General features: G+C 50.1%; 2 protein-coding genes, 1 long non-coding RNA gene, 1 other non-coding gene and 1 pseudogene across 6 annotated transcripts; 4 read left to right on the top strand and 1 right to left on the bottom strand.

Moving 5' to 3' along the window:
• The first annotated feature begins 10,638 nt into the window (after positions 1-10,638).
• Positions 10,639-11,101, top strand: LOC116749279 (annotated as a pseudogene).
• A 7,407-nt stretch (positions 11,102-18,508) lies between these two features.
• Positions 18,509-27,636, bottom strand: GLRX5 (glutaredoxin 5). Its single transcript, XM_032624492.1, has 2 exons — positions 27,285-27,636; positions 18,509-19,152 (listed from the first exon to the last, which is right to left on the bottom strand). The coding sequence occupies exons 1-2, from the start codon at positions 27,568-27,570 to the stop codon at positions 18,974-18,976; spliced, it is 465 nt and encodes a 154-aa protein (XP_032480383.1). The 5' UTR covers positions 27,571-27,636; the 3' UTR covers positions 18,509-18,973.
• A 201-nt stretch (positions 27,637-27,837) lies between these two features.
• LOC116749546 lies at positions 27,838-33,746 on the top strand. The gene is made up of 3 exons (XR_004348634.1): positions 27,838-28,590; positions 29,427-29,612; positions 32,329-33,746. It is a non-coding gene; the product is annotated as an uncharacterized LOC116749546 (long non-coding RNA).
• LOC116750243 lies at positions 28,843-29,117 on the top strand. The gene has a single exon (XR_004348942.1).
• An 11,259-nt stretch (positions 33,747-45,005) lies between the features above and the next one.
• On the top strand, positions 45,006-138,995 carry SYNE3 (spectrin repeat containing nuclear envelope family member 3). Of its 3 annotated transcripts, none has more exons than XM_032624001.1 (18): positions 45,006-45,143; positions 83,266-83,423; positions 91,407-91,579; positions 92,868-93,177; positions 101,488-101,649; positions 104,243-104,590; positions 107,192-107,328; positions 108,768-108,942; positions 112,357-112,539; positions 113,482-113,625; positions 114,502-114,636; positions 116,940-117,101; positions 117,254-117,423; positions 117,871-118,000; positions 119,480-119,641; positions 121,087-121,236; positions 122,249-122,287; positions 132,039-138,995. In XM_032624001.1, exons 2-18 carry the CDS (start codon positions 83,280-83,282, stop codon positions 132,237-132,239), a joined length of 2,925 nt encoding a protein of 974 aa, XP_032479892.1. In that variant the 5' UTR covers positions 45,006-45,143; positions 83,266-83,279; the 3' UTR covers positions 132,240-138,995. The 3 variants fall into 3 exon arrangements, with proteins under 3 accessions (XP_032479892.1, XP_032479893.1, XP_032479891.1); XM_032624002.1 differs by having other exon boundaries at positions 117,251-117,423; positions 133,833-138,995; XM_032624000.1 differs by having other exon boundaries at positions 45,007-45,143; positions 117,251-117,423.
• The last annotated feature ends 3,112 nt before the right edge of the window (positions 138,996-142,107 follow it).

Raw genomic sequence — 142,107 nt, 5'->3', positions numbered from 1 at the left:
TTTGGCATCGGTGTACAGGGAGCCAAGATTTTGGCAGCACCTCCTTTTCCAAAAGAAATGGTCCACGTGCACAAATTCTCAGCCCGCCTTCTGCCTATACTATGTTCAGACCCAAAAGGTGTCTTTTCATTTTGAACTGTCTCTCTGTCCCTTCACTCTAAGCTGATATACCTCCTCTAAAATTCGTGTGGGTTTCCTATTATCAAAGTATAAAATACCCATTTCTTTCTAGGATACACCTTTCTACATTTGGGCTACCTGTGAGGCTGCTGTGGGACAACACCTCTGAGATTCTTTTTAGAAAAAAGGCCCTGCTGTCTAGCAGAAATGGTATAAAAGATGCCTCCTGAGATTGTTAGAAATCCTCCTGTCTAACAGAGACGGTCTACAAAGCACATCCTCAAATCTTCCTGATATCTTTTAAAAAACATATTTATTTATTTATTTGGCTGTGCCAGGTCTTAGTTGCAGCACGCGGGATCTTCACTGCTGCATGTGGGATCTTCATTGCAGCATGCAGGATCTTTAGTTGTGACATGCAGACTTCTTAGTTGTGGCATATGAACTCTTAGTTACGGCATGCGTGTGGGATCTAGTTCCCTGACTAGGGATCGAACCCAGGCTCCCTGCACTGGGAGCGCAGAGTCTTAACCACTGGACTGCCAGGGAAGTCCCAAATCTTCCTGATGGCTTAAGAAAAGGTCTTACAGTCGCACCCTGGACTTCATTTAACTTTGACAGGTGATATTTTACTGGTAGTCCCCGGATTTGATCTTTGCCATGAGGCCATTTCTTACTTTGAAAACATCTTGTCATTTGGAAAGATTGCCCTGAGTTCTCTATATTTCCTCAAAATTCTGTGAAAACCAAACAGCTCCTTTTTCTTTCAGCTCATCCATCTATATCCATATCTTATAAGTAGCTAAAAGGAACCCAGTTGGCACTTTTAACATTCCACCTGGAAACCTCCTTAGCTAGACCCATAAGTTCATTAGGTACAGTTTTTATGCTCCAAATTGACACAGGCAACCATCTCACTAATTGTGCTGCAAGTATATAAACCACAACTCTTTTCTTCCAGTCTCCAATAAAAATTTCTTTGCTGTCCTTCAAACCTTCACTGACGGTCTCTGTTTGAAATCCTTCCAGCTCTCACCTGCCACAAAGTCCCAAATAGATCAGCACCTCATTTCCCTCTACTAATTTCTTCTCTCGGTATCTATTACTGAAGAAACCAACCCAGAACGTAATGGCTTAAAATAACAATTCATTATCTCTCTTCATTCTGTGGATTTGCTGGGCTCACTTGGGATGTCTCATAGAGTTATGGCTGAATGGCAGCTCAGCTGTCAGTCATGTGGTTGCTCCATGAGCCTTGGGCTTCTCACAGGCTGGATTCCAAGAAGGAGTGTCCCAAGAGCAAGCACTTCCAAAAATCTGGGCGGAAGATCCGAGACTACTCATGATCTAGCCTTGAACATCACTTCCACTGTATCCTTAGACCTCCAGATCTAGCCCACATTCAATCAGATGGGAAAATATTCTCCACCTCCCAATGGGGTAGTGTCACGTGGGTACAAGGAAGAAAGGAATTGATGGTGGCCATCGCTGGAGGCCAGCTACCGCAACAGGGAGGGGCAGGCAACGGGTCTGAGAGCAGGTGACTAGTACCCTCCCCCTCACTTCCCTGTCATCATAGCACTTATTACCATTTCTAATTAAATATTTGTTTGACTCTGATCATTCTGTGTCCCTCAATAGGATATAGACTGCATAAAGGCAGGGATCATGTCTGTTTTTATGAACCATTACATTTTCACATTTAGCCCAATGGCTTGTCCCTCCGGAGTGCTCAATATGTAAAAGTATTTGTTACTGTTTCTATAACAAACAGTATTTGCTACATTCTATAATAAATGAATGAACAGGGCATATAACTGCCCAACCTCTCCATGGGAGTTTTCAGGAGAACTAAGGGCCCTGTTTCCACTGAAGCATATAGGTGTCTGTCCTTGGATATAGAGCAGCAGAACTCATTCATTCATTCATTTTTATTCAAGATGCTTAATAATATCAGCTTATTATAGATAAGCATTTCTCAAAGCCTGATCCATGAGTGCTGGACATGAGCATTTCTTGGTTTTGAATGTGTGTGGTGGCGAGGTAGGTGTCAGGGTGGTTAGGTACCTGGGGTCCACACCAGTCCTAACAAGTCTGAATTGAAGGGAATGGACCTCAGGAAGCTGTGTTGAAACTAGTTCCAGGTGGTTTTGATGCCCGTGAAAGTGTGAAAACCTGTGCGGGAGATGATATTGGCATCTGGAGCTGGGTAAGATGGCCCAGGGAGAAGCTAGTGGGAGAATGAAAGGGCCAAGGGGGAAAGACCAGGGAAGCAGCCTTCCTTGCAGTGAACAGTGAGCCCTTACTGTGTGTCCCACAGTACAGCAGTGAGCAAGACAGGCACGTCTCTGCCTTCAATGGGCCTCTATTCTTGCGGGGCACAGGGTAGTAAACAAAGAATTCCAAGGATGCTGATTGCAGGAAGGAGGTGCAGGGACCTTTGGGGATGTGTAATAGGGTCTAACCCAATGGAGAATGAGAAAGAAGGCTTTGAGAAAGTGACTTGCAGCTGAAATCTGGGGGGACCGGGATGATAGGCAAATCCGGGTGGGGGCCAGAGTGCTAAGGCCAAGGGACCAGGCCCTGGGAAGGCCGAGAGGCAGGAGAGGGTCTGTCCCATAAAGGAGCGGAAGGGGGCCGGGGAGGCCAGAGCAGAGAGCTGGACAGGGAGGCAAGGAGGCTGGCGGGGCTGGACCTGCAAGGCCTTGAGTGCCTGGTAAGGAGCTGTCACTCCATCCTCCATCCTGGGGGCAGTGGTGACCACTGGGGAGCAGGAGGCAGAGTGTCGTGGGTGGAGGCAGAGAAGCCCTGATAGAGTCTGAGAAGGAGACATCCCCAAGCCAAGAATGGTTTTCACATTTTTTGTTTGTTTGTTTGTTTTTGCGGTACGCGGGCCTCTCACTGTTGTGGCCTCTCCCGTTGCAGAGCACAGGCTCCGGACGCGCAGGCTCAGCGGCCATGGCTCACGGGCCCAGCCGCTCCGCGGCATGTAGGATCTTCCCGGACCGGGGCACGAACCCGCGTCCCCTGCATCGGCAGGCGGACTCTCAATCACTGCACCACCAGGGAAGCCCCACATTTTTTAATGTTGAAAAAAAATGGTTTTTAATAATATTTCATGATAAGTAAAAATGTTCTAAAATTCAAAGGTCCAAAAATAAAGTTTTATAGGAACACAGTCACGCTGATTTATTCGTTTCCGTGCCGTTTCTGGTGACAGAGGCCCTCGGACCAGCACCTTAATGTGTTTTGTCTGCCCCTTTACAGAGAACAATTGCCCGATCCCTCTGAACTGCTCAGCAGGACTGTCTTTTGAGGAACAAAGTGTGTCAGCGTTTAACGTTGTGAAACGTTGAGGACAAATGGAGGAATCTGACCCCTTGAAATCAGAATGTGAGTCTCAATGCCAGGGAAGCTGGGACACAAGCTTTTCTGTCTCCATGGTTTGGGTCCTGCCCTCAGTAGAGAGGTATTAAGCCTTGAGCGAAGAGGAAAGCTCCCTGCCTTTGCACCTGCCCAGAGGGACGTCACCGTGTGTGTCAGCAGTTCTCCCTGCCATCGAATTAAGGTCGCTTCCTGGAGCTGCTGGGAGGGGGCGGGTCGGGATCCTGCTCAGGGTGCTGTCCCCACCCTGCCCCTGACAGCGTAAGGCCCAGCCCGCCCCCTGCCTCCCCCCATCCTGGTGTGCCTGGGGTGCCCGCTGGGGCGGCTGAGAGAGTCCTCGCCCAGGCTCACCCCTCCTGCATCTGCTCCCAGCCAGTCTCCATGCCTGGCCCTGGGCCTTGGCCCTGGTTCGCGGAGAGGAGTCCGCACAAGGTCAGCTCTCCGGGGAAGCCAAGTGGGCTCGTTGCCCGTCTGCAGTAGAGGACAGAAAAATCAATCAAATGCAATCACGCTCAAGTACTCACCCTTCTTTGCATGTCCCTTAGTATTTCACATTCGTTATCCATTATTTTTCTACCTCTAGGCAATTCAGTGGATACCAGGCACACAGTGGGTGCTCAAAAACAAGCAAAAAAAACCGTAGTCCCTCAAATCTGGGCTCCTGCGGTTGACCATCTCATGTGATCCTACAACAGCCCAGAGGGAAGTATGTGTGGTCTCTGCCTTTTGATGAGACACCAAGAACTCAGCTGACTTGCCCATGATCACACAACTGATAAGTGGTGAAACTTGAATTTGACTGTCAGCCCAAGCTCTTTCCACAACCCACTGAAAGGGCAAATAGAGATGAGAAACAATGCAAGGCAGTAGATTGGAACATGGGCTTTGAAAGGAGTGGGTCCTGGAATTAAATATTGATTCGGCAATTCATTGCAGTAGAGGCTGCTGTATGTCTAAAAAACTATACATCCCCAGCCTCCTTGCCTCTAAGTGTGCCCATGAAACCACAAGGTGGCTAATGAGAGGTAGGCAGAGTGTTGAGTGTGACCTCCAACAGGTCTTTTAAGTTAAGCATGTGCACCCTTCTGTGTACCTTCCTCCATCTTCCTGTTAGAAAGGAGATGTGATGATAGGAGCTTTTGCAGCCACCTTGGACCATGAGGAGCAGGGTTATACCCAAAAGACTGGGGAATCTGAGCACACAGAGAGCTTTGAGGACCTGACACACAAGCCCTGGGCTGTTTCACAAGAAAAAAATAAATAAATAAACAAACTTCTACCTTGTTTAAGCCACTAGGTATGCATATTTATTTTTAAAAGCAGATGAATATAATCCTAACTTAATCTCCCTGAACCCTAGTCTTCTAATCCAGCGTATGTAGATAGTAAGAGCTACATCATGGAGTCATTATGTGGGTTAAATAGCAGCTAATATTTATCGAGCACTTACTACTTTTCTAACCATTTTACATGTGCTGTTACATTAAGTCCTCAAAACAAACCCCCAAGGGAGGTACTATTGTTACCACCTTACAAACAGGATTCTGAGGCTCAAAGAAGGCATTAGCTAATTTAGGTTCAGCTGTGAGTGACACAAACCCCTAGTTAACAATGGCAATTGTGTTTCTCTTGGCAGTTCAGCTGGACACATATGGAGTCTCTGCTCCGGGGAGTCTTCAGAGCTCACTCAGAGCTCACCTCGCTGTTGTCTCTGGGTGGTGGCCCTCACCCTCAGGGTCCACACTGGCAGCACCACAGTGCAGGCAGCATGACAGAAGGGATTTTTGAAAAGCAGAGAGAAGGGCTGTCTCTGAAGGAAGACTTCTCAGAAACGAATTCATGACCTTTCGGCTTAGATGCCATTGAATAAAACGTAAGTGCATGGCTACACATAGTTGCAAGGGAGCTGGGAAATGTAGTCTTTATTCTGGGATGCCACGTGCCCAGCTAAAAACTTCCCTGCTATGAAAAGGGGGAGGGTGGATATTGGGGGACTGTATTAGTCAGGATTCTGCAGAGAAACTGAATCAATGGGATAGACAGTAGAAAGATATATAGGGAGAGAGAGAGCGAGAAATAAGGGATTTGTTATAGAAATTGATTCATGTGGTTATGGAAGTTGAAAAGTCTTGCCATCTGCAAGGTGAGATCCATAAAAGCTGATGACGTAATTCATTCCAAGTCTAAAGGTTTGAGAACAAGGGGGCAGATGCTGTAGCTCCCAGTCTAAGCCTAAAAGCCCAAGAACCAGGAACTCTGATGTCTGAGGGCAGAAGGTGGATGTCTCTGCTCAGGTAGAGACAGTGAATTTAAGCTTCCTGTCTTTTTGCTCTATTCAGGCCCTTGATGGATTGGATCATGCCCACTTGCATTGGTGAGGGTGATCTTCTTTACTCAGTCTACCAATCCAAATGCTAATCTCTTCCAGAAACACCCTCACAGACACAACAAAAATTAATGTTTTACCAGCCATCTGAGCATCTCTTAGCCTAGTCAAGTTGACGCATGAAATGAACCATCACGAGAATTTAACCACAAAGAGGTTAAATAATTGACTTAAGCTATAGATAAAAGGTGGCAGAGCTTGGATTTGAGTCCAAGCAGCCTGGCTCGAGAGCCTGGTCTCTTAACCATTCCCCCACACCACGGTTGGTCAAATCCAGCCCACCACGTGTTTTTGTGAACAAAGTTTATTGGGCACTCAACCACGCCCACTTGTTTCCATATTGTCTGGGGCTGCTTTCACTGCAGGGTTGAGGAGTTGCCATAGAGACAACATGGCTGGCAAAGCTGAAAATATTTACCTTTTATGGAAAAAGTGTCCAGACACTTCTTGAGGCCAGGTCTAAAATAACGAGCTGAGCTTCCTCTCGCAGCTGTAACCAGAGTAGTCATCCATCCACCAGCTCTAGTTTGTCTAAGACAGACTTGGTAGAGAAAAAGTACACCCTGGGGGAGTGCTCTAAGCTTTCACAGCTCTTGTCTGAGAGGAAATTAAATGAAGGTATAAGAGCTTTCTCAGAACTACCAGTCTTGCCTGAACCAAGATGGTGGAGTAGCAGGACGTGCTCTCACTCCCTCTTGCGAGAACACCAGAATCACAACTAGCTGCTGGACAGTCATCGACAGGAAGACACTGGAACTCAGAAAAAAGGACACCCCACATCCAAAGACAAAGGAGAAGCCACGGTGAGACGGTAGGAGGGGCGCAATCACAGCAAAATCAAATCCCGTAACTGCTGGGTGGGTGACTCACAAACTGGAGAACACTTATACCACAGAAGTCCATCCACTGGAAGGAAGGTTCTGAGCCCCACATAAGGCTTCCCAACCTGGGGGTCTGGCAACGGGAAGAGGAATTCCTAGAGAATCAGACTTTGAAGCCTAGCGGGAATTGATTGCAGGACTTCGACAGGACTGGGGGAAACAGAGACTCCACTCTTGGAGGGCACACACAAAGTAGTGTGTGCATCGGGATCCAAGGGAAGGAGCAGTGACCCCAGAGGAGACTGAACCAGACCTACCTGCTACTGTTGGAGGGTCTCCTGCAGAGGCGGGGGAGGCTGTGGCTCACCATGGGGACAAGGACACTGGCAGCAGAAGTTCTGGGAAGTACTCCTTGGCATGAGCCCTCCCAGAGTCCTCCAATAGCCCCACCAAAGAGCCCAGCTAGGCTCCAGTGTTGGGTTGCCTCAGGCCAAACAACCAAAACGGAGGGAACACAGCCCCACCCATCAGCAGACAAGTGGATTAAAGTTTTACTGAGCTCCGCCCACCAGAGCAACAGCCAGCTCTACCCACCACCAGTCCCTCCCATCAGGAAACTTGCACAAGCCTCTTAGATAGACTCATCCACCAGAGGGCAGACAGCAGAAGCAAGAAGAACTACAATCCTGCAGCCTGTGGAACAAAAACCACATTCACAGAAAGATAGACAAGATGCAAAGGCAGAGGGCTATGTACCAGATGAAGGAACAAGATAAAACCCCAAAAAAACAACTGAATGAAGTGGAGATAGGCAACCTTCCAGAAAAAGAATTCAGAATAATGATAGTGAAGATGATCCAGGACCTCGGAAAAAGGATGGAGGCAAAGATCAAGAAGATGCAAGAAATGTTTATCAAAGACTTAGAAGAATTAAAGAACAAACAAACAGAGATGAACAATACGATAACTGAAATGAAAACTACACTAGAAGGAATCAATAGCAGAATAACTGAGGCAGAAGAATGGATAAGTGACCTGGAAGACAGAATGGTGGAATTCACTGCTGTGGAACAGAATAAAGAAAAACGAATGAAAAGAAGTGAAGACAGCCTAAGAGACCTCTGGGACAACATTAAACGCAACAACATTCACATTATAGGGGTCCCAGAAGGAGAAGAGAGAGAGAAAGGACCCAAGAAAATATTTGAAGAGATTATAGTCGAAAAATTCCCTAACATGGATAAGGAAATAGCCACCCAAGTCCAGGAAGCTCAGAGAGTCCCATACAGGACAAACCCAAGGAGAAACACACTGAGACACATAGTAATCAAATTGTAAAAAATCAAAGACAAAGAAAAATTATTGAAAGCAGCAAGGGAAAAATGACAAATAACATAAAAGGGAACTCCCATAAGGTTAACAGCTGATTTCTCAGCAGAAACTCTACAAGCCAGAAGGGAGTGGCATGATATACTTAAAGTGATGAAAGGGAAGAACCTACAACCAAGATTACTCTACTCAAGATCTCATTCAGATTTGATGGAGAAATCAAAAGCTTTACAGACAAGCAAAAGCTAAGAGAATTCAGTACCACCAAACCAGCTCTACAACAAATGCTAAAGGAACTTCTCTAAGTGGGAAACACAAGAGAAGAAAAGGACCTACAACAACAAACCCAAAACAATTAAGAAAATGGTCATAGGAACATACATATCGATAATTACCTGAAATGTGAATGGATTAAATGCTCCAACCAAAACACACAGGCTTGCTGAATGGATATAAAAACAAGACCCAAATATATGCTGTCTACAAGAGACCCACTTCAGACCTAGGGACACATACAGACTGAAAGTGAGGGGGTGGAAAAAGATCCCATGCAAATGGAAATCAAAAGAAAGCTGGAGTAGAAATACTCATAACAGGTAAAATGGACTTTAAAATAAAGAATGTTACAAGAGACAAGGAAGGACACTACATAATGATCAAGGGATCAATCCAAGAAGAAGATATTACAATTATAAATATATATGCACCCAACATACGAGCACCTCAATACATAAGGCAACTGCTAACAGCTATAACACAGGAAATCGAGAGTAACACAAAAATAGTGGGGGACTTTAACACCTTACTTACACCAATGGACAGATCATCCAAAATGAAAATAAATAAGGAAACAGAAGCTTTAAATGACACAATAAACCAGATTGATTTAATTGATATTTATGGGACATTGCATCCAAAAACAGCAGATTACACTTTCTTCTCAAGTGCACATGGAATATTCTCCAGGACAGATCACATCTTGGGTCACAAATCAAGCCTCAGTAAATTTAAGAAAATTGAAATCATATCAAGTGCCTTTTCTGACCACAACGCTATGAGATTAGAAATCAATTACAGGGAAAAAAAAACTTTAAAAACACAAACACATGGAGGTTAAACAGTACATTACTAAATAACCGAGAGATCACTGAAGAAATCAAAGAGGAAATCAAAAAATACCTAGAGACAAATGACAATGAAAGCACAACGATCCATAGGATGCAGCAAAAGCAGTTCTAAGAGGGAAGTTTATAGCTATAGAAGCCTACCTCAAGAAACAAGAAAAACCTCAAATAAACAATCTAACCTTACACCTAAAGGAACTAGGGAAAGAAGAACAAACAAAACCCAAAGTTAGCAGAAGGAAAGAAACCATAAAGATCAGAACAGAAATAAATGCAATAGAAACAAAGAAAACAATAGCAAACATCAATAAAACTAAAAGCTGGTTCTTTGAGAAGAGAAACAAAATTGATAAACCATTAGCCAGACTCATCAAGAGAAAGAGGGAGAGGACTCAAATCAATAAAATTAGAAATGAAAAAGAAGTTACATCAGACACCAAAGAAATACAAAGCATCCTAAGAGACTACTACAGGCAACTGTATGCCAATATAATGGACAACCTGGAAGAAATGGACAAATTCTTAGAAAGGTATAAACTTCCAAGACTGAACCAGGAAGAAATAGAAAATATGAACAGACCAATCACAAGTAATGAAATTGAAACTGTGATTAAAAATCTTCCAACAGGGCTTCCCTGGTGGCGCAGTGGTTGAGAGTCCGCCTGCCAATGCAGGGGACACAGGTTCGTGCCCCGGTCCGGGAAGATTCCACATGCCTCGGAGTGGCTGGGCCCGTGAGCCATGGCCGCTGAGCCTGCGCGTCCGGAGCCTGTGCTCCGCAACGCGAGAGGCCGCAACAGTGAGAGGCCCGCGTACCGCAAAAAAAAAAAAAAAAAAAAAAGGGAATCTGTTGACAAAATGATTCTGAAGTTCATAAGGAAGAGGAAGCTAGAAAAAATATCTAAGAAAAATGTGAAGAAGAAAAAACAAAGAAAAACATGAAAGATAAGTGATCCTTTGCCAAGAATTTTAGGTGATATTATCTCATTTCATCCTCATAGTAGTTCCATAAGGTAGAGACTGTTATTAACCCCGTTTTAGAAATGACAAAGCTGAGTTCAACGGCGACAAAGGATCTCCAAGGATGACAGATTTAGATGCATCTATAATCTATACATGTACCTATATCTACGTCTATACTTGTGTCAGTGGTTTGAGAGGGCATTTAAATACAGATTTTTTTCAACCAGATTTTAGACTCTCTGCATTCCCCTTTGATGCCTCCAAAGCTGTTGCAGAAACCCCAGATCCCTGAGAAATGCTATGGGACTGATTACCGATTTCTAAGAAAACCTAACTCACTGCTAGCAGAGCTGTGATCTCTCCAACAAAAACGGTTGATTGAAAGACATCTATTAATGGAGAAATGCTGCAATTTAATAAATAACCCCCCACATGAAAATTATTTCACACACTCATGCGTGAGGCGAGCGGAGCCAGACAAGACCAGAGGTCGAACTCGGGATCTGACAAGATGGTCGGGCTGCCCCGCAGGATTATCAAGGAAACCCAGAGTTTGCTGGCAGAGCCAGTTCCCGGCATTAAAGCAGAACCAGATGAGAGCAGCGCCCGTTATTTTCATGTGCTCATTGCTGGCCCTCAGGATTCCCCCTTTGAGGGAGGGACTTTTAAACTTGAACTATTCCTTCCAGAAGAATACCCAATGGCAGCCCCTAAAGTACGTTTCATGACCAGAATTTATCATCCTAATGTAGACAAGTTGGGAGGAATATGTTTTAGATATTTTGAAAGATAAGTGGTCCCCAGCACTGCAGATCCGCGCAGTCCTGCTATCGATCCAGGCTTTGTTATTAAGTGCTCCCAACCCAGATGGCCCATCAGCAAATGAGGTAGCGGAGCAGTGGAAGACCAACGAAGCCCACGCCATAGAAACGGCTAGAGCATGGACTAGGCTATATGCCATGAATAATATTTAAATCGATCCGATCATCAGGTGTGCATCACTTCTCCTGTTCTGCCAAGACTTCTTCCTTTTCTGTTTGCATTTAATGGACACAGTCTTAGAAACATTACAGAATAAAAGCCCAGACACCTTCAGTCCTCTGGTGACTGAATGCACAGTGGCAAATCTATGTCTCGTCCTGACTCACTGTTGTAAAGCAGGAGCAGAGGCCAGAAGTGTCATCTGGATTGTTGTGAGACGTTTAAAAGCAGTGGCCCTTCTCTGCTTTTATTCATTTCCCCATCATGGTTTGAGTATGAAGCGCCATGAATGAAGGTAGTTGTCAGGGTTAGCTGCAGGGGTGTGGGTGTTTTTCTTTATTATTATTAATTTTTGGTGGCCGGGGGAAGGTAGTTTTATTTGAATTTTATGGGCTCCTTTCCCCCTTTTTATGGTGATCTGATTGTATTGGTTAAAAGCAGCTAACCCTGGCTTCCCTGGTGGCGCAGTGGTTGAGGGTCCGCCTGCCGATGCAGGGGACGCGGGCTCGTGCTCCGGTCCGGGAAGTTCCCACATGCCGCGGAGCGGCTGGGCCCGTGAGCCACGGCCGCTGAACCTGCGCGTCCGGAGCCTGTGCTCCGCAACGGGAGAGGCCGCAACGGTGAGAGGCCCGCGTAACGCAAAAAAAAAAAGCAGCTAACCCGTTCTTTAGAATATGCTCTCTAGCCAAGTCTAACTTTATTTAGACACTGTAGATGGACAAGCTTGATTGTTTGAACCAAAATGGGAACATTAAACAAACATCACAGCCCTCACTAATAACATTGTGACTTTGCTGTCAAGTGCAGAATCCTCCCTTCAGGAAAAAGCTTGTGACCATTGTGTATGGCTTGTCTGGAAACTTCTGTAAATCTTATGTTTTAGTAAAATAAATATTTTTTGTTATTCTAAAAAAAAAAAACAATATTTCTCACACACACACACACACACACACACACACACACACACACAGACTGTTTAATGCCAAGGGCCAAGAAGACCTGCGTAAATTCCGCAAGAAGCTTTATTATCCCAAACCGGAGGCTGAGCCGTGAAGACTACATTCTAAGCCCCCTCTTGTCCCCGCTGTTTGTTACCAGGGTTTAGACAACCTCAAAGTGACGGGTCAGTTATTTGGACCAGATGGCAGGATTGATCAAAGACCTCAACAGCACCTGTGCTAATGAAAATCTACTGCATACACTAATGGCAGTTAGAAAGCCGGGGATCATGCTGTGCAGGCTTCCAAGCCCCTCCCACAACACTGGATTTGATGGATGATTCCTGGCAGCCCTCTGATAGCACATGGCTCTCACCATCTACACACTCGGTGGGTCTCCTGTCAAGTTTAAAAAGATGCCAAGGTTTACCTCTCTCACGCTCCCCACCACACCCATGTAAATGGGAACACTACCCATTGCTTGTGCATTTTGACACTATATCGGTGGTCTCTGGTGTCAGGAAGCCCCACACGACAGAAAGGTCTGGAATCCCATGACTGGTGCAGGAAATGTCAGCTCCCAGGCCATGGGCTTTATACTCAGGTCTGCTTCTCCCTCATCCCAGCACCTCCAATTCTACCGTCTAAATATCTCTCAGATGATGGGAATGTAAATTGGTGCAGCCACTACGGAGAACAGTCTGGAGTTTCCTTTAAAAACTAAAAATAGGACTTCCCTGGTGGCGCAGTGGTTAAGACTCTGCACTTCCAATTCAGAGGGCCCAGGTTAGATCCCTGGTCAGGGAACTAGATCCCACATGCATGCTGCAACTAAGAGTTTGCACGCAACAACTAAGGAGCCCACATGCTGCAGTTAAGGAGCTGGCGAGCCACAACTAAGGAGCCCACATGCTGCAGTTAAGGAGCTGGCGAGCCACAACTAAGGAGCCCGCTTGCCACAACTAAGACCTGGTGCAACCAAATAAATAAATAAATATTAAAAAAAAAAAAAAGCCAGGATAATGGGAAATGTGCTTCTTGGTTCTCAGGGTTACAGCTTATGTGTAAAAGGAACTGTTGAAGTTCTTCAGATTCCAAGTATTTTGAGCCTGCCCCGGCTCAGGGTAGGGGCAGGGGTACCTGACTCCCAGCTGAAGGCTCAGCCCCAGACCTGGGGTCTAGAGTGGGAAGAGGTCCCATCGCATAGCCTAGGGCTTAGGGCTTAGCATGGACGCCCCACAAGGCTGGCTCATCCCTGTTGCTGGTTACCAAGGCTCATTGTCAGTTTAGGACTAGACGGACCTACCAATAATCTGGAAGTATTTTCTGCGGTTCATCACCTAACTTCCTGTGAGCCAGGAAACCTATCAACCTCTTATTTCCTGGCAAAATGTATCCCTGTGAAAATTACTACTTGGGTGCAGTAGAACCCAGCATCACAATCCTTGTTACTGATAAATTAGAATTAACTCAAGGTTAAACTGTGTTCTTTCAAGCATACCTCCACACTTAATAAAGCCTATTCTAACCTATCAGTTCAGTACAGACTTCCCACTGCATGAAATAGGAATCATATTTAAAAAAATTAAAACTCGGTGGCAATAAGTCCAACTATAGTCTAGGGAAAGTAATTTACAGGGAATTCTTTCTGTCTCAGGGCCCTCCCGACTCCAGCCCCAAGAACAGCTGAATAATGGGTACACTCCACTGAGATTATCACAAATATTAGATCTTGTCATTGACCTTCAAAGATGAGTCTCCATGCTCTGGGGACAACCAAACAATGGCCTGTTAATAAATATGGACTTAGCTCTACTCCCTTAAGCCTAACAATGATGGTGAGTAATATACCACAATCAAGTCCAGATCTAGTCCAAGGTAACCATGGAGGTTAACCTATCTGGAAAGCTTATTATGGGCTTGGCTTTTGATGTGGATTCTCCCATCTCATGACAAGCCTGGTGTAGGTGACGTTCCCCACTGTCCTGTTCAGTAGAGTAGGCAAGGGAGGTTATTAATGTGTCTGAGGCCAGTCACACATCTGGGAAGAAACGGGATGGGAATCCAGGAAGTTTGATCCAAACCCAAGCTCTTAGGGGTTGCCCTGTGCTGCTACCCTGGTGAACTGCAAAGACCTAACGCTTCTTGTGACGCATCAGGACAGAACGGAGAAAGAGAATCCTTTGCTTATTTTTTACATATTTTTCTAAGCACTACATATGCTAGCGATAGTGGATCCTCGAGTGAAGCCAAGCAAAAGGGCAATGACAATCTGGTGCTGTGGGGACAAAGCAGGGAGGTGAGGGAAGGCCTTCTGGGGCAGCGACCTGGGAGGTCTGTAAGTAGGGGAGTGAGAAGTGTAAGCAGTGTGTCTGTGGAGGGCCATTCTGGCTGCAGTCAGGGAAAAGGCCTTCGAAGCAAGGTGCACTTAGGCTTTCAGGCCAGATCTGCTCCCAGCTCAACTGCACAACCCGTGCAGCCTGAAGACCTGCAGTGACACTGCTCTCAGGAAACAGGACGGGATGCGACCTCCCGCAAGTCCATCTTGGCCACGTTGTGGGTGGCTTGACAACAGCTCTTCCCCCTTTCACTGTTCCTCCCCTCTCCCTCAAATTAGCTATCGTATGGGACCCCCCCCCCCCCCGCGGTCCTGTGGTTGAGACAACGCGCTTACTCTGCAGGGGGCACAGGTTCGATCCCTGGGCAGGGAACCGCATTTGACGCGGCCAAAAAAAAAAAAAAAAAAATTCTCAACTGGATTAAGAAATCTATCTTTTTTAATAGCTATCAAATCAGCTCCTTTTGGTGTGACCATCCACCGGTATCTATTTTTGCCTGTCAGTGACTCTCCGGAACCCACCTGGCAGCTTCCTTGCCTCTGGTTTAAATGTACTCCAACATAACTTGGCCAGCACGAAGGTCGATCCTCTGAACCCTTAGCCCGATCTCTCCTGTCACGAACACCAAGGGACCCAACCTCTCAAGAAACAATTTTCCTCTAAATAACCAAGCTCATTCATGAATTTACAAGGGCTCTTTCTCAAGCTAGCTGCTGGGGCATTGGTAATTACAGGAAAGCTTGAGGTCCCAGATTCTACCCAAGTCAATTCAATAGGGCCAATACAAGAAACCCAAGACGCCTTAAAACTTACCTGCTGTTCTAAAATACCTCCCAAACTTAAATGAAGTGTAATGACATTTATGTAACTGCCAGCTTACAAGACAAAAACTACCTCAACTCATACAAATGTTCTAAAATAACTTCATCTATTTCTAAACCGTCTAATAACACAGGACTGAAGTTGTGACATAAATCAGATGATACAAGCCAGCGCCCTGTAGTGGAAAGCCGAGAAGTGGACCTTGCATTTTTACATAGATGACGTGTGATGTTGCTGTTTGCACAATGAACTCCGGTGTCACTGTTCTATCACAGTGGATTCTAATCACGCAGACCATTAAAGTTATTGAGACTGACATCAGATAGCATCTTCAGTTTCCCACTTGGCAGAGACTTGTCAAGCATAGAGAAAAAAAGGATTAATTAACTTTGGAAAGAACATTTCCATTTCTTGTAGAGCTCCGTGATTCCTTAAACTTTTAAGCTCTCTGGTGACTGATATGATCTATGACACACAAGCATCTGAGTCAAATTATTCGCCTAGCAGCTCTCCCCTAGTGCTAATATTCCAGGGAGGTTTCCTACGTTGATGTTTCCCTACAAATAAGTTGCTTATCATTTCATTTTTTAGATGAACCCTAAGGGGACATAGGCAGGTTTAAGGAAAAGCCAAAAGGAGCAAAATTATGGAAAGGTACCCTATTACACACCAGATGTGAAGGCAAGGGACAATTTTGCAGACTCATGTGTGTGCCCCATGGCCTGGTACTCATCCAGGGACAGTAAAAAGTGGTTTGTTAACGGTATTCTTTCCAAAGGACAAGGTCACAGCCTCGGTCGGCCACCACGTGGCAGCAGCACAGGCAGCTCTGAGCACAGGGCTTCCTTCCAGTGCCCTCACATTCATTTGTAAAGCAAAGTGCTTCCAACAATTGAGCTCCAACCTCCTCTAAGGGTCTGTGTAAGCTCTTAGCTTAGAGCAGACCCAAAAGGTATTGATGGGATGCAGTATACAATGCACGTAATATAAAACTTTTTTTTTGGCTCCGGACGCGCAGGCTCAGCGGCCATGGCTCACGGGTCCAGCCGCTCCGCGGCATGTGGGATCTTCCCGGACTGGGGCACGAACCTGTGTCCCCTGCATCGGCAGGCGGACTCTCAACCACTGCACCATCAGGAAAGCCCCGTAACATAAAACTTTTTGTGGCAGTAATCTGCTTTTCTTTTCCCTGAAGCCCTGAGCTCTGTAATTTACGAGGGGCCGTCCTATCACCTGACAGGGCCGTCCCCACAGATGTACGGCAGTCCCCATGGATGTGGGGATGGGCTGTGGGGATGGCACAGTCCCCACGGATGTGGGGATGGGCTACAACTTGCCTTTCTTTTCTCCTGGGAATCTCACAACCTCTGGGGGAAGGATGGAGCCAGGAGCTGTGAGCTACAAGACCACCCGGCAGGTCAATCCTTACCCCACCAAGTCTGTCCGTTTTCAGAGCTTTTCCAAGTGGCACTCATGTAAACTCAATAATCACAGAACAAACCTCCAGAACAGCTCCGGGGAAATAAGCCATCCCGCTTTCCTTGTCATTTTTGCTCTTTTCATTAAAAAATGCAGCTTCGGGCTTCCCTGGTGGCGCAGTGGTTAAGAATCTGCCTGCATTGGCAGGGGAAACGGGTTCGATCCCTGGTCCGGGAAGATCCCACATGCCGTGAAGCAACTAAGCCCGTGCGCCACAACAACTGAGCCTGCACTCCAGAGCCCGTGCGCCACAACTACTGAGCCTGCGTTCTAGAGCCCACGAGCCACAACTACTGAGCCCACGTGCCTAGATCCTGTGCTCCGCAACAAGACAAGCCACCGCAATGAGAAGCCCGCGCAGCACAACGAAGACTAGCCCCCGCTCGCCGCAACTAGAGAAAGCAACGAAGACCCAACACAGCCAAACATGAATAAATAAATAATTTTTTAAAAAATGCAGCTTCTTCTTACCTCTGCCACTGTAAAGATGTGCTTCTAAATAAATGCTCTGTTTAAGCAAGCCCTTGGAGATGAATGAAGGCTTCTGGGGACCCAAAGGCACACGGTGACAGGATGGACTTTCTTCCCACGAGTCGCTTACTGTAAAGTTTACCTCTAGCTCCACCTCCAGCCTAGGTGGAGAAGCACAGTCTTGGTAAAAGACACCATGTACTGGAAGATCTTGGCTATGATTACAATTATGTCCTTTTTTATAAAGGCCCCATTTTATTTTTTTTTTAATTTTAGGTGTTTTAGGTATCTATTCTTTTTTTTAATTTATTTATTTTATTTATTTATTATTTTTGGCTGCATTGGGTCTTCATTGCTGCGTGCTGCCTTTTCTCTGGTTGCGGCAAGCAGGGCTACTCTTTGTTGCGGTGTTCAGGCTTCTCATTGCAGTGGCTTCTCTTGTTGCGGAGCACAGGCTCTAGGCGCGTGGGCTTCAGTAGTTGTGGCTCACGGGCTCCGGAGCGCAGGCTCAGTAGTTGTGGCACACGGGCTTAGTTGCTCCGCAGCATGTGGGATCCTCCCAGACCAGGGCTCGAACCCATGTCCCCTGAATTGGCAGGCGGATTCTTAACCACTGCGCCACCAGGGAAGCCCAAAGGCCCCATTTTTAAGGAATAAAAGACTCATGAGATCCCATTCTTTGGACGGCTGCTAATGCTGCTCCCTGTCCAAGTGCAGCACAGGTGGCCAAGCACAGGTCTTCAGAGAAGGGCGAGCGGGGTGCCTCCCTCCAGCCTCCCCACCTCACTTCTCGCCAGTCCGCCCAAGCCTCCAACTGGATCATCAACACCTCTCAACGTTCACAACACTTACTTCCCTTCGAAAAATTAGAGTACAGCTTGATGGCAATTTTTGTGGCAAATTTAACAGAAGAGTATGAATGAGAATCACTTTTAATTCCTAAAATCAAAAGGTCAGAGGTGCTAAAAGTCCTTATCGACTGAATGTCTGTGTCCCCTCAAAATTCCTATGCTGACATATAACCTCCAAAGGGATGGTTTTAGGAGGTGAGGCCTTTGGGAGGTGATTAGGTCATGAGGGTGGAGCCCTCGTAAGTGAGATTAGTGCCCTTATAAAAGGGACTCCAAAGAGCTTCTGTGAGAACACAGTGGGAACACAGCTGTCTGTGAAGCAGGAGCAGGCCCTCACCATACACCTGATGTGCTACAGTCTTGATCTTGGACTTCCACCTTCCAGAACCGTGAGAATCAGTATCTGTTGTTTATAAGTCAGTCTGCGGTATTTTGTTATAGCATCCCAAACGGACGAAGACAAATACTTATTGCTATTCAGATTAACAACTCACACGTGGTATCCCTGGGTTGGCAGTTTATTTAAAAAAAAACAACACCCCAGTTATCTTATTTTCTTCCTTGTCCATCGTTTTTCTTAACAGAACAAGTTACAAAAAATTAGGGATGGGGGGGTATATGATCTTTGCAGACTGACATATTTGCAGAGGACTCATGAATAATAGTGATGATTCAAAAGCTCCTAGGTTTACTCCTGAATCAAGCAAAGAGCAAAGGACAACATAAGAAGGAATCGTGTGTACAGCAATCTCGTCGTACGACACTGATTATGACACTGCAGTGGTTACAATTACGTTCACGATAGGATATTCCTTGCTCAAACACCAGACATGCTAAAATCACCAGGCTGTTTACAAACTGGAGGAATCAGTGCAAACAGTCATCTGAAGAGCAAAAACCAGAATCAGGAAGGCTTTTCTGGCAGTGAGATTCTGACACCAGCGGCTTCCTCGCGTGGGCCACCCTCACTTTGAGTCTTGATCTTTCTTTTCATCTAAGAGGGCGGAGCGGATCCCCAGCTTTTTCAGTTCTTCCACCAGGTCCCCATTCTGGTGCATCTGCAGAAGAATGTCACAGCCCCCCACGAACTCGCCATTGAGGTACACTTGTGGGATGGTGGGCCAGTTGGAATAGTCTTTAATGCCTACGGGGAAAGAACATTTAACTGTCATTTCAGTGGTCAAATACTTGTACGGCAAAATACGTTTCCCCGCTCCTAGGGACACCCCGTAACCCTTCCTGGCTCCCTATCCCTGGGGGACCGTGTATTTGCTACAAAGAGCATAAGCTTTTGAGTTGAATGGACCGCTGACTCTTCCAATTATAAACAGTGAGGCCTCCATCCTCTGTTTCCACCCTTATCTCACAAAGTTTTTATGAGAATCAGGTTAAGTAAGGCTCTCATAAACTACCTGACACACAATCGACCCTGGATTAATGGCAGAGAACTTGACTGGTTAATGCAAGTGACACAAGATACAGAAGGCTATATTCCCCATGCTTCTGCGGGCCACGTTTTCAGCAAAACAAACAAACGAAAGAAATGCCACTCCATTCCCAAATGGACTACTGAACATGGATCCATCACGGTAACTCACTGGCACACTGGGCAGCCCCCACCTAATGTTTTCCGTGCCTGTCTCAGCTGGTGAATTTACAGACACTGAGTCATTGGCTTTGATCTTTAATAATTCTTTTGCCCAAAGAAAAATCCCTCTCCTGTGGCTAGACTGTGGCCCTCGTCCTATTCAGCCCCTCAGATGAGCTCTCCATGGGACAGCTGATCTGACTCAGCACAGAACTCGCAGGGACTGAGTGAAATGAAGGAAAGGCCCAAAGCTCATGAAGGTCCACGTCCTGGGCCAGGCACAGGGCCACGGGGTGAGACCCACTCCCTGCCCTAAGAGACAATGGCTTTGAGGACACACCGAGATGAAGTACGTTCAGGGACAGTGCAGCCATGGGATAACTCTGTGCAGTGCTGTGTCACGAGGATGATGGCTATGAAGGAAGTGTGGTTTCAGTCTTAAGGCAGAAAAGATCACTCACTCTTTTCTAAATTCCTCCTTACCTTTTACTTTCTTTTCTACTCAGAGGTTGAGATGAAGTATACTTTTTTAAATGTACGAATAAACGAAACAGAAAAGTCAACAAAGTCTTCAGGCAAAAGACAGTATTACACAAATTTTAGAAATTGGTCAAGTGGTGGTTTTTGTGTAAACAAACTAAAAATACAAAACCTTTTTCTTGATGTCCTACCATTTATTATCAGATGAGTTTTACCAAATAAGATTACCAATATGAGTTATATTACAAATAACCTTCCCAAGATACCATGTGTTTTTCTCTTTTAAAAGTCACTGCTTTCTAAAAAACAGCAACTTCGCTCTGACCGACAGCGCTAGAGGGCCCCTAGTAGAGAGCTTTATCTTTCTTCTGCAGACAGACTTCATGGAGAGAGAAATGGTTACAACGTTATAGGCCCTGAAAAACTCACTTCTAAGCCACTCTGGGTTTCTGTTTAAAAAAAAAATCAGCTAGAGGTTTGGAGGTTACCAATAAAGGGCAAATTCCATTAACCATCAGAATGCCTTTATACTTGAATACCCTGATGAATTCAAGTTTTTTTTTTTTTTGAATTCAAGTTTTTCATCACTCTGATGTTTGGTGCTACATAAACAATTACTTAGCATGTAAGCTGTATGTTTTGGATTTTTTTTTTTAACTCTACCCTCAAACACAAAGAGTCTATCAGAACTTAACTTTACGTTTCCAATAACACATCTTTTTATACTTTATGATGGGGGGAGATTAAGAAACGTTCAGAATATGAACTTTATACTTCTAAACTTTCTTAAATATCTGTTACATTTATGTACATGAACCATTTATCTGCACAATATTATATCTGGGTTTTTTTTTCCAATTAATAATACACGGCATTAAGCTTTTCATGGCAATGAATATCTACTGATTCTTTCGGCGAGTGCCTACAATTTCTGAAACACACCAAAGGTGAAAACAAATTTGCCATCTGAGGGCCACCCAAAACCACACGTTTAATCCTAAAAAGTACAATTTTTAAAAATAAAATCTTTGTTGAGTAAAAGAATGACTTGCTTTCATCAATCGTTTTTATGGTAGCACACTCAACCAAAGCGTTAGGCAACAAGTAAACATACATTACATTGTTGCAGACCATACATCCCAACTATAAGGGAAGGAAGGAAATCCATCCTAACCACCAAAACTACCCAAATAAGTGGGCTTTCCACCATCCTGAACAACCAACATACAGTCACATGCAAGGGAGGCTAACTCCTTCCAAACCCCTTGGCCTGTGACTGTCCTAATAACTTCAAGAACTCAGAAGAACCCACCTCAGAACACATGGCATCGTGACAGCATCCAAGGTGCCTACCAGCTGACAGTTTATCAAAATTAAACTTAACTACTTCTTTAATTTTTAGATTATCAGGTGTTACAGGCGGCTGTTGTCAAAGCAAAGCTCTGGCATCTCTCCTAAACGATGCCATTTTCCATGTTTAAAATGTCCGATTACAAGTTTAAATATTTAAGGAAATACCCAAATTGCTTCCTACAGAGTGAAGTGAGAAACTTCCAGTAAGACTACATTCATGAATTGAAAACTAAAACAAATTCTGTCAATTCACAATTAATTGTTTAAACATGGCTAATTTTTCTCATCCTTTAAATTTTCAGTAACTGTAATATACAGTGATAATTCTTGTAAGTATCATATGGAATAACTCAGAATCAGAGAGCAACTCTTGAAAATTAGAAAAGCATACCCAAGAATGGATTTTAATGATAACCATATTTTATAGATGACAAACTGATTCAGTTTGGGACAGAAAATGGTGACTGCCAAGTTATATAACAGGTAACACTAGGACTGGGCGTTAGGAGGCTGTCGTACAAAATCTGTTCTACATACACCTACTGCCCCACCAAAAAAATGTCACGTTCTGAAGTATCAAGCGAGAGGGGAGAAAATGTTCTGGAAAATTCCCTTCCAGAACTTTCAAAAGGTACTTTTCAAAATTCACGACATTTCAGAATATTGGACCCATTCCTGGTTTGGACAATAATCGTAAGAGCATCACAATTACAGTTTTCTTTTTTTCCGGTAGATTTTCAGTACACGAGCTTCAGGGTCTGACGCGGGTTGATGCCAACTCTGCCACTTAACGAGGCTCTGTTCCTCGGGCAAGTCATGTCACCTCCTCCTGGAATCACGCATTTCTCCATCTTCCTTAAGAGAATGATGTTAGCACTGCCTGACAAAAAGTAAACCACGGTGCCGAGAGGGTCAAGGCGCTGGTTTAGGGGTCGGCAGACTGTGGCTGGCTGGCGTGTAAATACAGTCTCAGATAAATCTGCTCATCTCTCAACCTGTTTCCTTTTCTGTAAAATGGGAATAACTCTATGCCTCACATATTTGTTATGAAGATTAAATAAGATATAATTGGTGAAATGAATTAAGCTCCCACAGCGCCAGGTGCACTGTGGCTACTGTCTCCACGTCAGTGTCCTCTACCCCACCCTCCACAGAAATGCTCTCCTGACAATGTACGCAAGTAAACAGAGGGAAAGAATGCAGGGAAAGAATGCAGGAAAGAATGCATACCAGTGAAGCATGCAATGCAATAATAAAAATACCATTTACTGAGCTAAGGGTTCCTGAGTTTCATACTCTAAGTTTTTCACATATCTAATCTCATTTCATCTTTACAAAATTCCTACAAGTTATGTATAATCATCCCTATTTTACAGATGAAGAAATGAAGGCTCAGAGAGGTTAAATAACTTAACCAGCGTCACGGTGCTGACATACGGTAGAGACAGGATTTGAGTCCAGATGTCTAGGAGTCCAAAGGCCAGGTTCTTGACCACCAGAGGTGGTCTCTGGCCGGAGGCTGGCATCTGTCACTCCTGCCCCACTGTGAGCCCCACCTGCAAGACACATGGATCTGCAATCCATGGGACTGTTCCACATCTTTAACATTTATAGACACAAACGGCGTTAAGCCACAATTATCCTTTTGTAACTTGCTTTTTGACTAAGCATCGCCTTTTTTGAGAATACATCTAGATTTTTTTTTTTAATTTAAAAAATTTTTGGCTGTGCTGGGTCTTTGTTGCTGTGCGGCTTTCTCTAGTTGTGGAGAGCGGGGGCTACTCTTCGTTGCGGTGCGCGGGCTTCTCATTGCAGTGGCTTCTCTTGTTGCCAAGCATGGGCTCTAGGCGCGCGGGCTTCAGTAGTTGCGGTGCACAGGCTCAGTAGTTGTGGCACGCGGGCTTCAGTAGTTGTGACTCGCGGGATCTAGAGCACAGGGTCAGCAGTTGTGGTGCGTGGGCCTAGTTGCTCCGCAGCGTGTGGGATCTTCCCAGACCAGGGATTGAACCTGTGTCCCCTGCATTGGCAGGTGGATTCTTAACCACTGCGCCACCAGGGAAGTCCCTAGATCTAATTCATTTTAACCACAATTTAGTTTTCCATCATGACTAAGCTACAGTTGGTTTCTTCAGTCTGCTGCTAACAGACCAAGATCTGTTCTTGCCCACTTTTCATTATCACAAGGAACACTGCAGTGCTCACCCTTACGTGCATCTCCTAGCTCACATGCAGGGGACAGTCTCTCTAGACAAAGGGGTGGCAAACTACAGCCTTCGGGCCAAAGCCGGTCCACATCCTTTTGTAAATAAAGTGTTATTGGAACTTCGCCCCGCTCATTCGTCTGTGTGTTGTCCCTGACTGCTGTACACTGTAACAGCAGAGCTGAATAGGTGTAACAGAGACCACCAGGCCCCCAAAGCCTAAACTATTTACTCTCTGGCCCTTTACAAGGAAGCTTGTCGATCCCTGATGTAGCCTAAATAACCGGGAGTGAAACAGCTGGGTGTTCAGCTCTGTCCACCTTCAACTTGACTGGGTACTGAGAGTCACTCCTTCCAAGTGTGGGCCCCACTTTATACCCCCATCTGCAGCATACAACCTGCCCACCAGACACACATGCACACTTGTTATCTGATTTTTAATGCTTACCAACGTCATAGTTCTACTACTGCCTGAAATTCCTTGATACTGGAAAGGCTGGGCATATTTTCAAATACTTAAGAACCATTCAACGATAGGATGATGGGTATTCATTCAACAGACGCTGTTCCCGATTCGAGGAATACAGTGGTGATCTGAGTAGGCAGAAATTCGAGTGTCTATAATGTTTTTAAGAGCAGGAAAGAGAGTTTATGATAAAATGATAAATAAAAGAAGCATTTATTTATTCATTAAAACACGCATTGAACGCTCGCTTTGCAGAAGCATCACACACAGTGCTCAGGGAGTCGCAGAAGACACATTCCCTGCTCTCAGGGGGGCAAAATGCTATATATAGACATGGGTGATCTCAACTCTGTTAAAAAAGAAAAAAAAAAAACTGTTAGAAACTAGATCCAAATGTTAATAATAATGGTTTATACGGAATTACAGGGGATTTTCATTTTATTTAGATTTTCAGTGTTTTCCAAATTTCTCCCACGAGCACATGTTACTTTCGCAACTGAAAGCAAAGATTAGTCTTTGTTAAGACCAGGAGCAGGATATGGTGACATCCATCCACCGTGACCCTATGTGGCCGTCTTGTGGGTGCTCCATATTTTTAAAAAGGAACAAACCTTGAGGAAGGCCAAAACGCAAAGCTGCCTCAGTCACCTTGCTTCGTTGGGTCTCAGGCCTCAGGCCGACACCTCTGTGCACCATACTCCCTGGACCCAGCGCCCAGAACTCGGAGACAGTGTCTGAGGGTCTTCCTCCGACTTGGGTCCTTTCTAAAACTCAGCCTTCTCTGGCACAAGAAAACAGGAAAGGCCAATTTTGCAGAAGCCCCTATCCTGTTACTAGAAGTGACCTTGGGTCTGGGAAAAGTTCACAGACATATCTTTAGCTGGCAAAAGCAAGCATCAGACAGCCTGTCAGTCTCTCTTGGTAAACCTGAAGGTGTGGAGAGCAAAAAGATGAAGAATCTTCATGTTTTAAAGCCTCACCCTGGCTAAACTACTCCCCACTCTAATGACGTGCTTATACCACCCTGTCCGAGTCTAGAGGTTAATACTTACCCTAAGGTTTACTTTTCTAGGCAACGAAAGACGTGTTATGTATGCAACACATTCACTAACTATAAGTAATGGTCTGATGAAGCTCAATGGGCAAGAAATTTAAGGGTTAAATTCCTGTTGCTATTGTTTGAACACTTAAGAACAGAAGACTGGAAGTCAGATACATAAGTGCTCTCGGCAAACATTCTTATTCCTGCTGTGACTTTCAGTTTACTGGCCATATTCCAGTATAGCCCATCTCCGGTTATATTTCAGAAAAATGTTTTAATTCAAGTATAGTTGATGTACAATGTTTCAGGTGTACAGCAAAGTGACTCAGTTATACCATCTCTGGTTATATTAAACAGGAGAACAGAAATTCATAAACCAAAGACTCTCAAAACTTAAAGCTAAGCAAGATATCAACAACACAACGTTCTACTAAGGACCACAGTGGCAATTTGCAAGCGGCCTGAGGCAAGGTCCCAGCAGAAAGATTACAGAGTAGTTTCTCCTATCTTATCTTTTAGGCAGAGACGCCACTGCTGCTGCATGAAGACTGCAGATCACCCTGTATGTGAAAAAAGCCAGCAATTGGTAGCATTCCAGGACTCCAGGAAGGGAGAAGGATCATGGGCACAGCACATGGAAATGTTACATATGCCTCCTGGTAACTCAAAGCTGCCTTCACTCCTTGTTTCCATCCACCCAAACCGAGAGTTCTATAAGGATGAGATTCCATGGGAAAAAATACTTTTAAAACCATAAAGTGCTAATAATAAAATGGTTACCATTTAATGGATGCCTTCTGAGTGCGAGATAAGAGGACAAGGCACTTTCTAAAAGTTTTATCTTCCCTTTTTTCCTCACAAAACCTTTGCCAAGTGTGGTTTCATTATCCTCATATTACCGAAAAGGAAAATGCAGTCATGTACCTTGCCTCGGGTTGCACAGCTGACTGGCCAAAGGAGTCTAACCCAAAGCCTTTCCCTGACGCCAGCCTGTCCCATCTCTGTTGGAATGACTATGATTGACAACTTCAAACGTAGAAGAGCAAAATACAGAATTCTGAATGTAGACTACCATAGAACTTGAGGCCCTAAAACACTTTTTAGAACACTGTCTCTAAACAACATCAGGAAACTCGGGGAGAACTCAGTCACTGAAAGTCTAACTGGAATGCCACCCTTCAGGGGGTACAGGCACGGTCCCCCCAATGCCTCCAACAACCCCACCCACCCCAGCCAAGGAGCAGACCCAGGTGTTCTGGCCTCTCTCTCCTCCCGCCCTAAGATAAAACAGAAGAATGCAGGTAAGGTTCTCAGCAAGGTGCTCATCAGAAAAGATGCTAGTTAACTGTCGGGGTCCTCCATCCTCCCCTCTGGGCCACTGAAAAGTCACAGACAGTACTGTGTCTGCCCCAGACCCTGACCGGTTCCTGGAGCTCCAAGCTTGAGTGAGCTAGGGCCCAGGAGTCATTCTTCGTCCCTCTCCCCACAAGCCTCTCCAATCCCTAGCCACCACAAATCTCCCCCATCCTTGAGTATCTAAAAATAAATTTCATGTCTTTTTCTCCCACACCAGATCCCAACTAAGACCTGTCCAAAAGCTGTGTCAACCGCTCCTGTAGCAGCAACAGAGAACGGTCCCTGTCACCCCGAGCCTTGAGGCACGACAGGCCAGCCTCTGAGCCCCTAGCCTCAGACAAGGGCAACCTCGACCCTCCCCCCGCCATCAACAGCACCTCTCCTTATCCACGAGACAGGGCAGCCCCTCAAAGTGTCCCCGAAGTGCCTACCTCTAATGGCTCTTCTTGTATCCCTCTCTGCCCACTTCCCCAGCCCTGCAGAGCAGGGAGTCAGGCTGCTGACCACGCTCCTTGGATTCGGCTGAAGAGCACTGGCCCCGAAATGCCTTTTTCAGCTCAGAGTGAGGACTGGGGAACCGCTAGGACTTACTCCATTGCCCATGTTAGCCCAGAGGCCCAGATCCTCGAGATCAAGTTCAAGTCGATCAGGCCCCCACCCCTAGACCCGTGTGGAAGCTCGTGTCTGAAATCCCCTCAAGCCCCCGGACGGACCTTGCCCGACAGACCCTCGACCCCGCAGAGTGGCCTAGGCCGGTCGCCCCCCAGCTCCGCCCCCAGCCGGCTCTGACCTTGCCTGAGCTGGGGGTCGTCCAGCACGTTGTAGGCCGCGTAGTCGCGGACGCCGTGCAGCCGCAGGATCTGCACCACGGCGTTGCTGAAGCCGCACTGGGGCTGCTCCGGAGTCCCCTTTAGGAAGACCACCACCCTGTCCTTCTTCACCAGCGCGTCCAGGTGCTCCGACGAGCCGCTGCCGCCCGAGCTCGCCGCCCGCACGCCCGGGCCCCGCAGGCCGCCGCCCGCGCCGCGCCCCCAGCGGAGCAGAGCCGCAGCCGCCCGGCCCAGGGACCCGCTCATTCCCGCACGCTGGCCTGAGCTCTCGACGGCCAAGGACCTGGGCTAGCCAGCCGAAGCCTTCCCGGGGCCCGGCCCGCGGAGGCCCGGCCCGCCCCCCCGGAGGCCCTCATTGGACCGGCGCCGAACGGCTCTCCGTCATTGGAGAACCCTGGCCCTCAATTGCTGGATTTCACCAATTATGTTACTCGTCCCGCCCCGACAGGTTGAAGGCGGTCCTTACGCCTGAGCCGCATTCTATCGCCTTACCATTGGCCGCCGGAAACCGTTTTGTCAGTTGATTGGAGAGAGTGGATGTCCATCAGGGTCACACTCCGAGGCAAGGGGAGGCGAAACGAGAGGGAAGACGGCTTCTCTCTGAAGGGTAGACGGGCCTGCTGGGATGCTCCGGGAGGACTTGGGACAGGCGCTGGGCGGGGTTTCGTCGTTCCGCGGAACGCCGGGAACGGGTCACTTCCAGATGAAGGTTCCGGTTCCGGTGCGGGCGGAGGTTGCGTTGCCACGGCAGCGCGGTTGGCCGGCCGCTGGTTCTTGCGTTCCGGGTGGTGGTGGGGCTGGAGCAGGCTTGGATCCGCCGTTCCCGGGTTAGGTGAGCTTTCCGGAGCTTCAGTAAGGCCGCGGCTGTTCGCGGCGAGAGCAGGGGCTGCGCCGGGCTCTGGCGGCCAGGCCTGCCCGGGGCTACGGCGTCGGGGCCCGGGCCGTGTGTCGCAGCCCTCCTGTGGTCCCGCTGCCCTCGTGAGAGCAGAGGCCCAGACCCCTTCCCGTGGTTCCCGCTTCTGCAGCGCGATTATTTCACTAAAACAACTTTGATTTTTAAAGTTTGTAAAGAGCTCTCGTCTGTGTGATCGGGGCTTCGCTGACTTTGCAGCCGACCTAAGCCCCTGGGCTTGGGCCCAGGAGAGGTTGAATGGGGACCTAAGAAAGGAATTGGTTCATTCGACAGACGTTTTCTGAGCAGCTGCTGCGTGCAAGGCACGGTGCCGGCGCGGGACCTGTGCCCAGAGCTTGAGAAATGAGAAGCAGGTACAAAATCAACGTGAGGGTAGAGAGGAGGGAAGGGAAGCTTCCCTAGGCCCACTGCTTTCTCTGTTCTCCATTGTGCTTAGTACATCTTGACATATATTTGTTAACTTGTTTATTGACTTCCCTCCCAGACTGTCAACTTCATTCATTACTGTATCCTCAGTACGTAGAACAGTGCTTGGAACCTAGCAGGTGCTCACATTGGTGGAAAGAATGATCCCGGAAGAGCGGGGCTTAGTGAAATCGCCACGTGGTCTGTAGTCTTGGAGCGGTGCTGGGTTGGTGGTACCCTAGAGCACACCAGACTTGCAGAGAAAGCATTCTCCAGAGGAAGCTGAGGCATGGCTGCTCAAGGGACAGCAGTACCATGTGCAATTTTCCTCTGATAGTTTCCGATTACTGTTGCCACGGTGATAATGGCTGTGCCATGTCATTATCTATCAACCGACAGTAAGAGAAGCTTTTGCAGTCAGATGTTGTTTAACAGATGGAGTGGTTTCTGTTGGACACTAAGTACTGCTACAAATTACTTTCTTTTTAAACCCTACGTAATTAAAAAGTTGTGGCTGGAGCTGACCTGGTTCTGCTTTGGAGGTGCTCAAGTTTAAAAATCAGAAAATTAGTACATGTGCTGACAGCAAGTGAATCTTCCAAATAATCTTTCACCGGGAGACTTGAGGCCAGTAAGCTGAAAATAAACTCGAGATGTTACTCAGAAGTGCTCCCCAGTGATGTATGTGTTTTATCCCCGTGGTTGTTATTGATGTTTGGTAGTTTTCTAATGTGGGACCCAAAATTGATCAGCTTCTTAAAGAGTCCTTTTTTTTCCCCTCTAGAGTCATTGATTCCAGGTAAATCAGAGGAACAAACATCATACAGAAATATACAGGACAGTAACATACAGGAAGCGATGTGATGTCGAAGCTTAACTGTTGTTTCAAAAGTCCAGCATCTGGTGCACCTAACAGTAGGGGCTATATTATTTGCGAAGTCACATAACTTTTACTCATACTTATGTTCTGGTAAGTTTGTTTTAGTTTTTTTTTTTAATAAATATTGGCAGTTCATTCCAGAAAACCTGAATTGTTTATTGCCTACTCTGAACTGTCTCATTCCGCTCTTGCGTTAACTGGAATAGGGAGAAGAATTTGCAGACTTACGATGTGAGGATGCAGAGACGTAGTGCTAGTCATGGGGAGTATCATGTCACTTATCTAGTGTGTGATACCGGCTTTGCCAGTACAGTTGGCAGACATTTCATTAAATTGAGAAAACACAGCTGTCATTAAAGGTTAAGAGTAGTCCTTCAGCAGGAAGAATACAAAGCCTGTGTTCTCCAAATTTATAATAGAGTTGCTGTGTACAGTCGAGTATGATAAGGACATCCATGAAATGCAAGGAAAGCAAGTCGGGGCTCATTCAGGGAGCTAAGTGGGATGGCTTTGATAGTATTGACCAAGGCCAGGAAAACAGATCATGTATCTAGACCAAAGAAATTGAAACAATGCACCTAAATTTAAGTTTCTAATAAAGCAACCTAAAATGCAAAATGTTGTATGTGTTGAACATAACTGCATTCTGTCTTTGACTTAAAACCACTCATCAAGTATTAGCACCAAACATCAGTGACTTAAAGAATCGAAGAAAATAGTGTTCAAAATACTTCTTCCAAAGCACCAACTTCTTATATATGATGTGGCATTTGAGTTATGAGCTTTCTCATTAGAAATTCTGTAGTGAGTAAGTATGATAAAAATACACTTCTTAAACAATTGTGAGAAATCTGCATTTATGCTTAAATGCATTTGGGTGTTTTTTTGTTTGTTTGTTTGTTGCGGTACGTGGGCCTCCCACTGTTGTGGCCTCTCCCATTGTGGAGCACAGGCTCCGGACGTGCAGGCTCAGCGGCCATGGCTCACGGGCCCAGCCGCTCCGCGGCATGTGGGATCTTCCCGGACTGGGGTATGAACCCGTGTCCCCTGCATCGGCAGGCGGACTCAACCACTGCGCCACCAGGGAAGCCCTACTTGGGGTGTTTTGAACATGGAAGTCACCATCTTTATCAGTTTGTGATCTCCCATGTGGACATTAATGGGGAGGTAGGGGTGGGAAGTACAGGAAACTTAGGAGAATCCTAGGATTTGGGGTCACAAAGTGTAATTAGACCCCAAACTAAATAATCATACCATGTAAACATGCTGACTCAGGCATCCTAAAAATGTTTTTCTTCCCTGTGCTTATTTATAGATAAGCCTTTACTATATTTAGTAAAATTTCTCCTTTCTTCCCACTCCACCAAAAGCAAATTCACTGTTGAACCCATAATTAAAACCTTATAAATTTGAGATCGTTTCTTCCTATATATCAGCTCTAAATGAAGAGTCAGGATTATTGAGCCTAAGATGAAACTTCGTTTGAACACTTAGCATGTCAGTGTTTTCGTACCCTAACTTCAGTCCTAAAGGTCAGGCTGCATTCTGACAGGGTGTGGCGATGGTGCATAGGGCACATGACCCAGAAATGTCTAGGTCTGGGCTGGCCAGAGCATTCTGCGAGTGTCATTTTAAGAGAAAAGTGGCTGCAGGTGTTGCACAACGGGTTGAGCCACCAAACATTCCTGAGCTAAAATGGCATTTGAGACCCAGATTTCCATAGAACCAAGCTGAAACTTGAGACCATTCTCCGTGGTGCCCCTTAGCTATTCAGTAATTTTAGAGCATCACTGCAACCCTGGAAGTAACTTGATTGCCTAAAAAGTAATCGTTATGTGTGAGAAACTGAGGCAGTGCCCAGCCCCCTGAGAAAATGTTTGCTGACCCGTAATGCAAAGATAGAAATGCCTTTGCAGGGACTTCCTGGGGGCGCAGTGGTTGAGACTCCACATTCCCAATGCTGGGGACCCAGGTTCCATCCCTGGCCAGGGAAATAGATCCCATGTGCATGCCACAACTAAGAGTTCGCATGCCACAACTAAGGAGCCCACCTGCCACAACTAAGACCCAGAGTAACCAAATAAATAAATATTTTTTTAAAAAAAAAGAAAAGAAATGCCTTTGGGATCTTCACTACCTCTATCTAACAAGACAGCTGGGTTTATAAATACTTCTCTGGCCATGGGAGTGGCCTCAGTTTTCCTAATCGCAGGTTCTCACATCATGTGGGCTCAGCCTAGAGGCAGGAAGGGAGACCTCATTCGGGCCCCCTTCCACTCTATCACAAAGGTCCTGCTCTCCTCCTCTGGGTGAAATGATGTCCTGTAAATTTAGTTCAGTCTAGAACACACTGTGGGAGATACAGGTGAAAATGGATTCCTGAAGAAGCACTTATGAAAAGCCTGGATGTCACAGCAGAGCCTGATTCTGTTCTGGGATTTGGACTGTAGAGGTGTGAGGCCTGGCTTCAGTCCTAAGCATCACTTACGAGCTCTTTTTGATTTTCCTTGGAATTGTCTGCCCCTTACATCTTCCCCTTCCTGGATTTGTGAAAAATGTCTTTGTGACATCTGCAAAAGGTAATGCCTATTTCAAGATGTCTTTATCTAAGGATTGCAGAGTTTTAATGAATCACTTTGTACTCTATTCCTCTGCTCTTAGACATTTACCCCCAAAATATTGGCATGCATGTGTAGTACAACAAACTGGTTTTGTGTACATGAATTCATTTGAAACTTGCATTAGCCCTAGGCTAATAGTTCTCTGGCATTTTGGTCCCTAAATTAAGTTCTCTTTTCACTAAAAGATCCCACATGCCGCGGAGCAACTAAGCCCGTGTGCCACAACTACTGAGCCTGCACTCTAGAGCCCGCAAGCCACAACTACTGAAGCCCGCGCGCCTACAGCCCATGCTCCGCAACAAGAGAAGCCACCGCGATGAGAAGCCCGTGCACAGCAACAAAAACCCAACTCAGCCAAAAATAAAAATAAATAAATTTATTTATTTAAAAAAAGAATGAACCAGAAGTAAAAAAAGAAAGATTGTTAATAACATCTTTTTGACAGACTTGAGCACTTTGGGTTCCTCTTTTTACCTTCACAAGCACTTCTTAAATCTTAACTGTGGAATCGTAGCAAAGCCAGCAAGTCCCACAGAAAATTAAATATTCCTGAATTATCTCCAGGGTATGTATGTATTGGATCCAGATGTGATTTTTATGCTTTGTGAAACTAAACTGACAACAATTTCAATGCAAAGCTCCAATGAAACAAATAACCCATAGCTTTTCACTTCTGAAAGTTTCATTCTCTTTTGTCCCCATGCTGCTTTTTCTCAGTGAGGCCTGAAGTCTCTGGCTATATATAGGCTTTTAAACTCAGACATCTGCTGGACTTTGTTCTATTGAGAACTTTATTTCGAGGGAAAGAACCCAAGTCATATCTCCTGTCAGGTAATACTAAGAATTAAGTGGTAATCATAAAACATGTTAAGACTTAAGTAAAGGTGATAAAAGAATTGTTGACTTTTCCTCAACTGTCTGTTTAGTGAAAGATTTTAATGTTTTGTGTTGTTTCTTTTTTTTTGCAAGCAGATAGATTCCATGATTCAAACTGTTATTACCTTTCCAGCGACTTCTGAGAAGGTGCCCAGACCACAGAATTCAGAAAGCAAGGAGCCAGTACTGTTGTGTGTCACACTTGTTAGGAAGATTTATCTGTTGGCAGGAGTCTGTGTCTTCCTCTGATAATCACTGAGCTTGCGGCCAGACGAACACTGAGAAAATGTTATTTTTTCCTTTGAATGATGGCTAAGATGTATTGCCAAGGCCATAAGTATTCGTTATGTCGGAATTCGTTGAGTCAGAATTTCATTTCACACTTCAACCTTTGAGCCTTAATAATTTCAGTCTTCAAAATCAAATCTTGCTGTCATGGGAATCCACTGCTCTAGCCTACTTCAACAAAATAGCTAGTGAAGGACCCCAGTTTCACGGATTGGGGGAGTGGGTTGGAAATGGGCTGACATTAACTGTTCATTTTCCTTTGCAGGAAGAACACTGGAGGATTAAAAAAATATATTTTTTCCTACTCTTATGGCCAGAAAAATCCCACTTGCTAATTCTAAACTTTACACTTTTTGAAAGTGTACTCTACTGAGATAGAATTAATTGATACCAAATTTCTGTGAGCCAGAGTTTTAATAAAAGACTGTATTATAAACCAGTTACACTGTAAAAATAAATAAATAATAAAAGAAGGGAGGAGCATTTTGCGTAGGCTGCACTTGCAAAATTGAGTCACCAAGAAAATTTTGTATCAGAAGCTTTGAGAAGGTGACATACTTGCAGGCTTTCTCCCCTCTCCAGACATCCAGTGACCTGCACTTGGTGTAACTAAGCACATACGTCAGTCCACTTGGTGAGCTATTCCCATTGGTTCATCTCTTCATTACTGCTCAGCTGCAGCTCTGTGATCGTTCATGCATACTGCCGGCTGGTGGGGAACAGGGCCAATAATACCCTCCTACTTGAAGGGATTTTTTTTTTTTAATTTTATTTTTTTGCGGTACGCGGGCCTCTCACTGTTGCGGCTTCTCCCGTTGCGGAGCACAGGCTCCGGACGCGCAGGCTCAGCGGCCATGGCTCACGGGCCCAGCCGCTCCGCGGCATGTGGGATCTTCCCGGACCGGGGCACGAACCCGCGTCCCCTGCATCGGCAGGCGGACTCTCAACCACTGCGCCACCAGGGAAGCCCTTGAAGGGGTTTTTTAATCCCTTCTTGAAAAATAACCCATCATCTTTCAAAATCATTCTGTCTTTTGAGAAACTTGGAGCATTTCATAACGAGTCTCTGCCTTACCCCACGAGACAGGTAGGGGGCACTAGTCCATCTTAGGAAGCGGGCAGCAAGAGCCAACAGGCGCTGCCGGTGTCAGTGCACAGCGTCTGGGAATGAATCCGCTTGGCCGGTTTCTAGGAATCGGCTCTCAGTTCCCATTCAAGTCCTGTTCTTATTTTAGGGAACGGTTTACTCTCTCAGTTTTCTAGTATTACAGCCACAACAGATTAGAAGCAGTGAATTTAAAAGGCTAACACTAAAAGCAGGAAGAAGCAATGACTAACAGGTTAACAGGAGATTTTTTAAATTGAGAAGCAGATATTTTGGGATTTTCCTCTTTTTTTTTTTTTTTTTTTGAAAAGTCACATTCTGGAAGCGTTTGGTGTAAGCAGGGGAAACATCCCTCAGATGTCACAGTTCTTTGAGCATTAGAGCCCTGTGTAGTAATTCTAAGTCATCCAGAAAAGGAAATGGTATTTCATGTGCTTTGGTTAAGAAGTCAAGGAAACGTAGTATATATTAGATTGCCAACAAATATACAGACTCATGGCCTAATTTCAGAGGAATACTTTCTTCCCTCATTATGCCAGATAAACAGTTTTATTTCTACTTTTTAAAAACTATATTTTTATGTCTTTATTTATTTGGCTGTGCCGGGTCTTAGTTGCAGCACTCAGGATCTTCGCTGAGGCATGCAGGATCTTTCGTTGCGGCACGTGGGATCTCGTTCCCTGACCAGGGATCAAACCCGGGCCCCCTGCATTGGGCGCACGGAGTCTTAGCCACTGGACCACCAGGGAAGTCCCTATTCTACTTCTGTTATGTGTCTCATATTAGTCCATGATGAGCACTTAGAAATACTTAATACATTTAATTAGGTGGTGAGGTATTGAATAATATGGGCATAAAGTTGGGTTTTTCTAAACTATGAATCAGTTAGCGCTTGAGAGCTCAGCTACCATCAGGCCTGGAGACAGACGTGCATAAAGCAGTTCTGCAAACCCTGGATACACAGTCATCAAAGAATATAACCACTGTGCGTCCTACCACTCAGCCCCGTTTTATTGCTTTTGGGGACGGAAACCCTTTAGGGGTTTTCTATGTATCACAGTTTAATTTTATGCCCTACCGCCCACTAGACCACCAGCTTCTAGTCTAACAGAACTCATTTTTTCACCCCTGGTCCTTAGTACTACGCCTGGCGCTTAGTATGTGCTCAATGCATAACTCCTGAATGGAGAACACGTGACATGGTAAGCAGTACAGGACAGTATCTCAGAAACCCCAAATTGCATGAAACTCACGATACTGACTGCAGATGCCATAGGAGGGAGAGAAACATTTGGCCATAGAGCTTGTGCTAAGCAGGACATGGAGTGGAGTAAGGCCCTCCCACTGCCCGGGACCTCACCATCTTATGATGAGGACAGATGCAAGAATGTCACGAAGTACTGGAGTGGGCTGAGGGTGTGGGCCCCAACACAGCGAGTCAGGGCCTCAGGGATCAGAGCCAGTCCGTAGAGGGGCTGGTGTTTGAATTGAGTGTTGACGAAGAGGTAAAGAGCTGCTATTTAAAAGGGAAGGACAAAAATTTAAAAGAAAGAGAAGGACATTCCAGGGAGAGGAAACAGCCAGGGCAAAGGCACGAAGGCCCAGGCATGCTCTGGGGGGCACACCAGGCATTAGGATTTTGTCCTTGGTTTGAGAGAAGATCACAGAGAGAGCGTAAGCAGCAGAGTTCTTGAGAGATGAGCCTGGTAGGAATGTTGATGAATTGCAGGTGGCCCAGACTGACCGAGGGAGGCCAGTCCGGAGACCCCTGTAAGATGGAACGATTCCCAGTCTCTGGCTTGTGTGCTCTGGGTGAAGGGCAGCAGTGCAAAAGCCACGTTCCACACTTTGATGGTAGGATTGACAGCATCTGGTGGCTGGTGCATGTGGGGACGAGGCTGGGAAGAGGCGGGCAGGACTCGGGCTTACTCCCAGGTTCTGGCTTAGCTGCTAGAGCTCCCACCTGCTGAGGAATATGGGAAATACCGGGGGAGGAGGGAGGGTTGAGGGGGTGTCATGGGTTATTTCTGAACATTCTGAGTTTCCAGGAATCTGAGGGGCATCTCTCTAAATCATTAGGTTATGTCTGAAATACTGGGGGAGATGATTCAGATGATTGCCCGGGCAGGTCTGGACCTGATGGTAAAAGAGATTCGGGCAGGGAGAGCAAGAAAAAGGAAAAACCAGGGATGAAAGCTGGGGGATGTGTGCAGTTAGGGAAGGACAGGCCCGAAGACGAGAAAGGAGGCAGGGGGAGAAATGAGCAAGTGCTTGCAGGAGAGAAGCCCCGTCAGGGCTGTCAGAAGCCGAGAGAGGCCAGGTAAGGACCCAAGTGTCCCCTGGGTTTGGCAGTGGAGGTAAGCGAAGCATGGCTGTGGGCTGGGCAATGAGGGCGTCCCCCAGCCTTGGGCAGCTCCCTGAACCTCTCGAGTCTCTGGAGCATGAAGGAGCTGGGCCAGTGGATATAGTGTCTTCAGGCTGCTATCTGTGGGCGTGCACCTGTGTTTCAGGCCATCTTAGAGTGTAAACTGAGCGGACAGGGTCCAGTCCTTTGCCCAGATTTGCCAGTGACACAAACAAACATTTCAGCTGGGATGACGAAACAGCCCTGATTGCTGAAGCAGGTGAATTAATCCCGCTGGCGCAGCATCAGCAAGGACCTTTGAAATACCCAAGGACACAGGATGTGCGCGCTGCTCTCTCTCCTGCCTGTTCACGGGGGCTGCTTCTGTCTGCTGAGTACTGATTTGAAGAGCCAGGAGGTGCATTTGGTGGCACTTGCCGTTTTTCTCTGCACACCAACTCGACAGCATCAAAGAAGAAAATGAGGATTAAAGTTCTGTAAGATTCCAGGCCAGGTGCCGGGGTCTCGCAGTGCAAGGACTTGTGGCAGTCAGTTCGAAAAGCGTTTGTGCCGCCTGTGTCTGGGGCCAGTTTGCAGCAAGATTCTAAGGTTTGCTGGAAAGAAGCTCCTGCAGTGAAATGGCCTTCTCTGCTGGGGAAACACCAAGAATTGTCATCGAGAGCAACAGGTTTCATACAGGTGTGCGGATCTATTTGACACAAGCCTCGCCAGTCCAGTAGAGGGGCCAGCCATGCCCCAAGGGCGGGTTTCCCCCGAGCAGAGCCCAGCCGATTGCATGGTGATGGGAGTGGCACAAATGCCCTGCACAGTTCTCTTGCCCTAACTTGGGTGCAGAGCTCCCGCTGCCCATCCTGGGCATTCTGCCTGTCACACTGAGCTTCTAATATTATCACATGTTCAATAGCCAAGCCTGCCGAAAGCAAGGAGAGAACATTTCAGCAGATTTCAAAAACATGTCTCCAGGGAGCAAAAACAAGAAAAGATCTCTCTTCCTTAATGGAGACGTCTTCCTTACCCACAGCCTCTTCCTGAGTTGGTCTGCCATGAACTTTGGTTGGCAAGCCTAGTCATTGGAGGGTTTCATTTCCCATGATAGCACACATTTGCACAGAACTTCAAGTTCATAGCACATTCTTATGGTCCTTATTCTCTGCGATCCTCATGACAGCTCCTACGGGGAACCCAGGGCACGAACTGGCCCCATTTTGTAGATGTGGAGGGGTGATGACCCGCCCTGCACTCAGCCAGCTGGGGAATGCCTAGCCCCGGAGGTACCACGTCAGCAGATTTCCATCCAATGAGCTTTTCACTCTGCGACACCTCCCCCCTCCCCATGCCCCTCTCTCCCCCCCGCACCCCACCCACCCCTGGCTTCGCAACACTGACATTATCAAGGCTGCATTCATGTTTCAAAACAAAATCAAACAAACAAATAAGCCGGGTTCCTAGGGTGCCCCGTGCCATTGTTTAAGCCAAAACAGTGAAGCTGGAAAGCCGAGCAGCTGTCAAGGCTGTGACAGAAGAGTAATCACACATGTCACGTGTTCAGCACCAAGGAAACCGCTGAGCGTGGCTGTGACTTCCCTGGTACGGAGCAGTTCAGAGAACTCAAAACCACAATCATCATAGGAGATGAGCTCAGCCAGCCCTGCGTGTTTCATGGTACATATGAAACAAGCTCTGATGTTTTTTTCTCACTGCATGTGCAGGTGATCAGTGTAACTGGAGGGCTCCGCCCTGCTGTTTACACTCCCTGATATACACACACACACACACACACACGCACACACACAACAGACCTCCAGGCTGGTCCTCTTCATTATGTGCAGACTTCCTCTTCTGTTACTAAGGCTGGTACTGTTCTTTGCAAAGTACTTTTAATTTCTCATCAGTAACCTTGACGCATAAGGAACGCATCACAATAATGAAGCCAGAGCTGTAATGTTTAGGGTTCATTGTGGCTCTGTGTAAAAATATAACCTAAGACACAGATTGGAATTTAATCATGACCAGAAAATGGCCCTCCGCTATTGCTGCCAGGCAGACAGAAGGGGCAGTGATTATTAATAAGAGTGTGGGCTGAAGCTAGAGTGCCTGGGTCTGTACCCCAGGGCAGTCATGTGATAGCTGTGTGATGATGAGCAAGTTATTACCCTCTCTGTTCCCTCATTTGTAAAATCAGATAATAGTAGCTACCTCGATGAGGACTAAATGAGTTAAAATAAGTAAGGTCAGAGGACAGTGCTTGGCACATAGTCATCCCGTAATAGATGTTAAATATCATTATTATTCTCCATCATTCAAGATGTAGCTCCCATCTCACCTCATCCACAGTGCCCTCCCCCAAACACTCGAGCCTTCACTCCTCTCTCCCATTTCTGGATTCCACTAAGAGTCGATTCTGTACCGTGCTGTCTAGCATCTGATGACCTGCAGTGCTGTCTTGTTATTTCAGATGTTTCAGTCTTAATGTTGCTTCCCCAACAGATTGTAAATTCCTGATGGTAGGAACCATGTCGTTTGCTTTTGTTGAATTTCCACAGCTCACAACTTCCTGGTCCTGGGCAGTTACTAGACACTTCAACATCCTTGGAGTGTGTTCATCACTACAAATAAATAGGAAAGATTCTGGTGGTGTGGTATTGTATACAGGTACTATAACAGTTAAAACTTAAAGCGTAATGACTTACCTCCAACCAAAAACCTGTACTAAATGTTTATAGCTGTTTTATTCACAATAGAACCCAAGCTGAAAGCAATCTTGAGGTCCTTCAACAGGTACATGGCTAGACAAACTATGGTCCATCTATACTATGGAATACTACTCAGCGATAAAGAGATATGAACTCTTGATACAGTGACAACCTGGATGGATCAGCAGTAAATTACACTGAGTGAAAATAGCCAGCCCCAAAAGGTTACACATGATTCCAAGGTTATAAATGATTCCATTTATATAACATCCTTGAAACGGCAGAATTGTAGAAATGAGAACAGGTTAATGGTTGCCAGGGGTTAAGGAGGGGATGAGGGCAGGAGGGGGGAGCCGCATGAGGGATCCTGTGGCGATGGAAATACTCCGTATCTTGATGGCATCAGTGTCAATGTCCTAGTTATGATATTGTACCAGCTACTTTTGCAAGATGTTACCATTGGTGTAAACGAGGGAAAAGGCACAGGGGACTCTCTCTGTATAATTTAATACAACTTTATAATCTACAATTACCTCACGTAGTTTTTAAAAACCACTTAAGAGGTTCCTTAAGCAAAAGCAGAGAGAACAGATTGGCCTGCTCACTGATGAGCGGAATACAGCAAGGCTCTTTCAGAAGGATTTTATTTTTTAGGAATAAAGATGGCGATTTTACCTTAACATTTTTATTTCTGTTATTACTTATTCCTTGGAGCATAATAATAGTAGTGTTTAATAGTCATGCTAAATGACATTATTATCCAGTACAATCAAGACTCACATTGCTTTTTAAATTGGGAGGAGTAACTTAGAGATGATCTTTTCCAATTCTCTCATTTCACAGATTCAGAGACTCAGAAGTGACCCGAAGTTACACAGCTAATTAGCAGCATTAACAAGGGCTAGAACCCAGTCAACCCAGGATCCAGTCCTGTGCTTCCGACGCACGTTATATTTTTATTTTATAAAAGCAGCACAATTCAGAAAGAGAAAGACAAATACCATATGATATCACTTGTATGTGGAACCTAAAATATGCTACAAATGAATTTATCTACAAAACAGAAACAGGGGGCTTCCCTGGTGGCGCAGTGGTTAAGAATCTGCCTGCCAACGCAGGGGACACGGGTTCGAGCCCTGGTCCGGGAAGATCCCACACGCCGCAGAGCAACTAAGCCCGTGCGCCACAACTACTGAGCCTGCGCTCTAGAGCCCGCGAGCCACAGCTACTGAAGCCCGCGCACCTAGAGCCCATGCTCCGCAATGAGAGAAGCCACTGCAATGAGAAGCCCGCGCAGCGCAACGAAGAGTAGCCCCCGCTCGCCGCAACTAGAGAAAGCCCGCGCGCAGCAACAAAGACCCAAAGCCGCCAAAAATGAATAAATAAATAAATAAATTTATTTAAAAAAAAAACAGAAACAGACCCACAAGCATAAAGAACAGAATTGTGGTTGCCAAGGGGGGATGGGAGAGGGGTGGATTGGGAGTTTGGGATTAGCAGATGCAAACTGCTATGTATAGAATGGATAAACAAGGTCCTATTGTATAGCGCAGGGAACGATATTCAGTATCCTGTGATAAACCATGATGGAAAAGAATATGAAAAAGAATGTATATATATGTATAACTGAATCACCTTGCTGTACAGCAGAAATTAACACGTTGTAAATCAACTATACTTAAATAAAATTAATTTTTAAAGAAGCAGCATAATTCGTGTGTGTAGCGGAATAGCCTGAATTACTCCAGTTACTGTGCTCAGTGCTTGAGATGACTGCCATCCGGCAGGGGTGCCCCTACTCAGTTACTGGGTGGCAGCTGCCAGTGGGGAAGGCAGCCGACTCAGAGAGGTTGACAAACCAGGCTGGTGCCTCTGCTCACCCTACGAGCACACAGTAGGACTGGAGGGGGAAAAGACAGACTAACACTAGGAGAATTGGCAAAGGAGGAAACAAAGAAGGAAGCAAATGAGAGCAGAGCCAGGATGAGAACCAGCTGTCCACGCCCAGATTGGGATATCTCTGAGGAGGCGTCACAGAAATGGCTACCCCAGTGCAAGCTTTTCATCTATGCTTAGCCAAGAGCACTAGGTAAGTCGTCACCAAGGGGGGAGCCAGGCTGGGGATGGAGAAATGGGAACATAAATTTCCAAAACACCAATGACCACCCTTGGACCCTGGGCAGGGTCCCTCCTTCCTGCCCTCTTGCCTCAGTTTACCCATTCGCACATGAGGGGTTGAATTAGTCAGAAGAGCCATTCCGGCTTTCCTTGTTATCTTTCTGTAGAGACTGAACACACAAACAACTAAGAATCACACAAACTAAGACTTGAGGATTGCTGTTGAAGCTAGCTAGCCAAGGCAAATGTGAAACAGACCTGAATAACCTCCCCAGGCCTTTCAAATTGGCCCCTGCTTCCAGGTGAGTGGTGGTAGAGATGCTGGCCACAGGGAAGAGACGTGGAGAAAGAACAAAATATTTCACTCTTGGGGAGACTTTTCAAACGTTGCACAAACAACCCCCATCGCCAAATGAGTCAGTTTCCAAATGGCATCATTTTAGGGCCTCCTTGTGGCTCCTTCTCTGGGCCACGTCTGAAGGGGAGGCTGGGTGGGGTTTCCTGTGCTCAATTGCAGAGATGACAGAGGGGCTCTCCCGCCTGCCTTTGCCAGAATGTTCTTTCCAGATAAGCTTTCATTTCCACTCCTTTCTGTAGCAGTGGGTAATGCTGAAGACGGATTGAAGTTTTTATAGCCTTCCTACTTGCAAACTCCCCCATTCTCCCGCATTGTTTATTCAACTTTTTTCCCTTCCATATGGACTTAGTGCTTGAGATGACTCTGCCATCCGGCAGGGGTGCCTCAACTCAGTTACTGGGTGGCAGCTGCCAGTGGGGAAGGCAGCCGACTCAGAGAGGTTGACAAACCAGGGTGGTGGATCCGCTCACCCTACAAGCACACAGTAGGACTGGAGGGGGAAAAGACAGACGAAAGATTGCCATCAAGTGAACAAAAAGGAAGCTCCTGTTTTTATGTCAGGCTTAAGGAAAGCAATGGAGGACTATACTGAAAGCACTAAGCCCTGTAAAGGTCAAGCTAATAATAAAACTAGTAACGTCTGCATGGTATTTTGCAGTTTATACAATATTTTTATCCCATGTATTCTCACCTATGAAATGTTATTGCTATCGCCATTTAACAGATGGGAAAACCAAGGTTCTAAGAGGTTACCCGGCTTGCTAAGGTTCCCTCAGTCAAGCAGCAGAGCTGGGCCTGGGATTTGGGTCTCTCAGCTCTGACAGGTGCTCTGTAGTGAGAAGAACAGTCCATCTCTGTACCACACTACCCTGTTCAGGCTACAGCCCCTTGGACACAGAATCACTGCCCTGTGACCTCCTTTCGGGTGATCGTCCGAAAGAATGACTCATTCTTCTCCATATTCCCAGGGACTAGCACATAGTAGGTGCTCAGGAAATGTCTGATGAAAGACTGAATAGGGAATTCCCTGGCAGTCCAGTGGTTAGGACTCTGAGCTTCCACTGCTGGGGGCCCAGGTTCAATCCCTGGTTGGGGAACTAAGATCCCACAAGCCACATGGCTCAGCCAAAAAAAAAACTAAATAAATAGCTGTTTCCCAGGAACCACAGTGATCCTACTATCTCCAGAGCAGTTCACGTGAGCTGGGTGCTCACAATACCAGGCACAAAACCATTCAAGAGAGGTTGTTATTATTAGACCCATTTAACAGAAGAGGAAGCTAAAGTTGAGTAATGAGCTGAAAGTCGTTAACCTGGGCAGTTCGGCACCAGAGCCTGACTCCCCACTTGCGTCAAACTGTCTCTCACTGCAGGAAACTGACTTGAAGGGCCTCACCCTTTCAGGAGCGTTGGTGGATCCGTCTTCATCCTCGTGCACATCACCTGACCTGTTTCCGTCATGAGAGAACTCAGGAAACTTTTCTTAATTACGTGGGGGATCTTTGCAGAGATTTCACGAGCAGATACATGTGACAGCATTTGGAAAAGCAAAGCACATTATCCAGATGCCCAGTATTATAATAATTGTTGACCGCTGTCTGTACCTTCAGCTAGACTGCTGCAACCCCAAAGCCCGCAGCAGCATATCAGCTGGAGTCAGGATGATAATGACAAACATAACTGGACACCTAGAACAATCAAAGGGCAAGGATGAAAGAGGCCCTTTGTGTGTTATCTCCTCTGACCCTGTGAATAATTATAACTTAGTGAATGGGTTCTGAGTTAAGGAAGTGTGGCTGACACTCAGGCATTCAGCTCAGGCTAGGTCTACCCAGCGTTAACGCTGAGCTTTGGCATCCTTCTACGTTGCCCTGCATTTGGAAAACACACACGCACACACACACACACACACACACACACACACACACTCTATTACTATCTGGTCCTGCTTTACAATTTAATCTTTCTCTTAGGACGCTGATTTCTACACTGATTTATTCAACAAACATTGATAGAGGGCTGGCCAGCCTCACTAAGGAACCAAAGAGGAAAACACCCTCTGGGAAGCATTAGATTTGGGACATTTACTTAACTCTTCGTCTGCAAAATGGGCGTAGCCACACCTGAATTGTGAAGACTGGAGTCCACGTGGTACAGAGTTCTGCAAGTTGTATCCTTCGTGAGCGGCTTTCATCCCCATCCAAAGGAGGCGGACCCGATCGTGCAAACCTGTGATTACTCGGATAAAGATCGGCACTGAGGTGGGGGACAGTCCAAAGGTCTGAATGTGCTGGGAGCACAAAGTCAGAGGCAGGTAAGACTTAGACTCTGCTGTAAGGTTAAAGACTTGGAGTCCCTGGATCAGGGGTTTGCGAACGCGTGGGAGGAAGTGTCCGCTGGGGGGCGGGTCGCGCGGGGAGACCGAGGGGAGGCACATTCTAGCGCCTCGGGTTTATAGGAGGTTGTTTATGGGTGGGATTCACATTCCTCGTGACTCACCCCCCATCGCCTCCCCTCGGCATCCTGGGGGTCTCCCGTCCGAGCCGGGGGCGCGAAGATCCCTCGCACGGTGGCTTCTGGGACTGTGGGGTGGGAGGGGCCGGATGGGGCGCCCCCTCTGTCAGGCTGGCTGATAAGTGTCACTTCCTCCTTGGATTTCGCGCCTCCGGGAGGGGTGCCCCTGCCTTTGCTCCCATCTCGGCTCCCAGAGGGCAAGACCTCCCAGGTCCCCAGCCTCCTCCCCAAGGCTTGACGCACAGAGGAAGTCCGCAGATCGAACTTTCCCCCGGGGCGCGGCAGCTCCGCGCCACCCCCAAGGATGAGACCCGGGCGGAGGCAGGCGGGGGGCGGGGCTCGGGGCGGCTCCCGAGCCGGAGAGGGCAGCCCGGGGCGCGAGGCCTGGGGTGAGAGTGGCGACGCCCCACGGCAGCGCTCCTCCCGCCCGCCGGACTGGGGCCGAGCCTCTGGGGCCTCCGCCGAGCGCGCGGAGCCCGGCGCGTCCCTCTCTCGCCCCGCCGCTTTGGCGGGGCCTGGGGGCGGCTCCCTTGGCGGGTCCCCAGAGGACTGGGCGGGGCGGGGGCGAGAGTCCGGGTCCCGCCCCGGCCCCGCCCAGCCCGGAGCCTCTACGGACGCAGGGAGGGGTAGGGCGGTTCTGCCCGGAGTGCCCGCGGCACCGCGCTCCTGCAAGCTCCCGGCCGGGTAAGTGGCTCGGGGCCGGGAGGCCGGGACGGGGACCGAGAGGGTCGGGTCCTCAACCCCCCGGCCCAGCCGTGGCGCGTCCCTCAGGGATCGGGGTCGCTGAAAGTCAAGGGGACCCGGGGAGGCGTGCCCGGCGCGGGGGCGGGGGCCCTGGCGTGACAGCTGCGGGCGGGCGGGTATTTTTAGTTTAAACCCAACCATTTCCTGCCGCCTGCGAAATCCCCTAGCCTTTCTGCTCCCCAACCCTGGAGGTTCGGTCCCCAAGAAAAAGCCCTTAAGTCCAGGGCAGCGCGTCCCCGGAGGGCCGGGCGCCGCCTCCAATCTTCGCTCTGCCTCCGCTTGGGGCGAGCGGACCTGTCGCTGCGGGCTCGCGCCGCCGCGTGTCCCCGGACCGGGCGGTAAACGCCGGCGGGAATACCCCCTCCGGGCGACCACGAGCTCGCTCCGTAGTGCCTGAGAGAGCCCAGAGCCCACGGTAGGAAGAGGAAGTCGCACCGCAGGCAGGATCAGTTTCCTTCAGAACCCCCGGCTGTGCAGCCTTGCGCAAGCTTCTCAGCCTCTCTGGGCCTCATCCCACATCTCTAAAGAAGGGGAGAGTGAGGGCAGAAACGTCTTGTAGGGCCTGAAGGAGCCCCGACGGGATGCTGACTCTTCTTAGAATCTTCAGATCTTGACTCCAAACAGTGGATCTGGTGGACGTGGCCTGTCGGTCGTCCCAGGAGCAGTGAGTGCCCAGTGCAGCCCACTGACCTCCGCTTCAAAACTCTAAGGCGGGGGAACTCCAGCTGCGGCGGGGTGATAATAAATGTTATTGTTTTATCACTTTGGCCCTAAAGCTCTGGCCCAAGGCTGCCCTGGGACCCTCTCCCAGGTTCCTCCCGGCACTAATGAGGGCCCTTTTACAGCCAAGCGCTGCCAGTGGGGGAGCCTGATGTGCCCTGGGTGAGGGCGGGGGGCATGCCTCGTTTCACATGAAGGAGGGCAGGAGGAGACCGTGGGGAAAAGTGACTGTCCTCCCAGTGAAGGGAGCATGTCACAAAATCGCTGCCCCTCTGAGCCTGACAGGACAGCCTCCTTCATCCAGAGGAAACAGGTCCAGAGAGGGGGAGTGATTTGCCCAGAGCCACACAGCCAAAAACAGAACTTGTCTCTTGAAGGGTCCAGCCCTGCCTCCTGCACAGCCAGGACAGCCAACAGCTATCAGAGGTCAGGAGCTGGGAGGCAGAGGGGGAGTGCACTGTGCAAACAGGCTGTTTTGCCCTGTTTCCTGTAACCATGCCCCAGCGGAGCTCTCTGACACGTGTGGGTCTGTGCATTCCTCAGGCAGCCGGCCACAGCTGTGCCAAGCCTGCTGGCCCTGGGGCATCATTTGCAGCCAGAGAGGCCCCTTGGAGGGCAGCTGGAGGGGGTGTGGGCTGCGAGGGCTTATTTCTGGAACTCATTCCTCTCGCTGGGGTTCCTGAAGAGGGGACCCAAGGATTTGCTGGCGGCACTGAGGGGAGTGGTGGGAATCTGGGCTCAGGTTTCTGCCCCAGGGTGCAGGCTGGCCTCTAGCCCGTGCAGGCACCATTCAGGGGAAGTTTGAGTTCCTTCTGTCTCCTCGGGAACAAACCTCTAGCCCGGGTGTTTTGCATGTTTTCCCACAGCCAGGGACCTGTCCTTGCCTGGGTGGCCACTCTGCCTTGTGATGCAGAAACCTGGGGCAGCGACTGTTGGGGGAACGTGGCTTAGCTGCAGGGTGACCTCCATTCTGGGGAGGCAAGACCGGGCAGGTCCAGCACAACCTCCAAAGCGCCCTGGAGCCCCTGGGTGCCCAGTGGGCAGTAGGGCCTCCCGTATTGCTCCACTGTTAGAAATGAGGGTGGACGTCAGACTAGCTGTTCCAGCCCTGCCTTAGCCTTTTCCCAGCTGGGTGATCGTGGAAACGTTACTTCACCTTTCAGAGCTTCAATTTGCTTCCCCACGAGACGGGATGACTATAGCGCCCGCTGAGAGAATAAAGTGGGACTTCCCTTCAACAGTGTTCCGTGCGGTGTCAGCCTCAGCACATGGGAGCAGGTGTCACAGTTTGGGGTAATGGGGTCTGGTTAGGACACCTGAGTTTCCTCCCCCTCAGTTCCACCCTCTCCCCCTCTGTCTTGATGTCCCCATGTCTGTCAAATGGCAGGTGGCCTTGATCATCTCCCTCCGAGCTCTTCTGGCACTGAAAGCTGGTCCTTGACCCAGGCAGAGAGATTTGAGAGGCACCAGCAGGGGACTCCAGGGGACTCTGGGCTCTTGGGCAACATTTCCTGTCTCTCACCTCCTAGGATTCTGACCGCAGGCAAGGCTGCCACTCCTGGCCCAGGGACAAATGAGGAGAGAGATTCAGAGGCCAGGAGTGGTGGAGTCAGGATTTGAACTCAGGGCTTTTTTATTTCATTCCTTTTCTTTCCTCCTTCCCCTTCTTCCTCTTCTTCTTTTTAATTTAAGTATAGTTGATTTACAATGTTGTGTTAATTTTTGCCGTACAGCAAAGTGATTCAGTTATACATATATATGTACTCTTTAAAAAAATTATTTATTTATTTATTTTTGGCTGCATTGGGTCTTTGTTGCTGCACGCAGGCTTTCTCTAGTTGCAGTGAGCGGGGGCTACTCTTCGTTGCAGTGCGTGGTCTTCTCACTGCGGTGGCTTTTCTTGTTGTGGAGCACGGGCTCTAGGCACGTGGGCTTTAGTAGCTGTGGCACGAGGGCTCAGCAGTTGTGGCTCGCGGTCTCTAGAGCACAGGCTCAATAGTTGTGGCACACGGGCTTAGTTGCTTTGCGGCATGTGGGATCTTCCCGGGTCAGAGCTCGAACCCGTGTCCCCTGCATTGACAGGTGGATTCTTACCCACTGAACCACCAGGGAAGTCCTATATATATATTCTTTTTTTTTATATTCTTTTCCATTATGGTTTATCATAGGATACTGAATATAGTTCTCTGTGCTATACAGTAATACCTTAATGTTTATCCATTCCATATATAATAGCTTACATGTCCTAACCCCAGCCCCCACTGCATCCTTTCCCTAGCCCCCTCCTCCCTGGCAACCACAGGTCTTGAACTCAGGGCTTTTGACTTGGTGCTCTTCACTCTACCACACTGCCTGTCTCAGACAACACGAGGACAGTGTTATACGTCAATTATCAGGAGGACAGTACTGGTGAGGTAGGATCCAATCAACATTAAGGCGTTGGCATTTGCTGGAAGAAGTGGATTCCAAACTTTTTTTTTTTTTTCCCGTAATATCTAACAGTAGCCCAGATGGATCACAGAGAGAGGAACCTGGGAGGAGCCGATGGAAGTTGGGGAACTGTCTGTCCACTCTCTCGGCCCCTACCCACCGGCCAAGGAATCTTTGCTTCAAGACTTAAGGATGAATTCCCTGGCAGTGAGAAGCCAGGAAGGAGATGGGGGGACCGGCAGTCCTGGCCTCAGAAGCCTTGATTTTGTCCTCATCAAAACAGAGTTAAGGGCTTCCCTGGTGGCACAGTGGTTTAGAGTCTGCCTGCCGATGCAGGGGACACGGGTTCGTGCCCCGGTCCGGGAAGATCCCACATGCCGCGGAGCGGCTGGGCCCGTGAGCCATGGCCGCTGAGCCTGCGCGTCCGGAGCCTGTGCTCCGCAACGGGAGAGGCCACAACAGTGAGAGGCCTGCGTACCGCAAAAAAAAACCAAACAGAGCTAAGAGGCCCCAACACCTTCCTGTGGGGTTGCTGGGAGGATAAATGAGACAACTGGGGATGACACTCAGCAGAATGCCCAGCATGGTGGGGACACACCAGAAAGAGGCGGTATCATGGTTTTATTATTACTAATCCTCCTAATGTCGCTGCAACAATGTAGTGTGGCCTGCACCTCTTGCCTGGATTTCTAGGCCGCAGATCTGGCAAAGGGAATCCTAGCATACCCAGAATACTTTGAAAGACTCAGGGGAAAGGCAGAGGCTGCTCAGGAAATTCGAAAGGTCAAAACCCGAGCACACTGACATGAGTTGATTGACATATATACATCCCATGTAATATATACGTGAGACGTAAAATGGTGGCAGAAAGCAGGAAGGTGATTACCTTAAATACAAGTCAAGCGTCACCTTGGGCTGGGGGGAGAGGAGATTGGATTGAGAGGGTCATGGTGGGGGGGGCGGGGTTATGAGGGAATTCACCTTGTAATTACTTGTGAGTACAGGTATGTTTCATGCACCCCTCTATACCTAGATCCTGTTTCATAAATGTAAGCAGGTTTAAAAAAAAAAAAGGCAAGGGAATGATAATGTAAAACCAAGGTGGCCGTCTTGGTGGGGGAGAGGGTACAGGGTCAGCCTGCTCCATTCTCAGTGGGATCCACTGTTTCTGTGGGCTCGTGGGCATTATTTAAAAATATTTTTATGCTTCATTACTTGCAAATACGAAACATATACACATATACAATGTATATAATATGTAAATGTAATACATATATAATGTAATACAATATATATTCCATTGTTTATATATCAAATCGTACATACAAGTAAAATTAGAAGGTAATACAGAGCATTTTCACAAAGCTGTCTTAGAAAATCACACTCTTCCCAGAGATTCAAATGTTTATCTGCCTGGGTTTAAAAAATGGAACCAACACAAATCCTGCTGTATAACAGACACATGGTTTCTCATTCAGTAGAAATAATCTCCCTCTTCTGAAATCATAACAAGAGAGTGACTTTCACACTCTACCATCTCAGATGATTCAACAGGGTTTTCAAGTCCTGGCCTCATGATTTATGCTTCTGAAATCAGAAAATCCTGACGTATTTGAGCTGGGAGGAACCTCAGGTCCCCTGGACCCATCTGCTGGCTTTACGGCCGAGGGAATGTGAGGCAGGTAGTTAGAGAAGACAGTTCGCTCTGTGCTGCTACATGTAGGTGACTCTCATCAGGACACCACCCACCACACCTGTGCTGCTACTCCTACTAGTACTACAAGGCAGGGAAATGGGTGGTATATCTGAGATTAAACTGATGCGATCGTTTCAATTTTAAAAAGTCAGAAGAGAGCTACAACAAGCGGTGACCCCAGCACTTCCAGGACTTACGCGGACAGAAACATACAAGCAGTGCCTTTCCTCCTGGAAGCCCTCTTAGGGTTCCTCCTACTCTTTGCAGGGCACGCTGGATATATTTATAAGTTATCAAAGCAATTTTGTGCCATGGATATGGTGATCCCCAGTTTTCAGTCAGGGAAACAGGTTCAGAGAGGTTAACCATCTTGCCCCAAATCACATGACAGGTAATTGATGAGGCAGGAGTTTCACCCCAAGGGAGTACTAAAGAGACGAGAGACTGCTTTAAGTGTGCCGTGTGTGAGCACACCCTTCACTCCTCAGATGCCGAAGCCCACCGTGGCCGCTGATTGAACTCTAAGTCAAGAGTTTTATTTGAGATCTGGAAAGGGCTGAGCCCCTCCCAAGTGACATTTGCTGAAATAACGCAGCAGGGCTGACTCACTGGGGGAGACTCTTTCCTTGCTGTTGCAAAGAGCTGGCCTTTCTGTGATGCTAGGAGGCGCCCTCATTCACAGACCTGTTTGACCTTCACCTGGGCGGGTCTCCGTTTCCTGCCCTTTAAAAAGGGAGGTTGGAATTAGGAGATCTCTAAGGTGCCTTGAAGTCTGAATGTTTCCTCTCATCCAAGAACCACAGCCTCTCAGTAGGTATTTGGGGACCTTCAGTCTGGCCGCTGCAGTCTGCCCCCCTGCCCCTCCCAGGAGGGGTCAGGTCACTTAATCAGGTGATTCCCTGTTTATCTACCTCCAGTGCCCGCCCCCCCCCCCCCCTTGCTCTAAGGATTAAGTCCCAAGCCTCCAGCCTGGGAGGAGGCTCATGTTTCCCACCTCCAGACTGTGCTCCAGAGGTTACCTCTTCCCAGCTGTTACCTCCCCACCAACACCTGGCTAGACATCACCTCCTCCTAGAAGTCTTCCTCAACTACCCGGTCAGGGTTGGTGATTCTGTTTTCATGGTCTCATTGCGCTTTGCAAGTGATAGGTAGCTTTCAGTTTTCGTGTTGATTTCCTGCTAGATTATGACCTCCCGGAGGGCAGGGATAGAGGATTATTTATTCTCACATCCCAACCAGAAAGAGCTTATTATTGTTTTCATTATTATTATTTAACGAAAAGGCTTTACGGTTTAAAACAGGATCTTACAAACTTGAGCGGAGCTGATGTTCACACCACCGCTGAGTGTAGCGGCCAGGGCACATCCTAATAATTCCCAGGACACAGAGGAGAAAGGTGACCCGAGGCTGGGGAGAAAAGGTGTCACACGCCTTCTCTCCCTTTGTGGCCCTCTTCAGGCGACTTTCTCCTTGGAGAACCGTCCATTTCCCTGAACTCACCGGGGGCCGACCCTGGAACTCTGGACACGTCTCTCGGCCTCTCTGGGACTCAGACCTGCCGTCTGTTCTCTCCTGTTCACGCCCAGCGTTCGGCGGTCTTCCTTCTTGCTCCTACCCCTGCGTGAAGTGTGCCTCCCCCAGGCCTTTCCGTGGCTGCTCCTTCTTTTCTTGGAAATCTCACCTCACAGTCACAGCCTCCAGGGGGTCATCCTGCCCACCAGTAATGCCCGTCCCATCCCCTGCCCCTCTCTACTATGTCCTTATCTCCCTGTTTTATTGTCTCTCTAGCACTTACCACTACCTGAAATTATCTTAGTTATTTATTTACAATCGAGTTTAGCTTCTGTCTCATCTACCTGAAAACTCCAGGAGGGTGAGATTGTTTTTCTGTCCCCAGAGCAGCCTGGCCATAGTAGCTGCTCAACACATATTTACGGAACACAAGAATGCATGGATCAATGAATGAATGAAAATGTCTAAGCTGATGGGCTGGATGGGATGCCGTGAGCCCCCTTGCCTGGTTTGTCATGTCAGTTAACATCTGTTCAGCCCTTACTGAAGTTTCTCTGCATTTTCTCTCTTTACCTTCACAACTGTTCCATGACGTGTGCTCTAATAGTCCTGTTTACAGTGAGGTTAACTCACCTGTCCTCAGCTCGCTCACAGTGAAGTTAAGACCTGAACTCAGACTAATTTATCCCAGAGCTCATGCAGGTCTACACTGGCCTTTCCATGCTGGAAGTGCACTGGGCAGGACGCGGTGAGTCAGACCCAGGACTCAGGCCTCCTTACTAGGCTTCTAGTTCTTTCTCTGCAATCCCCAAAGGCTCTCACACTGCCAGGCCATTCCTCAAAGGAAATCCTCTCTGTGTGGCTAGTGTCATAGGGGTTCAGGAATGCCACGGGTTCCCCAGAGCTGGGGCCCACCCTGGAGCGTCCTGCCCTGCGCACACCATTTGCTAGCTTGGACCCAAGGATCTCCACCTGCGGCTGGCTCACCAGCCGTCCGAACTTGGTGGCCACAGGCCGGTGGTTGTAGGTTGGATGTGAGCCAGTTGGGGTTGCCAGGTTACATTCCTTTCCTCAGAGCCAGGCAGCCATCGAGCCTGGTTTACCTAATTGGCCTATTTATCGCTTTGTTGATTTCAAACTCAACTTTGCTCAGAAATAATTTTAGAAAATGGATTTTTTTAAAAGTCCATCTTGTGATGTCTCATCCCCATTTCCTTCTGGATAAAACCACCTGAAAGCTTAAGTCTTTGCTCGTTGCTGCTTACTCCCTTGGGGAAGGGAGGGGAGGTCCCCATAAGTTCCTATATTTGTCCCCTATTGGAATCGGCTCCTGGCTGGAGCCAACTTTGCTTCGGGAGCCATAGAGGCACACGTTTGTGCCAGAGATCTGGGCCCTTCCACCCTGGAAGCTGCTCTCCTTGGGCAGCCGCATTCCTTCAATGCGCTGAGATGGACGTGTCCCTGCGCTGGATGGGAGCACTCTGGTGGGGGGAGGTGGATGCTTTAAACAGACTGTCCCATCCCAGGGACTGTGGCTCAGCTCCCAGGCAGCTGGGAGAGGCCCCACGATGGACCCTTTAATTTTGTCCTTTTGGGCCTCAGTTCCCTTCTCTGCAAAGTTGCGGGGGACACGTGCTACACTCTTCACCGCGCTTGGTATGTGTGAGCAGGTATCACAAGCCACAAAACCCCACCTGGAGCTAAGGGATTGTTAAACGCTAGTGTAACCCACAGAGCAAGGTGTCACCTGTCTTCCTGTGCAAATGACAGTTAGACCTACTTTGCCTGATTTTTCTCTGCTCCTGGGCCTGAGGTGTGGAGCCGGCAGCCTGGGATGGTGACGTCAGAGAGACCTGGGCTGAGACCCTGATCCTGCCACCTGCAGTGGGGTCTTGGCAAGTCACATAAGCTCTACGGGCCTGGACAACTCGCCGGTTCAGGGGGTCTGGTCACACCTTCCCTGCAGAGCTGGTGTGAGGAGCAGATGTGATCCCAGGTTTACGAGGCATTCCCAGCTCCAAGCAGGTGCTTGGTCCAGTTCCGGTCTCTTCCTTCTCCAGTCTTCCCGAGCGCTCCCCGTTCCCCCGAGGCGCTCCCTAGCTGGGAGGTGACTTTGGTGACAATTTGGGTCACTTGGAAGGGAGCTCGGCACTTCCGCCTACCTCGGCCCCAGAATTGGCGCTTGTTGGACTTGTTGGGTCCAGCGCAGCTGCTGGTGAGTCAGCCCAGGCTCAGGTGCTCTTGGCCGAGGCCCGTCCAGGGGGGGCGTGATGGGCTGGAGTCGACCCAGCCTAAGCCTGTCCCCTTTGGAGGACTCTTATTGGGGTATACAGTGTGCAGACCACATACCTCAGTCATTCGTTTCCTTCCCAAGGTCCCAGCCATCCCTAATGGCCAATGCAATTTTGTTCTTTCATAGAATTAATTATGGGAAAAAAGTCAATGTCACCACTCCAGGCCCTATTGTCTGACTCCCAGTCTGGCCTCGGGGTCCTTTTCAATACAGCCAGGGAGCTTAAACTAGGTCAGAGCTCTGAGTTTGGACCAGGCGGCTACTAGTAACTGACAGGATGGCTGCGGTGCGCTAAGTGAGAGCACAGGTGACATAACTCCCTTCTGTCTTCCTCTGGACTTTTTCTTTTTTTTTTTTTTTTTTGCGGTACGCGGGCTTCTCACTGTTATGGCCTCTCCAGTTGTGGAGCACAGCCTCTGACGCACGGGCTCAGCGGCCATGGCTCACAGGCCCAGCCGCTCCGCGGCATGTGGGATCCTCCCGGACCGGGGCACGAACCTGTGTCCCCTGCATCGGCAGGCGGTCTCTCAACCACCGTGCCACCAGGAAAGCCCGGACTTTTTAATCCTTCTGATTATCCTGTGTTCTAATAATCACCTGGGTGCCGCCTTCGGCTAAAGGGTGAGTCTCTGGACCTGGGACTGCTTATCTGTATTTTGTCAAAGCTCCCCAGGTGGTTCTCATGCACAGGGATGGTTGCAAAGCACTGGATTTTGTGCAGAGACCGTCTCCGTGCGGAGCTAATCTGGTCTGACACCTCTCTGACACTCGCCCATCTCTCTTTATGTGCTGACCACCAGATAGAGATAAATAAATGGTGTTTATATTCATTGCATTTATTCCTTTTGATGTTCTATACATGGCAAACGATCCTCACCCTGGCTTTCTATTTAAGGTAAAAATAAAAGGTCTCCTCTTAAAATAAATTTAAGTTTCAACGGGTTGAATTTCTTACAAACGAACGCGAAAAAATAATAGTGCAGGTGTCCCCAGATGTGGCCCAAATCATGGATGTGGGCTTTCCTGGTGGCGCAGTGGTTGAGAGTCCGCCTGCCGATGCAGGGGACGCGGGTTCGTGCCCCGGTCCGGGAGGATCCCACATGCCGCGGAGCGGCTGGGCCCGCGAGCCATGGCCGCTGAGCCTGCGCGTCCGGAGCCTGTGCTCGGCAACGGGAGAGGCCACAGCAGTGAGAGGCCCGCGTACCACAAAAAAAAAAAAAAAAAAAAAAAAATCATGGATGTGATGATGCACAAATGGCCAAAGTGTGTAAAAACATGGAACTAGATGACTTCCAGGGGCCCCTCGAAGCCCGGCATCCTGATGGATCCAAGGAGTGCTCACCATAGCTGCGCTTTAAACTCTCCCGAAGCGAAACAGAAAGAGAATTTCAGGTGAACAAACCCTGCCTGACCCCAGCTGGCTTTCTCTGCTTGTGTGCCGGGGCCGCTACCCATTATCACTGGAGAGTTGGCCTGTGTGCCTTCTTTCAGAGTGATTGTGAGGTCCCTGTTGTCTTTGAACTGTCTTCTAGGGATTCATGCCATGGCAGCCCCTGGGGAGGGTGGAACCCAATCCAGGATCCAGGTATGATTCCGGTGCGGTCTTGAAAGGTAGGTGGCTCCAGCAATGTCCCTGACAGTGCCGGGAAGACCTCACCTTAATGACAAACACTACCTAAGTGTCTCTAAGTAAGGGGAACTCCAGAGGGAAAACTGCTGGAGACACGGCTCTCAGCATTTGGAAAACTTTGCCTGCTCAGCCCATTCTGGATATCAGGGACTGCCTACTATCATATTTCCTGAAAGGAATAGTAAGGAATCTTCTGGATTCTCAGACCTGGAAGAATGCTATGCTGATAGGTAGGGTTGGGGTGAGGTATTTCCCTTGAGCTGATAGAACAGAGGTCAGCAAACTTTTTCTGTAAAGGGACAGATGGTAAATATTTTTGGCTTCATGGACCATTTTGATCTCCATCGCAATTATTCAGTTTTTCCATTGTATCTAGAAAGCAGCCATAGACGCTTTGGAAATGAATGGGCGGGCTGTGTTCTGATAAAAGTACTTGGAATTTGCATTGCATGTAATTTTCACCTGTCATGAAATATTACTCTTCTTTTGATTTTTTTTCCAACCATTTAAAAATGAAAACATCACTCAGCTGGAGAGCTGTACAGGAACAGGCAGTGGGCCACGGCTTAGCAGTCCCCTGCTCTAGAAACCTCTGCAGTGGAGGGTGGACCTTAGAGATGTGAGTAAGTCACTCTTGTAATCATTTCAGTTCTTACAAACAGGGCGCTGAAACAGGTCTGAGTCTCATGTCTGTTAGTTAAAGTAGAACCTAGTATTCGCTACTGTACTTAGTTCATTTATCAACAAATATTAGGTCTAGTGGTGAAGACGGAGGGAGAACACTGGTCCTGGGCTGGCTGTGGAGCCTTGGGCAGATGGCTTAGCCTCTCTGAGTCTCAGTTCTTTCATCTGTAGAGGCAGTAACAGTGGGACCTATCAAATCAACGCAAGACAGTTCACTTCTGGCACATAGCACACCCTTCACGAAGGTTAGCTATTTCCTCTTACTTCCATAGAGTTCAAGAGTACAGGGATGTTTTATCCCTTCATCCAGCAACCCTGCACAGTAGATCTTATTTAGCACTTTATGGAGAAAGAGGCCCAGAGATGTTACAGAGCTTGTCCAAGGACACAAGCTAGTAAAAAATGGTAGAGCTTGAAGACTGTGACTTGAAAGACCTAGCTTTCTCTATGTGATGCCCTTGCAGACAGCCAGACAGGAGAATACATCTAGTTTCTCTAGGGACTTGTGGAGGTGGTTAATTTAACGATCTTTTCCTCTAGAGCCAGGCTCTTATAACTCCTCCATGCTGTGCCTCAGGTTCTTGGGGAGACCAGTATCATTTGGGGGACCTCACAGCCCTCTAGCAGTTTGGGGAGGCACCAGGCTGAGGGGTTTCTGTGAATATTTTAGGGGGAACTTTGTTGCTCTGCATGGAGCTCTGGGTTAGAAGCCCCAGCGTGGAAACAGGCATCTGGACAAGATTTTAAGTTTTTCTGAGTCCTCCTGGGAGAGAACGTCTCTGGTGTGTGTCTCTGCAGGGCTAGTAGGGAGGGTTCTAGAAGACAGGATTTAAGGCAGCTGCTTTTGAATAATGGAATCATCAGGATCTTGGGAAATAAATAGCAGAGGTGGATTCCTGACCAGTTTTATGCCTTGGTTTTCTCTTCTGTATAATGGAGCTGGAAAAGTCGTCATTAGCTGCCTGTTTCTTGAGCCCAGCACGTGTGTGTTGGACGCCTGCAATGGGTCTCACTCTGAACACACAAAGGAAGTCTGGGGAGGAAGCCTGACCTTGGATAGGGGAGGCCTCGGGAGGTAAAACTCAGACAAGGGAAACAGTGAAGGAACCAGAGAGCCTGCAGCAGCCTGGGAAGGTGGCCGAGCCAGTGTTTTCTGTGCCCCTGCCCTTGTCTGAAGACTTAACCAGAGAAGCGAGGAACACAGACATTAGACTCACCCATCGCTGTGCCCTCTGTTCCCACCCGGTTACCCGGGGAAAAGCTGCCCTGGACACTGGCTGCTAAAAATCCAGCCCTCACCTGTGAGTGGCTGAGAGGTTGGCGGGGGAGGGGTGTTGGGAGGGGACATGCAGGTGGAAGTAAGTGTGACCAACTGTTCCCAGTTTGCCCAAGACTGAGGGGTCTCCTGGGACACAGGACTTTTGGAGCTAAAACTGGGGAAGCCCCGGGCAAACCAAGACACTTGGGTCACCCTAGTTAGTCAGAGTCTTGCCATCCTGACCGTGGCACTGGGCAGTCTGGGTCACAATGGACAGTGTAAGAGGGTCATCTGCCCCCTGAGCCTCAGTGCCCCCTCAGGCTTGATCGCCCCTCCTCTGAGCTCCCAGAGCCCCTGTGCACGAAGAATCACTGGCTCTGCTGTCCCCCGAGTCTGTGAGCACGTGAAGACAGAAACCACCCTGTCCTCGGGCCAGCCTCTGCCTGTCCCTGAGCACAGAGCGGGTAGTAAATGCTGTAGGATGAAGGAATGATGGTCGAGGGTCTCCGCCTTCATTTCCTCCATGCTGGGGACAAATTACTCAGATGCCAATTCATGCTTTGCTACTTTGCACATGCTGTTCCCTGTCCTGCATGCCCTTCCCTCCCTTGGCAGTATCTCACCACGCTGTGTCCGCTCTGAGCTGAACCTTAACTCTCTAACTGGCCTTCTCTGTTCATTCGTCTTCCCCTCCCACCCCCGACACGATGAGCTCCTCAAGGGAAGGTCCCAGCTTAGTATTTTCTCTGCTGCACTTGGCACCCGTAAAGGTTTCTTGAACAAATGAGTGGCGCTGAATATGTAGAGCAGCGATGCATTCATTCACTCACCAACTCCTCGCCGAGGCACTACCGCATGCCAGGCACTATTCTAGGCAGAGGGACGGGAGCAGTGGACACGACTGGCAAAACTTTTGCTCTGATGGAACTTATATTCTAGAAGGTTCTAGAATCATCTAGCTTCAACAAGCAAGCAATAAGTAAACAGACCATATCCGAAGGTCACATGTCCTGGCCAGTTGCTGCCAGGCTGGAGGTTGCAGTTCCGTGGAGGGGAAGTGATTCAGGCCCAGCACGTGTGGCTCCCCTCCTGTGGATGCAGAATGGACACACCTTCCCCTGGGTGGTGGCGGCCCTACTGTTGAGCGCGGTCAACTCGGGGAGGGTGACATTTGCCTTTCATGCAAATCTTGTAGGCCATCAGTCCTTGCAAGAAAATCCACTAAAGCTAGCATTGTGCAACAGGAGGGGAAAAACACATTTTAGGAGGTCATGTGCTGTTTGTGCCGGGTTTGGGAGGCCCCGTGTGTCTGACCCCGGTCCCCAGGGCGGGAGTGCAAAGAATGGGGCTCACATGCTGACCGCCTCTCTCCCCCAACTGCGCGGGTGACCTTGCTGGGCAGCAGCAGGAGGGCCGTGGGCTCTGCTAAGGGATTGTTGGGGAGCCCAGATTCCTCCAGGAGGAAAGGGATTAAACTCCCTCCCATCAGGGGGATAAGGAGGGGGATGCGCTTGGTCAGCTTCCAAGCGCTGCACACAACAGTGAGCTATTGTCTGCTGGGACTGACGGGGAGCTCAGCCCTGGACACAGTCCCCTCCGGGAGGGAGGAGTGGAGTCCGGCAGGGCCAAGTGCCCCATGCCCGGGAAACACGCTGCTCCCCAGAGCCCCAGGGGGCATCTCCCTGCTGCCTGGGTACTGGTGGCCCCTGGTCCTGAGGTCCAAGGGGCTTGGGTGGCACCTCTGTGTCTGCAAGGACGTGACTCACCCCTGCTGGTGACCCCCTCATGTTGCCCCCCACCCCGGAGGGCAAGGACTGAAGACTTAATCGGTCCCCAAGGCCGGTGCCCTTGGCTTCACACAGACACATCGTAAAACTGGCGTCTTGAAGCCTGGGAAGGAACTGGCATGTGCTAATTATAATCTGCACAGCCTGTTACCGATTGACCTTGGACTCCTGGGAGGTGAAGGCTCCTGGGGGAAGTCTTAGTGGTGCTCTGAGGCTTCCAGATATCAGGCACGGCATCGAGATAAGGAGGATGGACTCTTCTGGATGGCTCAGTGGATACCACCTTGCAGCTCCAGCAGAGTGCGGACAGTTTTAAACCTCTTGGGCTCTGCTAAGGGACTGTTGGGGAGAACAAGGCAGCAGGATACCTTCTGTATGACCTTGGGCAGGTCACTGAACCACTTTGGACCTTGACTTCTTTATATAAAGAAGACAATCATTCCTACTTAACAAGAGGTGAGAGACCTCAATAAGCTGCGTGTAAACACCTAACATGGGGACTGCCACCCGGTACATGCTTAAGTGTTAGTTCCCAGCCCGGTACACCCTGAGAAATCCTGGAGGGCTCCCTGGAGGCACTGGTGCCAGAACTGATGAATGAATGTGGGCAGGCAAAGAAGAGCACTGAGGGGGGAAGCCACTTGCTATGTACAGGGAGCCCCAGGGAGCTCTGGTTCAGGAAGAGGAGGTGGGAATCGGTGGGAGGTGAGGCTGCGGAGATAGATGGAGAAGGACCTCAACTGTCCTGGGACACGTTGTGGACTTTCTCAGGTACGGGCTGTGGAGCCTTGGAGGGATTAAGTCAGAAGGGCCTTCGACTCTGAACCCTAAGTGCCCCTTTCTGCCAAAAAGAGAGGACTCTTCCCTCTGCCTCCTCAAGACTCAGGGCCCAGGGGCTCAGGCCCCAGGAAGAAGTACGCTGGGCCTGAGCCCCTGTGGGGACGTGGATCTCCCCAGGGGTTCGGCCAGTGCAGCCCCGAGAATTCCCTTGCTCCGAAAACTCCCATTTGGAACAAACCCTGCCTTCTTTTGGCTGTTCTTCTCACAGCTGGGGTGCCATTTATTAAATGAAAGTGGGGTTCAAGTTGTTCTGTATCCTTTTATAAACCAAACCTGAAAACCATAGGAGGGTATTTTTCTTAGGTGAGAAGTAAAGCGTGCTGGGTTTTCTAGTCTGCTTTGATCCTGGTGATGACACAGACCCAGGGTCAGCAAGATCCTGCCTGTGTGGGTCCTATGGGTCCTGTAGGTCTGAAAGGCACGTCTTTGTATTGAGGGCCTACTGTACCCCAGGCTCAGCGCCAAGCCTTTGTTCGTTTTTTTTGTTTTGTTTTAAATTTAATTATTTATTTTTGGCCTTTTGTTTGTTTTAAATTTATTTATTTATTTTTGGCCACGTTGGGTCTTCGTTGCGGTGTGCAGGCTTTCTCTAGTTGCGGTGGCTTCTCTCTTGTTGTGGAGTATGGGATCTAGGCTCGTGGGCTTCAGTAGTTGTGGCACGTGGGCTCAGTAGTTGTGGCGCACGGGCTTAGCTGCTCTGCAGCATGTGGGATCTTCCCGGACCAGGGCTCGAACCCGTGTCCCCTGCATTGGCAGGCGGATTCTTAATCATTGCGCCACCAGGAAAGCCCAGTGCCGGGCCTTTGTATGCTTGTTTGGTGCCATTGGTATCCTCACTTTACAAACAAGGAAACTGAGGAACAGAGAGGTTAATAAACTTGCCTGGGGTCACACAGCTAGTAGATAAAGAAGCCAGATTCAGTCCCACGCTGGCCATACTTCATGGACTACGTTTTCTATACAGCGTAATGTGAAAGCTGGGCTTCCTAATTCTAACTTATTTTAAAAAGTCGAGTGGAACTGTGAAATCTCTTAATTTGTTATTAGAATGTACGCAGTCTTAAAGTACTTTAATTTTTTAAAAAACTACTACTACCACCTTAAAGAAATTGACATTTGAAAAATGTGCCTATGATTCCAGTGCTCTAAGAGAACCTTCTACTTTTTCCTGTGTTCCTTTCAATCTTTATCTTTTTTCACACAGTTTTTGTATAATTTGCACAGTAGGTGTTGGCAAACTGCAGCCCACAGCCCAAATGCCACATGATTTTGTAAACAAGGTTTTACTGGAACACCGCCATGCTCATCATTCACATACTGCCTGTGGCTGTTTTCATGCTACAACTACAGATTTGAATAGTTGTGACAGAGACCATCTGGCTTACAAAGCCTAAAATATTTACTATCTGACCCATTCCAGAAAAACTTTTCAGCCCTTGGTCTAGAGGGCAAAGAGTTTTTATTGAAGTATAGTTGATTTACAATGTTGTGTTAGTTTCAGGTATACAGCCAGGTGATTCATTATGCTTTTTCATATCCTTTTCCATTATAGTTTATTACACGGTAGTGAATAGTAGCTCCCTGTGCTATACGGTAGGACCTTGTTGATTATCTATGTTATATATAGCAGTTTGTATCTGCTAATCCCAAACTCCTAATTTATCCCTCTCCCCGCTTTCCTCTTTGGTAACCATAAGTTTGTTTTTTATGTCTGTGAGTCTGTTTCTGTCTTGTACGTTCATTTATGTCATATTTTAGAGTCCTCATGTAAGTGATATCACATGCTATTCGTCTTTCTCTGTCTGACTTACTTCACTGAGTATGATAATCTCTGGGTCCATCCACGTTGCTGCAAATGGCATTATTTTATTCTTTTTTATGGCTGAGTAGTATTCCACTGTGTGTGTGTGTGTGTGTGTGTGTGTGTGTGTGTGTGTGTGTGTGTGTATGCACCACATCTGCTTTATCCATTCGTCTGTCGATGGGCATCTAGGTTGCTTCCATGTCGTGGCTATTGTAAATAGTGTGCAACGTGCTCTTTTTTCTCTTCAGACACAGCATTAGTCCATGGTGTTAATCATCACGTTTCTCAGTGTAAATGGCCCAGGATATTCCACGGGATGGATGTCATCAACTTTCCTTAACCATTTTCTTTTTGCTGGACAGTTAAGTGGCATCTTTTTTTTCTCAGTATTTATCTAAAACATTTATATAGCACCTACTGGTTACCAGCACCGTTGACCAGTATAACTCACTTAATCAGATCAGTGATAAGAAGTTCATACTATTATTACTTCCATTTTACAGATGAGCGAGTGACGTCAGAGGAGTTGAATCCACTTGGCTGAGGCCTCATTGTTTTTCAGCGGCAAAGTTAGGCCTGAATCTGCTCAGCCAGTTGGCTCTAGAGTCTACACGCTTAGCAGCTGTTAGGAAGTGTCCTGGAAGAGGCAGGCCTTTGTGACCGTGACTCTGTGTGTGTGTGTGTGTGTGTGTGTGTGTGGTGGTGGGAGGGTGTCCAGCGCAGTGACTCACCAGGAGTGAGCCCCACCCTGCCCAGCCCAGCCTAACCACCCAACATCACCCAGATTTGGTTAGTCTCTGGTCCTCCTTGTTACACACCAGGCAGCTTCAGCCATGTGACCACAAACTTTGTTTCTTTGTGGAAAACAGCCCTGAAAAGAAGGCCAGCTGCCGATGCTGAAGAGAAGAATGAATTCTCCCGGTCAGAAAAAGACCTCTTGGGCGGGTTAATACTAGAGTAGATTAGGGCTCTGCTTTGTGGCCAGGGGGGGTACACATCTTGCTCAAATGTTAAATCAGTCATAAATTTGCAAATGTTCTAGTTGGACTGAGAAAAACAACAAAAATGTGACATAACTGTCCAGCAAAATGGAAATGATTAAGGAAAGTTTGTGACATCCACCCCAGGGAATATACTGGGTCATTTACAAGGAGAAACGTTGATAATTAACACCATGAGTGCGGTGTAGCAGTAGTCAGGGGGCCTTCGGGAAGCTGATGAGACCTGCAGACCTTGCCAGGAGAACAAGCGTACACACGAGATGCTGCATGAGATTTCAGGAGGCTCAGGGAGCCGTCATAGCCTAATCCAGGGGGTCTTACCCATTGTCGGGGAGGGGGGCAGGTTAAAACCCCTGGTCCACGAGACATTTTGTGTTTTTTTTAATAAATTTATTTATTTTTGGCTGTGTTGGGTCTTTGTTGCTGTGCGCGGGCTTTCTCTAGTGGTGAGCAGGGGCTACCCTTCGTTGCAGTGCGGATTGTCATGGCTTCTCTTGTTGCGGAGCACGGGTTCTAGGCACGCAGGCTTCAGTAGTTGTGGCATGTGGACTCAGTAGTTGTGGCTCGTGGGCTCTAGAGCTCAGGCTCAGCAGTTTTGGCCCACGGGCTTAGTTGCTCTGTGGCATGTGGGATCTTCCTGGGCCAGGGCTCGAACCAGTGTCCCTTGCATTGGCCGGCGGATTCTTAATCACTGCGCCACCAGGGAAGCCGTCACAGACATCTTTTGAAAAGTGAATTTAGTGAGTGCTACCCACGGGACACTTGTGAGGTGAGCTAGTGGATACCAGAAGGTCTCAGGTCAAGAAATGCCGTATTGTAGAGACTGCGGGGGTGGGAGGGTGTTGAGAAGACTCTGAACACTGTGTCCACCTTCCAGCAGAAGGAAGGGAGCCTGAGCTGTCAGGTGACCCAAGGGTGCAGGATCTGGTCGGTCCCGTTCACCTCTCTGATCTTCAGCACCAACCACAGCATCTGGTACGGAGCAGGCGTTGCAACAAGATCTGTCATTAAATGAATAAAGCGTCTCCCAAGCTCTGGAACAGAGGGAAGTTGGGCCTGGTGTGGCTCTGGGTTAGAAGATGAGATGGGCCCCTCTCTCTGCCTGTTCACACGGGTCCTTAGAGGGCACGCCCTTCATCATCACCTGGCCTGGCGGCTGGATGGAGTGAGAGGCACAGAGGGAGAGAAGTGAGGGTGAGCTGGATTTTTCTCGGCCGTCAGTTCCTGGAAACCCAGGTCGGGCCTCCACAGCCTGGTTGGTGCCCCATCTGGCCTGATTCATTTCGAGCCATACGCTGAGAGGCCTGGCATCACTGGGCCCATCGCAGTCCCGCCCAAACTGGACATGCCTCTCAGCTAGTCCCCCATCTCAGGCACACTCCCTGCAGAGGACTTGGCCTGGGCACCTCGTCAGTCTGACCTGCAGGGGTTCATCTCCCCCCAGCCCCCGGCCTCTGTATCAGTCGGCTATGGGATGGGACATCCTGTTCTGACTCAAAAAGGAACCCTCCTTCTTCTGCCTTCCTGACTCACTTCCTCCTTTTGCTGGCCGTCTTGCAGCACGGCATGGGCGCTGGAGCCCAACAGACCTGGGCCTGCCCCTGACTGCACCTCAGTAGCTGTCTGACCTGGGCAGGAGATCTGGCCCCTCTTAGCCTCAGTTTCCCCATCTGTAAGGTGACGCGGTCGCCCCTGCCTTGGTGGTTGGTGGTAATGGATGCACCGCACCTGCCCAGCACCTGGCGCCCAGCACCTGGCGCCCAGCACCTGGCGCCCAGCAGGTAACCTCATACGTGGGAGCTTTGGGTGACATTTCCCCCAGCCCACAGGGGCCTCCTTTAGCATACTTCTAGAAGTTAAGACTCACGATGACCTTGACACTCACCCAGGGCAATCATAAGGTCACAGATGACCTGGGGTGGAGACAGGGTAGGAGCAGGCAGAACACTCGTTACCCACCAAACAGTGTGGGCTGGGGTGCGAGGCTGGGGGCTTTGCTGGGAGGGGGTCATGGGGACTAGCTTCAAGGGCAGACACCGTGGGGAGGAATGACGGCCGCTCCCCACAGCTGATCAGATATTTGCACATTCAGTCAGCAGTGGAGAAAAGATCCTTGGACTTGAACTCTGGTTTCTTTGTGGAAGAGCAGGTTTCCAATAAAAAGAATGCCTTGGGGTTAAACAGCACTTTACAAAGCATTTCCTAGCAGGTGATTGAAGGTTCCGGGTTGCCGCTTTTCAGTGCAACATTGTTTCCAGACAATTGGTCAGGCGCTGCCCTCCCTGCCTGTGGGTCAGTCACTGATCAGAGCACGCCACTCCCTCGCTCACAGACCCTCGCTGGTTCCCTAGTGCCCACAGAAGGAAGTCAGTGCACCCCTCTGACTCCCCTGCCTGCCTGTCCGTCACAGCTTCCTTTAACAATTCCCAAGCCCACTCTGCCGCCTGAACTTGGCGTTGCACTTTCCCAGCTTTTGCTTATGCTGGTCCAACAGCTTGTTACACCCTTTCCCACTTGTCATCTTATCCAGACACTGCTCATCCTTCCATCTCAGTCAGTGTGTCCCCTCGTCTGTGAACCCCTCCCTGGATCCCCTAATCAGCATCATTGCTCCACTCTCTAGGCTCCGAGAGTTTCTCACGTGCCGCTCCATTTGAGCATATAAGAGCCTCAGAGTCTGCGGTCACGCAGACCGTGTTTATAACCCGCAGCCTGCGCCTGGCTCACCGCTGTGTACATCTGGATGTTAAAGCCGACTGGTCTTGGATTTGACTCCTTATGTCCTAACTAGTAGCTCTGGGACCTTGGGCAGAGCGCGAAACTGCTCCATCTCAGTGCCCTCGTCTGTAAAGTGGGAATGAGTATTAAGACCTGCGTCCCACTGGCTCTCCCCTGTCATTTTTGTGTCTTGAATTCTTAATGTTAACATAAATCTATGTCTCTGATCTCTCTGTAATTGTCCATAATGTAAAACAGAAATATTGTCATAGTTTTTGGATATTTGATGTTCTTAATATTTAAGAACATTTAAATTATTTTGTCTAAAAAAAAAAAAAGACCTGCCTCTCAAGTATAAAAAATATTTTTAGTGTTAACTCAGCAAATGCTGTCAAATTGAGTTGAGTAACTTCTCACGGGGGTGGGTCTGTTTCTCACGGGAATGGGTGCTTAAATTAGGGCTGTTTGAAGGGCCCTCTTAGTTTGGAGATTTTGATTGTTTCTTTTACAGAAAAAGTTTTATGGAGATATAATTCACAGTATACCATTTAAATGGGTGCATTTAAAGTGTACAATTCCATGCCTTTTTGTATATTCACAGAGTTGTAAAAACATCACCCCAGTCATTTTTAGAGCATTTTTACTACCCCACCCCAAACCTGCACAATCCCTGGTCCACCCATGCATCCGCTCCAGCCCTGGGCACCACCCGTTTCCCTTCTGTCTCTACAGACCTGCCTGTTCTACACATTTCGTATAAGTGGAACCATACAGTATGTGGCCCTTTGTGATTGGCTTCTTTCACTTAGCATCGTGTTTTCAAGGTTCTTACATGTTGTAACTACATCACTACTTCATTCCTTTCTATTGCTGAGCAATATTGCATGGTATGGATGTAGCATATTTTATTTATCCGTTCATAAGTTGACAGACATTTGGGTTGTTTCCACTTTTTCGGCTCTCATGAACATTTGTGTATAAGTTTTGGTGTGGACATATGTTTTCATTTCTCTTGGAATATACCTAGGAGTGGAATCGCCGGATCATGTGGTAACTCTGTGTTTAATCATTTGAGGAACTGCCAGGCTGCTTCTCAAAGTGACTATACTTTTTATATTCTCACCAACAGCATAAGAGCATTCCACTTTCTCCACATCTTCACCGATACTTTGTTATTGTCTGTTGTTTTGATTATAGCCATCCTTATGTATGTGAAGTGGCATCTCCTTTTGGTTTTAATTTGCATTTCCCTGATGGCTAATGACGTTGAGCATCTTTTCATGTGCTTATTGGCTATTCATATGTACGTCGTCTTTGAAGAAATGTCTGTTCAGATCTTTTGCCAATTTTATAATTGGGTTTTTGTCTTTCTCGATATAAGTCCCTTAGCGGGTAAATGATTTGCAAAATTTTCTTCCATTCTGTGGGTTGTTGTTTCACTTTCTCGATGGTGTCCTTTGAAACACAAACGTTTTTAATTTTGATAAAGTCCAGTTTATCTTTTTTTTTCTTTTGTTGCTTGTGCTTTTGGTGTCACATCTGAGAAATCAGCGCCTAATCCAAGGTCAGGAACATTTGCACCTATGTTTTCTTCTATGAGTTTTATAGTTTTGGCTCTTACAATTTGGCCTTTGATCTGTTTTGAGTTAATTTTTGTAGATAGTGTGAGGTAGTGGTCCAAGTTCATTCTTTTGAATGAACGTGGATATCCAGTTGTCCCAGCACCATTTGTTAAAAAGACTATTCTTTTCCCATTAAATTGTCTTGGCACGCTTGTTGAAAATTGTCTATAAATATGAGAGTTGATTGTTTCTTATCTGTGGGTTATTTTGAAGAAACGTAATGCTTTCCTTCAGAGGCAGAGGTGTTTTTATACCAAGATGAGTCCTGGCCATAGCTCTGCCACTGAGCTGTTGCAAGATCTTGGGTGGGTCTCTCGCCTTCTCTAAGCCTCAGTCTCCCCATCTGTAAAATGGCACAGCTAGATAAGAGGATTCCCAAGAGGTGGTCCAGTTGTTTTTGTTGTTGTTGTTATTTGTTTGTTTGTTCTTGTCCGAGTTGCACGGCATGTGGGATCTTAGTTCCCTGACCAGGGATCAAACCCGAGCCCCTGCAGTGGAAGCACGGAGTCTTAACCACTGGACCGCTGGGGAAGTCCTGGTCCAATTGTTACATGCGGAAATGTAGGGAGGTTTCCGCAGTACTTTTCACTGGCTCCTGGGGGTGTCCCATGAGGCTTACTGCAGCCTGAGATCTGGAGCCAGTCTGAAACCTGTGGGCAGTTTCAGGAACTCCCTACCCTGGCCTGGCCCCATGGGAGCCAGCCCTGCTTTTCCAAGGATATTAGTGTTGTGCTCACTTAGTAAGCAACACCGCCATCCTCCTCCATGCTGGCTGTGCTCCACGCCTGGGTATACAGAGCAGATGAGACACAGCCTCTGCCCTTGACAGCAACAGTCTAATGGGAAGACAGACACGTCAACAACAGTCGTGGAGCTGAGTGGCGTGTTCCGGTTGGCACTGTGTCCCAAGGGCTGCAGGTGCAGGGGGAGGGGGGCAGATGGCAAAATTCAGCTTTGCTGGTAGGGCCACTGGCCTGGCCCAAATGTGAGCACTTGCTCTGGGCAGTAGCTGGAGAATGGTCGGGTGAGCTGTGTAGTATATTTCACAGCTCTTCCACGTGCCGTCCAGCAGCACAGCAGCTCCTTCTTACCTCGCATTTAACCAGCCCTAATGCACTGACCAGGCGACTACTGACCTCTTGTCCCCAGGCAAGGCGCTGTGGTTAAGGAAAAGGCTCTGGAGCCAAGCTGCCCGAGTTTCAATCCCTGCTTTGCACGCTTTGGGGAAAGTCATTTAACATCTCTGTGCTTTGCTTCCTTATCTTCTAATATGGGGTTTTATATTAGCACCTACCCGGTAGCCTCACTATAAGGTGCTCTAGGAACATGGCCTGGCACAAGGAGCCAGCTCTTATTAAGGTCTCTGGTTATTACAGGTTGGAATTGTAGCTTGGAACAGTGTAGCACTGACCCCAGTATGTTAGGCCCGCTACACAGTTGGTTATTACAGCCCACGGCTATTACACGGTGTGACATGGTAACATGGTGCAATTAGCCTATAGGTTGCCTGGGGATCATTACAGTTCTGTGTCTTTGAATAAAGCAGAGCTTCTCGGCAGTGTATATGTCCCTTCCTAACAGCCGTTCTGTTAAAAAAAAAAAAAGCCCGGAGGTGAATCGGATGTGCCCCTTCCCTTCAAAACAATCTTCCCGTTTAAAGCTCCCCCATCTCAGAGAGGAGGAGGTCAGGCAGAAATTCTTGCTCTCGTTTGACCAAAGAGACTGGTGTTTGGAGCTGGTTAGTGGCAGAGCCTGCACTGGACCCCATGCTCCCTAATTCCATTTTGGGGCCTGCTCTGCCCCCAACCCGTGGCCTGAAGGAAGACTCTGATTTGGGGGTTAACGGAGTCTGTGCTGATGTCTACCCTTCCCCCATCCCTGCCTTTCCCAAGTTTCCCTGAACCTGCAGCTTGTGTATATTGAGGACCGAACAGGGCCGGTAAGATGCTCCTTCTGGCTTCACACATATTCCTTTTAATAAAAAAGACCAGGAAGTTCCCTGGTGCTCCAGTGGTTAGGACTCGGCGCCTTCATTGCCGGGACCTGGGTTCAATCCCTGGTCGGGGAACCTAAGATCCCGCAAGCCACGGGGCATGGCCAAAAATTAATAAATTAATTAAAATTTTAAAAAAGACTAGAACTAACAATTATCAAGTACCTACTAAATGCCAATGGGGGTAAATATATTCTTTATATTTTCCAGATTTATCTATCCACCCATGAACATTTGTGAGCACCTACTATGTGTCAGTATCTGTCTCAGGTACCTTGATCAAGGTAGCAGTGATCAAGATGGGCAGTTCACATTCAAATGAAAACAGCAGGCTGAGTTCAGTGGTGCTGGACTACTGACTCGGAAGTTGTTAATTTCCATCCTGGATGCTGGGAGACCCCGTGGCAGCCACAGACTTGTTGAGCAGACATCCAGGTCCCTACTGAACCAGGGGCTCACAGGAGCATGGATAAGGGCCCCATGGCACCGCTCTTTGGGAGCTCCGAGAGCCCCACGCACACGTGAGGGACTCCATTTGTTTATCTGTTTTTACACACTCTTGGCTGTTGGTTCAAGGAGTCAGCCGGCAGCGCCCTCGAAATTGGAGCAACTTCCTGTTGGCTGTCTCCCCATCACTCACCTCCTCACTCCCTTAGCCTCCAGCCTACCGGGCCCGCACTGAGCACGGTAGCCTTAAAGGAGGAGGTGCCTGGGAAGTGCTGAGCGCAGTCTGGAGCTTAGTAACTTGTCCTAAAGTGCAAACGCAAAAGGCAATCAGATGGTTCGCCGTTAGGGACTGCAAATTAAAACCACAATGAGATTTCATTACCCACTGGTTAAAAGGGCTAAGATTAAAAAGACTGACCATAGAGGGCCGTGTGGGAACGGCAACTCTCATCCACCGCTGGTGGGAATGAAAAGTGGCGTGGCTGCTTTGGAAAACAGTGTGAATGTAAACATACACCTACCATCTGATCCAGCCACTCCACTCCTAGATATTTTTATTTTCTTCATTTTCTGTTTTTTTTTGGCTGCATTGGGTCTTCGTTGCTGCGCGCGGGCTTTCTCTAGTTGTGGCGAGCAGGGGCTACTCTTCGTTGCGGTGCGCGGGCTTCTCATTGCGGTGGCTTCTCTTGTTGCGGAGCACGGCCTCTAGAGCGCAGGCTCAGTAGTTGTGGCTCACGGGTTTACTTGCTCCGCGACATGTGGGATCTTCCCGGACCAGGGATCTAACCAGTGTCCCCTGAATTGGCAGGCAGATTCTTAACCATTGCGCCAGCAGGGAAGTCCCACTCTTAGATATTTTTGCAAGAGAAATGAAAATGTATGTCCATACACAAGTGTTTAGAGCAGCTTTATTTGTAATAGCCAAAAACTGTCCATCAGCGGGTCTCCACATGCTATGGAATATTACGCAGCAATGGAAAGGAATGGACCACTGATACAGGCAACAACGTGGATGAATCTCAAACTAATTATGCTGAGTGAAAGAAGCCAGGACCACATCACCTGCCTCCCATATATATATACATATATGTATATATATACATGTGTATATATATATATATATATATATATATATATATATAATTCCATTTACGTAAAAATCTCCAGAAAATGCAAACTAACCTCTAGAGACAGTAAGCACATCAGCGGTTGACTGGGTCAGGGTGTGGGCAGGAGGGAAGGATTAGAAGTGGAATCAGGAAACTTTGGGGTAATGGGTGTGTTCATTATCTTGATTGGGGTGATGGTTTTGTAGGTATATATGTTAAAACTTGTCAAACCCTACAGTTGAAATGTGTTTATTGTTTATCAATTTTACCCCCAAATAAACCTGTTAAAAACAAAGTCCACCCCATCTCCAGTTAATCAGTAAGATGAATCTGACCCTGCCCTCCTTCAGAGAACTTGTTTGTGTCAACAGATACGAACAGCAAAGCATGAACCGTGAGGTCAAACTTCTGGGTTCCGTCTTGGATTCGTAGCTACTCACCTTGCCTCCCTAAACTTCAGTTTTCTCACTGTGGGATGGAACTGATAGTAGTACCTTCCTCCTGGGGTTGTTGGATGGAGAACATGGGAAAATTCAGAGTGTTTAGTAAACAGATAGTAAGTGGTAACATGCACAGGGTCCCGTGGGCACCCAAGAAAGGGAGGAGCTGTTACTATGAGGGGAAGGAAGCTGGAAGGGTTTCCCCTCTGAGTGAACTGAATCTTGAAAGAACAGGGAAGAGTCTGCTAGAAGGAGGTGTGTATTGGGGTAGGGGAGGCTCACCAGGGAGAACTAAGCTAGGGAGGCAGCACTCAAGATTCTAAGCTTCTAGAAACTTCAGCAGTGTGGTACAGCTGGCGTGCAGGGACCAGGGGCACCCTGGTGAGTCAGGGCTGTAGGTTAGTTGGCAATCTCATCCTTGAGGGTCCCTGAGGAGTCCCCTTCATCCTCCAGGCCAGGGTTTCTCAAATTGGGATATGAGGAGGATTTCTCTGGAGACCATGAGTTTTTTTTTTTTTTTTTGGCTGCACCGAGCGGCATGTGGGATCCTAGTTCCTGGACGAGGGATTGAACCCGTGCCCCTTGCAATGGAAGTGTGGAGTCTTAACCACTGGACATCCAGGGGAGCCCCAAGACCATGAGTTCTATGAGAAGTTTTGAAATTTTTATCTATTAAAGACAAACAAAAAAAATAAAAACCCTATATCTTGATGCAATGCTTTTGAATACAAAGACGTTTTCATCTAGTAGAAAGCGCTCATTTCTGAAGTCCTTCTTGCTAAGAGTGGTTCTGAAGGTATATTACTGTGCAGCCATAATTTTCTTTTCTTCTTTTCTTTTCACAACTATATTTTTTCTTTAATTGAAGTCTAGTGGATTTACAATGTTGGGTTAGTTTCTGCTGTACAGCAAAGTGATTCAGTTATATATGTACATTTTTTTTTTTTTTTTTTTGCGGTATTCGGGCCTCTCACTGTTGTGGCCTCTCCCGTTGCGGAGCACAGGCTCCGGACGTGCAGGCTCAGCAGCCATGGCTCACGGGCCCAGCCGCTCCGCGGCATGTGGGATCTTCCCGGACCGGGGCACGAACCCGCGTCCCCTGCGTCGGCAGGCGGACTCTCAACCACTGCACCACCAGGGAAGCCCTATACGTACATTTTTTAATATTCTTTTCCATCATGGTTTATCTCAGGGTATAGAATATAGTTCCCAGTGCTATACAGTAGGGTCTTGTTGTTTATCCATTCTATATATAATAGTTTGCATCTGCTAACCCCAAACTCCCTTGGCCACCCTCCCTTCCTTGGCAGCCACAAGTCTGTTCTCTATGTCTGTGAGTCTGATTTTGTTTCATAGATAGGTTCATCTGTGTTATATTTAAGATTCCACATATAAGTGATATCATATGATATTTGTCTTTTTCTGTCTGACATCACTTAGTATGATAATCTCTAGGTCCATCCATGTTGCTGCAAATGGCATTATTTCATTCTTTTTCATGGCTGAGTAATATTCCATTGCATATATAGATATACATATAGATATATGTACCACATCTTCTTTATCCATTCATCTGTCAAAGGACATTTACGTCTGTTCATGTGTCATTCAGGTTTGAGGGCCACAGGAGGTGTGTGTGGTCATCGTGGTTGAACCTGCTCCCTTGGGCTGTGGTGCAGACAGTCCAGGGAGGGGGCACTGGTTCCATGGGAGATGTTCAGGAAGGTAAGGCAGGTCTGGTGGGTTCAGGGGTGACTGTTGGAATCACCCCCCTGCAGGGAAGATTCCTACCTGAGGAGAAGGTATGAGGCGCTGGCGGCCTGGCATGGGCCCCTGATTCCCAGGGCCAATAACAGAGAGTCCTGGGGAGGAGGTGTGAGGACATCTGTCACTGCCATGCTGTCACGGAAGACGCTGCCTTGGGCCACTGGGGAAGGGAGGGGAGAGAAGGTGCAGGAACAAGGGGCCAACATCCATCCTGGAAGCTCCACCCCCTTGGCCAGATCTTCTTCAGCAGGACCTGGGATGGGCCTTGCCACACGGCAAATGGAACCCTCTCTGGTGGGACAAGACCTTGGAGATTTCATCTACAGGGTACTTGGGAGTGCAGCTGGTGCTTTCACTGCCAAGGCATGGGGTTGGGCCACGACCCACAGTGTGAAAAACCAAAACCGACCTAAAGCTCCCGTTTCCGAATCAGAGGTAGGCTGGGCAGCGTTGATTGGTCTGCCCAGACTCACGCCTGCGGTCCGCAGCGCTCGGTGTCCCACCCAGTCCTGGACTAGTCTGATGCCTTGCTCACTGCTGCTCTCTGACCCGCAACTGATGGCCAGTCCTTGCCTCCCCGGCCTCTGATAGCGCCTAGCCACACCGCCAGCAGCCGACTGGGACTACGTGACCAGGGCTACTGGTAGGATGCTTCTCAGAACCCCCTCAGGGAGCCCTCCGCTTCGCGCCCTCTAATTGGCTGCCCTCCCAGCAGCCTGAGCCAATCACACCTGGCCCAAGGATCCGAGGCCCCGCACTTTGGAGCCACTTGCCTTGCCCAAGGGATGCCCCTGTCCTCGTTGGGAGGTCGGGCCTTCGGTACCCCATTCTCTTAGAGTTGCACTTTGCATTCTCTCCCTCTCGCAGACATCCATATTTGACTGTGCTTTGCAAGGCCAGCGTTTCCCGGGTAGAAATCCTAGCGTCCTCCACGCTGTGCCTTTTGACGGAGAGCTTGGGTTTAGTTAATTTCAGAGTGATTGGAAATGCTGTTTTATAGTCAGCTATCTGGGAAAGGAGGTGGGCCAGAGCACAGTGGGCTTTCACTACCGAATACCATTTGTCAGTGATGGCAGAGCTGATTTGAGAATCCCTCTCAGAGCACTTGTCTTGAAAGCAGTCCCCTTTGTGGCTAGAATTGTAAAGTGGATCCCAGAACCCTGTTACTAAGCGGGGTTTCTTGTATGAACATTGACAAGCTCATGGACAGAGGGTGGGTTGTGGTGCCCTGTAGTTTGTGTGGCTTTGGTTCAGTCCCTTAATCCCTCCAAGCCTGTGGTTATCTCTGACGGGATAAAGCCCAGTAATTGTTCCCAACTCCAGATTCAGCAACCTGGGAGGGCTGTTGTAAGATGAAATAAGATGGTGTGAGAGTTCCTGGTCCAGTGACCAATTAAGATGCTGCGGAGGGTACCGGCCCCTGCTTCTTACACACTTTGCTCTCAGAATCACCTTCTGTGAATGCCAGATAAGAGAGCATGGCCCAGGACCGTCCTGGCGCTCTGAACAATGCTCTGAGCTGTGGCTTCTCCGTAACATCATCTGCAATAAGTAAACAAAAAAGAGTTCCCAGAATTCACTTGGAATAGGCTTTGGGATTAAAACCAGCTGCCTGGTTCCTGAAATCCCATCTGTGTACGGGAGAGCAGTGGGAATGAGTAAGGGTGGAAACTGTGTGTGTGGGCCCCTGGCCAGGTTGGAGGGGAAAGCACACTTGCCTATAGGGCCTGCCCTGGGAGCTGGGGTTTGCTTGGGTCTGGATCCTGAAGGTTCTGAGTTCTAGAGCAAAATGCCAGGGGGCAGCTGGGTTGGCAGAGGGCCAGGTGGCTGAACACCGTAGGACTGAGGCGGCCGGGCAGCCGGGGGCTCAGTTTATTAAATCCAATTCTAGATTCTTGAGTGGAGCCCCAGGTTTACACCCTGCGGTCACCTTCCTGGAGCTCGGATGCTCATAGAAGACGACCCACAGGAGGCGTGGACGGCTGTCAGTGGGTTCTGGGGGGCACGGGCGGGGGCGTGGAAGCCGGGTAGCACCGTGGTGTTTAAGAGCAAGGGCTCTGGACTCAGGCCATCCTGTGTCCCAGTCCTGCCCCCGTTACTTAACATCCATGTGACTTTTGAGTAGTGTTCTTAGTATCATTGATCCTCAGTTTTCTCAGCCATAAAATAGGGATAAGTGTCTCATTAGTCTCTGTAGGATAAATGAGTTGATAGCTGTAAGCCCTTTATCACGGAGTCAGGCACGTACAGAATGCAAGATGCACGTGGGCTGTTAGAATTATTATGGTGTTGGAGGGGCTGGAGCGGGGAGCTGTCCCAACCTGGTCTTTATGGGATGTCTGACCCTCACCACTGGCACCACAGAGCCAAGTAGGGCCCTCCATCCTGCAGCCTCAGCTTCCCAGGCCCAGGAAGGGGAAGGGAGAGGACGGAGGGCTCTAATCCCACTGCCCCCAGGACAGAGGGTTCTGAGCCCTGATTTATTTCCCGTGGACTCCCCCTCAAGGTCAACCCGGCAAATGGTCAGTGTCAGTGCCAGTAACTTGTCCTTTGTCCTGCAAGGCTGGTCCCCCGCAGACCAAGTTGCAGCTTGGCCCATTGCTCAGGCAACCCGGAATCAGGGCAAAGGGAGCTGGTGTCCTTCTCCATCTACAGATGGGCAGCCTTCGCAGGCCTGGGCTGGGAGACCTTCCTTCCCGTCCCCTGGGTCACAGGAGGGTTGACCCCTGCGGGCTGCATCGCTCAGGTTCCCCTGTGCTGGCCCAGGGATTTCGCCCACAGCAGCCTTTCCGCCCTGGTTGGGGTGAAGCCTCCCTTGGGGCTCCAGTTCCTGCCGCTTAGAGGCTCCCAGCCCGGGTCTGGTAACATCACCTCCTCCTTTGCCCCCTCCAGCCAAGGTGTGGAAGTAGCCGATCTCTGGGTTCCCTTTTGTCCCCTGGCAGCTTCTCAGCTCCTTCACCCCCATGGAGCCGGGTCCCTCTGGTTCACAGCTGGACTCAGAGTGGATTCACTCTGCCTGGTTGAACCCTGTCCAACCAGACTCACGGTCTTTGGGCTTTGGAATCTGACAGAACAAAGTTCAAGTCTCAGTGCTGCCCTGATGGCCCTGTGCCCTGGACACTCCAGCCTCAGTGTTCTTGTCTGCGATTGCGGGAGGTGACGGCAGCCTTGCCCACTGGGCACTGGTTCTGAGCAGGTGCCCGGTGAGGCCCCCAACATTCTAAGAGGAAGGTGCTGGTCGGTGCGGGGGGTGGGGAGGAAGTTCTTCTGAGGTCCCTCTGCCAATCAGCAGAAGCTCTCCGCCTGAGAGGATGCCCTGCTGCCCTACATCTGCTCCCTCCTGTGTGACCCACCCTCAAGGACCAAATGGATGACTTGTAGACAAGTGCTTAGCACGGACGTAGGCCTTTCATCATGGTGGAAATGTCAGCACCCTTTTCACTTCCCTGGTTGGCTTTTTTTTTTTTCAAGTCTGCATCACGTTTTCCAGCCCCCTCCATCCAACCGCACGCTGCTTTATGACACTTCTGCCTGCATATTCACCCTGAGGCTTCCTTGTGACTCTAACTAAGCTCTCGCCTTTTGACTCGATGGCTCAGGCCTGGAGCTCAGATTCTGGAACCTCCTTGGCCTCCCCTGAAGTACAGCTTCACAGTCCATTTCCGGGAGAGCTGTGTCCCCGGTCACCTCCTGTGGACGCGTCAGTCTCCCAGGCTGGTGCCTTTTCACCCGGGTTGCATCGGAACACGTGCTCTTTCTTGAGTCTTCTCCTCTGCTCTGTCATCTGCCCTGCCCTGGCTTGTCTGTCATCAAGGAAAAAAGATCATTTCTCTTCTGGCTGTCATTTGTGATAACCACACGGGACGCTGAAAACCAAGGCTGCTTCCTTTCTAACCATCTCCTCCATCAGGCCAACGCCGGCCTGAACCAGAAAGGGCCTGCATCCTGTCTCTGGTTCCTCAGGGACAGCCCAGAGGCGCCCCTGGAGCCCCACTCCCTTGCTGCCTGCAGCAGCACCCCAGGGCTGCTACCCAAGAAGGGACTTGGAAATGGAAACAGCTTTTTTAAAAAGGCCTGAGCACGTTTTTTTTTTTTTTTTTGCCAAAATGTTTGGAAAATGCATAGTTCCATATTTTTTTTAAATCCCGTGTCCACTCAACCAATCCAATAAGGACAAACTCATGGACGATGAGAATTCCCCCCTCCCTCCCAGAGAGGCGTGCCTGCCATGCCCGCTCCTGCAGCCTTCCTGCCTGGTCCTTGGCCTCATGCAGCTGCCCGTGTCTGCACCGACCCCCTCCCCCCACCCCACTTCCACCCACCCCCTTGGCAAGGGCTTCCCTTCTGCGCCCACCCCAGCCAGGGTGACTCGTCTGAACCTCAGAATCAGTGTTGTCACTCCCACCTGAACCCATGTTGGCTCCCGATTGCCCCCAGGGACCAGCCCAGCCTCCTGGACATGGCTCTGGGGCTCTGATCTGACCCTTGCTTCCTTCATTGCCTCCCCATCCCCCAGTGTGTCGAGAGCCTCCCCAGTATCCTTGCAGCACCTCCCAACTCAGCTTGCACTCCCCTCTCTCAAAGCTCACTTTGGCCCCCTCACTGGACACGGAGCCCCATGGGCCAGAGCCTTACCTGGTTCGTCTCTGGATCCTGAGCACCCAGCAGCTGTTAAGATGCACAGATGCGTTAGTCTATGGCTAGTAACCCCCATTCCTACCCCACACCCACCTTTGGGATGGTGTGAGAGCCTCCGTCTGGATGCAGGTTTCTAAAGAAAGAAAGCCCTCCACCTGACCCCAGAGGAATTTGGGGTAAAAAAAGAACTGCTTCCAAGTATGGAATGTGTTCCAAATGCTGGGTAGGAGGTTTTTTCATTAATCAAATCTAGGTGTTGTCCCCATGCCATGGTCTGCATATTTAGGTCCCCTCAGAATTCACCTGTTGGAATCCTGACCCCCAATGTGATGGTGTCAGGAGTTAGGGCATCTGGGAGGTGATTCTAATCCTGTTCTAACATGAGGGTGGAGCCCTCATGAATGGGATTAGTGCCCTTATAAAAGAGACCCCACAGAGCTCCCTAACCCCTTCTTCCACGTGAAGATACACTGAGAAGTCTGCAACCAGGTCTCCCGTGACTGCGCTGGCACCCTGATCTCGGACTTCCAGCCTCCAGAACTGTGAAAAGTAAATTTCTACTGTTTATAAGCCATCCGGTCTGTGATATTTTATTATAGCAGCCCAAACGGACTAAACCCCATTTCCAGGTGAGGAGGTGGAGACTCAGAGAAGTTACCTGACTGGCCAGATGTCACACGGCTAGTGAAGAGCGGGCTCAAGACCACCAGGACCAATTATAAGTCCTTCTGGCCTCAACATCTGTCCAATCCCAGGACACATGCCTGTGGGTCACTTAGCCAGCTCACTTTGCCTGCTGGCCGCTGTGGCTCCCTGCAGCTACTGGTTACAGCCTTGGAGCATCTACAACTGAAGGTGGCAAACTGGCCCACAGGCCACATTTGGCTAGTAGTCTGTTTGGGTGCAGTGAATGTGAAATGGGTTTTACTTTTTTTAAGGGCTGTAAAATCAAAGAATATGCAACAGAGGCTGTGTATGGCCTGCCGAGTATAAAGGTCGTTACTACCTGACCCTTTACAAAAAAAGTGTGCTCACCACTGTATAAAACGTCCCCAGGACCACCTCCTTTGGAGTTTCCATGTGGCCCTGGGAGGCTACTCACCTCGGCCTGCCTTAGAGGGGCCACGATGCTGGAAGGGGTGCTCTGAACTGGCTGAGGAGGGGGGTCCGTGGGGAGAGAAGGGGACCAGGGCCCAGACCAGGCTGACAGTCTGAGGGCGGAGGCTGGTGCATAGGCCCCAGCTGGCCTGGCTCACAGAGATCTCAGTAATATGGACCCTTCCAACCCACAACCTCAAAGACCCTCAGAGACCCTCTGTTCAACACTCACAGTGTGCAGATGGGGAAACTGAGGCCCAGAGAGGCAAAGGCGTGCCCAGGGCAAATGTGCAGATTCCAAGCCCAGGGCTGTTTCTCCTACTTTCCCTGTCACATTTTGGAAGGCTTCCCACCCTGCTCAGCCCAGTACTATGGATCATTTCCTTGGCTTATTTGTTCTTTCAGTCGACATTAATGAAGGGCTGGTAACTTGACGCTCCAGCACTGGGGTGCAGAGGTGGAAAGGCAGCAGGAGAGGAGGTGGCCTGCCCAGAAAATATAGTCGGTGGTCACGATGCTCTGGGGTTCCACGCCGGACAGCAATGCTTGGGGGAGGGGGCTCGCTTCTAGAAGAGGGAACAGAGGTCATTGTCTTGGCTGTGTCAGAGAGGCGCTAAGAACTGCACATCTGCCCTGGGGTTGGCTGTGAGGAGGCACGGCAGGAAGCAAGGCTGGAAACAGGGTCACGCTCAGGGCTTGGGGGTCGGTCAGAAGACTGCTGCAACGTATCTTTTAAACAGGGCAATGGTCAGCTGGATTTGTGTTTTAGGAAACCCCCTCTGGTTCCCGCCCGGAGAAGGGATGGGAAGAGGGCCGGAAGCTGTTGCAGTCGATTGAGGAAACGGAGGGAAATCCATGATGTTCCTGGTGAGGGATGCGAAGGAGGGATGTCTTCCTGGTCCATAAACCAATTATGAGTGGGCTTTTCTTGAGCTGCTCATTTGCTTTTAAACTTTAAACTTTTAAACTTGTGTAAGGAAGCAGGCTCTCCTTTCCATCAGTTGTGGATTCTAAGCCAGGTCCATGGACTGACAGGGGGCTATGGATAGAATTGCTACTGACCTCTAACTGACGGTAATTTCTTCAGTTATGCAGGAGGCAAAACAAAATCAAAGCCTACTCTGTTATTAGCAGTGGCTGTAACTTCGTCACATATATTTTTATGTTGCGCTGCAGTCATCGCAGATTTCTTGAAATGGGTTTTATGCCCATCAGTACTTCAAAATTCCAGTAGTTATTAGACCCATTGTCATTAGATCTTGTGATTTAATGTGTTGTAAGGTAGTGTGTGGGGTGTGGGGGGGGTGTGTGTGATAAATTCGATTTTTGATATTTTGATAACTATGTTTTAATATGATTGGTTTCCTTTGTAATTCTTGCAGTTTATTCTCGGCATTTAAAGACTTTATTCCAAGAAGGGGTCCACAGTAAAAGTCTATCCCCCTCCCCTCAAATCCCCCACCCTGGTTTGCAGTTCATCCACCTGCAGCCCACACAGGCGTTCAATGTGCAGCTTCTCTTCTGGAAGCTTCTTCTTTTTTTTTTTTTGCAATACGCGGGCCTCTCACTGTCGTGGCCTCTCCCGTTGCGGAGCACAGGCTCCGGACGGGCAGGCTCAGCAGCCATGGCTCACGGGCCCAGCCGCTCCGCGGCATGTGGGATCTTCCCGGACCGGGGCACGAACCCGTGTCCCCTGCATCGGCAGGCGGACTCTCAACCACTGCGCCACCAGGGAAGCCCCCTGGAAGCTTCTTGAGGCAGAGGTGGTGCCCACTTATTCGCTTCTGTGGCATCTGGCCTAGCTAGAAGTGCGTGTTTAATTCCTGTGTGTTTCACTGACTTGCAATGAAGTGGTTTGGTAGCACAGGCCAAGAGGCCCTGGTCTCTTGAACTCTGCCGGCAGCTTCACCACGCTGACAGTTAGTGGTCCCCCATCTGAGGTTAGAAGCCCCCATCTGAGGCTGATCCGTGGGTCTGAGGTCCACCCGAGTCCCGCCCCACCCTGCCGGACCCCTAGTGTTCCATTTGAGTACCTTGGGGTCTCCAAACCATCACACCTCCCAGGCCCTGGGCATTTCCAACTGCAAGAAGGGTTCTCCAAACCTCGCTGCCTCTGGGTGTTTAGAGCACCCACCCCCCTCCGCATCCTGTCATCCGAAACCCTGGGAGCTAGTTTCGGCTCCTCCCATTCATCGCTTTGTAAAAAATAAAAGCTGAGCTTTTGGAAGCCAATCAAGTCACACACTAGACGAGAGATTAAAGCCACAATGAACCAATTTAAATGCCTGTGCATTCTAACAGTGCTTTTCAAACGAAGCATTCAAAGGCAGGGAGTGGCTGCAGGGAACGTATTAAGTTGTTAGAAAAACATCGAAACATCTCCGGAAGAAAATTGGGAGACTGAGCTCTGAGGACCGAGGTCCCAGAAGGAAGCCCACCCTGGGGTCACCCACTCCCTTCCCCTCGCTGGTGGCGTCCTTCCCCTCTCCCAGCGTGCATCGTGCAATCCCATGGCAGAGCTGCCAGTGCAGGGGTAGAGGTGAAGGGCGGGATGCCCACATTCCCAGTCAACGCCTGTTGTACGACCAACTGATGATTGAGAAAAAGGGGCCAACAGACAATTCAGCCAATGTTAAGAAGTTACTTGGATTTTTTTTTTATTTTAAAGTAACGATTGCCCTTTCTGGAAAATTCACAAAGTGCCTAAGAGGAAAAATAGGGAAACAGAAAAACTTCCAACTGTAATTCCACCAACCAGACAATGGTCCTTAACCGCGTGGCCTCCAAAGACACGGTGCCAGGAAAAGCGAGGCCCGAGGTCATGTGGGATGCTTCTTCAGCCACTTGCCCACACCCTTCTCTCTGATTCATCACATGGGCATTGGTTTTTGTTTGTTTGTTTGGACTACTTCACGTGGCTTGCGGGATCTTAGTTCCATGACCAGGGATCAAACCCATGCCCCCTGCGATGGAAGTGCGAGTCCTAACCACTGGACCGCCAGAGAAGTCCCTACATGGGCATCGTAATGGCGAGATTTCCCAGCCTTTTTCTACGAGCATGTTTTTTTGTGGTTGTTTTGTTTTGTTTTTATTAGCTGTAGAGCCTGGGCTACTAAGTATAAATTTTGTTGCATTTTTGGATATTATCATTAGAGCCTAAGTATTCTCCATCACAAATTCATTTCAAGCCTACTTTTTATTGGCTGCATAATATTCTTTTTTTTTTTTTTTGCGGTACGCGGGCCTCTCACTGTCGCGGCCTCTCCCGTTGCGGAGCACAGGCTCCGGACGCGCAGGCTCAGCGGCCATGGCTCACGGGCCCAGCCGCTCCGCGGCATGTGGGATCTTCCCGGACCGGGGCACGAACCCACGTCCCCTGTATCGGCAGGCGGACTCTCAACCACTGCGCCACCAGGGAAGCCCGGCTGCATGATATTCTGAAGTGCAAGTGTGTGATACTTTCCTTAACTAATTTCCTATTGTTGGGCATTTGCGTTGTTCCTAGTTTTGTTTTGTTTTGCCTTTTTAACAAATTCTGTGGTTGGTTTTGGGTGCATGACGCTTTATCCCAACGCTGGGCTATTTCAGCATCAGCAGAGGGTTTACTCTGTGCTAGGCATTGTGGGAGATTGGAGGATAAACTAGACACAATCCTTTCACCTAAGATGCAGATATAAATAACTTTAATCCAAAGTCGGTTATAGTTGCCGTAAGCAGACAACTAGAACTGAAATACAGAAGAGTTTTTCCTGGACCTAATGGGATTTTAAGAAAGTTACATGAGAAAATCTGAGGCCTTGTATCCGCAGCTAGAAGGTAAGGGAAAGAGAGGAGGGGACAGGATAGCAAAGCGGTTGGTTTAGCTGGGAGACCCGTGCCAGGAGGCGGGCATCCCCGAAGGCAGTGGGTCTCAGTTCAGATGCTAGGTCAGTAGATTGTCAGTGGCTGCCAAGAGGTAGGTGGTGCGTAGCTCAGTGGAAACACTTAGGAACATCTGCCAGGGACCCAGGTTTGGTGGAGAAGTAGCCACGAGACACGGGGCTCACCGGGCCATCCCCAACCTGAGCTATTAATTTCAGGTGAGATTCAGGGGCTGGCGTCAGCCTGGCCAATGCCCAAAAACTGTGTTTCTTAGGTTGAGGCTTTTTGATCCATTCAGATCAAGGTTCAGTGTCTGTCACAGACATCTCTGCCTGTGTGTGTTTTAGGATCCACTTTTGGAGGGGTTTCCAGCCAAAAAGACAGGAGAGAGTCGGCCCTGAGTGCCAAGCTAGCGTCAGAGGGGAGCAGGGAATCTGAGACAAAGGGAGTCTTTGCCAACCGGGCACCCCGGGCCCGCTCTCCCTGCCCAGCCCCCGGAGAGGCCAGACCTGTTTCCCTTCTCGGCCCATTTCCAGTCCTTTGGCTCTCTGACAAACACGATCTCCTCTGGCTGTTGGCACCGAAGCTGGAGCATCGGGAGGGTGCTGGGGGTGGAGGGCGAGCCCCATTCCCAGGGTCAGGCTCCCCGACACAGCTCGCCTTCCCCTCGCCCTCCTCACCTGTGTGCCTGACCTCGTGTGGTCCTGTCTTCAGCCCCTGCAGGTGCCATGACCCAGCAGCCGCAGGAGGGCTTCGCCAGGAGCATGGGGGACGCCCAGGAGTGGATGAAGGCTGTGCAGGAGCGGCTGCAGATCAATGACAACACCCAGGGGCCCCGCGCAGCCCTGGAGGCCAGGCTGCGGGAGACCGAGGTATGCAGAGACCATGGCCTTGATAACCCTGTGGCCTTGGCCCGGTCCCTCCCTCTCAGGCCTCAGGTTTCCCAACTGTTGCATGGCAGAGTGGACTAGACGGGTGTTTCTCAAAGTCTGATGTCTTTGAACCTCCTGGGGTTTAAGTGCAGGTTGTGATCCAGGAGCTGGAGGTGGACCCGAGATGTGATATCTCTGACGTGCTCTCGGTGACACCTTTGCTGGGGGTCCTAGGATCACACTTCCATTGTAAGGGTCTGACTCTCCCATCCTGGAAGGGGGCACCATGCAGCGGGATGGTCTCCACCCCCAGGTGGCCCAGGCCCTGCTTCCTGCCCCTTCTCTGCTTCTCTGCAGCTGAGGCCCCTCCCTTGGCTCTTATAGGGCTGGAGTCCAGCTGTACCCTGACCTGGCACAAGGCAGAGGCTCAGTGCTACCCTGACCGGAAGGGCCGATGCCCAGTGCCTGGCCCAGCACTGTGGTGCCCCCCACCTGAGGTCATCTGCTCTGGGCCAGGGGCCAGGGGGAAGAACTCTAAGAGTCAGAGACCTGGGTTGTAGTCTCCACGCTGATCTAAAGTGCTGTGTGACCTCGGCCACATCCCTGTCCCTCTCTGGGCCTCAGTTTCCCATCTGTAAGTAAAGCAGTTGACTTAACGTCTCTCAGGTCATATCCATTGGGATATGCCACAATTCTAATTTATCACCTAACAATGGTTGCTTTACTTAAGGGGAGGCTTACCTCTTCCTGCGCAAACTGACCCCCCAACAGGCTAGAAATAGAGCTGACCCCACACCCACTTCCCTGTGTCTTGTCTTTTCTTTCTTTCTCCTTTTTTTTTTTTTTTTTTGGGCTGTCTTATTGATTTTGCACATTTTATTGAAAATATCTAAAGCTCTTTTTGGAAGCGGACAGTTAAAATTAAGAATCGATATCACCTTTTCAGGGCCAACGGCTTAAGTGTCACCACACAGTATGAAGAAGGACCCAGGGTTTGCATTTTAAAAGTGGGGAAACTGGGTCTTGGAGCGGTCTGGTGACTTGCTCAAGTTGAAAAGGTCTCTGGGGAGGACACTCCACCCTGGAATTCTGGTCTTCTGACTCCTTTTCAAATATGCTTTCTGCTTCCCTACAGCATCGTGTACTTCTATAAAATCGTGCCTGCCAGCGTCAGGGTGCAGGGTGCTGTGGTTTCTCAGGCATTCTGTTTAGTAGAACAGCTCACTGGACTGGAGGGAGGACAGGCTTTGGCGTCTGGAAGTCCTGGGTTCAAATCCCAGCTCTGCTTCCTGCTGGCCCTGTGACCCCACTGGACCTGTCTTCACTTCCCTTCTGGAACGGGTGAAGCTCATTGTGTCAGGATGCTGACTTTGAGAGGGTGGGTCACAAGCTGCCTTGAGGAGGCGTTTGTTGCTGATGGATGTTAACATAGAGAAAGCCCTGTACTACCTGTGAGGCTGGATGTAAATGACCTGAGTTGACAGTGACAGTGGCACCCTCTCTATTCCCCCTCCCCCACCCCCAGTCCCCTCCAATGTCTTCTGGCATTTCCTGTCATCCCAGTTGCCCTCAGATTAGTCCTTCCCAGTCCTTCACTGGTCGGACCCCAGAGGATCTGAGACCCTCCACTTTGAGTCACGATTTCCGTCAGCCTCCCCTGTGCCAGGCCTCGAACCCTTGGGATGCCAGGTGATGGTGCCTGGTCCCTGCCCTCAGGGAACTCCTCCCAGGTAGGCACAGAGACTCCCGCTTGTCCCAGTGGGAAAGGTCCCCCATCCCTGCTCGACCTCCCTCTTGGTGTGACACCATCCTAGCACACACCACCCTGGACCACTTGTCCTTTTGTAGCAACCATGAACAGATACTTGATGCAGTTGATGAGAGCCCTGCCCAGGGGACCATCACGGCAGAAAGGAGGGGTGACCACTCTTGAGTGGCCCGGTCAGAGGCGTCTCAACTGGACGGTGAAGTGAGTGGAGAACCCAGGGTACACGGGGAGCCCCGAGGAGGTCACGACCCCGGGTCTAGAGGGTCAAGAGAGGCCTCTGGGGACAAGGGTCTTTACTGCTGAGGCTTGAATGAGGAGTTAGCCAGACTCGAGGATCCAGGGGGAGGGGAGGGAAGGGACTCCAGGCAGAGCAAACATAATAGGAAAATCACTGGAGGTGGGCACAGCTGGGGGCACATGTGGGACACCCCCGATGTTGGTGTTGGGACAGCATCAACCATCAGGGAGAAGCAGGGGCCAGGGCCAGAGAGGTGGGGAGGGGTCAGCGGTTCCAGAGCCTGGAACAGGGAGCCAAGGAGGACCCCTCCTGTGTAACAGAGCGGGTGAAGGGTTGGAGATTTGGAAGGTCAGGGGCAAGCCTGGTGAGGAGAGGAGTTGACAGCCAAAGCCCCTTCTCTTGTCAGTCTTGGCCTCTGTCATCATCGTCATTATTATTGTCACCAATATTCATTATCAAAAGATGACTCTGCCCGGTCACTGAGAGAAGGGAGCTGACATTCATTCATCGTGGTGTATTGTCCCCACTTTTCAATAGTGAAATGGATCCCTAGACACAGAGATGGGCCAGAATGGAAGGAATGGATCTTGTTAGGGCTTGGACCCAGGGCTGAGTTCAGAGCATCGCTGACCGTCCCCGTGTGGGGTCCTGGGGCGGTGGAAGGGGTGAGGCGCACCCTACGCTCGGGTTCACGGCATCACGGGGACAGGCACACACTTAATCCTGCAGTCGCACAAGTATGTACGAGGTGCATCCCTAACATGGGTCTCGTGAAGTTATTCTCCTCCTCTAAAACCTTCTATGGCTCCCCACTGCCTGCGAGAGAAAACCCAGCTTCACCTGGCATCAAACGTCCTCCACTACCTATCTGCCACACCCTCTTCTGCAGCCTCAGCTTCCCCCTCTAGCTGACCTCCCAGGCACACATCCTCTCCCGCTGGCAGAAAACCTCCTAGATTTCCTATCACCAAACCTTTGTGTGTGCTGTTGCCTCTAGTTGGAATGCCCTTTCGTTCGGGTCTGGGTGTGCATGTGAAATGAAACGTCCCCTCGTCCACGTGTCTTTCCTAACCCCTTCCCCCAGCCCCAGCCCCAGCTCCTGGCAGCCCTGCACAGCACTTGCTGTCTTAGCGCGCTAATCCCTTTGGACCTTGCACCATTTGCTGACAGCTTATTACCCCCTGGTGGTGGGTCTGGCTTTGTTAGGCGAAGGCAAGGGCGGCCCTTAGGAAGAGCTGTTGGCAAGGCCAAGGTGACCGGGTTCTGGAAGCCGAGGGAGCACTTCCATCAGGTGAGCCCTCAGGGATTTGGCCTGGAGCCTAGGTCAAGGGAGCCGTGTCCTGGGTGCCCCACCACCGTGCTCTCCTACGGGGCTCAGACCCGCTTGTTTTCTGTGTGCTTTGACGTTTCAAAACCAGTTTTGCAATAAGAAAACATTTCACCCTTGTCCTCTGGTGAAAGGAAGCAGCTAGAACCTTCTCCACCTGCTGGCCTGTGGGACCTGCCCTGGGGCTGGGGTCTCCCATGCGATCCCTCCACCAGCTCAGTGACGCATGTCCCAAGCGCCTGTTGGCTAGAGTGACCAAGATATGAGTTCTGATCCAACTCTGAAGCTTAGTAGCTGTGTGGCCAGGAGCGGGTCCCATGCCCTCCTGCCACCTCATTTTCCCAGCTATAAAGTGTAGGAAGAACCCCCGGCAGGGACCGGTCACTGAGAGAAGGCCTCTGGGGACAAGTGACTTCACTGCTGAGGTTTGAATGAGGAGTTACAGGATGGGGGTCCAGGGGGAGGGGAGGGAGGAGCCTGGGGGAGGGGGAGAGCTGGGGTCTGGGGCCTGCAGGCCTGGGTTCACTCCGGCTGTGGCACCTGGGGAGAATTTCCAGGGCCTTCTGAGCTTCAGCTTTACTCCTGGGGAAAGTGCTAGTTGCCACCTTGCAGGAGGGTGGGCAGATTGAGGCCAATGCCTTACTGGTGCACTTGGCAAAGTGTAGGGCACGCTGGCAGAGCCAGTGGAGAAGGTTGTTTCTCGTGGTTTCGATTCAGGGACACCAGCCTGTGGACTCTCCCAGCCCACGCCGGTGCCCGCAGCAGCTGGTCTCCCAGGTCGCAGCATCTTGTCTCTTTGCCCTCCTCGGCCCTGCATTTGGGGTCTAGGCCAGGCTGTTTTCTTACTGGTTTCCAAGCCTCTTTATGGTCAGAGACATGCCACATTTCCTAGGACTTGGCTTCCAAAAGCCGGATGCCCTGAACACGCCGTGTTTTCCTAGCTTTACTGCCTCAAATGTCTGCTCAGCACTGAGGCCTGGTGCCACCGCCACCTCCTCATGAGGCCTTGGTTTGCCCACATCCCTCCTCAGAGCTCCAAGTTTGGGGTCTCTCACGGCTCTTTTACAGTCATCTGTGCTCTTGTCTGGAGACCCCCTTACAGCCTGCAAGCATCGGGCCATGTTTGTTTTCCTCCTGGACTCTAGTACCCAGCAGAGCACTCAGCATGTTACCCAGGACAGCGCCCATCTGGCCGTGACTGCGTGGAGGGAAAGCCCTGACTCACCACATTCCTCCAGCCTTCCTGAACTGCTTCTCCTCCCTGCTGAGGTTTTCCCTCCACCCAAACCCCGCCTGACTTTTGCCCTCCCTGGCTCCCTCGAATCAGAATTGCTTTGTGGCTACAGATCAATGGCCCCCTTCCCAGCTGGCTCGTGTCCCTTGCCAAGCACTCCTGGACTGTGTCCTTGCTGGGGTGGGGCTGTAGAAGAACCACGCACGAGCCGAAGAGCGGAATCATCAGGGCAGAGAAGGAGGGTGGAATCTGCTTCTCGAAGGTTGGCTTTGCCAGCTCAGCTCTAGCCTCTGGTCCCACAGCAGACATGCCTCTGGTCCCACAGCAGACATGCCTCTGGTCAATGTTTTGGTTTGGGGGCAGGGGTTTCTGCTTCAGGCCAGGTGGGGCTCATGTTCTGCCGGCCTTTGGGACTGGCCAGCTCTTCTCTCTTTGCAGTGAAGCAACAGGCTCACTCCCCTGCAAAGAGCGGTGGGTCCCCCCATCTCCCATGTTCCCCTGGTCCAGCCTGTGCTTCCCTGGCCAGGAATCAGGAGGGCAAAGGTGCAGAGGCCTAGAGGAGGTCACACCGTCAGGACCCTGGACTTTGGGAAGGGGCCCTTGTCCTCACAGGGACTTTCCAGGCTTGGCTGGTTCCTTGTGAGTGTGGCAGAGAGAGACTGAATTTCGTTTCTTCCCCAAGCTGCTGTCTCCCTTCCTTCACGGAGCTGGATTCTGACTGAGGTTAAATTGGGCAGCCCCTGTAGAGGAGACCTCGCTAACTGCTGGCAGAGAATTGTTCTGCAAAGCTAAGGTTTCTGTGGGTCCCCGGTGCCCCCACTGGTAAAACTGGAATCACCCTGGTGCCCATCTTGCCAGCTTGGGGATTGGGCATGGGGTCTACGCCACAACTCTGGGTGTCAGAGACATCAGATCCTGAATTATTCTTTCTTTTTTTTTTTTTTTTTTTTTTGCGGTACGCAGACCTCTCACTGTCGTGGCCTCTCCCGTTGCGGAGCACAGGCTCCGGACGCGCAGGCTCAGCGGCCATGGCTCACGGGCCCAGCTGCTGCGCGGCACGTGGGATCCTCCCGGACCGGGGCACGAACCCGTGTCCCCTGCATCGGCAGGCGGACTCTCAACCACTGCGCCACCAGGGAAGCCCTATTATTATTATATCTAATCAAATTAAATCTCACTGGATGGCAAGAAATTCATCCTCAGCCACGCTGGGGGACCCCTTCTTCTGAGAGGTGTGAAATGTTCTGTTCAGGGGGTGGGTCATCTTACTCAGCCGAGAACATTCCATGGTGGCCCTGGGTCTTTGGTCCACACTAGTCACTGTGGTGCCTTTGTTCGCCACTTTGCTGCCCACTGCTGAGCGGGACTTGGGGTCCCTGCTGGGCGCCTGCTGTCCCTGTTACCTGCTAGGGTCTGGCGAACCCTGCTGCTGGGCCCAGCCCTGAGCCCCAAACCAAAGCTCTTTTCCTCTGGGGGAACCTCCCTGCTCTTCACGCTACCTGCTCTACACCCCACTCAGAGCACAGAGACGGCCCTTGTAAGGAGGTTCTTTAACCTCACTCTTTGATAACACGCGTAGGCAGGGAAGTCCCTCTATACCAGGGGTCCCCAAGCCCTGGACTGGGGACCAGTACCCGTCTGTGGCCTGTTAGGAAACTGGCTGCATAGCAGGCAAACGAGCGAAGCTTCATCTGCTTCTCCCCATTGCCCACATGACGACCTGAAGCACCTCCCACCCTGCCACCACCCGTGGAAAAACTGTCTTCCACGAAACCGGTCCCTGGTGCCCAAAAGGTTGGGGACCGCTGCTCTATACTATCATCGATGTCATCATCATCGTTAACCACTGTCATACGAGGTAACAAAAAAGGACTGGGACCATTGCCCGTTTGCACGTGTTGAGGGAGGGTCTGCGGAACCGCTCAGTGGTTTATAAAGTACGCTAACATATCCATGTTCTAATTAATAGTGTTTTTGAAAAGTAATATTATAACCCTATGAGGTAGACAAAGCAGAGATTGTTATCACCATCTCTGAGTGACTGAGTGACCTGCCTGGGACCACAAAGCTGTCAGTGGGGCAGCCCTGGACACGGCAGGAGCCCCTCCCCGACCCCACCCACAGCGAAGGCTCAGATGGCCAGCCCACTGGGACATCAGTCTAAGAAAACTGACTGCCAGCCTTAGGGAGACAGGCTGGGGAACAGCTGGAGCTTTAGGCAAACGCTGTGCTGTCAGTAAATGTAATCAGAAGGTAAGCAAAAAATAGCGGTAACGGTGACTAATTTTGGAGTGATGGGAGATGCAGTGTGGGCCAGGACATGTGCTAGTGTATCTCACAATGTCACTATAACCTTGGGTGGCGTTAACCATTATCTTCCCCCATTTCATAGGCCTGGAGAGTTTAAGTACCATGACAAAGGTCACACAGGTAGTGGAGACTAGCCCTGGAATTGGAGTCTAATCTTATTTTGACTGCAGAGACCAAGCTTTAGTTGCCAAAGAACTAGAATAATAACAGTGAATAATGACAACGGCTAATGTTACCAGATAACCTACTATTTGCCAGGCGTTGTGTATCAGCCTTGGTCCTCCAAGAAGCCAAGGCCAAGGTGAGGTTAGATATGCAAGACGTTTAATAGGGAACCATCTGTGAGAGAAAATGGGACGGGAACCCGGGGTGGCTGGGAGGGACACGGTCCGTCCCATGCAGGTCCGACCCTGAGTCTGGGAGAGCAGGGAGAATCTTGGACTGCTGGGTGGTTCTCAGGGAATTTGGCAAGGCCGTGGGGCATCCCGAGTTAGTCACCCGTCAGAGGAGCCCAGTGTCCTGTAGTAACGGGCCTGCCTTCATGTTCCTGTTTGGTCACTGGTGGCAACAGCTGAGGGAGCGAGGCCTTGGTGCCAACTGCAAACTCAGAGGTAATTCCGAGCCTCGGCGGGGGACCTGGGCCAAGCCCACTCCCTGCAGTGGGCCTGAGAGGCAGATTCTCATGGCGCCACACGCTGGGACATGCACTTTACATGCATTTTCTCAGTTAATTCTGGAACAAAAAAAAAATCTGAGAGCTGAGTACTACTATACACCCACTTTACAGACAAGAAAACCAAGGCCAGGGAAGTAATGAAACTTTTCTGGGTTCACGCAGCGGGAAACAGGCCCATCGGGGAAGGGAGGGCACTCCTATCATCAGACAGCTCTGGGCGGTTCTTAATCTCCATCGCCACTCGCTCCCACCCCAGAGCCCTTAGCAGCCTGCCCAAGGTCACAGAAGAAGGGGCAGGGGCTGCGATTCGAACCCCAGCTCCTCTGGTCTCAAAGTCCTGCCTCTTTCCATGTCTTGCCACTGTCTTCCCAAGGCTCTGCCTGTTGGCGTGTTGTCTAACTCCTGGGAACTGGCTTTGTGTCCACAACAGAAAATATGCCAGCTAGAGCCAGAGGGCCGCGTGAAGGTGGACGTGGTGCTGCGGGCGGCCGAAGCCCTCCTGGCATGCTGCCGTGAGGACCAGAAGCCCGAGATCCTGGCCCGGCTGAGGGACGTCAAAGCGCAGTGGGAGGAGACGGTCACCTACATGACCCACTGTCACAGGTAGGGTGGCTGGGTACCTTTCCGGGCCTCTGTCTGCAGCTGCTGCCGACCCTCCGTGCCCACCACCACGCTGGCCTGGGGCCGCTGCCCAAGGGACGTTTCTTCGGTCCTGGGATTAGTGGGAACAGGATTGCTCTCTTGGGATGTCAGTCAACCCTGCCTGCCTCTTTCTAATTATAATCAAGCTTAATGAGGATAATAGACGGTGGGAGCCCATCGTGTTTTGCCAACAACTAATTCTCGGTAGACTTGTGGCGTGTGCATCCTCCAGCAGAAAGGCCAAATGGCCCCGGTGGGTAAGAAGGCCTGTTGCCTTGCTAGCGCTTTAGCCCAGATTCTCTGCTTGTACCAGGGAGCCAGGTCAGGGGTGGGGGCTTTGCCTGACCTGGGATGGCCTCTTGGCTCTGCTGGTTACTTGCTGTGTGGCCTTGGGAAAGTTACTCGACCTCTGAACCTCAGGCGCCTCATCTGGACAATGGGTATAGTCAAGTGTTTCCTGAAGGTTTTCAGGAGGATGGCGGGGGATAGCGAATGTCGAGAGCCAGGCACAGCGCTTGGCACACAGGAGGTCCTCAGTGGGCAGGAACTGCCATTATCTTCTCCGTCTTTATGAAACCAGAATGTTGAGTGGACCGGGGGGACTTTACACAGTGTTTTCTGCTTTTCAAACTCTTTCACTTGGAATTCCAAAGGAAGTAGCTTGATGTTGGCTGGACCGATAGGGCCATCTCCACGTTACAGACGGGGAAACTGAGGCGGGTGCAGAGGCAGGGTAATGCAGCGAGTTCATGGCACGCCTGGAACCCATGCACGGGCCCCAGCCCTCTGTCCCCGCTGAGCGGTGACGAGCCCACAGATCCTATTGTACTCTGCAAATGAAGAGACACACTCCCCGTGGCAGCCTTCTCGTGACTGCTAGTGGGCACCCACGTGGTAAGAGCCAGGTGACGTGTGTGGAGTCCCAACACCAGAGAGAAACAACCGGGGGCATCGTCGTGTACCACTAATAGGAATTTGGGGCTAGAATTTGGGGTCTTGGTGGCTAAGGGCATCAGCAGGCTGGGGGCTCTCAGAGCAGGTCTGGAATCTGAGACACCCTGATCATTAGCCCCGTGGAGCTTGTTTCCCAGACGGGAGGGTCTTGTCTATCAGGACCGGGGTGAGGCCCGAGAGGGTGTCCTTGTGCCCCCTCCCGCAGCCCCCCAGTACCGGGGAGGGGGCAGCGGCATGGCCTCCCCGCCCATGAGCCTGGTGGGGGGATGCTCATGGCCGTGGCCTCTGCCTACAGCCGTATTGAGTGGGTGTGGCTGCACTGGAGCGAGTACCTGCTGGCCCGGGATGAGTTCTACCGCTGGTTCCAGAAGATGACGGTGGTGCTCGAGCCCCCTGTGGAGCTGCAGCTGGGCCTGAAGGAGAAGCGCTGGCAGCTGAGCCACGCCCAGGTGCTGCTTCAGAACGTGGACAATCAGGCCATGCTCCTGGACCGGCTGCTGGAGGAGGCGGCCTCCCTGTTCAACAGGATCGGAGACCCCAGCGTGGACGAAGACGCGCAGAAGAAGATGAAAGCCGAGTACGACGCGGTGAAGACCAAAGCCCAGGTGGGTGTCTTCACCCCTCCATCCGTCACCTGCTCCCATCTACCCGTCCAGCCACTCGTTTGCTCCCTCACCATCCATCCATCCATCCATCTACCCACCATCTACTATCCACCCACCCGACACCACTCACCCACCACCATCCACCCATCTCCCCACCCTCCTATCCAACTGTCTACCCACTCACCCATCTATCTCCCCTCTAAACTAACTACTAAATCCCTTATTTACTATCTACCCACTCACCACTCCATCCACCACGAAATCCCTTATTTACTATCTACCCACTCACCCCTCCATCCACTTACCTACCCATCCATCCATCCATCTCCGCACCCTCCTATCCATTTGTCTACCCACTCACCCATCTATTTCCCCTCTAAACTAACCACCAAATCTCTTATTTACTATCTACCCACTCACCCCTCCATCCACTTACCTACCCATCCACCCATCCATCTCCCCACCCTCCTGTCCATCTATTTACTCACTCACCCATCTACCTCTCCACTAACCTAACTAGATCTCCTATTCCTCTCTCCAGCCACTTAATCACCCACCCATCTATTCATTGACCTACTCATCAACTCACCTATGTACTCTTCACATACCCATGTACTCATCCATCTCTCCACTATCTACTACCCACCGTTTACCCGTTCACCCACTTACTTACTCACTATCTACTTGTCACCCATCCCTTATCCACTCACCCAAGCATTATATAACTACCTACCTGTCAATCTTCCACCTACCCATTCACCCACCCCTCCACCATCTATCCACCCATTGACACATTATCTACTATCTGTGTGGCCAGCGTTGTTCATGCTTAATACACATGTGGGTACTTAGTAAGTGTTTGTTGACTGACTGACTGATGGACTTTGAGGTTCACTTCCACCCAGCTCCCCTCCCCTCTCCCTCCCTCCTTCCTTCCTTCCCTCCCTCCTCCTGCCCTTTAGTCCTTCTCCTTTCCTTTCCTCCTCTGCTCTCTTTTGTCCTTCCCCCAATTCCTCTGCCCATTCTTTGTCCCCGTCTCTCACCTCATTCTTGCCTTGGTTTAAACAGTCCATTGAGTTATTAAGTTCAATTTTGTTTCAAGAAATTCTATTTGGTTTTGTATTATATCCATCATTCTTTTTTTTTCTTCTTTTTTTTTTTTTAAATTTACTTATTTTATTTATTTATTTTTTAGTGCATTGGGTCTTCGTTGCTACACGCAGGCTTTCTCTAGTTGCGGGGAGCGAGGGCTACTCTTCGTTACGGTGTGTGGGCTTCTCATCGCGGTGGCTTCTCTTGTTGCGGAGCATGGGCTCTAGACGCGCGGGCTTCAGTAGTTGCAGCATGCGGGCTCAGTAGCCGTGGCTCACGGGCTCTAGAGCGCAGGCTCAGTAGTTGCGGTGCACAGGCTTAGTTGCTCTGCGGCACGTGGGATCTTCCCGTACCAGGGCTCGAACCCGTGTCCCCTGCGTTGGCAGACGGATTCTTAACCACTGCGCCACCAGGGAAGCCCCTCTTGTTTTCATTGTCCTTTTTCTCTTAAACTTGGCACTCCTCTCAGGTACGGATTCTATCTGTAGTCATTTTAATTGTACACATTTTATAATCGTCAGGCTGCTCAAGTAGCTGAAGTTCCTGGCTTGATGCTGCCGTCTGTTGGGTCTCCTGACATGGTGGATCATTTCCCTGGAGACTTCGTAATTCTGAGCTGTGAGCTTATCCTATTTGGGGTCTTATCTGCAGAAGCCCGTGGTTGGGCCTGGCCCTCAGAGAGCTTGTGTTTTCTTCAGCCAGGCTACCATGGGAACTTACCTTCAGGGTTCCTATTGAGTGTCACTGAAATGTTTTGCGGGTTCCTAAATCAAGTGGGTTCTCTGCATTTGAACCCTAAGTTCAAATGATGCAAGAGGCTCCGGGCTCCATACCCTGGAAGGTGACTACCTTTTCATTTGTCTTTTCAACCAGAGCCCAGACTGAAATACATATGCTTCTGTCTTGTATTGCGCTGGTGGGAAGGTTTTTTCTCTAGTTCACCCTTTGACAGAGGGGGAGTCCCCTGAGTATTCTGCCTTTTTGCCGTGGTCTCTGCCCCCCTGGGCCCAGAGTCTTACCTCCTCCTCCAACCTGAGCATTAAACCCAAGAAGACGTCAAGCACACGTGTGGGTTTAGCATCCCGGTTTCCATAGCATCTTTGCATCTGGTCCACGGGATATCTCTTACCTTGGTGTGTGCGGTGTGTGCGTGGTTCTGCATTTAAATGATGCTTGTCACATTTTATCCAGCATTTCTGGCTGGCTACGGTGGAAGGGTATTCAGCTCTCCCATGTTGCTGGAGGTGGAAGTCTCCTGGGTCCTTCAAGTTATGGGAAATGGTTCTGTAATAAGCAGAGATCTGAGAAACTTTGAGTAGGAATAGGACGCTGGCCCCAGAATGCTTGGAAAGGGACCTGGGTTCCAGCCAGGCTCTGCTGCGTCCCAGCTGTGTGGCCTCGGGGTACTCACCCTACCTGGAGCCAGGGTGTAGGACTGAATGAGTTTGCATGTGAGCTCTTTGAAATTGGCAGGCATTTTCCCAGAATAAAGGATGACTTGTGCTCTCGGTAGCAGTGAGAAGAAATAGCCACAACAAGGGTGTCTGCCACGTATCAGGTGCTCGGAGCCCTTCATTGAATGAATGAGAACCCTGCCCCTGCAGCAGGGAGGCTCGGAGGACAGGCAGGCGGGGTGGAGCTTGGCTCTCAGAGCTGTAGCCAGCTGGCCCTCCCTCACGGCATCCAAGCGTCTAGAGCCTGCTTAACAGCAATTCTCTCTCCAGGTCTGCCCCACGGACTCAGGCAGGGGAGGTGCCTGGCCCATGGCCTCCTTGCTGCTGTGACTTTACAAGAAACACTCGTGCAGGAAATGGAAAGTGGTTTTGTGTGTGTGTGTGTGTGTGTGTGTGTACACGCGTGTGTGTGGAAGGGGCATGCCTGGGGCACCGGTGAGCACCAATTCTAAGAAACGATCACCTCAGAGATTCTCATCGTCCCTCCGGGGAACCCTCCCCTCACTGGATCCAAAAATTCATAGAAATCACAAATCTTATGGGCGAATGCTATCTTTTCCTAGTCCCTTCATGTCTTTGACCTCATTTGAGCCTCCCAACCTTCTTATGTGGTAAGTAGAGAAGGTGTGACTGGGCCCTTTTTTAAAATTTTGACTTAAAAAATAATCTACAGATAAACAACAAGGTCCTACAGTATAGCACAGAGGACTATATTCAGTATCCTGTGATAAACCACAATGGAAAGGAATACGAAAAAGAATGTATGTATCTATATAACTGAATCACTCTGCTGTATACAGAAGAAATTAACACAACATTGTAAATCAACTATACTTAAATAAAAATAATAATAATCTAAGGGTCAGATACCCCTGGCCCATCAGAAAGAACCGGAAGTCCTAGGCGACTCCCTGTGTGGGGTCCTCCTTTGGTGGTTGCCCCGGGTCCTGGGTGAGTTGCTGCACCTGTGTCCATCAGGGGAGATCAGGGGCCGCCAGAGCTCCTGTGGGTCCAGCTCAGAAAGTGGACACAGTGGTACATGGGAGGTTTCGAGCCCCTGGATGAGGGAGCAGGTTGTTTCCAAGGGTTTTCCTGAGGCGGAGCCCAGCTGGCAGCATCCTGGGGACAGGAGCCTGGGGGCTCTGCCTGTGATGGAGGGGTGGGGGGAAGCTGCCGCCCTGGCAGAAGCCTTCCGAGTTGTCAGACGGGCTGGTGAATTTTGACCTCAGTGTGGAAACTGGGGGGTGTGCAGGGTGACTGGACCCTATGAGAGAAGGCAGCTCAGTTTGGCCTTTTGAGCTGTTGGCTGAAGCTCACAGACCCTTGGTTTTCTGCTCCTGGCTGCCAGAGGTTTGGGAGCTGTGTTCTAACTCACAGGGAGCCCGGTTAGCTCTTGGGATGGGGTTGGGGGTAGGGGTGGTGAATGGGGAGCTGTTTCTTGTCTCTCCCAGAGCCGGCAGTAGAAGATTGAAAGGCGGTATGAGGGAGAGGCCAGGGCAGGCCCCTACAGAGCCTCTGAAGTTATACTCAAACTGTCATGTGAATGTACATTTTGTTGGTGAGAACAGTCATAGCTTCCAGATGATGCCATGACCTTCAGAAGACAGAAGCTACTGAGAGGGGCGAACTTTTATATCACCCTTAGCAAGAGTCCTCTTCAGTAAAATAGGATATAGCTTCCCCAACGTCAGCCTCCCGGGGCATACCCCATACTAGGCCTTCCAGCCCCAGACGAAAGGAAGACACTCTGGCTCCACCCTAAGCAGGGTGAGGGACACTGCATGTCCAGTAGCCCTCAGAGATTCTTGGTAGCCCGGATGCCTCCTGGTCCCCTGCTCTGTACATTTGATGGAGGTCTCACCTTGCACTAAAGTCAGACGAGAAAGCCACCCTGAGGCAGGCAACTGAAATCCTCCCACCCCAGTGAGAGTAGGAGAGCCATGCAGGGATCCCTAGAGGTCCAGGCCTATTCTCAGGGTGGGAAGGGTCCCTGGGATATTGTCTTAGTCTGCTCGGGTGGACAGAACATAATACCATAGACTTGGTGGCTTAAAAAACAGGAATTTGTTTCTCACAGTTCTGGAGGCTGGGAAGTTTGAACTCTAGGTGTCAGCAGATTTGGTTCCTGGTGAGGGGCCTCTTCTTGGCTTGAAGATGGTGGCCTTCTTGCTGTGTCTTCACACGCTGGAGAGGGAGGGTCAGCAAGCTCTCTGGTGTCTGTTCTTATAGGGGCGCTCATCCATTCGTGAGGGCCCCACCGTCATGACCTCATATAACCCTGATCACCTCCCAAAGGCCCTGCCCCCAAACACCATCACATTGAGGGCTAGGGCTTCATCGTGTGAATTTGGGGAGGATGCATCTCAGGCCATAGGAGATACTGTATGTATTAATATCTCAACTTTCACCGAGGAGAGCCCATTTCATTATTTCTTGTGCTGGTTAACAAGCCACTACTTTTGCCTCTAAAAATCCAGTTTCGACTTCCAATATGTTAATTAGCAAGTCCTCTGGTGTTGATAGGGACAGGACCACAGAAGCACAGCGGGGGTCACCTCTGGACTGTATCCTTCGTGACCACCCCCTGAAGGGAGATTCTTGATCAGGAAAAGTGGCCAAGCCCGGGAATGAGCAATGACACAGCCAGCAGAAAGCGGAAAGTCGAGAATAGACAAAGCAGGCTGGTTGCCCATAGGCGGGGCCTGCTTGTTTACTTTGCCTGATGGCTTTTAATCCAATGATTCTATTTTCTGAAGGGACAGGCAGATAGTAGCACCCTCCTCCTCCCTGCTTCCCTCCGTGGCTGTGTTTGTTTGGCATCTCGGCCAGGAATCAGAGCCCTTCCTGCAGCCCTTTGCAGAGGCACAAATCCACTCCCGCCCTTGTTAATTGGTTGGGTTTTGACATTCCTGACAACTCTGCCCACACAGATGGTTTGATTGTTTGGTGTGACGAGAGGAGGTGGAACCCTCTCCCATTTGTCACCCACCTTCCTCCGACTGACGTGCCCTGCCCGGCCGTGGCTGAATTGTGTTCTGTGATCTCGTTATGCCTGGCACAGAGCGCGGCTGGATGCCTGCCCTGCTCGGCCGCGTTCCTCTGCTAGCGCACCTGCTCACCATCACAGAGGCTTTTATTTACTCTGGGTCTCCCCCAGTGCCAGCACCTCATTCTTCACACACACAGAGCCGCCAGCCGGCACTTTTATTGGAGAGTTTGCTTCACAACCTTTATCACCATCAGTGTCGACCAGGGGCCCAGCCCCTATTCTCTGCTTAGTATTCTTGACCCACTTTGTTTCGTAAATGAATCTTCTCGAGGATGGAGGAAGCTCGGGGAGGATTCTGGTGGATGCAAATAACCCTGCGGGGACGGGGAGCAGCAGGGGAAACGTGAAGGAGGTGGTCACTGGGCCTTGGTCCACTTCCTGGATCCAAGCAGCCCCGTGTTTCCCATCTGTCAAGCGCTGAGCCTCACTCCCGTAAGTGAGAGGATTCTCAGCGCTTCACTGAAGGACTTGATCTTGTGCCTTGGTTTCCCCGTCTCTGAAATGGGGATATTTTCCCCTACTTGCCATGGGTGTTGCAAAGGTTTAAACGAATTAGTGTTTCTAGGTTTGGTGAGGGGCTTCTCCACGGGAGGGGACGGCACATACAAATAGCCAGGGAGGTTTTTCAAATCCACGTGTCCGTCTGCCCTTCCCAGTTGAGAATGGTTGGCTTAGCCTCGTAGAAGGTCAGGACCCTCCTGAACATGGCCTGGCTCCATGGCTGAGAGCTGAGGTCAGCAAACCACTGCCCACACCACTGTTCAATCCAGCCCAATTCCTGACTTTTTTATGACCTGTAAACCAAAAATAGTTTTTATATTTTTCAATGCTTGGGGGAAAATTAAAAGCAGAATATTTCATGACATGTGAAAATGATAGGAAGTTCAAATTTCAGTGTCCACGATTCATTTGATTGGAATACAACCATTCTTTATGTGTTTGCCTGCGGCTGCAACTTGTGTGCTACAATGTAAGTAGCACACAAGTGGTTGAGAAGTTGCAGCGGAAACCACATGGCAGGCAAAGCCCAGAATATCTACCATCTGCGAGAAAGAGAGATTCTGCTACCCCCTGGGCCTGAGCAGTAATTTTGGAGTCTGAACTTGGCGTTTAAATCTTGTCTGCAAGAGTTGTTACCTCCCAACACCCATTTGGTTACTTGCATAATGGGACAGTTTGGGGATCCTTGTGAAGATATTAAATACGATAATGCTGGTCTATTTCCAGGTACATAGTAGGTGCTTATTGAATGAAGGTCCCCTGGTTCCTTTTTCTTGGCTCTCCTTGGAGAGATCCCTCCACCGGCACACACCCCACACTTAGTTACATCTGACCACTCAGGAAGCACTTAGTCTCAGAGCCTGCCCTGAACGGGACCAAGGAGATGAAATCAACCCCCGTGTCCTTAGGGAGCGCTTGGTCCCCACCAGATGACAATTCGGTAGACAAGGCTGGGGGAGAGCCACAGCCTGGGGCAGTGGGCAAAGCCTCAGAGCAGGTGGGGCCTGGAGATTAGCATTGCCACGTGGGCACCCCTCACTCGGTTGGGTGTGACAAGAGCAGAGGGACACAGGTGACTGTAAACAATGGCTCAGAGTTCTCAAGCTCTTTACTAGCTGCCGGTGCTGTTCTGGGATTGTGCGAGCCCTGACTCATTTAATGCCACACCACCCTGATGAGGCAGTTACTGTTATCAACCACACCATACGGAGGGGTTAATTACAAGCTCGAGGGGGGCCAGGGTCAAGCCCCAGGCAGTGGGCTCCCAAGCCCAGGGTCTTGACCGCTGGTCTGCAGAGCCGCACCGTGGGGTCCTGCCCTTGACCACCAGGCTACAATGCTTGGACCTGGGCCTGGGGGCAGTGGGGAGCAGTGGAGGGGTTTAAAGAGACGGTGCTGTAATCAGGGGTGTGTTTTGAAAATCAGAATCTCTAGGCACACAGTAGGTCTTATAGCAGGACACTGTTATCTCCCCAAATGTCACCCACCCTTAGGACACCATCTTGCCCCATGTGGTTAGAGCTTCAGTGGGATTGTCTGAAAATAGAGGCAATTCCAACACATGCAGGCAAGTCACCACACTCGGGGAAATGGGGGGCAGCCTGCTGTTTACTCTCGTACCCCGTGGACATAATCGCAATGGAGCAGAGATGCGTTGGCCCAGCCTTGCCTCCCAGGTTGGAATCTTGGTGCTTTCCTAGCCAGGTGACCTTGGGCAAGTAATTTCACTTTCTGTGCCTTGGTTTCCCCATCTATCAGACTGGGATAATAATGGTACCACCTTATGGGGGCAGTCAGGAGCATTCAGTGAGATGATCTTGTACACAAAGTTCTTAGGGCAGCGCCGGCACCTTGGTAAGTGCTCAAATGGTAGTGTTATGTAGTTGTTACCACGGCCCCATCTTGAGTGCCATTCCTAGGACGTGGAAGGAAAAAAAGCCCACTGTGTGGTTGACAAGCCCAGTGCTGGCATGTTTTGGTCTCCAAAGCCAAGAATTTCTTGACTGATCGTTGATGAGGTAGAGAAGAATGTCCGGGATCTTTGTGTCCAGCGAAAGGGCTGAGGGTCAGTTGCATCACACACACACACACACACACACACACACACACACACACACACACACACACACACACAGATTCAGGCCTAGGAGGCCAGGCGAGGGGCAGCCTGGGCTGGGGACCTCTACGGCCGGTGACTCTCCTCCCCTCCCACAGAACAGAGTGGACCTGCTGGAGCAGGTGACCCAGGAGCATGAACATTTCCAGCTGAGCGTGGACGAGTTCCAGCTGTGGCTGAAGGCGGTGGTGGAGCGGGTGCACGGCTGCATGGGGCGCAAGTGCCGGCTGAGCACCAAGGACCGTCTCTCGGCGCTGCAGGTAACCAACCCCTGGCAAGTCTGCCAGAGGGGAGGGGGCGCTCATGGCTGGCGGGTCTCTGTTAGAGTTTATTTAATAGGATGGGGCTGGGAGGTCCCAGGAGATACAAACATCCCTGTACACAGACCCCACAAGAGGAGAAGCATGGGATGTGGTGTAGATCCCATGCTTGGGGCCTCGGCTGCTTTATGGAAATCTCTGAGCCAGCAGGGCATTTGGAAACCCAAGGCCGCAGCAGCATGGTCTAGACCAGCTGGGCTCAAATGGGGGACATTGTCCATGTCTGGAGACATTTTTGGTTGTCACAACTGGGAGTGGAGGTGCTCCTGGCATCTAGTGGATGGAGGCCAGAGATGCTGCTAAACATCCTACAGTGCACAGGACAGCCCCCGACAACAAAGCGTTATCTGACCTCACATGTCAGTATGTGAAGGTAAGGAACCCTGGCGTAAGCATCTAACCTGCAGGAGGAGCTGGGTCCACTCGGGGCTTCCTGACTTGCTGTGATCCTGAACGAGCTTCCAACTCCCTCTGTAAAGTGAGTGGGTAGATTATCTTCAATAATTCAAGGACCACTTTATAATTTTTGACACAGCTCTACAGCACCTATACCATTTATTTAATATTTGTATTTAAATTGACTCTCTTTTGAAAAAACCAATGAACAGTGACCACAAAAATCTTCTATGACTTGTGCAGTTTCCCCACTATCTGAGAGTAGTGTCCCTATGGAACTGCTCATGAGCCGAAACGGTGTGTAGCAGAGAAGTGGGGCTTCCCTGGCGGCCCAGTGGTCAAGGTTCTGTGCTGCCGCTGCAGGAGGGGCGGGTTCGATCCCTGGTTGGGGAACTAAGATCCCACATGCCGCGCAGCACGGCCACAAAATTAAAAAGAAAAACAAACAAACAAACAGAAAACAAGCGGAGAAGTAATTACCTTTTCTCGCAAAAGCTAAAATCCTCTTTGGATTTCTTTCAGGTAGCGAAAACAGGTACTAATGTAGGTCTTTTGTAAAAGCAAAGTGATATACACTGTTGTGGCCTCTCCCGTTGCGGAGCACAGGCTCCGGACGCGCAGGCTCAGCAGCCATGGCTCGCGGGCCCAGCCGCTCCGCGGCACGTGGGATCCTCACGGACCGGGGCACGAACCCGCGTCCCCTGCATCGGCAGGCGGACTCTCAACCACTGCGCCACCAGGGAAGCCCCAAATTGAACTTTTGAAAAGTGTGGGTATCGGTAAAAGAATGTTCACAGCAACCTTATTCATAACAGCCCTAAACTGAAAACAACTCAGATTTTTATCAGCAGAGTATTGGATAAACACGTCATAGAATAGAATATATGTACGAAGACATTTTAGTCAATGAAAAGGAATGAAGTTCTGATATACCTGACAGCATAGAAGAATCTAAAAAACGTTATGCTGAGTGAAAGAAGCCAGTTTCAAAAAATAACATATTCTATGATTTCAAATAGATGAAGTTCTAGAATCTTCTGGGATGTTAGAAATGCTATATTTTGATAACAGTGTGGACTGCATGGGCATATATATTCCTCAAAACTCTTTGAACAGTAACACTTAAGATCTATATATAGATTTTCTCAACTTACAGCAGGGCTACGTCCCAATAAACCCATCGTAAGTTGAAAATATCGTAAGTCGAAAGTGCATTTCATACACCTAACCTACCAAACATCATAGCTTAGTCCAGCCCACCTGAAGCGTGCTCAGATCATCTTCCATTAGCCTAAAATCATCTAGCACAAAGGCTGTTTTATAATAAAGTGTTGAATACCTCATGTAATTTATTGAATACCATAGTGAAAGTGAAAGCTATGTTGGTTTACATTCACTGCCGCTGCCCAGCATCAGGAGGGCATCGTCCTGCATATCACTAGTCTGGGAAAAGATCAGGATTCAAAATGCAAAGTACAGTTTCCACTGAATGCACATTGCTCTCATACCATCGTAAAAAAGATCGTAAGTTGAACCATTTTAAGTCAAGGACAGTCCGTACTGTACTCCATGTAAGTGGCACTTCACTAAAAAAGTGAAAAAAATATTTTGGAGGTATTTTAAATAAAACAGACAAAAGTGTTTACCGAAATTTTTTTTTTAATATTAGAAGGCAATGAACACTGATTTAAAAAGAAATTTTATATCATTGTCATAAATGGAATACCAATACTCATTCATAATTGGTAGATAGCCATACAAATAGATGTCATGAGGCCAAATGGCGTCGCTAGGTTCTATTTGCTCCATACTTTTGCCAGCTGAAGGCTTCGAGCCTGAGGCTGCCTCCGTCTCTGTTAAAAAAGCAAGATTAACAAATGTCAGAGAGTGTTAAAGACAGAGAAGTACCCAACAGAGACTTTCCCCTTCACTTAATCACATGGCTTGTAAATGACATGGTAAAGGAATCACATCCCGAATGTTATAAAGGCAGACGTGTACCCCTTGGAAAGGTGCCTTGGGTCTAGCCTGGGAATAGGAATTACCGTCGGGCATGACGCTCCCAGCGGTCCTGGGAAATGCAGCACGTGTTTTCTTTTTCCCTTCGGGTTTCTTTCCCACCGCCTCCCTGCTTTAGGACATCGCCAGCGACTTTCCCAGGGGCGAGGAGTCTTTGCGGAGGCTGGAGGAGCAGGCCGGGGGCGTCATCCAGAGCAGCTCCCCTCTGGGTGCAGAGAAGATCACCAGAGAACTGGAGGAGATGCGGAATGTTCTGGAGAAGCTGCGTGCACTCTGGGAGGGGGAGGAGGGGCGGCTGCGGGGCCTGCTCTGGTCCAGGGAAGCCTACGAGCAGCAGAGGAGGCAGCTGGAGGCCGAGCTGGCAGAGTTCAGGAAGGGCCTTCAGAGGCTGGCGGAGGAGGACCTGGAACCCGTGGCCAAAGCAGGGACCCAGGACGAGCTGGTGGCCCGCTGGAGACTCTACTCGGTAAGCAGTGTTTGGCAAAGCCACGGCCCAGTCCGGGTGCCGTGTGTGCCTCGGGGCATCCTCTGTGCAGTGGGGGGATCTCGCTAAGTCTCAAGCACACTGGCTCTGGTCTTCCTGGATTTTTGATAATCTCAGTGCCCCGAGCATAGTAGACAAATTGGTTGTTTGTACCTGTTTTCTGGATGAGGAAACTGAGGCCTGGAGAGATTCCACCCCGCTCCCCCCCCCACCGACATCCCCAGCATCACATGATGAGTTGGTGGGTAAATAAGAGGTGGACCGGCTCCAAGTTTGCCATTCTCTTGCCTGATGGTAGGATGTGGTGAGCACTTTCCGAGCACAGAGCAGGGAGTGTGAGGTCAGAGGCAAGGCTCTCAGTGTAGAGAAGATGAGGAACAAACATAACCAGGGCTCTTAGGAGGCCCAGCAGGTGATGCCCATCCTGGGGAGGGTGGGGGCACTCCAACCCAGACACGGTGTCCAATCGGAGCACCCTCCCCCTTCCCCACCCGTGTGCACACTCGCGAGAGGTTTGACGTGAGGACAGAGAGATTTTTCAAATAAGGATTAACGCCCTTCTGCAGTCCTTTATTTACTATATTAACTCAAAGGGCTAGCTTGTCAATTCCATTAGGAGAAAGATCTAAAAGGAAAGCCCCCAGGTCCTACCTCCACTCCAGATTGTTCTGTTTTTTCCCCTCTTCTTTCTAATGTTTGCTCATATGCAGAAATATTTGTGTGTAGGTAGAAACAAAGCATCCACGCTCTTTAACATCACTCAGCCTTGTAGGAGACCAGGTTCACTGCAATGATCAACTTTGTACAGAGGGAGTTGTTTCCCTTGTAGGATTGTCTGCCTTGGCACAAGGTAGGGGTGGTGTGGTGTGGTGGTGAAGGGCGGGGACTTTCAGATCAGACTGCCCGGGTTCGAGTCTTGGTTCCTCTCCTTGCCGATTGGTTGGCTTTGGAAGAATTACTTTTTTTTTTTTTGGCCACACCGCTCGGCTTGCAGGATCCTAGTTCCCCCAACCACGGATTGAACCCCGGCCCTCGTTGGTGAAAGCGCGGAGTCCTAACCACTGGACCGCCAGGGAATTCCTGGGGAGAATTCGTTAAATCTCAGTTAAATGTGACATGGACGTGATGATGATGAGACCTGCCTTCCGCATTCCTTATGAACCTGTGAAAACAAAAGTGCTTAGAACAGCACCTGCCAATAGCATCGGGACTCAGGGAACATATGGCTCTTAGCAGGAGTTCTAGGTGAGGGCCAAGGTCAAAGCAAGCAAACTGGCAGGGATGGAGTTTGGGGAGGGTAAGGCCTGGAAAGCCCTGCCAACACTCCCGTGTCCCGACAGCCGCCACCCGGCCACGCCCGGCTATGTTTCAGGAAGCCTTTCCCGAGGCAGGAGGCAGACCACATCCCTACAGGTGCGGCCTGTCCCACCCGGTTCAAGTGTCAATTATGACCAAGATATGACTAGCCGGAAATCAGTGAAGGGGAATTTCAGAACTTGTTCGAAGATTTCTGTTCTTAAACTAGCGTTTAGTGAGAAATACTCCTGCCCTGTACTCGATGCCTTGTCAAGCGGGGGTGGCCCCGTTTTACCCCCGAGGGACCAGGACTGATCCAAGGCTGCGCAGCTGGGAAGGGCTGGAGGTGGGTTTCCAGGCCAGCCTGTGTCCTGCCGGAGCCCGTGCGCTTTCCACTCCCCCACCCTGCCTCCTACCAGCCAGAGTCAAGGTCAGGATCAAACTCCACATTTCCCGGGATAGCAAGAAAAGGCCGCATCTGCAGTACCTGAACGTGGCTGAGTGGAGTGGTCGGGCATGCTGGGTGGAAATACCCTCTTGCTGACAATAACTGGGTTCACGGAGCATCTTCAGGTCATTGTTTCCTTCAGTGCTGAAGGGGCAGGTTAAGGGCCAGAGGGCCCTGCTCCAATGTCAGGTCCACTATTTCCCAGCTCTGCAACTGTCAGAAAACTCTTGGCCAGAGTTTCCTTGTGTATAAAACGGGGACACGGAGAATTACTGTCTAGGACCATGGTGAGGCTTCAATGAATGGGACCACAGGGCACTCAGCACGTCGTCACTGTTCCCTAAGTATTAGTTATTTGTATGATTAGGTGCTAGTCGATGGCAAGGCTGTGAGGTAGGTGATGATAAAGAGAAAAACCTGCTCATCAAGAGCAAATATGGGGCTTCCCCGGTGGCGCAGTGGTTGAGAATCCGCCTGCCGATGCAGGGGACATGGGTTCGTGCCCCGGTCCGGGAAGATCCCACATGCCGCGGAACGGCTGGGCCCGTGAGCCATGGCCACTGAGCCTGCGTGTCCGGAGCCTGTGCTCCGCAACGGGAGGGGCCACAACAGTGAGAGGCCTGCGTACCGCAAAAAAAAAAAAAAAAAAGAGCAAATGTGTTTGGGGTCACGGAGCGGGAGAGCAGGGGCTGAGCTCTCGGGGCCTCTGTCCCTCCCCTGGGGGATCGTTTTCCCCCAGGCTGGCCCACTTCCACAGGATATGCTCACCCCGGTACACACACACCACCATCCCATCTCGGAAGCTCACCTGTCCCGTCGGGTGTTGTCTGTTGCTGCAGGCCACGCGGGCGGCGCTGGCCGCGGAGGAACCTCGGGTGGACCGGCTGCAGGCTCGGCTGAAGGAGCTCATCGTGTTCCCCGAGGACCCGCAGCCCCTCGCGGGCAGCGTGGTCTCTGCCATCCAGGAGCACCAGAGGTACCGGGCGGGCCGAGGGTGGTCCTGGACCTCATGCTCAGGGCCTCTGCCCATCTGACACCAGCTGCAGAGGGGGCTTGCACCGTCTTGCTCCCTGATAACAAACAGTTCTTGTTCTTATCAACGACTGGCCATTATAGGGTCTCACTGGGCTCAGGTACTGACCCCCTTTTCGAAGTATTTTCCATTCTGCTCCCAGAAAGAGGCCTGAACTTTGCTTTTCTCCGTGCTATGTGGCCTCTTCACTTATTTCCATCAAGTCTCCTTATGCAGCTTCACACGGGGGATGGGTCCCCTATGTAATGGCCGAAGGGGAGGGCTTTTCACTAGGCCAGCATTGTGCCCCACTTGCTGATGGCCGTGCTGATGTAAGCGCTGGACCTGACTTCAGACCAGCCCCTACCTCCCTGTCCGCCCATGGGTTCGGGCGCGGCTAGGTCTCCAGCGTCTTAGCCCAGCAAAGACCAGCAGTTCAAATACCCACCCTGTGTGGAGCTGGGCACAGTGTAAATTCAGGATCGGTACCTGTTTTTACTGCATGAGGCTCAGAGGTGTTTGGAACACAGCCCAACTGTCCCTGCCCCTGTAGCACTTCTCATCCTCCTGCCTCTGATGCAGGGGTTTTCCTCGAGAAGGAACTCAGGGACCTCCTGCCTTGCCAGGTGACTCTCACCCCACGGTGTGCACAGGCCCTACATGTGTACACCCAGAACAAGGGCCTGGGTCCTCCACAAGATGCTGAGGTGGTGGTGAGACTGAATCTCCTGTGCATAAAGTGGGCCTTGGGAGCAGGTGGCCGAGGGCTCCCTCCCCTTCGTTGCTCCCGTGGAGGTGGTAGGCGCTGGTTATCTATGACTGGGTGCTAGACATTATATCTGTACATATATCTATGTATTTTTTTGGAAATGTAGTCGATTTACAACGTTTTGTTCGTTTCAGGTGTATAGCGAAGTGATGCAGTTATACATATATATCGTTTCTTTTTCAGATTCTTTTCCATTATAGGTTATTACAAGTTATGGAATATAGTTCCCTGTGCTATACGATGGACAGTATATTGGAAAAATTATCTGTAGAAATTATTTGGGCCTCAAGTAATGGCACCCTACTCAAGAAAGTATTCTGTTTTGCTTCCGCGAGGTGCCTGGGGGCAGGCGGTACCAGCCTGGGGGCCCCATAATTCCTCTTCCAGGCTTGACTCTTTACCTGGTCCAGAAGCTGGGATGCAAGTCGATTCGAGGACTGGCTTACCTCCAGTGCCCTTTTATCTGGACAGCACAGGCCTCAGGGTCCCAGCCCAGTAGTCCGTAGGAGAGGAGAGTGCCCGCCCTGGAAGCAGCACAAGCTGGGCGCTCTGGGTTCTGGGCAGCGGCCTTGCTCTTCCTGGGCATACTGACCCGCTCTCTCCTCTCTCGGTTCCCCCTCCACGGTGCTCACAGCATGAAAGCCAAGAGCAGCAGACTGCGTAATGCCGCGGGCGTGGACCTGTGGCGGCATTTCCAGCGGCCCCTGCAGGAGCTGCAGCTGTGGAGGGCTCTGGCCCAGAGGATCGTGGACGTCACCGCCAGCCTGCCGGACCCGCCCTCCATCCACACCTTCCTGCCGCAGATTGAGGTCCGCATGGCTCTGTCGGGAGGGCTGATGGGTGCAGCTGGGGGAGGCCACCAGCCAAGCTTAGCGTTTCAGCCGACCCCGCAGGGACAGGCGTGTCTCTGGGTCCTCCAGATGTCTGGGTGGAGCCCACTGTACCCTGTCTGGTGAGTTCTAAGTGCACAGGAAATGTCAACACTTGTAGTTATCAGCGACAAAAGTCACCGTCAGTTCTTGGGAAGGAGGTGAAGCCTGGTGCCTGGTGTGGCTCCAGGACTCTGCACGGATCTGCGCTCAGCCCTTCTCTTTAGGACCCTGCTGCAGGCAGTCCTCAGGTGGAAGCCTGAGCAGTGCTGAGAAACAGCAGGGTGTCAGGCCATTACCTTTATTGTGTGTCAATTGGGCTGCATGTGACAAGTGACAGGAAACCTGATCAGTGGTGGCTTAAAACACAGAGACGGGACTCCCCTGGTGGTGCAGTGGCTAAGAATCCGCCTGCCAACGCAGGGGACATGGGTTCGAGCCCCGCTCCGGGAAGATCCCACATGCCACAGAGCAACTAAGCCCGTGCGCCACAACTGCTGAGCCTGCGCTCTGGAGCCCGCGAGCCACAACTACTGAGCCCATGCGCCTAGAGCCCGTGCTCTGCAACAAGAGAGGCCACTGCAATGAGAAACCCGTGCACCGCAACGAAGAGTAGCCCCCGCTCACCTCAACTAGAGAAAGCCCGCGAGCAGCAACGAAGACCCAACGTGGCCCAAAAAATTAAATAATTAAACAAACAAACAAACACGGAGACTTTCAGGTTGCCCCAGAGCTGGCTTGATAGCTCAGCAGTATCTTCCAGGACCCAAGCTCTTTCCAGCTCTAAACCACGTCTGCCTTCATGGCCCCAAGGTGGGTGCCACCACTGCAAGTGTACATCCTCACCGTGTATTTGAGCTCATGCTGTATGGCTGTATATTCAGATACTTTCAGTTGACACATATGAACTTCTTCTCAGCGGCCTTTAAAATGGTTCAGTAAAGCCGTCACTTGAAATGGCTGCAGAATATTCCATGTCATTTTTTTTTAAAGTTTCTGCACTTAGATTGTTTAGGTTCTTTCCAATTTTCACTGCCATAATCAGCATATTTTGATTATCTATGTACATGGATTTTTGTTTCCATTGCTAGCATTCTCCTCATTTTACTGATGAGGGACTGGGGCCAGGGAGAAGTTAGGGAGCTTGTTCAAGGTCAGGCTGCTCAGGAGAGCAGAGCTGGGGGCAGAATGGTGGGTTCTAGACTCTTGTCTAATGTTCTTATCCATGTCTTCACTCTGGCTGCTGAGAATAGGTTTGTGAGGCATTCAGAACACTTATTATCATTTGACTGTTGAGAAGAGCAAATGCCCCAGAGGGGAAGCCACTTGCTGGATGTGACACAACCATTAAGTGACAGGGCCGGCTTCGACCCAGACCTGTCTAACTTTCCCCACTGCGTCACAACTGTATTTCATCCTGTCCTTCCCACTAAGGCAGAAAGCAAACCGGGACCTCCTCGAAGCAGGAGAGAGGTCCTGTCTTTCTAGAGTATGACCCAGGACTCCCAGTGTGGGAATTTCACGGAGCAGTGGGTTGGAACACTTGGGGCCAGGACTTTGGTTTATTCACGTTTGGACGCTGTTTGCTGGCTGGGAGTATGTCTTCATCACTCCCACCGGCGCACCTGGGCGGGATGGATCTCACAGGCCAGGGCTCAAGCTGCCAGCTCTCTCTTTTCTCGACTCAGCTCCTGCATCTAGCCTCAGAGCAGCCTGTGGATCTGCAAAGCTCCAGCCAAAACCTGGGCGTGGCTGGTGTATTAGTTCCCCGGGGCTGCTGCGACAAAGCACCAAAGACTGGTGGCTTAAAACAGCAGAAGTTCATTCTCTCCAAGTTCTGGAAGCTGCAAGTCCAAAGTCAAGGTGTCAGGAGGGCCTTGCTCTTCCCAGTGGCTCTAGGGGAGAATCCTCCTTTACCTCTTCTAGCTTCTGGTATTTGCTGGCGGTCGCTGGTGTTCACTGGCTTGTCGGTCCATCACTCTGATCTCCGTGTCTGTCATCACGTGGCCGTCTTCTCCCCATGAGTCTTCTTTTTTTTTTTTTTCCACCATATCTTTTTTGAAGGATACAATTCAACACATAACAGTCGGTTAACTAATAATGGCTGAGAAGATCTGTCTTTTATGGTGCGTTCACTGTGGGTCCTGCAGTACGTTAAATGCTTTCTAGGCAGTTAAGCCTCACGGCAGCCCCGTGACCTAGGGTGTGACTACCCCTAATTTACCGATGAGAAAACCGAGGCTTGGAATTGCCCAAGTTCTCCCAGTTAGTATGGAATCCAAACTCATGATTGCAACTCCCCAGCCTAAATTCTTAACACTCGTGATATTGTGTCTGAGTCTGGCGAAAAGGGGGTGAAGGTGACTCCCTACAGCTAGAGGCTTGACCTCTGTGTAGCTAATTGCAAACCACACACCTGGGCTGGGGTCTTAGTTCTCCCTCTCCCAGCCCCATGCCCAGGTCAGCGTCTCTGTAACATCATCAGATATCAAATGGAAGGACTCTGGCCAGCTGAAGACCAAACCCCTGGCCTCCAGGGCCCCTGTGCCCTCAGTTAGAGAAGCAAGAGGTATTTGTCCCCAACAGCTTGTTCATCAGCAGGAGCCTGAAGCGGGGAACAAGGCTTTGGAGGCAGGAAGAGTGCATGTAGGCTGGGAATGTGGTCAGGGGAGGCTTCCTGGAGGAGGTGAGGCCTGGGCTGTGCAGAGTTCAGGCTGCCTGCTTAGGAGCCAGCTGCCCATTACACAGGGCTTCTGAGTCCCCTTTTCCTCCCCTCTCTGCCCGGTGAGCTCCTACACGTCACGACTTCACTCAGGTGCCACCTCCTCTGGGAAGCCTTCCAGAATTTCCTCTGATCATGATCCCATAGGCCCTTAGCCCCTTCGAAGTGTCCCATACACCAACTGGGGGATGGCCCACTGCTGTCGGTGATAGAGGATCACCGAGTAGAGGATCAGACTGGTTAGTTTGGGGTTCGGCTGCAGTGTGGACGGTCGATTTCGGGGGGCGGCTGGGAGGCAGCAGGCGGTCAGGAGCTTCTGGGGTTCAGGTGAGCACAGTCAGTGGTGGTGGATGGAGAGGGGACGGATTTCCGGAACACGTAGGAGGTAGAATTCTTGCTCAGGCTTTGGTAATAAGATGGATGTGGAGGTGAGAGAGGAATCAGATTGACCCTGCCATTCAGGGCCTCCTACCGCCCTCCTGCCCGCCCGTTTCTCCTCACGTTTGCCACTTCCTTGGAAACCAGCACCAAGGCCCAGCCTCCTGAGCAGGCACAGCCAGAACAGGTGCGCTCCTGGCCCCATCTCCAGCCTCATCCTGCCCTGCGGCTCACGGAGGCCCTGTCTCCCCTAGGCGGCCCTGGCGGAAAGCTCCCGCCTGAAGGAGGAGCTGACAATGCTGCAGCTGGAGAAAGACCTGCTGGGCGGCATCTTTGGCCAGGAGAGAGCCACGGCCCTGCTGGAGCAGGTGGCAACTTCCGTGAGGGACAGAGACTTACTGCACAACCGGCTTCTGCAGAGAAAGAGCAAACTGCAGGTGAGCCCCGCTGGCGGCCCTCAGCCGTCGACCCGGCCCTCCAGGAAGGGCAGCCCTGCATCCTGACCCCAGCTCTGCCACTGGCCACCACGTGGCCCTGGACATATCGCTTTGTCCCCCACGCCCTCAGGCCCCTCATCTATCATCTGGGTAGGATTATGGCGCGATCCTTCTCACCTGTCGGCCTCCCACCTCTGCCCCCAAATTCCCTTCTTCACCGATCAAGTCGAACTGTTTTCTGCAAAGAGCTGGGGACTGTCAGATAAGAAGACACAGAGAAAAACACTTGTAAACTTTAAACCACTGGAGAGCTGGGAGCTAGTAGTATTAGGGACACTTCTAAACGGCCACACGAAATCAAAGACATAACGTGGGATGTTGTGGCCAGTTTCTTTTAGGTAACAAATGTTTGCTGAGCATCTAATAATGATGATGATGAAAGAGATGGTCTCTGGGGCAATGACCAGGGGCCTGGCACCTGCTAAGAGCATTACATCCCTGGTCTGATCTAATCCACGGAGCAAACATTTAGCAAACATTTGAGGGTTCGCAGGGCAAGTGGTCTCTGTTGCAGCTTCTCAACTCTGCCGCTATAGCATGAAAGCAGCTGTAAATGAATGGGTGTGGCTGTGTTCCAATAAAACTTTATTTACAAACACAGGCCCCTGCTGGGACTTGGGGTGTGTGGTAGGAGATGTAGTTTGCCAGCCCCTGTTCTAGAGGCAGAACAACTGTTAGGTGAGGACACTACGGTCCTCAAGGAGGGGAGTCAAACACCCTCAAGGGCTCCAGGAAGGCTTCCTGGAGGGGGCGGCGCCTGAGTGAGTACGAGCCAGCCAGGGGGAGGCTGGAGATAGAGCAGCTAGTCTGTGAGTGTCAGGTTGTACCACAAGGAGCCTGAGAAGAAAGCTGGTTTGTGTGCTGCCTGTTCTGTCTCCGCAGAGCTCACTCGCTCAACACAAAGATTTCGGAGCTGCTTTTGATCCCCTGCAGAGAAGGCTCTCAGACCTCCAAATCAGGGTCCGCGCTGAGAATGGGCTTCAGCGGGACCTTCCTGGGAAACAGGCCCAGCTTTCGAGGTTGCAGGTAAGAGGTCTGTCGGGCCTGAGTCACCTCTACGCAGATACTCAGCTGTGCCTAGAAGCAGCCCCCTGCAGTAACAGTAACCAGCAAAGCAGCGGCCAGCCCGAGCCAGATATTTAGACCCTCCCCTGAGAACTGACCTCTCATCTCAGATGAATCTCTGCTGATATACCTGATGGTTCCTGGCCTCAGCAAGGCCTTAAGCACCTCCAAATGGCTGATTCTTGAGTCTAACAAAATGATAGGCTGTCCTTTTGCTTACTCCATGGTTCCAAAGTCTAACGTGAATATTTACTTTTAAAGTTGCTTCACTAAGTGTTCCTAATGAGTCCAGAGGCCTTCAGTTGAATAAATGACTTGGGGATTAAGAATAAATGTTTGAAAACACACTGGACTCTACGTAGGTTGATCATGAATAATTGTTGGCTACATGAGGAGCTTGCCGGTTTTTAAAATGCACGTGAAACAACAATTATCTTTTTAAAACCCAGGCACAGCTCATACATAACTGGGAATGTTCTTTGGAAGGTATGAAAAACGATGCATTTGGGGCTTTAAAACTAAAGCTGAGATGTGATTTTTCATATTAAGAGGTGGTCATCAAGTATAAGTCCAGACGTGAGTTTGTCCCCCAGAGATGCCTTCTGGTCTTTAGCAGTTTATTTTCATGGTGTCTCAGAATGTTTTCATCTCATTTTTAAAATTCTCACCAGTCCTGAGGATGGGCCCATCAGACAGCCATATGGTGCGGTGGATGGAGAGGGGGAGCCCCACGGTCCCGGGACCCTCCCAGTCTCTCCCACTCGGAGCCCCCGCCCTGATCAGCTTCCACAAGGAGAAGCGGAAAGCATGCTCTACTCATTCCTTCCTCTCCTGCAGGGGCTACAGGAGGAGGGGCTGGACCTGGGGGTGCAGATGGAGGCCATGAGGCCTCTCGTCCAGGGGAACTCCCACCACCAGCACAGAATGGACCAGCTCTCCTCTGACCACCAGACCCTGCACAGGTCTCTGGAGGTAAGGGGCCGGCGGAGGGTCTGTGCTGTGACAGAGACATCGGACACTCCTGGGGACTTTCTCCCTCTTTTCTTCCTTCGTTCCTTCCAACCCTTCTTTTTCTTTCTCCCTTCCTTTCTTCCCTTCCTCATTCATTCAGGAGCACCTCAATTACTGAGCACCTCCTGTATGCCAGGCAGTGTTCTGGGCTCTAAGGATTGAGGCAGCGCGAGCGGGACAGCCAAGGCCCCTGCTCTCCTGGGTTTAAGTTCTGGTGGGTAGATGGGCAACGGAGTCAGCAACAAGTTAAGCATACCATTCCACATGTGCCGGGAGGCCAAAGCACGGACCAGGCTGCACACGCGCAGCAGTCCCCGTCCTTTGCGGCGGTAACGCCAGGTTGAAAGGTGGGTCCTGGTGGCCGTAAGCCCCGTATGCAGTGCCCTCTAGTGGCCACCTGGATCTTGCTGGGGTCCACGCAGGATCGATGCCCCTTCGGTGGTGGGATGGCCAGTAGGTGTGGGTAGTGGGATGGCTCCTTCAAAACTGGCCTGAGGACAAGTTGAGATGCAGGCTCCAGCCCCACCCTGACACTGATTTAAATGGCGTCCTGGGTCTGCATTTGTCACAAGTGCCCCCGGCGTGCAAAGCCAGCTGTCAGGCAGCCGCAGCTCAAGAATGCTAGTCTAAGGCAGGGTTCTCCACCCTTCCAGACCCTGCATGTCCTATGTTAATAACAAATATTCCTGACATCTTCTTTGCAATCCTGAATCATAGTGTTACCTGCACAATTTTAAAATTTAATATAACGCTTTTTCTCTTATGAAAAAGGGAAATAAAAGGAGAGTAATTATAATAAAATAATGCCTTATAATAACCTATAATGGAAAAGAATCTGAAAAAGAAAAAAAATATATATATATATGTACATATAACTGAATCACTTTGCTGTACACCTGAAACATTTTATATCAACTATACTTCAATTTATAAAATAGATAAAATTTATTTTTGAATAAACCACTGGTGGCGCAGTGGTTAAGAATCCGCCTGCCAATGCAGGGGACATGGATTTGAGCCCTGGTCCGGGAAGATCCCACATGCCGCAGAGCAGCTAAGCCCACGCGCCACAACTACTGAGCCTGCGCTCTAGAGCCCATGAGCCACAACTACTGAGCCTGTGCTCTAGGGCCTGTGAGCCCTAGAAAGAATCACAAAGAATCACAAGGACCTAAACTGAGAATCACAGCAAGAGAGGGGACCACAGACCCTGGGGTCTGACTGGCCTGTGGTTGGCTGAGAGGGAGGGGCTTCGAGGGTCTCAGGCTGGGTGACCAGGAGGACAGAGAATGGTTACTCTGCTGGATACAGCACCCACCTTTTGTGGAGACAGAGATGAACAAGGTCCCAGAGAGCTGAGCCATGATTGACTCACGGGAGGGGAAACAAAGCAAGACCATTTGAAAGACTTTTTATCAAAGTATAATCATATACAGAAAAGTGAACCTCTAATTATGCCGCTTAATGCATTTGTAAAAACAAAAAAATCTGCGTTACCAGCACCCAGATCACAACACAGAACAATACCTGTCCTCGTGCCCCCTCCAGTTGCTGCCTGACTCCTGCGAGTAACCCTGACCTTCGACTTGGCATGGCATCGACTGGGTTTGCCTGATTTTATACGTTACTTCAAATGAAGACAGCATATTGCATTTTGTTTCTGGCTTCTAGGTCTCCACGTGATGGCTGTAAATCCATCCATAACGTCACACTAGGTTGCTGTGTACATTGTTCATTCTGGCTGCGGCAGAGGTGACATATTCCATCCTGTGAATGTACCTCAGTGCATTTATCCATCTACCATTGACAGGCACTTGGGTAGTTTCCAGTCTGGGGCTGTCACAAGTAACAGCACACACGTGCCTTTTGGTGAAGATATGTTCACATCTGATGGGTTACATGCAGGAATGAAACGGTTGGGTCATAGGCATGCCTGTGTTGGGTTTTAGTAGATACAGACCTATGGTCTTCCCAAGTGGTTGTACCAGTTTACGCCCAAACCCGTGACGGACGCGAGCTCCCATTGCCCACACCCTCACCCAGACCTGGTACTTTCCATAAAAGTAGGACAGGCATATAGGCACTTAAAACCAGAGTCGGTCTTTCTGGGGTAAATTCCTTGCGCTGTGCAGAAGAGAAGACCAACCCCTCATGTTCTTGGCTGGATGGGGAGCCCTGGGGGCCACCCTCCCCTGGGGCTGCGGCAGGGCTGAGGGTCCTGCAGGGTGAGGTCTCAGCCTGGGTCCCCCGGGGCTGTACTGCAGGACCTTGTGGACACGTGCCGGCAGAGCGTGCGAGAACATTGCACCTTCAGCCACGAGGTTCTGGAGCTGCGACAGTGGATCTCCGTGCTCACGCAGAAGCTGGAGGCCCACCGTGTGGACACGGGCCCATGGGATGCCCAGTCCCGAGAGGTCGATGTCGAGGTAAGAGGGCTCTCCCCACAGAGAGATTCTGTCCCCCGCATCCCAAAAAAGCAGGTTTGGGGAGCAGAGACCCCCCTCCCCATTACCTTACTCTGTGTGTGTGTGTGTGTGTGTGTGTGTGTGTGTGTGTGTGTGTGTGTGTCCTTCAGAAGCTGCTGGACGAATTCCCCGCAAAGGAGGCCCAGCTGCCCCTGATTGAAGCACGCGGCCGGCTGGTGATGGAGAAGTCTTCTCCGGAGGGGGCTGCTGTGGTCCAGAAGGAGCTTCAGGAGCTGGTGGAGTCTTGGGGGGCCCTGAGGCTGCTGAGGGGAAGCCTTCTGAGGTGAGAGGGCTCCCGGCTCTGCACCTGGTCTCGGGCAGCCCCCTTCCCAGCCAGGGAGAGCTCAGCCGCGCTCCTAGAACAGATGGCTGGGGTCTGGGTGCCGGGTGTGGCGCCAGCTGCCTCCGGGCATCTCCAAGCAGTTCTAAGTAGAGGCACTAAGAGCGAGGAAACGCCTCAGCTTGGGAATTAGCCTCCAGCCCCTCCTGGCCTGGGCCTCACCTGCATCGATGGGTATGTGCACCTTGATGACAGTAACGTGAGCCTCTAGCAGGAAACTGGAGCTGCAGGTGCCCTGGGGAGGTTCTGACAAACCCGAAGGACAGGCGTGGGCTTGTGAAGACCAGAAGTCGGCTCCCACAGCCTGGTGCCCTGATTCTGTTCCTTCTCCCGTGACCCGGGGAGTCCCCATCCCATCACCACGCTGACTGGGCTGGTTTGTCTTCTCAGCCTCGTCAGGAACCGGCAGCTACAGAGGGTGGAAGTGGATTCGGGGAAGAAACTGATTTTCACCAACAACATCCCAAAGACTGGGTTTCTAATCACCCCCATGGATCTTATTTTCCGACACCACCGTCAGGTGAGTCCGTCTAGTGGGGCTTCCGGGGAGGGACCAGATCCCCAGTCAATTGATGGTGGGAAGCTGTCTCCAGCAAAGTCCCTTCCCTGCCTGGGGCCATATGCTCCGCTCAGGACTGGACCATGTCCCATCTCAGGTGAGCCTGCCCGGTAGTGGCACAAGAGCTCCCTGTGGAACTCTGAGACCCAGGGGTCCCCACTAGGGAAGGTCCCAGGCATCCCTCGGGCAGACAGGCCCTCACCCTCAGAAACCCCAGCTACTGCCTTTGCAGGGAGGAGTGTCGGGGTTGGAAGCTTCCTGCTGACCCCAGATGCAAACGGAAAGCACACAAGATGGGTACTTTTTGTGCCCTAAACTGTATTTTGTAAAAAGAACTAACCTATCTACATAGTATCATCCATCCCTTCCCTTGAGTGGCTTTAAAAAACGAAACCGCGTTGAAAAGAAATCCATTCCTTTTTCTTCAAAGACAACACATCCATTCAGTTGTTTTCCCATTCATTCTTTCACTTCCCCATCCAGAAAGCACTTCTGACTGTTACTATGTTCTGAGGACTGTGCTTGGAGCTGGGACACAGCTGTCAATAAAACAGAGACACTTCCAACCCTCAGAGAACGTAGAATCCAGCACAGAGCATGTGCCACCAGATCGTGTTAAAAGATTCTGATTCAGCAGGTCTGGGCTGGGGCCCGGCACTCTGCATTTCTACAAGCTCCCAGGAGATGCTTAGGCTCCTGGGCCTCGGAGCACGTTTTGAGGAGCAAGGAAATGGGAACCACAAGGCAATAGAATAAGGGTTTACGGAACATGCGTTTCTCGGAGGCAGAGGGGCCAGGCGCTATGGCAGCCTGTTGCAGAGTGATGTGACCTGGGGTAGCGAAGCCCTCCTGGGAGAAAGGAAATGTCGGGGGATCCTCACGGCCGAGTGGGAGTCAAGGAGAGGAGTGGAGGGGGTGCATCCCACGCAGAGGAGGCCATGTGTGCAAAGACAGAGGGAGAGGGCACCGGCGCCAGGGGCCGAGAGCTCGGAGGATGGGGCAGGTGGCACGGTCTGCAGAGCCAGGCAGAGCCAGAATCTGAGGCTCTCAGGCCACATCAAGAGTGTGAGAGGCCACTAAAGTGTATAAGTGAGGCTCAGCTGAGTGGCCTTGCATTTTAGATAGATCACTCTGGCCGCATAGCCTCGAGGGGGACAAAAGTGGCAGAAGGTGACCACTGTTATAGACATTCTGGTAAGAGATGATGCTGGCTGTCTCCAGGAGACCAGGGAGGTGACAGTGAGGAATGTCCTTGGCCCCTAAACATGGCCACATTGAGTAGAGATGCATTCCTCATCCCCCCCGACCCCTAGGTGTCTCTTATCACCGTTTGGGCATCCTTGGCCCCACCCCTCTGCTCAGATGGAATCCCCAGGACATGTGGCTAGTGGACTGTTTTCAAAAACGCTGATGTGTTGGTCGTGCTGTACCTTCCCGCAGACAAATGTGCTTCAGGAGGAGGAAGCCAGCTGTGAAGATTTCTCCCAGCTCCTGAGGAGCTTTGAGCACTGGTTGCAGGTGGATAATTCCAAGTTGGTTAGAATCATCGCCATGAGAACTGCCACCGCCAAGGACCTGAGGACCAGAGAAACAAAACTGCAGGTTTGTTCCCAAGGAAAGGCCCTGTTTCCGAAGGATTTGCCCCTAGAGATGTGCTTGTCGCCAGGGAGTTCTAAAAACAGGAGCACATACATAGCCCTTGAGCTGTTCTGGCTTGTGTATAAATAATAGTTTTTAAAACTTTTTTGCCTCAGGGCTTCCCTGGTGGCACAGTGGTTAAGAATCCTCCTGCCAATGCAGGGGACAAGGGTTCGATCCCAGGCCGCGGAGCAACTAAGCCCGTGTGCCACAACTACTGAGCCTGCGCTCTAGAGCCCACAAGCCACAACTATTGAAGCCCACGCGCCTAGAGCCCGTGCTCCGCAACAAGAGAAGCCACCGCAATGAGAAACCCGCGTGCAGCGATGAAGACCCAACGCAGCCAAAAATACATAGATAAATTTGTAAAAAAAAAAAAAAAAAAGAAGAAGAAAACTTCTTTGCTTCAAATATTTTAGAAGAACCATCCATTCATTCATTTCTTCATTCAGCCTACTGCTGCAGTCCCCAACTTGGAAAATATCACCACTAATCACAATTCTTTTATCGGTTAACTCTTGCTATGGAACAAGCCATCCAACAGTTTGTAGCTTAAGAGAGCAACTGTTTATTTAATTCATGATTCTGAAGTTTGGCAATTCAGACTGACTGAGGTCAGCTGGGCACTGCTTCTGATCTTGGCTGGGTGCCCTTATTTGTAGACCAGCAGGGTGGCTGTCCTCTGGAGCTTGGTGGGCTATTCGAGATGAACACGAGGTGCACCACACACCTCTTATCCTCCTGCAGGGCAGCCTGGGCTTCCCAGAACAGAGGCAGGGTCTGAGAGAGCGAGAGAGGGCATGCAGGGCCTTTTCAGGCCTAGGCTAGAAACTGGCACATCGTTTCCCCTGCATTCTGTTGGACAAAGAAAGTCACGAGGCCGGCTCAGATTCAAGGGGAGAGAAAATAGACTCCACCTCTTGATGGGAAATGTTGCAAAGTCATATTGCAAAAGGCGTGGATGTGGCAGGGGGCTGGAGGGTTAATCCATCTACCGCAAATCTTTCTCCTTCTCCCACATCGAGTTAGTCGCCAAGCCCTTCTTGATTCCACCCCCTGGGTTTTTGTCGTTTGTTTCCTCACTACCACTGTCTTAATCTAGGCATTTATCATTTTTGACCTTGACTATGACAATAGCGTCCAAGCTGGCCTCCCTCCTTCCTGTTGGGTCCGCATCTCAGTAATGGCTCATTCTGTAGCCAGAGTGACCGTTCAGAATCCTAAATATGACCTTGTCTTCCCCCAGTGAAAACATTTCAGTGTAGAGTTCAACCTCCAGAGTTTATCACGCAGGGCCGTATTCTGTGGGCTGCCTCTTAAGTGAAATCTGAACGGCTCCTCCGGACCAACCAGGTGGGACCTCCTCGGCCATTTGGAAGGCACACGTGACCCTGTCTTTCTCCCTCTAGGAGCTGGAGGCTCGGGTACCAGAAGGTCAGCATCTCTTTGAAAACCTCCTTCGTCTCAGGCCAGCAAGGGGGTCCTCAGATAAGCTGGAGGATCTGCGCTACCGGTGGATGCTCTACAAGTCCAAACTAAAGGACTCCAGCCACCTGCTTGTACGTGCTAAGGATGCACAGGTCCCAGGCCCTGGGGAGACATAGCTGGGCCCGCATCCACTCTGCCCCATGCCTCCACAGAACAGGCTGAGGGGACCACTCAGAGAGAGGAGACGGAGACTCATGGGTCCTAGGCGCGTGACTTGCAATTTGTCATTTGGCCCTCCTGCCACCCATTGAGGCTGGAGCTCCAATAACAACGGCTTTGCTACTTACCAACCTGAAACCGTTATGTGCATCGTCCCATTCAGTGCTTACAGCAGCCCTCTGCCAGAGTAGTTGCATTTCCAGCCTTCAGAGTGGGGCTGAGACTGAAGAGTTAAAAAACTCACCCAAGTCCACATGGCTAGGAAGGGTCAAAGCCAGCACTAAACGCACCCTGGTGTTGGAGGCATGACAGAGGGAACGCTGGAGTGGGACCTGCGATCTAGGCCCCCTCCTCCACTAACCTGCTTTGTGACATTGAGGAAGCACCTTCCCCCTAGGCGCCCCCAGGTCTCACACAAAACAATAACAATAGCTAAACTCATAACAGCCTTTATTAAACGCTATGTCCTCATTATGGTCTTATAATGAAGGCACCGTTATTATTCCCTGAGAACTGATGGGGAAACTGAGGCACGGGGGTTAATCCAAAGACAGGGTGGGTGGCCTCCTGGAGCCCTTTAGGCCCTCAGACCCCAGACTCCAAGCTTTGGGGCTGCAGCTTTTCTGGCCCTGAAACAGCCATGTCGGCCACTAGGTGTCACCCCAGCCCCAGCCAGGTCAGCACGCCCGTGGCCCTGGCCCAGGGCTTCCCAGACAGGATCCCCACCTGGGCCCCCTGCGCGTTAAAAAGCTCATTAAGTTGAATCACCCGCTGGTTCAGCCTGTCCAGATGACCACAAGTTTTAAAGAAACACTCCCCTGACAAAATGAATATTCCATTACAGGCTCTGCTGGGATTTGAGTTTCACTCACTTAACTTCGTTTTTTTTTTTTTCCCTTTTCCTCTCCTTACCTAAAATAACAGACGCAGAATTCTCCAGGGGAGCCGACTGGATTCCAAAAGGTACGGTGTCTGCCATCTGCTCCACACAGCTATAGGGCAGGGCATTTGGAGGGTTGCTGGGCCTGTGATGCTGGGGCAGGACCCCTGGGCTTTCTGGAAGGTTCCATGAGGTCTGAGGGACGTTTCTGGGGAATCGGCTCTGGGCTGCACTGTGCTGGCCCCCCGGGGGTCCTTGCTCTCAGGGATGCACAGTGTTCTCAGCTGTGACAGGACACGGGAGGAGTGAGCAGGGACACTGCTGTGACAGCAGTCGTAAACTGGGACGGTCCCAGGAAACCTGGGCCACTCCGGGTCACTGGACCTCGCGACCACCTGAGTAGTAGACGGGCATCCGGCGGGGGGGGGGGGGGGGGGGGGTGGACAAAAGAGGAAGGGGTGAAGCGCTCAGAGCCCCTCCCGTGGGGCTTGCAGGCCAAAGCAACGACAGTAACAGAAGTAATCGTAGTAATAATGAGGAATAAGAATTATTACTCTACGTGTTGACCCTCCAGTGTGTGCCAGGTTCTGTGCCAAATCGCGGTGAGGGCGTTTCACTTAACTGTCCCCTAGACGCCCAGCAGGCATCGCTACCGCCATGTTAAGCTTGAGGCAAACAAGGGAAGGCAAGAAGGAGTGACATGTCCAGTCAAGGCGCACGGCTCCTGGGTGGCCTCTGGCCTCTGCCTCCTAAGCCCACACGTAACCATCCACGCTGTGCCTTGGAGAAAGCATCCCTGGGGGCTGGAGGCTCTCCCCGCTTCTGGAAAAGTCCCGTGTAAATTGGTGTCCCCGGCGCCACCTTTGCTGAGAGCACGCTTGTTGTCCTGACAAGCGTTGGCTCATGACGTGAGCCCGCAGCACGCTCTGCTCCAAAGAGCCCCGGGGCCACGAGATCTCTCGGGCCCTGCAGTCTGTGTTCCCAGGGGCTCTGTCCACCTGGACTTCTTGGTCTCCAGCTGGTGTTCATGTCTCCATCTGTGGGACGGCAGGTGTCCCCGGGACTGGCTGGGGCAGTCACAAGACCAATGCTGTGCTCTGGGCCTGGCGTCCACCAGCTTTGCGGCCTCGGGCAAGTTGCTTTGACTCTTGGGGCTTACTTTCCCCATCTGTAAAATGGAACCATCAGTGCCGACTTTATTTACTTCATGAGTGAATTTTGAAGATCATATGAACTGTTGTTCGTTCTTTAGAGGAGACCGGAAGCCCTGGTTTTCCCCCCTGATTTAGAAGAACAGAGGGCCTCCTCATGAAGTAGGGGAGCACATCAGGAAGGCAGCGTGGTGCACACAGCCCAGCCTGTGACTCCTGGTGGTACAGGGGGGCTCAGGGCCCGGTGTCCAGGCTGTCTCCAACGCCTGCTCTTTAAGCCACTCTGGTTGGGAGCCCCCATCTATGTAGCTCCCAGGCCAGAGTCCAGGGGCAGTCATGTCTGGATCCTGTGGTGTTTTTGAGTAGGGGGGCGCTTGGCTGGCTGACACCAGCCCTGCAGTGCAGACTCAGGTCCCTGGCAGCCTGAAACCGGTTCATGTGGGGTGTTCACAACCCTAGGTTCATTGACCGGCTCCTCATTCGTTCATTTCACAGATATGTACTGAGCACTGACTTGGTACCAAGCACCGTTTCAGGTACTTGGGATAGCTCACCAGAGCAAAGGCCTGCTCGGGGAGTGCTGGGTGGAGGGGTTTGGGAGAGAGGCTCACACCCACAGCCGGTGTTGCCCGCACGATGTCGAGTCTCTGGCCAGGACCGCCCAAGGACAGCAGTGGCTTGAGGTCTTTACAGTTACAGGTTTGATCTTATCTATGACTGTCCCACGTTGGGCACAGTTTCGTGGGATATGCAAAGCAGGCAGACTCTAAATGGCTAAAAAAAATCTTATTCAGGCTTCATTTAGAAACAAATGGATGTGTGAAAGTTTGAGTTCAGTGCTGGCTGGCTTTTGAGCTCATGGGTCTCGGCCCCCTGTGAAGAAGCAAGCAGCTCGGAAGCCAATCTACAGAGGCCATCTGGGGTTCCTTTATATGAGCTTGTTTCAGCACAGATTTCTGGGTCCCACATCCAGAGTTTCTGATGCATTAGGTCTGAGGGGGGGGGCCCTAGGATCTGCATGTCCATCGAGCTCCCAGATGACGCTGTTGCTGCTGGCCCGGGGACCAGACTTTGAGAACCGCCGCTGTACGCTCTGGATCTGAGTCCAGGATCCACCATCAGTGTGTGTGACCGTTGGCGAGTCACTTAACCAGGGTTTTCCAAGGAATAAAACGCGGGTCCGCTGAACTAACAGTTCTTATCGTAAAGCAGCAGATTCTTAATTGCCATGTAAATGAGGACCGAGGAGAGGTCTGCAGTCACTGCCTCTGCTTCCCTTCCTGAGGGCAGAGGGATAGCGCCGCTTCTGGGGGGAGCAGTGGGGGGGGATCCTCCTGCTGGTGCGGCTCTGGTGTTGTTTGGCTGGGAGGGGTGCACACATGCGTGTGGGGGGCTCTGCACACACACACGCAGGTCTGACAGGTAGAAAATAGGTGCTGTTTTCCGAGGTTATAATCTTGCCAACTTAAAAACATTCCATATATTAGTTTTAGTCCAAAGGGAAGGGGGGAAAAAAAAGAAAACCCTGCCCCAAAGCTAATTATTTATGAGCAGTTGGCTCTCCACACTTTTTTTCTCTCCACACACCAAGCCACTGAAAGCTCCAACTACGTCAGTGGCTTCAGCCTCCTTGTTTATGTAAACAGAATAATTAAGATTTATTAAATTTGCAGCTGCCTACACACTTGCCGGCTCGGTGCCACCGGATACGTCTGCTTGAAGCAATCAGACACATGAAATGTCATTGCTTTTCGAGCTGCTGTTGGGCTGTGAGTCGACTGAACTCCTGCGCTGGTACAGGGAAGTGGTCCTACCTGAGACAGCCTGTTAGTTGAGGAGCAGATTTGCCAATGCTTGCCTTTGCCGGCGTGCACTAGGCAGGGCCACATGCCCGCGTGCAGGCATGGAGAGCAGATTCCTCCCGGGCATCCCATGCTGTGGCCTCTGGGTGATGGGTCCAGATGGTGAGAGACTCGAGCGTGGCATTGTATTCACAGGTTTTAGACTCATAATTATTCACATTTTCACCTCTCGGGAATGGGGGTGTCCTATTACAATCTAGTTTTTCCAGCGAAGACTGGGGCTTACTTTTCTCTGCCACCCGGGACACTTTCCACCTGAGATTTCTTTAAATTAAAATCTCTCCTTGGAGGTTGAGTTTTGTTTTCCATTGGACCACACTGATTGTGTCGATTTAGATGACCCACCTCTGGGAGCTCTGGACTGAGGTTCAAATTCTCAGGGGAGACTTTATTTCCTGCCCGCACCCAGTGCCAAGATAAGACCTGGGATTTCCTTGCTTCCCCTTTCGGTGGGGCGGGATTAACCCTCGGTTCCCCCCGGACCCTGAACGCATAGCCCCGTGTGGCCCCGGCATTATGTGGGATCTCCAATCAGACGCTCCATCTTGGTTGTTGGGTCTCTTTCTTTCTTAGCGGTGTGTAAACTAGTGCTGTACCTTACATTCAGCGTGCTAGAGCAGAAGAAATATTGTAAGACCAAGTCTCAGAACTCACTAAATCTCTTAGTGAGTTCTCCACGTTAGGCAATAACTTTCTCTCACTATAGCTGTGCTTTTTTTTTCTTCTCATTTATTAGTTCACTTTATTATTCATTCAATAGCTATGCTTTTAAAAATTCATCACTATTAACCAGAGTTCATAGTTAACATTAGGGTTCACTTTTTGTGTTGCACCTTCTATGGGCTTCGACAAATGTCTGATGACGTTGCAGTGTCACGCAGAATGGTGTCACTGCCTTAACCTTCTCCCAGCTCTTCCTCTATCCCTCTCCCCTCCCCCAGAGCCCCAGCAGCCACTGATTTTCTTACTTCTTTCACTTAGCAACATGCACTTGAGTTTCCTCCATGCCTTTTTGTGGCTGATACTTCATTTCCTTTTACACAGAATAACATGCCATTGTAGGCAGGTACCATTTACAGTCTCTTATAGCCTTTTCCGCAGTCCAGGATCCAACCTAGGACCACACGTTACGTTCAGTCATCACACCTCTTTAGTTTCCTCTAAGCTGGGACCAGTCCTCAGTTTTTCTTGACCTTGACCTTCTTGAGGACAGGCCAGATATTCTGTAGAATGTCCCTCACTTTGGGTTTCCCCAGTGTTTCCCTGCTCTGCGTTTCTGGAAAGCATATCCCAGAAGTGATGCTGTGTTCTTAGTGCGTCTTATTGGGAGACGCGTGGTATTGATACACGCCCGCATTGGTGATGCTGATTCTGATCACGTGATGAAGGTGATGAGTGCCAAATTTCTCGCCTGTGAAACTGCTCTCATTTCTTTTATACTTAATGAGAACTAACTGCTCGGAGACCCTAGAAATACAGCGCCTCTTTCTTACAGGGTCACATCCACCGGGTTCTCCGGGGCCTCTTTCCCTCTCACGACTCACTCTCTCCCCAGCAGTTCCTTCCTGCCGTGGCTTTGTTCCCCGACTCTAGGCCTCTCTCTCTCTCTGGTCCACCTCTGGTCTGGGTCTCCTTCTAGCTTCAGTGCCAAGGCCCGAGCCTGTGGGATGTTTATCCCGGAGACTCCTCGACTCAGCGTGTCTAAAGCTGACCTCACCGTATTCCCTGTGTCCAGCCAAACCCCGTTCCCCATATCGGCAAAGCATCCTCACTACCCAGTCTTCCAAGCTGGATGCCTCTGGGTCACCCTAGACCCTCACTGACCTGGGTTCTGTCCTAGACTCAAAAGAGCCTGGTCGTGGATGGATCTCAGATGAGGGAAGGAAGGGAAGGGAAGGGGGCCTTGTGTCCATACATCTGCTGCTGAATGGGGCTCTGTCCTCTCTTGAGTAATAATAAGGTCACTCCGATCATTTCATCCAGAGGTTCTTCCCATCAGTCACCAAACCACCTCCAAAAAGCCAGCTCAGACCATCTCATCTTCATCCTCCCCCAAACCAAGCCAGGGGGCTGGAAAAACACAGTTCTGTAGCTTGACCATCACATGCAGGGCTGGCCCAGTGAGGAGATAACATTAATCCCGCCCCACCCCAGCCTCTGCCCTTCTGTGCCTGGGTGGGAGCTCTCCGCCGCCTCTGAGCATGCCTGGGGAGTGAGTTTGGGCTCTAACTCAGTGCTTCGGCACCAAGAACTTGGTGACGAAGACATTCAAGGTGCTGTGGGCAGGACCCAGCCCAAGAGCTGTGATGTCCTGAGACTCCCTGTACCAGTCAAGGAGACGCAGCCCCCTGCTGGGGGTTCTTGAGGAACGCTAGTGGGAGCAAGCCAGCCAGCATGTGGCTTGGCGTCTGTCACAGGGACCTTCAGGGACTGAACCCATTGCCAAGTGAGAGTCTAGTGAGGGGCATCGGTGCCGGTCCATCTTGAATAGCCAGAGAAAAGCTGGCCCCTGCCCATCACCTTGAGCTCTTGGCGCTGGCCTGGAAGCGTCTTTGTGCTGGAGAATGAGACCGAACTAGCTCCTGGGAAAGACCCTGCAAGCCCAAGTGGTGTTGCTGTGGGACTTCCATACCCAGGGCCCCGGGTCAGGGTGGGACCAGCTTCAACAGAGGCCCAGGGAGACTTGTCTCATTGTTGCTGCTTCTTATGAGAAACGCCACGTGGGATGGTGGGAAGAGCCTGGCTGTGGAGCCATGCTGGTAATTTGAGCCTGTCCGTGTGACCTTGGGCTGGTTATTTCCTGCGGGCTCAGTTTCTTCCTCTGAGAAATGGGCACAGGGTACCTCCCAGAGCTGGGCAGGAGCTCAGGAAGCCCGTGAGTGAGGAGACGAGCTGAGCGCGGGGCTGGGGTGTGCTCAGTGCTGTTCATTCACGTGTGGAGCCCAGATGCTCTGGGGGAGCCATCAGGACAGCGTGGACAGTTCACTGACAGGTCAGTGTCTGCGTGGTCACACCACAGGCACCGAGGGAGGAGCAGATGGCCAGATGCACAGGAAGGGAAAGAGCCTCTTATTCATTGTTTCGTTCTTTCAGTAGGTATTTACTGCACATTGCTGAGGATACAGCGATGAACCAAACTAATGTAGACCCTGCCTCCAAGGAGCCAAGGGGAGCACAGACTTTAAGTGGTAACCCGAAGGAAAGGCATTGGTGCCGTGAGAATGTGTAATGGGCCTTTTTTTGGTTTAGAGGCAGGGAAGGTTCCCCTGAGGAAGCGACTCACAAGTTGAGATTAGAATGATCAGTGGGAGCTAACCAGGTGCATTGGAGAAAGGAGGGAAATGGGTCTTGCAGCAGAAGGGATAACCTGTGCAAAGGCCCTGTGGCAGGAGGATCTGAGGGCCTTTAAGGGGCCAAGAGATGGCGTTTAGGGAGAGCAGTGTCTTCCTTTCTGATGGGGCTGAGGAGGTTGATAGTGTCTGATTCTTGGCACCCCGGGCGCAGGGGGAAGCTTAGGGGTCTAGTAGAAGCTGCCCATCTGCCCTGGGCAGTTGGAGGAGTAAAGGAATGAGTATTTGCCAAGGACCATTGGCATGTTGGCTCATCATTTGCGTGTTGGGCGTAAGCTGCATTGCTCTATTTATCCTTACGACTCTGGCAGGCAGGTGTCAGTCTCCCTTTGCCTTGACAGATGGAGGCACTGAGGCTCAGAGAGGCTGAGTGACCTCTCCTAGGTCACACAGCTGGGAAGTGACAGGGCCAGGGTTAGAACCCAGAACTCCAAGCCTTGTCTTTCCCCCACATCCTTTTTCTTCAATGGCAGAAGATTAAATCACATTTACTGTGATAAACCCATCTTGCCTGAACTCCTCAAAACTGCAGAGTCTCAGGTTCGTGGGAGATATTGGAGGACTCAAGCATTTCATCACCCTCCACAACATCACCTGTTTCCTCCCCACCACCATGTGCTATCAACGCTCTGCTTCCACACCCTAAGGAATGGGGAGCTTATCACTTCCCGAGGAAGCCCCTTCTCTCTTTGGATAGCTCTAACGGGGCAGGACACACGTAGTACTTTCTATGGGGAAACTGAGGCACAGAGAAGCTCCCAGATCTGGGAAGAGCTGAGATTGTCAATTTCTCTGTTGGCTTCTTAGACAGTAGTTCATGCCTATTTGTGTGTGTGTGTGTGCACACATTTGTTTTCTAAGCATTTGAGAATCATATTAAAGTGTGTCTTCTATTTTAAAGGGCATTTTAGAATTCAGGTCCCTCAAAACGAAGATGTGAGCTCCGTGTGAATAGACATGGGGCAGGCAGCAGGACTCCTTGAAAAAGATCACCCCTTGTCAACACTTGTAAATGCAAACATGCTTTGGACCTTCAGGGTTGTTTTCCCCAACGGATCGTGGCCAAGGCACAGCTCCTCACTTAAATAAGCGAAGTGTTAGCTCTGAGAAAGGAGAAGCAAACAGGACCCTTAGACACAGATCTCCACTTGGGAGACCACTAATTACGGGTTTTCAGTTGTGGTGTGAACCCAGGCTAGTGGGGGGGCCTACATGTTGCCTCACCCTCTTTCCCTCTCCTGGGTGGGTCAGAGATTTGGAATCGGGCAAAGTCAACATGAAGTGTCAAAGAGTCAAGTTAGAGCCCCCAGAGACTGAGGCGTTGCTACATGAGTCGAGTAGGTGGGTGAGAGTACGTGGCAGCCGGGTCTGACCCAGCCTGGCAGCTGTGGGAAGATCCTGTCTCCTCTGTGGACATCGTTCAGCTATTTAAATGACTTACAGACACACACACACACACACACACACACACACACACACACTCACACACTCCTGAAGTCACTGCTGAGATAAATGCAGCCAGCAATGCTTCTCCATTGTGTGGGTTATAAGAAGTCTGTGTTTACAAAATCAGTGTCTAGGGCCTTTGGTGAGTGAGAACACCGGAAGTTGGAGGCATAGGGTCAAGTGTTATCAACCTGGAGGAGATAGTTGGGGCAGGAGAGTGGGTGAGATGACTCAGGTATGAGAGGTAGAGAGAGAGAAGCGCTCAGGTCAGAACCTCGCAGAAACACCTGCATGGTTCCTCTCGGCGTCATCCCCACCACCGTCAGCATTGCTGTCGTCATGCCCATCCTCACCAGCACCGTTATCACTAATTATCATCACTTGACTTGGTACCCTGGAAAGTGAACCTTTGGTTCTTCAGGGAGCCAGTAGGTATATTCTATAATAATAGTACTAGTAATAAGAGAGTATATACTTTTTAAAAAATTTTTATTTATGTATTTATTTATTTATTTTGGCTGTGCCAGGTCTTAGTTGCGGCACGCGGGATCTTCGTCGCGGCATGCGGGCTTCTTGGTTGTGGCGTGTGGACTTCTTAGTTGCGGCACGCATGCGGGATCTAGTTCCCCGACTGGGGATCAAACCCAGGCCCCCTGCCTTGGGAGTGTGGAGTCTTACCCACTGGAACACCAGGGAAGTCCCAAGAGCATATATACTTTTTAATTGGTGTATAAATGTACTTTGCTTTGAGTCCTCACCACAACCTGGAAAATGGGGGTAGGTGTTTTATCCCCATTTTACAGAGAAGGAAACTGAGGCTTAGAGAAGTTATTGACATAGCTAGTGTGTGACACAGTCTTCACTGGAGCCCAGTCGGCCAAGCTCCTGAGAACTGGGCCCCTGCCCTGCACCATGCTGTATCTTGAGTGTGGGGCCTCCACTTTACAGGGTGGCCAGCTCTTGGCTCTGCACTCCCGTGAAGTTGCAACCCAGCCAGTCCCTCTAGAATTTAGGAAATGTCCTGTGGCTGCTTTCATGGACATCACAGCAAAGAAACCCGTTAGACGTTTGGACTTGTGAGATTGGCATTCAGGTGATATTGAGGGTGTTGATGATGAACAAGGAGAGGGAGGAAACGAAGAAGAAAGAGGAAGAGGAGGAGATGAAGTAATTGAGATTATGGTGGTGACAGTGGTGACCATGATTTAGATGGTGATAGTTTTTGTTTTCTTTTATTGTTATTTTTTCAAACCCTGTGTCAAGGGCTGATGGTCAGTAGACTGCAGCAAGGGAGCTGCTCTGCTACTTATGAAACGCTGACGCAGAAGTAGGTCGTCTTCAAATGGTTTACATTCCCCACGAATGTGTCTTGTAATGTGTCTTGTAATGGGTGAGGGAGGCTTCACACTGGGGCACGTGGCGGGGACAGAGGGGAACTGACTATCCGAGGCCAGCTGGGGCCCTGCAGTGCTGCTGTATGGTTCTGCCTGTGCGGGATTCTGACTTAGAGGTCTTTAGTCATAATCCCACAGATGGTAGCTTCACCCCATTGGCCAAACACATGCACCAAAGATGGTGATCGTAGTAACGGTGCATAATAATAATGGCAGCAGCTTTGAGTACCTACTGTGTGCCAGGCTCTGTCTCATTGACTCCTCACAACAACTCGGTCAGGTAGGTGCCATTATTCCCCCTATTTATGGATGGAAATCTAAAGTTTAGTGAGATTGAGTGACCTTCTTAAGATTCACACCCAGGACTCTTATAACCTGGCAAAGATTTATGTCATCATGGACAAAGCCTGTAACTTTTTTATCCTCTTCCTTTCTGAGTGGTTTGAGAAAACTGGAGATCTTTGTTTCCGGCAGAACTGACATTAGTCCCACTTCACAGATGGGAAAACTGAGGCCCATGCGGTTGGCGAGTCCGCCCGGAGCCACTGCTGCTCCTGGGTCATCCCAGCCCTCTCCTCCCGAGCCCGCCCTCATCCGGAGCCCGCTCACGTCTCCTGCTTTGGTTCTGCAGACCCAGCGGTGGCGAGGGCTCGGCTCCCTCTGCCGGAAGGTGTGCTGCGTGGCGCTCCCCCTGCAGCTGCTGCTGCTGCTCTGCCTGCTGGTGCTCTTCCTGCTTCCCGTCAGGGAGGCGGACCGCAGCTGCACGCTGGCCAACAACTTTGCCCGCTCCTTCACGCTCACGCTCCGCTACGACGGCCCCCCGCCCACCTAGCCCCCTGGCGGCGCTCCGGGGACTTTCTTCTCCAAACTCCACGTGCCCCAGCCTCCCCCAGAAGATGCTGGGGAAACTGGAAACAGGGGCAGGCCAGAGCCTGCCGGGCTGCATCCATTGTATTGATGTTCCCAGAGCAAAATTACTTTTTATACAGTGTTGTCTTCATCTATTTATACTAAACATGTTCTATGTGGGACTAGGGAATAATGCATAGCATTTTTATATGCTCTCTATGTAAATGCTCAGTATGTATGATTTCATATATGACCTCTATTTGTCTTTGGGAAAATTCCCAGCAGTGTTTTTGTCCAGTGGGATCTTGTGGCATTTTGGCCTTGGTCTGCAGTCAGGCCTGGAAAGCAGGAACAATAACAGGTCGCTTTTATGGCCACCTCCTATCCGGAAGCCAAGCCCTACACCCAGATGTTCATGGAGAGGAGTCTGAGCTGTCAGCACAGAAGAACAACCCTGGCCCTCATTCAGAGCCCAGTGACTCTTGCTTTAGGTACAGTGAGAACAACCATGCTTGTCTATGTTTTAGAATGACAGCAGAGTAGATGCCGTGGATTAGAAGCAGAAAGGGTGCCGATCCCAGGCAGGCTCAATGGCAACAATGAAAAGTGACAAGTGATAGAGTGAAGTTAAGGGAGGAAAAGAAGAACTCCAAAGAGCAGACCCAGAACTAAGAAAGCACAGCAGAGGGCTTCCCTGGTGGCGCGGTGGTTGGGAGTCCGCCTGCCGATGCAGGGGACGCGGGTTCGTGCCCCGGTCCGGGAAGATCCCACATGCCGCGGAGTGGCTGGGCCCGTGAGCCGTGGCCGCTGAGCCTGCGCGTCCGGAGCCTGTGCTCCACAACGGCAGAGGCCACGACAGTGAGAGGCCCGCGTACCGCAAAAAAAAGAAAAAGAAAAAGAAAGCAGAGCAGAATGGGGACCTCAAGGAGCCCGAACAGCCCAGACCAGTGATGCAGGTCCGTGGTCAGGACAGTCCGTCTTCCGGGAATGGTTAGATCATGCCATGTGCTCTCTGCTCTGTTCAGGGAGAAAATGAAGGGGAGGAAGCTTATTGTTAAGCTTTCCACGCAGAGCGATGAGCACACTCTGTGCGTAGCACCCACCTGACAGTGCCAGGGAAGATGTGTTACCTCTGTTGCTCTTAAGCTGGGTTTGTCATCATCTATGACTCAGGCTGAAGGGACAGAGGGGAGCATCTGCCACGCCAGGGACCGGAGATCGAGGGTCGAAGGTAGAGAGTGGAGGTCTGCCGTGGAGCTCAGCCTGTCTGAAGGGCTCTCCCTCCTCCTCCCAGAAGGGACTTTGGAGAGAGGTGGGTCCTGTGTCCCACACATGTGCCCACAAGGGACCGAGGGGCCAGGCACCCCACCAGGCCCCCTCTGCAGGGGCTTGGCAATCGGGCCCATGAACCACCTGGGGCCTGAGGCTGGAAATACATCCCTTCCTCCCCGAGGAATTCTGGAATGGTTCCTAAGTGCTTCATAACTGGATCATATTTTCCCTAAATCAACACAAAATTTTCCTTTTTAAAAAATGCTTAGTTCCCACTCTTTACAAATTGATTTTGTCTGTTCAGCTACGCATAGGAGACCAAGAAGGGATTCCTCAGGCCTTTGCAATCACAGTGTTATAGACCAAGAAAGACCTTTAAACAGAGGGGAAACCGAAGACCCAGGAGGGTCCAGACCCCCAGCACGTGCCGCTGCCCCCTGCTCTCTGGAGCACACGGACCCGTCCTTTCCAGTGCAAGCCCGGCCTCAGCACAGCTCTCAGCGCAGGGACCCCGGCGTCCCTGTAACTAGAAAGAGCTGGACGTCCACAGGGCGGGAAAACAGCGTCACCGAGAAGGGCTCTCAGCACTGACTCAGAAAGCACACTTTTCTGCAGATATTTAGAAACCAAGCCACAAAGCCGTTCTCCACAGGCGATCGCTTTACTGGAAAATCTGGGGCTGTGTGAACCAAGACCTCAGGCCCAGGCAGCTGAGCCCAGATGCCCACTGGGTTGCATTGGTCCAGCCCAAGAAGGTCAGCGCTGCGGCCAGGGCCTTTGACCATCTCCTCTCCCACTCTCCCACTTCACAGCGAGCAGGCAGTGGCCCAGAGAGGGGAAGCAACTTACCCACAGCCACACAGCAAGAGGTGGCCAAGGCCAGAGCTGAGCCTGGTCACCGCTACCCACAGGCGGCGCCCTGCTCACGGTCGCCCCATCCCCCCACCCCCATCCGTAACTTCAGAAAGAAAAAGCTCGAAGGATGTGAACACGGTTGTGTCCTGCGTGTGGGCTCGGGGGAGAAGTGTGATGTGTGGGCTGCTGGGTGGGAGTGTCTGCATATATTTTTTAAACTTTGACAGTGATGCCACAGAGCTTGTTTGCATAACTTTTTTTAAAAAAGAGAATTGATATTTTCATTACTTTCATATAAATGCGGGCCGATATGATATAACCATCATTTACTGGTGCTTTTCAAGTGTCATCTCTTGCTTAAAGTGGGTGCAGACAACTGATTTTTATGACTTTCTAGCTTCCTGAGCACCAACCTCAAAGAGCTTTAACGTGCCTTTTTAGAAGGGTGTCGCAGTGGGACCTTCGTGTGTTTATTTTTCCTCTGTCCCCCAGAGTGAGAGAGATGGTAAGAAGTGTGAACATCACTGCCCAGCCCAGGGGTGTGTGCGTGCGTGTGTGTGTGTGTGTATGTGTGTGTGAGAGGGAGACGGAGACAGAGAGAGAGAGGAGAGAGAAGGGGAGGGGGAGGGGAGGAGGAAAAGAGAAACACAGGTGAGCCTGACCAAAGCTGCCGTCACCCTCCTTAGCTGTGTCCCCTGATGAGGGACCCCCCTCCCCCAGGGTGGCCACGTCTGGGGCAGTGGGGAGATGGGGAGAGGTCCCTGCTACCTCTGTGGATCCCGAGATGCCAGCGACTTCCTTTGAAGTCTGTTACCTGAGTGTCTCTCACTGGTGGCAGTACAGTGACCCCCAGCAAGCCTCTTGTGTTCCCAGCCGAGTCGGGAATGCACCCTAATTCCCTCTCTCTTGGGAACTCAGCTAATGGCGTGGCGTCTCCCCCTGCTTCTCTCACCCCAGTAGGATTGTCACCTGTCTGGGTCAGCGACAGAGGAGAGGTGGTCAGGCCATGAGCTGTGAGCACAGGCCCAGCATTAAACACATGGGCGCTTCTTTTCAGGAGCCTTCCCAGAAGCCCCACCCAGACACATCCGTGGACATCTCACTGGTCAGAACTGTCACATGGTTCCTCTGCATCTCTCAGGAGTCTGGAAACATCCTCCACAAAATGGGCATCTCTTAGCGACAAGGAGGGGTAGAGTGGATTGGGGTGGCACTTAGGTGTCTCAGCCCCAGTCACCCTGACCCTCCGTGTCTTGTTCTCCTGCTCTGTCAGCAGAATTTGGGGGCGTTCATCATTGAGGGGTGAAAATGACCTTCCACCACTGCCCCCCACCTGCCTCCCCCGGTGACGAGGGTCCCTGAGTTTTTCAAGTCCCTCTCCCTCCCCAAGGTGTCACAGCCATTCGCTCCACACGCAGGACACTTCTAGGTCCACCTTCTTGCAAGACTTGGGAACAGGTAAATAAACCAAAATAAATCAAGTGCCCCTCTTGGCCAGAGTGCGTGCAGGGGCGACCCTCCACGCGCCACCCGTCCTGGCCGTGTAGGCTCAGGGATAAGCTTTTGAACACTTGTGTGTCTGTATCCAGCCTAGGAAATTTGTAGTTGCTTTAATTTCTTCTGGAACATGAGTTACTCCTGGGTGCAAGTCCTGGAAAGAGCGGCTCTCTTGAGCGTTTCCAGGCTGCCCCCCTTCCCCCCATTTTCCAGCAAACCGCGGAGGCCTGGAAAGGGAACGTGGGAGGACACAGCCACGGGTGGCTCCCAGCGTCCGACTGACGGAGCCTCCAGCAGAGGAGCAGATTGAAAGGATTTAAATCATCATTTCTCCCTCGGTTTCAATTACAAGAGAAAGGCCTTCTATTCGTCAAAGTAAGCAAAAGGGGGAATTCATTTTTAAAAAGAAATTAAAAAGACAGAAGCTCATGGTTTAAAAACAGATCTCAAATCAGAGCACCCAGAGCCTGAAAGAACAGTCAGCCAATTCAGCATCCTCCAGTGCCTGCCTTTTGGTTGTCATGGTAATGTGACAGCTGCTTACAGGTTGGTACCCAACCAGCTTGTTCAGACAGGGGACAGTAATCATACAGAGGAAGCTCAGTTTCCCCAAGGGTCCCAGGCTTCCTTTCAGGAACGCTTACTTCCAAGCTCAGCCACCAGAGCACAGGGTGGCAGCCCCTCTTCCTATTCTGACGGAAATGGGAGGGAAGAAACGAACTGAGGACCTGCAAGATGGCCCTGACTCCTTCCAAAACCCTCACCATGGAGTCATGGTCTTGTTTTTAGATGATGAAACCAGAGCACAGAGACGGTTAGCAACCTGCCTTAAAGCAACCAGCTTGTGAGTGAGTGGTTGATTTGGGGCTTGTGCCCCGGGATGATGGGCTCCAGGCCTCTCCGTGGAACTTCAGCCTCAGCTACTTTTCTTTCCTTGGCAGGCCTGGGCCACTACTACTTTGGCAGCCGGTTAGCTAGTTGAGGGTAATGTTCCAGAGGAGGGGTTGCAGGGCTTCCTTCTGATGCCCACTGTCCCAGAGAGCTGACAGGGTGATGTGCTGGGGGACAGAGACTGGGTGCTTACCATCCCCTGGAAAAGCAGAAATAGACCTCCTCTTGCAGGGCAGCTGGAGGGCAGAGTCGGCTTTGGGATGTCGCTGCCTGTAGAACAGTTCTGACTCCTTCCACTGGAGAAAAAAAGAGGCATTTCTCTCCAGAGGCAGTGGCCTCGCATGTTCTAGAGTTTTACAGGCGAGGAAGAGGTGGACAGAGGAAGTTTTGTGTGAATGTGGTATGTGTGTGTGTGTGTACACTGTGTGTGTGTACACGTATATGTGCATGTGTGTGTATGTGTACTACGTGTTCATCTCCACCCAGAAGCACAGCTACGCAGCCCTTGTTTCCAGCCCTGGGCTTCCGGGCAACAGATACCACCAGCCTGTGGTCTCTGGGAACCTCAGGGTGACCATGCTGGACCGAGGATGTTTCCCCAGGTTCCAGCATTTTATGCCTCTTATGGAAGCAACTCGTTGTTCCCCCTGCTATTCTCCACACAAAGGGAAGGTCAGCTGACCCCCTGAGACCTCTGCCATCTGGAAACTCCCTCAGGCTGGTTTGGAAAACGATGCCCTCTCTTTTGCTCTGGCTAACATACAACCTGCTCTTAGAGGAGGACTTAGCTAAGTGGGCCCTAATTTGCCCATTTCTCTCTTGCTCTGTGTGTCTGTCTGTGTGTTTTAGAAACCAGTGACGTTCAAAGATGCTAAAAACCCAGGAAATGATCATTTAACAGCTTGTGGATAAATATATCTTGGTTTCTGTCCATTTTTCTGCTCTCAACCACTGTTTTCTTAAAACATTTATGATCTAAGTACATGTGAACGTGCAGTTACTAGCTCTGCATTCTCTTTTCATTTATGTTTGATGGTGTAGGACTCCACTGAGGAAGTGTCAACTTTTATTCTTTTCACTTGCTTATTTATGTTCATGCATGTTTTCTTTTAGAAAATGTTTAAGGCAAGATTTGAATGTATACATGGTCAACACAAGAATTGTGAGGGTAGAAATAACCTGTTTATTGATGTACACAATCTAGTTTTAACCAATAAATGGATTGGCTAGTTTTAAAAGATGCATCTAGAATCAAGAAAGAGAGAGAGAGGGAGAGGGAGGAAGGGAGGGAGAGAGGGAGGAAGAAAGAAAGGAAGGAACTAGTGATGTTCATAGAATTTGTTGAGCACCTAAAGTACCAGAAGCAGGAAAAATGGCAAGTTTCCAGTAGCAGCTTTGGAGGAATGACCGCTTTCCCCTCCACTTCCAAAAGACCAGCCCTCTCACTCCAAAGCAGGTGAGCCTGGTGGATTGGTTAGTTTCTCTGTCACCCCTCTAAAGGGAGGGCTCAGGAACCAGAGGGCACCACACCTCCTCAGAACCCCACCTGGAGGCATCACTGCCTCCCTGCAGTCTGTCTACCATCAGTCAAGTCCACAGAGGCCAAGTCAGCCCATCTTTGCTCTTGAAGACCTGGTGACACTAACCTAGTACTGACCAGCTAGCTATTCATGTTGGCTGGACTGGTCTAGTTAATGCACGGTGAGCCAGGCGAGGGCATGGTGGAGTGTGTGTGTCTGTGTGTGTGTGTGTGTGTATGTTTGATGCTGTGTCCGTGGGCTTTGTTGTCAAAAGCAAACTAAATTTTTGTCATTGTTTAAAATGTTCTATTACGTAAACAGTAGACACAGGGACCATATCCACTCCCGTCATATTATTTGTGATTGTAAAACACACGTTTGCAATAAGTTAAGCTTTCTGGAAAGGCAAGCAGAGTGGGAGCAATTGACTGTCTTGGAACATGTGTGTATTATCTTGGTTCATATCAAGTCCAAAGCCGGCCGAGAGCCTCCCCTGCCTTCCCTGCTCGGTGGGGGGAGGGACTCTAGTTTCTTGTCAGTGCTGTGTTTTAAAGTCATGTGAAGTTTTCATCCCCTTTCTGTTGTTCAAGTTGGAAGCAGCCATGTTCTCAAAGATGGTTGGACGTTTTTGCTATTGCTTTATGTTTTCTAAAACGTATCTACTTTATGTTTGGAAATAAAAATCTCTATTTTGGCCTATGAAACATTGTGTGGTTTGGAAGTTCTTTTTCTGAGGTAAAAGGGTTTGTCTGAAGAGATTATAAGGAGAAAGATGCCATGCAGCTAAGGCCGACTCATTGTTAAATTCTGACTTCCGGGCAGAACGGAGGCCCGGTTTATTCAGGGGTTCAACTCAAGGCAATAGTGTCTCTCAATCCAATGTGAGCGTCAAATCACCTGGGAAGCATCTTCATAAATTTTGCCAGCATCTCCCCAGACCTCCTGGGTCACAGTCTCAGGGGTGAGGGCAGGCCAAACAAATTGTGGAAATTCCAAAATGCGTTCTGAGTAGAGAGATGGCCCCAGGCAGATCCAGGCTGCGGGGAGGTAACAGCAGGCCCATCTCCCCATATCAAAACCCCACTGTGATGGTTTGTTTAACAAACTGTTCTTAGGTCTGGGGATCTGGTTTCCCAACCGACAGTGATTGGAAGCTGCAGAATTGGGGGAAGGGGAGCCCCGTGCCCAGGTTCGAGGAAAGGTCTAAGAAACCAGCAAGTGAACCCAATTAATGAAGGCTCCTAACTAGGGCCCTGGCTTGCCAAGAAAAGGAAAATTTAGGTCCAGAATCTGCTGACAAAGGCACGGGTGTGTACTCTTCAGTCTAGAACACATTCCGTGAGAAGGATTTAAAACAGAAAGGGTCTGCCTCTTGCGTAATTGATTCCCCAAGTTAAAAAAAACCTGCCATTGTTTTAATAATGCATGTAATACTTTTTCTAATCTGTTACCTTAAGAAAACTTCCTCACCTTTTGGGAGGAGAGAGAGGAGGACACCTCAGGTGAGAAGTGATGTGTCTGCAATCCCTTACTCCTAAAATGCTGGGATAAGGTAGAACAAGGTTCTAGACTCTGCCTCAGCCTAAGCGGCATCCAGAACTGTGAGTGAGAAAGACTTGGAACTTTCTAGATTCAGGGTCAAGTTCCACTGCACACGCCCTGGAGTTCGACATTGTTGAAATCACTAGCTGAGGGGTTTTTTTTCTTCATCTTAACACACCTTACTTTAAATTTATTTTTTCTTTTTTCAAAACTTTTTATTGAAATATAGTTGATTTACAATGTTGTGTTGGTTTCAGGTGTCTAGTAAAGCGATTCCATTATAATGCATACATACACACACACACACACACACACATATTCTTTTTTAGATTCTTTTCCATTGTAAGTTATTACAAGATACTGAGTATAGTTCCCTGTGCTATGCATCTGAGTTTTTGCCTTGGTGGAGCAGCTCTGCAGACAAAGATCAAAGGATCAGACTGCAGTAAGAACAATGTTTGTTTGTTACAAGGAATTTACAGCTGGAAGAGGGGAGTCACCAGGCATCTCAGGACCATTGACTAAAGTCTCAGCGTAATACCACATGCCCTCAAAGAATCCTTGTAGTCAAATGGCCGGGGATACGGAGGTCCCTCCCTCCTAATTAGTTGTCCAAAAAAATAAAGCATATCCTCTGAAGGAAGACAGAACTTTGCCTGCTGGGGTCCCTTGCCCCTTAGGTGAATATGGAATTGGCCATGGTGTAGCTGATTTTAAGCTTTAATTCGTATAATGGAATAGTGTGCCGGGCATTGTCTGTAGTAACTAAGCACGCTGGGCATTGTCTATAGTAACTAAGCACGCTGTACCTGTTTATTTCTACAACGGAGACATCAAATCTTGGGTCAGAAACTTCAAGTGTTAAAACACTGACTCAGTGGGAAAACTAGATTCAGTCTCCTTCGTTTTAATTTCGCACCTTTGGGGGAAATCCAGCCCACTGTGGGGGAATCCAGCCCACTGTGAAAGTTATATTAAACACACATACGGTTTCTAAATCTTTACAGAGCTCTCTCTCCTACTCCTGGCTGGGTGATTAACTCATTTTTATGACTATGGATTTTTTTTTTTTTTCACAATCAGGCATGTTATGGAAGTAATTATCTTACCTCTGTTTTCATCTGTGGCTTCCAAGCCCAGCCGTGACATGTTTAATAGGAGAGATTCATCATCTTTCGTGGAAACCACTTAGTGGGAACGTTAGTCAGCTACTTGGCCTTGGCCTTTTCTGTCACTGTCTCGCCAACCCTGGCTCCAGCCGCTCCTGCAGTGACCTTTCTCCACTCTGCTTCCCCCAGTCATGCATCAAGAGGGGCCACATGTTGGGGCTTCCATCGCTGGGATTTGGTACGGCCGTTGCCCTCTGGCATGCATCCTGGTCCCTGCTCCCGGCTTCCACTTGGTCTTCACTGTGGCTTCTGCTGTCAGTTTCTAACAGGAGGGCTCCTCTACCAATGGGCATCAAGGGAGATTGTTCCAAATTGTCCTGCCGCACAGCCCCTCTCACTTGGAGAGTGCGTGGTTCCCGTCCTCGAGCATCTGCAAATAATGGAGGTCCTTCTGCTTTGGAATGAGGTGATGGGAAGACAAAAAGTAAACATTTTTTAAAAAGGAAGCCACATGGAATTTGGTATCCTGGACTGCATCCTAGAACAGAGGACATTGCCCAAAAACCCGATGAAATGCAAATGAAGTCTGCAGCCCTGTTAATAAATCCGTGCCAGGGTTAATTTCTTGGTTTTGACAGATGTCCCATATGGTAACGTGAGATGTGAGCCTTAGAAGAGATCAGGTGGAAGGTGTATGGGAACTTCGTGCTCTTTCTGCGATTTTTCTAAAATTATTCCAAAATAGATTTTATTTTTTAAAGTGTAGAGTTTTATAGCCTTGGAAAAAAAAATATGAGTGTCCGATTTTGCCCTTAACTTGCCCCCTTAAAATAGGGATGAATCTGTTCTAGGAGCAGGATTGGAGGCAGTCTGATCGATGTTTGGCTCCCAGCAACCGCATCTCCAAGATAATGGACCTTGAGAAAGCTCTTCAATCTTCCTGAATGATTCAAAGGGATGTGGTTGTGAGGATGAATGAGACGGTACTGAAGAGCTTGCACAGGGCTTGGCACAGAATAAACACAACAGTGGGAGCTGTTTATTCAACTCCCATCCCAGCGGCTTCCTCAGTCGTGCTGGGCAGGTTCAGAAGAAGTGTCTTGTTTTAGCCATCTGAACTTGGAGTTTCTAGAATACTTAATTTGATCCCAAAGTACTGCCTTGC

The sequence above is a fragment of the Phocoena sinus genome, chromosome 2 (assembly GCF_008692025.1).
Source record: "Phocoena sinus isolate mPhoSin1 chromosome 2, mPhoSin1.pri, whole genome shotgun sequence".
Lineage (NCBI taxonomy): Eukaryota > Metazoa > Chordata > Mammalia > Artiodactyla > Phocoenidae > Phocoena > Phocoena sinus.
The sequence above is the reverse complement of the archived record's forward strand: the minus strand, read 5'-3'. Positions and strand labels throughout refer to the sequence as shown.

Bases quoted from the DNA above. Each gene is read 5' to 3' on its own strand.
- SYNE3 (XM_032624000.1), top strand. From the start codon at position 83,280: ATGACCCAGCAGCCGCAGGAGGGCTTCGCCAGGAGCATGGGGGACGCC. The intron at 108,943-112,356 runs GTCCGCATGGCT...TGTCTCCCCTAG, and splicing joins CCTTCCTGCCGCAGATTGAG to GCGGCCCTGGCGGAAAGCTC. The intron at 118,001-119,479 runs GTGAGTCCGTCT...ACCTTCCCGCAG, and splicing joins TTTTCCGACACCACCGTCAG to ACAAATGTGCTTCAGGAGGA.
- GLRX5 (XM_032624492.1), bottom strand. From the start codon at position 27,570: ATGAGCGGGTCCCTGGGCCGGGCGGCTGCGGCTCTGCTCCGCTGGGGG. The intron at 19,153-27,284 runs GTCAGAGCCGGC...CTTTCCCCGTAG, and splicing joins CGACCCCCAGCTCAGGCAAG to GCATTAAAGACTATTCCAAC.